Below are 131,910 nucleotides of genomic sequence, written 5' to 3'. Positions count from 1 at the left end.
CAGAAAAAATTCTGTCCTACCCTGAAAAAAATCCAGATATTTCAATCTGATACCTCTTGTTATTTACCAAAAAAGACAGTTTGCTACAGAAAAATTTCTGTCTTAGTCTAAAAAAATACATACATTCAGTGTTTGACACCTCTTGCTATTTACCAAAAAAGCCAGTTTGCTACAGAAAAATTTCTGTCCTATTCTAAAGAAAATACAAATATTTAAATGTAATACAACTTGCTATTTAGCAAAAAAAAGCCAGTTTGCTACAGAAAAATGTATGTCCCACTCTAAAATACATACAGATATTTCAGTGTGTGATACCTCTTGCTATTTAGCAAAAAGTCAGTTTGCCACATAAAAATTTCTGTCCTATTTTAAAAAAATACAGATATTTCAGTCTAATACTTCTTGCAATTTACCAAGAAAGCCAGTTTGCTACAGAAAACGTTGTGTCCTCTAAAAATAATCCAGATATTTCAGTCTGACAACTGCTATTTACCGAAAAAGCCAGTTTGCTACAGCACAATTTCTGTCCATCCCTAAAAAAAATACAGATATTTCAGAGTGTGATACCTCTTGCTATTTAGCAAAAAGCCAGTTTGCTACAGAAAAAATTCTGTCCTACTCCAAAATAAATCCAGATATTTCAGTCTGATACCTCTTGCAATTTGCCGAGAAAGCCAGTTTGCTACAGAAAATGTGTGTCCTACTCTGATAAAATACAGATCTTTCAGTGTTTGATACCTCTTCCTATTTACCAAAAAAGCCAGTTTGCTACAGAAACATTTCTGTCCATCTCTAAAAAAAATACAGATATTTCAGAGTGTGATACCTCTTGCTATTTAGCAAAAAAGCCAATTTTCTACAGAAAACTTTCTGTCATACTCTAAAAATAATTCAGATATTTCAGTATGTGTTATTTAGCAGAAAAGCCAGGTTGCTACAGAATAATTTGTCTTATTCTAAAAAAATACAGATATTTCAAGTCTGATACCTCTTGGTATTTACCAAAAAGCCAGTTTGTTACAAAAACATTTCTGTGCTATTCTATAAAAGTACAGACCTTTCAGTGTTTGATACCTCTTGCTATTTACCAAAAAGCCAGTTTGCTACAGGAAAATTACTGTACATCTCTAAAAAAATACAGATATTTCAGTATGTGTTATTTAGCAGAACAGCCAGGTTGCTATAGAAAATGTTTTGTCTTATTTTAAAAAAAAATACAGATATTTGAGTGTGATACCTTTTGTTATTTAGCAAAAAACCCAGTTTGCTACAGAAAAATTTCTGTCCTACTCTAAAAAAAATACTGATCTTTCAGTTTGCTAAAAAATCTCTGAATAAAATGCAGATATTTCAGCGTGACACCTCTTGCTATATAGCAATAAAGCCAGGTTGCTACGGAAAAATTTCTGTCCTATTCTAAAAAAAATCCAGACATTTCAGTCTGATACCTCTTGGTATTTACCAAAAAGCCAGTTTGTTACAAAAAAAATTCTGTGCTATTCTAAAAAAGTACAGACCTTTCAATGTTTGATACATCTTGCTATTTACCAAAAAGCCAGTTTGCTACAGAAAAAATTTTGTCCTACCCTGAAAAAAATCCAGATATTTCAGTCTGATACCTCTTGTTATTTACTAAAAAGACAGATTGCTACTGAAATTTCTGTTGCAGTCTAAAAAAATACAGATATTTAAATGTGATACGACTTGCTATTTAGCAAAAAAGCCAGTTTGCTACAGAAAAATGTATGTCCCACTCTAAAATACATACAGATATTTTAGTGTGTGATACCTCTTGCTATTGAGCAAAAAGTCAGTTTGCCACATAAAAATTTCTGTCCCACTCTAAAAAACAATACAGATATTTCAGTCCTTGATTCCTCTTGCTATTTACCAAAAAAAGTCAGTTTGCTACAGAAAAAATTTTCCCCTTACCCAAAAATAATACAGATATTTCAGTCTGATACCTCTTGCTTTTTACGAAAAAAAACAGTTTGCTACAGAAAAAATTCTGTCCATCTCTAAAAAAAATGCAGATATTTCAGTCTGATACCTCTTGCTAGTTAGCAAAATAGCCAGTGTGCTACAGAAAAATTTCTGTCCTACCCTTAAAAAAACCCAGATATTTTAGTCGGATACCTCTTGGTATGTACCAAAAAAGACAGTTGGCTACAGAAAAATTTCTTTCGTAATCGAAAAAAATACATATCTTTCAGTGTTTGATACTAGTGTTGGTCGAATAGCTCACTATTCGATTCGACCGCTATTTCGTCGAATAATGCATAATTATTCGGGTGAACAAACGTCTAATTCGAACTCCATTAAAGCCAATGGGGTAAAAATTTGGGTTGTTTTTTGGGACTGTGTAGAGCTTCAACAGCCCATAATTACATTTAAAAAGACATGTCAAGACTCCCCCAGCTCTGCACAACACTGTACAAGTAAAAAAAAATAAAGTCTTTTTTCTGTTGCTGGCAAGGCCATTTTATGGGGCAGTCAAGGGATCATGCCAGATTTTATACGGGTCTCCAAGTAGAGGCAGAGAGGGCCACAAGGGGGTTCCTCCGGTCAAAAAATTAGCCACCAGGTTTCACCGCTTCGTTACTTCGTTACACAGGCTTCAGAGTACAGGCAGAGGTCCCTGAGGGGGGTCTTTCAGTCAAAAATCTAGCCAGCTACACAGCCGTGTTAAAAGTTACAAGTGACAGGTGGCAGCAGCAGGTGGAGGAGGTGGTGGACACTGAGACGGAGCTGGGACCGCATTGGTAACTGGCATCTAGAGCTGGGTGTAGTGCATCATCAATGACACCTAGATGGCTGTAATGCCATATTTAGGAATGGAATACTGACAGGTGGCAACAGCAGTTGCCACCTGTCAGTACTCTTGCTGCTGCCACCTGCCCACTGCCCAGTACCCAGTTTTAGATGCCAGACTAGACTCAAGCTCAATAGGGTCTTTTTCCCCGTTGATTCCGCCAAGCCCGTTCCCTTTCATGTGGTTTTGCTACATAGCAGGTAGGGACAGATTGGAATCTCATTCATCCATTCATGTCTCCAATAGCTACAGCTTCGACACTGTCCATATAGCTGATGGCCTCAACCACTAATGCTATTCTTACTCTAATGCCGTTCTTGCTCCGTCTCGGGGCCCACCGCCTCCTCCTCATGCTGTTACTGCTGCCGTCTGCCCAGTACCTAGCTCTAGATGCTAGGTACCAATGCTGTCCACACTCCATCTCAGAGCCCACAGCCTCCTCTTCCTGCTGTTCCTGCTGCACGCCCCAGGCTTGATCAATATGAGCCATCAGGATGCAGTTATACTTCCGATGAGCCAACTGATTCGAGTGGGTGGCATCTTTAACCCTGGAGTGCAGCTCAAAGTGAACGTGGAAGTGCATGTCAATGACATCCAATTGGTTGAAATCTGTCAGTGTGGCGCTATAGATATTTCCTTCTATGATGTCCCAGCGCACATTAGGAATTGGGTACTCTAGCACTTCACCAGCTTTTAATCCAACAGACATGGACATGTTACATATCACCAGACATTTGGGGCTCAGCACCTCGGTGGGCCAAATAAACAGGTGGTCCAGGTTGGCTTTGTACATTTGCAGTGCTCATAATACCTGATAACATCCTATATACATGAGTTGATGATGACAACTTCGGGCTGAGGTCTATGTTCGAAGTTGGCCAGCACTGTACTCCGAAGAGACACGGGTCAGGAAATAGAACCTTACAAGGTGGTTCGTTCTGTAATGACGCACTTGGCGGTAAATTATGCCATTGTGCATTGCACCCAGAGATCCCCCAACGTGTCGTTTGCAAATGACATCTCACCCTTCCCTTTCAGCTGCTTCTCATCATTCTGCAGTATTTTCACAAGATCCTTGTTGACGGATCTTTGAATGGAGTCTTCCAGGACGGCCACATACTTGTTGTGGAGAGAAGTCTCCGGATGTCTCCCGAGCTCAATAACTCCATGGCTCAATGTGGTCATCCAGGACCTCTCGTTTCCTGTTGAACATACCGGTGTCTCCCATTTCATCCCCCGTACATATACAGAGGGACTACTGTCCCACTTCCCAGTTCTGGGGTAACATACACAGAAATTCAGTCCGATAAAGCGTGGTACCGATGGATGAAGCAGAAGACGTGGCCTTCCACATTCAATCACAAATTTCAGCATACACACTTGCATTACACACTTCGAGGTGTCATTAAAGATGCACTACACCCAGCTCTAGATGCCAGTTACTAATGCATTCCACACTCCATCTCAGGGTCTGCTATCGAGTGAAAGCACATGAAAGGGAACGGGCTTGGTGGAATCAGAGGGGAAAGAAAAATCTGTTGAGCTTGAGTCTAGTCTGGCATCTAGAGCTGGGTACTGGGCAGTGGGCAGGCGGCAGTAGTAAGAGCAGGAAGAGTAGGCGGTGGGCCCTGAAAAGTGTGGATGGCATTGTTAACTGGCATCAAGAGCTGGGTACTTGGAGGAGGAGGCAGTAGGCCTTGAGACGGAGCAAGGACGGAATTAGTGGTTGAGGCCATCACCTATCTGGACAGTGTAGAAGCTGTAGCTACTGGAGACATTGCTGCGTAGGGGAATGCCTTTTCCTGTCTGCTAGCTGTAACTTTTTAAATGCGGCATGGACAGCGTTGTTCACTGGCATCTACAGCTGAAAACTGGGTACTGGGCAGGCAGCAGTAACAGCAGAAGAAGGAGGCAGTGGGCTCTGAAACGAAGTTTGGACAGCATTAGTAACTGGCATCCAGAGTTCGGTACTGGGCAGGTGGCAGCATCAGTTAAAGCAGGAGGAGGAGGGGGTGGGTCCTGAGAAGTGTAGATAGCATTGTTAACTGTCATCTAGAGGTGGGTACTGGGAGGAGGAGGCAGTGGGCCCTGAGATGGAGCAAGGACAGCATTAGTGGTTGAGGCCGCCACCTATGTAGACAGTGTAGAAGCTTTAGCTACTGGAGACATTTTTGTGTAGGGGACTGCCTTTTCCTATCTGCTAGCTGTAACTTTGTAAAATGCGGCATTGACAGTGTTGTTAACAGCCATCTACAGCTGGGTACTGGGCACTGGGCTGACAGCAGCAGTAACAGCAGGAGGAAGAGTTGGTGGGCTCTGAGACAAAGTGTGGACGGCATTAGTAACTGGCATCTAGAGTAGGGTACTGGGCAGGCGGCAGGATCAGTTAAAGCAGGAGGAGGAGGGGGTGGACCCTGAGAAGCGTGGATGGCATTGTTAACTGTAATCTAGAGCTGGGTACTGGGAGGAAAAGGCGGTGGGACCTGATATGGAGCAAGGACGGCATTAGTACTGGGGTACTGGGCAGGAGGCAGCAGTAACAGCAGGAGGTAAAGGTGGTGGGCTCTGAGACAAAGTGTGGATGGCATTAGTAACTGGCATCTAGAGTAGGGTGCTGGGCAGGCGGCAGCATCAGTAACATCAGTAACATCAGTATCAGGCGGTGGGCTCTGAGACAAAGTTTGGATGGCATTAGTAACTGGCATCTTGAGTTGGGTACTGGGCATGCGGCAGCATCAGTTAAAGCAGGAGGAGGCGGTGGGTCCTGAGAAGTGTGAATGGCATTGTTAACTGTCATCTAGAGGTTGGTACTGGGAGGAAGAGGCAGTGGGCCTTGAGACGGAGCAAGGACGGCATTAGTGGTTGAGGCCATCACCTATATGGACAGTGTAGAAGCTGTAGCTACTGGAGACATTGCTGTGTAGGGGACTGCCTTTTCCAATCTGCTAGCTGTAACTTTGTAAAATGCAGCATGGACAACGTTGTTAACTGGCATCCACAGCTGGGTACTGGGCAGGCTGCAGCAGTAACAGCAGGAGGGAGAGATGGTGGGCTCTGAGACAAAGTGTGGATGGCATTAGTAACTGGCATCTAGAGTAGCGTACTGGGCAGGTGGCAGCATTAGTAACAGCAAAAGAAGGAGGCGGTGGGCCCTGAGATGAAGTTTGGAAAGCATAAGTAACTGGTATCTAGAGTAGGGTACTGGGCAGGCAGCAGTAATAACAGCATGAGTAGAAGGTGGTGGGCCCTGACACAAAGTGTGGACGACATTAGTAACTGGCATCTATATTTGGTTACTGGGCAGGCAGCAGCAGTACCAGCAGGAGGAACAGGTGCTGGTCCTTGAGATGAAGTTTGGACGGCATTAGTAACTGGCATCTAGAGTTGGGTACTGGGCAGGCGGCAGCATCAGTAACAGCAGAAGAAGGAGGCTGTGGGTCATGAGACGAAGTTTTGACGGTATTAGTAAGTGGCATCTAAAGTTGGGTACTGGGCATGAAGCAGCATCAGTTCAAGCAGGAGGAGGAGGGGGTGGGCCCTGAGAAGTGGGGATGGCATTGTTAACTGTCATCTAGAGATGGGTCCATCTCAGGAGGTGGCGGTGGGCCATGAGACGGAGCAAGAATAGCATTAGTGGTTGAGGCCATCACCTATATGGACAGTGGAGAAGCTTTAGCTACTGGAGACATTGCTGTGTAGGGGACTGCCTTTTCCTATCTGCTAGCTGTAACATTGTAAAAAGCGGCATGGACAGCATTGTTAACTGGCATCTAAAGCTGGGTACTCGTGCTGGGAAGGCAACAGCAGGAGGAAGAGTTGGTGGGCTCTGAGACAAAGTGTGGACGGCATTAGTAACTGGCATCTAGAGTTGGGTACTGGGCAGAAGCAGCAAACAGCATGAGAAGGAGGCATTTAGCACTGAGACGGAGTGAGGACGACATTAAGAAATTTGCTTCTAGAGTTGGGTACTGGGCAGGCGGCACCATCATTTACAGCAGGAGGCGGTAGGCTCTGAAACGGAACGTGGACGGCATTAGTATCTGGCATCGTGGGCTTTGTACTGGGCAGGCGGCAGCATCATTTACAGCAGGAGGAGGAGGCGGTGGGCTCTGAAACAGAGCGTGGACGGCATAGGTATCTGGCATCTAAAGTCAGGTACTGGGCAGGAGGTAGCGTCATTTACAGCAGGGGGAGGAGGCGGTGGGCTCTGAGACGGAGCGTGGACGGCATTAGTGTCTGGCATCTAGAGTTTGGTACTGGGCAGGCGGCAGCATCAATTACAGCAGGAGGAGGCGGTGAGCTCTGAGACGGAGTGTGGAAGGCATTAGTATCAGGCATCTACAGTCGGGAAGTGAGCAGACGGCAGCATCAGTTACTGCAGGAGAAGGAGGAGGCGGTGGGCTCTGAGACAGAGTGTGGATGGCATTAGTATCTGGCATCTATAGTCGGGTACTGGCAGGTGGCAGCATCATTTACAGCAGGAGGAGGAGGAGGCGGTAGGCTCTGAGACAGAGTCTAGACGGCATTAGTATCTGGCATCTAAAGTCAGATACTGGGCAGGCGGTGGCAAAATTTACAGCAGGAGAAGGAGGGGGGCATAAGCTCCGAGATGGAGTGTAGATGGCAATAGTATCTGGCATCTACAGTTTGGTACTGGGCAGGCGGAAGCATCAGATACAAAAGGAGAAGGAGGAGGCATTGGGCTCAGAGACGGAGTGTGAACGGCATTAGTATCTGGCATCTAGAGTTTGGTACTGGGCAGGAGGCAGCATCATTTACAGAAGGAGGAGGAGGCGGTGGGCTCTGAGATGGAGTGTGGATGGCATTAGAATCATTTACAGCAGGAGGAAGGTAGTGCGCTCTGAGACGGAGTGTAGACGGCATTAGTATCTGGCATCTACAGTTGGGTACTGGGCAGGTGGCAGCATCAGTTACAGCAGGAGGAGGTGGTGATCTTTGAGAAGGAGTGCGGATGGCATTAGTATCTGGCCTCTACAGTCGGGTACTGGGCAGGCAGCAGCATCAGTTACAGCAGGAGGAGGCGGTAGGCTCTGAGACGGAGCATGGACGGCATTAGTATCTGGCATCTACAGTCGGGTCCTGGGCAGGCGGCAGCATCAGTTACAGCAGGAGGAGGAGGAGGTAGGTTCTGAGACGGAGTGTAGACGGCATTAGTATCTGGCATCTACAGTTGGGTACTGGGCAGGCCGAAGCATCAGTTAAAGAAAGAGAAGGAGGAGGCGGTGGGCTCTGAGAAGGAGTGCAGACGTCATTAGTATCTGGCATCTACAGTCGGGTACTGGGCAGGCGCAGCATCAATTACAGCAGGAGGAGGCGGTGAGCTCTGAGACGGAGTGTGGAAGGCATTAGTATCAGGCATCTACAGTCGGGAAGTGAGCAGACGGCAGCATCAGTTACTGCAGGAGAAGGAGGAGGCGGTGGGCTCTGAGACAGAGTGTGGATGGCATTAGTATCTGGCATCTAATAAATGTAATTGTAAAAAAAATTACAGTTATTTTATTCTGATACCATTTGCAATCTATCAAAATAAACAGAAAAATGTCTGTATTTCTGTAAAAAATACAGATATTTAATTATGATTCCACGTGCAGTTTATCAAAATAAACAGAAAATCTTCTGAATTTCAGTAAAAAAAATACAGATATTTCATTCTGATACCACTTGCAATCTATCAGCTCCGTGACCCGCCGGTGGATTCCACTTGAGTAAGCGCTGCAGCGCCTTCTTACTTAGTTTCAATAGGCCCCAAATTGAAGGGGGTACAGAAGGGACGCCCCGGAGGGGGCGATCCCGCCCCTGGAGGACTTAATAGCTTCTTCCCCACGGGAGTCAGCAGGGACCGCGACAAAGCCCCAAAGCCGGGGGCTAGATTTTTACCGTCTCCCGACGAGCAGGCACAGTCGGCGCGGTGCACACCACAGATGACCGGATTACAACAGGATCCACCAGCACCAGGTTCAGATGCCTCCACCACATCTATCTCAGAGGTACACCCCGACTCTCCCATCCTCAGTCCCTGCCTGAGGCCTTCTTCAGAAGCTTCTATAGGCCATAGCCCAGCCAACACAGATGCCGAGAAGGAATGGGACTGGAAGGCCCATCTACGTGCATTACCCACCAAGCAAGATTTAGACCACAGTATAGGGCGCCTGAAAGCGAGCTGCAAGGCTGAGTTTCACGCCATACGTGAGTCTGTTCAACAAGTTACTAATGCCACCGCTGAGTTACAATCCCAAAATACTGATCTATCTTCACAAGTAGTATCCCATGCGGCTATTTTGGAATGCCATGAGGCGCAACTTAATATGTTGTATTTGTTGCATGATGACGCCAAAAACCGGAACAGGCGGAATAACATTCGTATAAGGGGTTTACCTGAAACCATCCCGAATTCGGAATTGCCCGCGGCTGCCTATTCCATATTTGCTAAGCTTCTTGCTGACCCATCCGATGTCGATATAGAGATGTACCGGATACACAGAACCCTGGGCCCGCGCAGCACAAATCCGCAACGCAATCTCGCTTCTTAGCAGCAAGCCAGTGCCATCACAAGCTCCTCCACGACTCCCGTCTACTAGTCCTCCAAGTACCTCCGGGGGCCATTTTTCTTCCCCCTCTCCTTCCACAACCTGACCGACTGATTCAACATCGCCAATGATTTTATTGGTTCTCGTGATATCTTCATCATTGTTCTTGGAACTTCCACCTTCCATTAAACCTTTTTGTGTTTCTTAGGCTACTATGCACCACTGGATTACCTCTGTCCTCAATTTGTTTTATAACCTGCAGCGCATGGCTGAGAGACCAGTCCGCCTTTGAATGGAGGTCCAAGTTCCTGTGCTGCCAAGCATCACCGAATTCTATCAGACTCTGTGCAAGTTGTATTTCCTCTGTGGTGGGACTTTCCATATACTGGTAGCTATGCTGAGCGTTATTATTTAGGGTTTACTGCTGCAGATTCCGTTAATAGTTGTATTGCTATTTTGAATGCACTCTAGATCCGGTGGTTAACTATGCCTAGGGTTAACCGGGAACGCGTGAGCTTTATTGCTCTCGCCTTCCTGGTTGGCCATATTCCGGGACCTGGGATGTATTATCCCTGTTTCCCTAGCCTGTTTTAGTAGGAATTTGGTGGAATACTTATTCTAAGTTTTTTTTTTGATATATGCTGTACACTTTAGTTATATTGCTTATGGGACTGTTTATTGCTCAGGGCGAAATTTGGGGTTCGCTCATTTTTATGTTGTTCCTGGTTATGTGGGTTCCCCCAGGCGGGACCGGAAGGTATATTTGCTGCTTGCTTGCTTGCGTCCTCACACCGCGCACGGACGCTTCCCCCACCTAGGCCCACAGCCTTACCAGGCGGTGATTTGGGATCTTTGGGATCCCGCTTTAGTTCTTCACCTCACGGTCTAGGTTTAGCCCGCCTAGCCCATCTGGTACCCCTTCCCTGACCCGCTTCCCTTGATGTCCTCAAAAAAAGAAACACCACAAGTTTTGCGAATCCGCACCCTTAATGTTAAGGGTTTAAATAACCCGAATAAGCGCTCCCAAGTGCTATATGCTCAACATAAAGCGAGAGTGAACATCTTACTTTTGCAGGAGACTCATTTTCAATCCACTAGAATCCCCTCTCTTCGCCAATCGGTATTACACTGTTTGGCATCACAGCTCCAATCCTGAGTCTAGAACTAAGGGGGCTTCTATAGCTTTTCATAAAACGTTGCCTGTCCAGATACTTGACTCCCGCTCTGACCCACAGGGCAGATTTCTGATCCTAAAAATGTTTCTTTGGGGTAAGAAATTTACATTGGCCTCTTTTTTTGCCCCTAATCATCAACCTACCGTGGCTCTTACGCAGTACTTGGAGACTTTGAAGGGGTTTGCCGAGGGACCTATCATAGTGGGAGGCGACCTGAACTGTGTTCTGGATCCTCGTATTGACACCTCCACCGGGAAAACTTCTATTTCCTATTCCAAATTGAACTCCCTTCGTTCTAGACTACACGATCTTAGACTAGCAGATATGTGGCGCACTTTGCATCCCACCACCGAATATTACACCTTTTACTCTAACCCACACAATGTGTATTCCCGTATAGACTATATTTTAGCGAGCCACTCTGTACTTGATTGGAACCCCGTTACTTCTATAGAATCTTGTCCCTGGTCTGACCATTCCTCAGTATCCCTCTTACTCCAGATTCCGTTAATGGGCCCTAGAGAATAGACATGTAGATGTAATGACTCCGTTTAAGGACTCTATTTGTGCGAAGGTGGTTTTAGAAGCAATTACCAATTTTATAGGGGACCATGTTTCGGACCCCACTCCCCTAACCTTTACAATGGGAGGCTTTGAAGGCGGTGGTTCGAGGGGTCCTAATTCAGCAAGGTGCTCGGCTTAAAAGTATCAGATTGCAGGATATTACACTTACTAGTGATAAAATCCGCTCCTTGGAACGCCTACATAAACATAACATGTCTCCAGCTGTATTTTTAGAACTGACAGCTGCTAGGACTCATCTTTTGAAGCTATTCAATCTAGCATACAAACGCCATCGGGATCGCTTCCGCAAACTAATTTACCAGTACGGGGATGAATGTGGCCGATTGTTAGCAAGGGGTTTACATCCTCGCCCTTCTAATACTTATATCCCGTCTATCCGGACCACTAATGGCGGCTTGACATCCATCCCTAAGGAGATCTTGCAAACTTTTCATAATTATTATGCTGATCTCTATCAAATCCGTCCTACACATGCAAGTCCATCCTCTTTACAAGATTATATAGCTAAAATACCTCTTCCAACGTTAGATGCGGAGGTGATATCGCAACTTGAGACCCCATTTTCTGCGGAGGAGGTATCTGCCGCTTTAAGTGCTACACCGACAGGGAAAAGCCCTGGCCCTGATGGCTTTACTCTGCGGTTTTATAAACTCCATGCCCTTAATCTTGTGCCTTTTATGACTAGGGTGTTTTCTTCCATATCCGTTGACACGCCGTTTCCCCCGCAGTTTGGAGGCTCATATTACGGTCCTTCCCAAGCCTGGCAAAGACCATACTGTTTGCTCTAATTATAGACCCATATCCTTGCTTAATGTTGATGCAAAAATTTTCTCTAAATTGATTGCCAAAAGGTTATCCCCGTATATGCCCTCTTTGATGCATGTGGATCAAACTGGGTTTATCTATGGAAGGGAAGCCAGGGACAATACTATTAAGACTATAGTGCTGACCCAATTTGCTAAGTCTACAGATACTCCTATGTGCTTGCTATCCATAGATGCGGAAAAGGCCTTTGATAGGGTTTGTTGGGAGTTTATGTATCTAGCGCTACGCCAGGTAGGCCTGGGCCCCAATATGGTCTCTAGATTTGCTGCATTGTATTCCCCACCCAGGGCCCGAGTGCGAGTTAATGGCACCCTTTCTGACTCTTTCCAGATTAAAACGGTACAAGACAGGGGTGTCCTCTTTCCCCATAGCTTTACGCCCTAGTTATGGAACATTTGGCTGTAGCCTTGCGTCACAATCCGGATGTTCAAGGGATCAGGATAGGCGATACCCATTATAAACTCTCATTATATGAGGATGATCTTTTACTATACATAACGTCTCCTCATGTCACGATACCTTCGGTACTGAAGGAATTTGACGAATTCGGATTACTTAGCAATTTCAAGGTAAACTACTCCAAATCCGAACTTCTAAATATTACCTTAAATTCGACTCAAATGTCCACTGTACTCCATAATATGCCCTTTCGGATTTGTCCTACTGCCATTAAGTATCTGGGTATAATGATACCATACGACCCTTCTGCTTTGTTCTCCCTTAATTATACCCCTATTTATAGTAAACTTCAATACGATCTTCAGAAATATGACTCCCTGCCTCTTTTCTGGTTCGCTCGCATAAACACTCTAAAAATGGATATTGTCCCCAGATTGTTATATATTTTCCAAACGGTTCCCATATTCTTGCCATCTGCATATTTGCACAAAATACATAGGTTGTTTTTAAAATTTCTATGGAATAAGAAGCGCCCCAGATTGGCATTCAGCGTCCTGGTTAAACCTAAATGTAGAGGAGGAGTGGGGGCCCCTGATATTGTTTCCTACTATAGAGCATCTGTCTTAGTACGCCTGACAGACTGGTTTCATAGTCGAGATGATAGAAGGAATGGGTGATGCTGGAAGAACTTATGTCCCCAGTGAGTCTTCGGTCTCTGCCGTGGGTGGACCGGTCATTATTACGGTTGACTTCCCACCATACCTACACTTTCTATGGACTTATTACGTATTTGGGATATTCTCCTTAGATCAGGCAAATTGTCTACGAGACCGGGGCCCATGACACCATTGTTCAATAACCCGGCATTCCCACCAGCATTGCGGGTTACCAAATTTTTATCCTGGTCCACCTCCGAACATCGCCACCTAAAGGATATAGTTCATAATGGGCGGGTTCCCACTTTATCCTCCCTGGACCTTCCACATAGAAGTAAGCTACTCTCCTGGCTTTCATACAAGCAATTAATATCTTTTGTGGCTTCCTTTACTGACCCATCCTTGCTACACAGAAATCTTACGGAATTTGAGCAATTAGTTAGCTCTTCTGGTCGTCCTCTCCACGTTGTCTCTAGGCTATATGAGCTACTCACACAAAATCCTGAGGCTATAGCCCCTTATATACACCAGATACTGGGAGAGGGATTTGACCGGCCCCATACCTGGAGAGGACTGGGAAACCTCATTTACCCTCACACACAGGATGGCATTGATTTGTAAGGCCCAGGAAGAGAACTATAAAATCTTGTCTAGGTGGTATTGTTGTCCAGTGGATCTGCATAGAATTTATCCCACAAACTCGGACCGCTGTTGGCAATGTTTGTTGCATAGGGGGACAATGCTTCATATTTGGTGGGAATGCTCAAAGATATATCGTTTCTGGGATCTGATTATTCAGATATTTAATGACTGCTATGGTTCTACAGTACCAAATTCCCCCAACGTGGCTCTTTTATCTATGATACCGGGCTCGCTTAAAAGTATTAAAAGAGGTGCCCTACGGCATTTTCCTGTGTATGCAATTGTTTTCCCCTGCAACCCTCATCTGGTATTGTATATGGTACGTCTCCCATGGTAGTTGAATTTATTGCACCCACTTTAATCTCCTCAAAGATTTATCTGTTCACTATCCCTTAGTTCCAGATGATTGCACATTGATATTTATTGCCCTGCCAACCCCTCCCCTCCCCAGGTTCCATTGATATCCCAAATTCATTGTTACTCTGATCAGTCCATTCATAATCAGAACCCATAGCACTTCTATTTAAACAACAGGCAAGGTCACGTTGGGACCCTGGTCATGTGCCCAAATCTCAAGTGTAATGGGAATTAATACAGGAAATTGACACAGGAATTGGAACAGATTTGGACATACTATTTTACTCTACAACTTCTACCTCCTGCCTTTATTGATTGATCCACCTGGACTGATTTATCCACCTGGACTCCAACACATCCTCTGCTGATGCTTCCATTCATAACTGGTATTTCATCAAACCATCTCTTTGACTGAATCATCATCCTGCACTTCTGGAACAAGTTTACAAGCCTCACTTGAACCCATATTATCATCTCCCGTCTGGACTACTGTAACATCCTTCTCGCTGGTATTCCACTAACCCGACTCTCTCCTCTACAATCTATCATGAATGCTGCAGCCAGACTCATCCATCCTTCCCTCCGCACCTCTTCTGCTGCATCTCTTTGTAGTTCTCTCCATTGGCTTCCATTTGTCTATGTTTCTGTTAAAAATTCAGATATTTAATTATACCACTTGCAATCTATCAAAATAAACAAAAATGTCTACATTTCTGTGAAAAATACAGATATTTCAATCTGATACCAACTGAAATCTATCAAAATAAACATAAAATTTCTGTATTTCTGTAAAAAAAATAGTTATTTCATTCTAATACCACTTGATATCTTTCAAAATAAACATAAAAAAATTCCGTATTTCTGTAAAAAAACAGATATTTCATTCTACCACTTGCTATCAAAAAATACATATAAACTTCTGTATTTCTGTAAAAAAATACAGATATTTAATTCTGATACTACTTGCAATCTATCAAAATAAACATAAAAATGTCTGTATTTCTGTAAAAAATTCAGATATTTAATTATGATACAACTTGCAATCTATCAAAAAAAACAGAAAGATTTCTTAATTTTTGAAAAAAAAAATGCATTCTGATACCACTTGCAATCTATTAAAATAAACAGAAAAAAATCTGTATATTTGTAAAAAAAATAAATATTTCATTCTACCATCTGAAAACTATGAAAATAAATAGAAAAAAATCTGTGTTTCTTTAAAACAAACACAGATATTTAATTATGATACCACTTGCTATGTATCAAAAAAAGCTAAAAAATATATGTATTTCTGTAAAAATATACAGATATTTCATTCTGATATCACTTGCAATCTATCAAAGTAAAAACAAAAATGTCTGTATTTCTGTAAAGAAATACAGATATTTAATTATGATACCACTTGCAATCTGTCAAAATAAACATAAAAATTTCTGTAGTTCTGTAAAATAAAATAACAGATTTTTCATTCTGATACCACTTGCAATCTATCAAAATAAATAAACATTTTTGTATTTTTGTAAAAAAAATACAGATATTTAATTGATACCACTTGCAATCTATCAAAATAAACAGAAACATTTCTGTATTTCTGTAAAAAATATAGATATTTCATTCTGATACCATTTGCAATCTATGAAAATAAACAGAAAAATTTCTGTGAAAGAAACAGTTATTTCATTCCGATAACACTTGCAATCTATCAAAATAAACATAAAAATGTCTGTATTTCTGTAAAAAGAAAAATACAGATATTTCATTCTGATACCATTTGCAATCTATGAAAATAAACATAAAAAATTCTGTATTTCTATAAAAAATATACTGATATTTAATTATGATACCACTTGCAATCTATCAAAATAAACATAAAAATGTCTGTATTTCAATAAAAAACTATAGATATTTCATTCTGATACCATTCTATGAAAATAAACATAAAAATTTCTGTATTTTTGTAAAAAAAAAAAAATACAGATATTTTATTGTAAAACCGCTTGCTATCTATCAAAAAAGCCCTAAAAATTTCTGTATTGCTGTAAAAAAAATACAGGTATTTTATTCTGATACCTCATGCTATTAAAAAAGACAAAAAATTATTGTATTTCTGTAAAAAAAATACAGATATTTCATTCTGAGACCACTTGCAATCTACCAAAATAAACATAAAAATGTCTAATTCTGTAAAAAAAAATACAGATATTTTATTCTGATGCCACTTGCTATCATAAGACAAAAAATTCTGTATTTCTGTAAAAAATGAAGATATTTCATTCTGATACCTCTTGCAATCTGTTAAAAAAGACATAAAAATTTCTGTATTTCTGTAAAGAAATACAGATATTTTATTATGATACCACTTGCAAATTTATCAAAATAAACATAAAAAAGTCTGTATATCTCTAAAAAAATACAGATATTTCATTCTGATACCATTTGCAATCTATCAAAATAAACAGAAAAATTTCTGTTTTTCTGTAAAAAAAATATAGATATTTGGTTTTCAATATGTTTATTGAAATATATAAACACAGAAACAAGAACATAAATATAGAATAAAAGGAAAAGACCGAAGTATAAAAACAAGGGACAAATTATTATGAGTGTACAAAATTTAACATTGAGTAAGAAATCAACCAATGCGTGGACCACAAAATTGTTATTGTCAAGGCAAATCTAAGCATCGGTAAAGAACAAAGTCGTACACAATTAATTATAGACATGAGTTTGAGTCAAGCCTGTGTCCCCGTTATGTAACAAAAACAGGGGCAAACATAAAACGAAAATGTTCTGTGTGTGGAATTTCAAAACCACTAACTAAATGTTCCCAAGAAAATACTCCACGGACATCAATTAAGTCCCGCACCCTCCTGAAACCTTTGGAAATGCACCAATGAAAATTAGCTAAATTTAAGCCTGGGGGAAACTCCGGATTATTTCATAGTGGGGTTAGCAGTTTATGAGGAGAGATTAGTTGCGAACAGTGTTGGAATTTGTCCCATACCTGAATGGAATGGGACAATGCCAGACCTAGTATAGGCCCTCGCCAACTTTTTTTACGCCATAGAAGGGATTCTATGGAACCCGAAAATTTATCCTGATTTTCTATTTCCACCCATTAGGGACGGGCTCCGTGCAAGGTGCTCAGTGAAGTTTGTGCAACCTGTGCTGCTACATAGTAATACTTCATATTTGGGACCCCCAGTCCCCCCTTCGTTTTGGTGTGAAGAGAGTGTTCTTTTGTTTTTCTGGCCTTCTTCCCCGCCCAGAAAATATAGATATTTAATTATGATACCACTTGCAATCTGTCAAAATAAACATAAAAAATTCTGTATTTCTGCAAAAAAATACAGATATTTAAATATGATACCACTTGCAAACTATCAAAATAAACAAACATTTCTGTAAAAAAATTACAGATATTTCATTCTGATACCACTTGCAATCTATCAAAATAAACAGTTTAATTTCTGTATGTCTGTAAAAAAAATACAGATATTACATTCTGATACCACTTGCAATCTATTAAAATAAACTTAAACATTTCTGTTTTTCTGTAAAAAAATAGATATTTAATTTTGTTTCCACTTGCAATCAAAATAAACAGAAACATTTCTGTATTTCTGTAAAAAAATACAGATATTTAATTCTGATACCACTTGCTATCAAAAATGCCATAAAAAATTCTTTCTGTAAAAAAAATACAAATATTTAATTCTGATACCACTTGCAATCTATCAAAATAAACAGAAAAATTTCTGTATTTTCGTAAAAAAATACAGATATTTAATTCAGTTACCACTTGCAATCTATCAAAATAAACAGAAAATTTCTGTATTTCTGTAAAAAAAAATACAGATGATATTTAATTCTGATACCACTTGCTATCTATCAAAAAAGCCCTAAAGATTTCTGTATTTCTTTTTTTTTTTTAAAAATACAGATATTTAATTCTGATACCATTTGCAATCTATCAAAATAAACAGAAAAATGTTTGTATTTCTGTAAAAAAATAGATATTTATTCTTGATACCACTTGCTATCTATCTAAAAGGACAGAAAAATGTATCTATTTCTCTACTAAAAATACAAATATTTAATTATGAATCACAGCTCCCTTACAAGTGATATAGGCCTCAAAGTAGATATAGGCCTCAAAGTAAATAGAGGCAGAGGGCCCTGAGGGAGGTACTCCATAAAAAAATTAGCCAGTTACACAGCTGCATTGCAAGTTATAGGCCTCAGAGCCTCAGAGAGTAGAGGTAGAGGACCACGAGGGGGAGGAGTAAAAAAAAATGCTGAAGGCTGTGAACGTGCTCTTCCCATCAAGGTGTCAGCAGGCCTTGCAGCAGTTGACGACTAATCGGTACACTCTGCAGAGGGGGTGTTGAAGTCACTGCCGATCCAAGCCTTATTCATTTTAATAAAAGTGATACAGTCGACATTTTCTGCGAGGATCCAAATCCGCTTGTCACTCACTACGCCCCCAGCTGCACTGAACGCTCTTTCAGATACCACACTTGCGACTGGGCAGGCAAGGATCTGAATGGCATGTTCTGCCAGCTCCGGCCACTGCTCAAGCTTGGATACCCAGTAGGCCAGTGGGTCCTGGCTTTGCAGGTTGCAGATGTCCCATGCAGAGCTCAGGTATTCCTGCACCATGACTGAGTACCGCTGCCCAGTGTCATTGGCAATTGCTGCACTACTGGCGGCTTGCTTCCGCTGAAAAAAAGCCTGCATAGTTTGGCTTAGATGACCTCTACCGCTGCTGCCACCCATGCCACTTAAGGCAGTTGTTTGGCTCCCATGGCTGGTGGAACCATAGGGTTTCCTGCTGCTGCTGCTGGCAGCCAGAAAGGCTGAGCACAAGTCCCTACAAGCATTTCTTGGTAGTGCTGCGTTTTAAGTCCCGTGTATTGGGGCAAGATGAGTTGTTGTATCTCAGGCTTGTAACATGGATCCAGTAATGTAGCAATCCAATAGTCATCAGTCTTTTTTTTTATGTGTTGTATGCGTGGATCTTTGGCTATGTACTCCTGCATGAAGGCTGTCATGTGGCTCAAACTCCCCACAGCTGAGGTAATTCTGGACCCACACTCTTGTGGGTCGAATAGCAGCACAGGGTCCTCCTCTGCCTGGTCTTGCCATCCACGGAACATGGCGCCTTGTGTTTGGGTTGATGGATGCCATGTACCCTCAATATCCTCCTCTGCCCCTTCCTCCCCTTCTCCCATGCCTGCAATGTCCTCCTCATCCTCTTCCACCTCCTCTTCTTCCTGGATTTGTGGTGCACTATGCCTAGTAGGCACGCATGTCTGAGATGATGTTTGAATCGTCATCTCTTGATGCAGCGTCCGCTCCGTGTCGTGTTCGAGATCCACCATCATCTGTTCCAGGAGGCATATGATGGAGATGGTGTCACTGACACAGGCCTGATCCCTGCTGATCATCCTGGTCGCCTCTTGAAAAGGTGACAATACAGTGCACAAGTCCTCAATTTGCAGCCACTCCGCAGGGCTGAAGAAAGGTAGTTGTAGATATACGTCTGAAACGAACAGACTGCCACGTAATCCATCACCACTTTCTGTTTTTCAGCCAGCCCCTGCAGCATGTAAAAGGTGGAATTCCAATGTGTGGCCAGATCACAATTTAACCGGTGCACTGGCAGGTTGAGATTTCGCTGTAAATCCACCAATCTAGCACTGCAGCTGCATCTTCCCCTCCTGTCACCAAAGTTACGCAGTGAGCTGTATAGGAAATATATCTTCCCACTCCATGCTTGCTCGACCAATTGTCGGTTGTCAGGTGCACCTTGCCAGAAACTGAGTGCTGCAGGCCATGGCCACATTGTTCTGCACATGTTCATGGAAAGCAGGAACACATTTTTCTGCAAAATACTGTCGCTTAGGCATAACGTACTGTGGGTTCACGCAGAGGAATGCATAACGGAACGCATTGGAGTCCACCAACTGATAAGGAAGGTGTTCTAACGCAATCAGCTGTGCATTTGCCGCATTGACTAGCTTTGTTTTGGGGTCATTTGGGCCATATTTCCTCTTTCGCTCCAGCATCTGGGGGATGGAAGGTTGGATGCTGCTATTGCTAACCACAGAAAGATTGGACGATGGGGTAGAAGCTGTGGGAGAAGGCAATGATGTCTGGTCTTGACTGCTAGCAATGCGACAAACAGCAGCCGATCTGTGTTGGGGCTCCTGCTCACCGTTGGTGGAGCCTGAAAAAGGTAATGCTTGGCTACATGCCCCACTCAAATTGCTGGCAGCAGCATGGGTAACTTTGGTGGCAGAAGGAGGAAAGGCAGCGGAGGAAGATCGAGCAGTTAGAGTTTGCTTCTTGGGTGGAGGTGGTCACACAGAGCTCTGAGCAGGTTTTCCCGCCAGGTTACCGGGTGGTGGCTTTTTAAATGTGTGCTCATGCAACTTGTTTGGGTTTTCGTCTCGTTTCAAGCATGTTTCATAGTGTTGTCATCACTATGGACATTAAAAAATGCCCACACGGGCGAACATCTAACTGGGCCGAAAGGTGCTCTGGAGCTGGTGCTCCTGGTGGTGGTCCGCGATTGTTGTGGCATAGCAGCTGATTGTTGAGTGTGGGCAGCTTTTACCCTCTTCCTCCCTCTCCCCCTTTGAGGGGGCTCTGCAATCTCCTCCTCCTCTTCTTCCTGCCTATGATGATCTCCTTGTTCGCCCCATGTCGGATCAAGGACATCATCATCATCATCATCAGAAGAGACAGTTTCCCTGTATGTGCCGAAAGGAACCAGCGGCCTTTTGGAGCCAGTTTGAATTGGCTTGTCTGGCTCAGAGTGTTCGGGTGAAAAGTAAGTGGGGGAAAGCCTGTGAATCTTCGTCCGATGAGTGAAACAACTGAGCATCCTGAAGGAATGCTTGTAGCTCCGCCTCTCCAACACCTCGGTGGGACTCCTCTACATACTGCTGTACATGGGACTTTCCATCCACTGATGGGACATCTGTGAGGCCTTTGTCTGGGACTGGGATGAAGAGGGGGTACAATCACTTGACCCAGGCTGGGTCATGTACTCCACTACCTCTTGCTCATGATGTGGTAATAATGGACGCCCACCACCAACAGCGGCGCTTCTTGTTCTTGGGTCTGCAGCTAAAAACAAACTCATACTGCTTTGCTTGCCACCCCTGCCAAAGCTGCCCTTTCCTCTTTGGCCAGACATTGCAGAATTTTTTGTGTGGCTTGACACCCTGCAAAATACTTTGTAGCTAATATGCTTCACAAAGTGTAAATTTGTACAGTAAGTGGATTTTTTTTTATGAGGGGGTTGACACCCAAAATGCAAGTGCGCTGTGTGTGTTGTATGCAGCACTTTCCTTCAGTGGTGACGCTTATAATATGCAGCACAGTATACAAACTATATACTGCAGTGTATGTAACACACTGACTGACTATCTATCTATGTATCTATCTATCTAGCTAACAGTGAAACACTCTACCTATCTGAGTACAGTAGATTTCAGGACTGCACCAATACAGTACAATCCAACAATCTTTCTGACTAATTGTGTGAGTGTGACACAGTCTAGCACTTTTAAAGCACGTTTTTTTTACTTTGACAAAGCAAGCCAAGCAGCACAGAAAGGTTGTTATGCTAGCAAATCTCTGTCAGGAGTGGTAAATGCAGGCACGCCCTGGCCTTATATAGGCCAATGGCTGCCTGTGTGGCATGCAGTGACAGACAGCCAATTGGCTGCCTGCCACAACAAACATGGAGGGGAGCATCCCTGCTGTTATTTGAGGGCCCTAGGCATTATGGGGGAAGTGCCTAGGCATTCTGGGAGGGTCAAATTTGGGGCTTTGAATCCAACAAAATTTGGGTCGGGTCGACCCGAATTTGAACGGTCATATTCAGGTCGAACATTAGGACGACCTGAATTCGAACACTACTCCCCAATTCCAGAATTACCTGTTATAGGGTGGCATAAGTCCCTTGGCATTGCTACAGCACAATCTTGTAACTATGCAATATCATCTATACCTCGTTGTAGGCCTGCATATTTAATTAGAATCATACTCCCTCCCCCCCCCCATTTTTATATACCTTTGAACTGATGTACATATTTTGATATTGTACTGTTTGTTATTAACTTAGTTGGTTTGATTTTTTGGAAGTTCTTATGTATGTTTCATCTGACTGTTGTATACATTCACGTACATTTAAATATCTATAATGTTTTATTTATCTTGTATACAAAAACATAATAAACTTGATTGAAACAAAAGATAAAAGCACAGGAATAATAAATATTTGAAATGCTTTCTTTTATTAATTTGCAACTTGACTTTGAACTTATGTAAAACTCCAGGACGATCAGTCACCTAAAGCAGCCTCCTCCATCCTTTCACAACACAGCCCTCTTTTCTTCTGGGAATGTCTAATTACTGTCTGCACTGTCCTAGTATTTCCTGCTTTGCCTCATTACATACCCTTTGAAAAACTTAACCTCATTTAATAATCTTTGATATAGTTGTCTGAGAGAAGCAAGAGGCAATACTTTAGTCACTTGAGTGACAATCACTTGGGGCTGCTGACATTACATAGAAAATGGCAACACCCAGCAGCACACTCTTCCTCCACATGTTTTTTGCTGTCAACATGTGACAAGTGTTGTCTGCAACAGGTAGCATCCTTCGATCATCCAAATTCCCCTTTGTTGTCAGTGTGTGACTTTGGCAATCCATTGCAAGATTGTCATGTAAAGGAAACCTGTACTGATAAAGTCAAGCAACTAATATTTTTGGAGCCTTTATCTCTCTAAACTCAACTTTTCCTAAATTGAGGATTTTTTTAAAATTGTATGTTTATTAAAAAATGTTTTATCACAATTGCAAAAACAAGAAAATAAACAGCACAACATTGCAAAAAGAACAATAAATAAAATAAAATGACATACAATAAGAGAAAATTAAAGATAAGGGAGCAATAATAATAGGAAAGGAAAATTACATGAGAGCAACATAATTAGGACAACTATACAACCAAAGGCCTAGGAAGAGCTGGAGAGTAACCAGTCCTCCCATGAATAGAGTTTTATAGGTTACATGAGGCTAGTAGAAGGAATTAAGCTACTGAAATTACATTACAATATTATCCTATACAATCACTGTGTAGAGTATAAATCAGGCCTCAGCAATATTTACTCGACATATGTATTAACTTCAGTGGAATTATAAAAAAGAACAAGTATAATTGAACAATAGAAGATGACCCAAGAAACCAAAAAAGGGAGGGGGGAATTGAAGTGTGACAATAGAATATGACCTGGGAGACTAAAGATTTAACTGGACAACTGGAAAATAATGATCCCAGCTTTCCCACGTTTTCTCGAAATTGTCAACAGTATTCCTAATTAAAGCTGTAAAGTACTCCATTAGGCGAACCTCCTGGGTCCATTTTTAAAGATCCTCCATTGAAGGGGGCAGAGTAGCTTTCCATTTGGAGAGGATTAATGTGCGTGCTGCCACCAAGATATGAAACAAAAGTTTGCGAGTGAACTTGGGGAATGCCATAATTAGTTGACCTAAAAGATGGGTGAGAAGATCCTAAGATAACTGTTGTTGGACCATATCGGGGAGTAATATATTGAGTTCTCTGCAAACGCTGGGCAGGTTAAGCGATGTCCACAACGGTAAGTACCGCAAGTGGGCTGCTAAATAATATTTGTTTAGGTCTGGGTGTAGCTGGCCAGCTAAAACATGTCCTAGGTTATTAGTGCAGCATATTCTGTATACACCTAAACCTGCCAATAACCCCACTATACAGCTCATATGCTCAAATGTTTAAGCTAGACGCAGAGTTATCACTGTATTTTATGGTTGTGAATGTTTATAACAGTTATATATGCATTTTGTTAACATAGGTAGAAAAGGAAAATATACCTTTAAGAGTCATTATCTAGTTTGAAGAGATAAGCCAATCACAGTGAGTCTTAAGCTACGTACACACGTCAGATTTTTATCGCCCGATAATCGGCATCGGCCAATTATCGGGCGAAAATCTGCCGTGTGTACAGTCGGTGTCGTCCATCGTCCGGACGACCAACCTGCCGGATCCACGGACGATGGACGACAGCCGATCGTAATGAAAGTGAAGGGGAGAGCGCACAGCAGGGTGCCGCTCTGTTGCTCTCCCCCTCCCCTCTCCATAGAGCATGAACGGTGCTGTATGTACAGCACCGTTCATGCATCGTGCACTCCCTTGTCGTTGGAAAGGATCGTGAAAGATCCTTTCCAACGACAAAAATTGGCAGTGTGTACGCAGCTTTACACTATGCAGAGGCCTCAACCAATCACACAAACCATGCTGTATTCAGCGCGCTGAGAGAGAGAGAGAGAGAGAGAGAGAGAGAGAGAGAGAGAGAGAGAGAGAACAGCCAGAGTTCCAGCCAGAGAGTTCCATAGAAGTAGACAAAAGGCCAAAAAGGTATTTAATGCAGTTATATAGATTACTGTAGTTTAATAGTGATTGGGACTGTCTGCTGAACCTCTCATGTGTTTGCTTACAGTTCCACCATTATCTTCAAACAACAAACTAAACATCAACATCATCATCAACAGTATCATTACCATCATCAACATCATCATCAACAGTATCATTACCATCACCAGCACCAGTATCAGTATCAGTATCATTATCAACAGCAAACAAACTAACCAACTTCAACCATTATTTTGTGATCTCATTCAACATATGTTTGTACATAGACCTTCTGCTGCAGAATCAGCAGTGTTATATGAAGAAAGTTTGAAGTTATTAAAGAAGTTATCTAAAGTATTTGGTGTGCTCTTTAAACCTACTACTTTTATGGAACGGTATTAGAGGAATTATAGAGTAAAGACAGTCTGATCAGACTAAAGAGAAACAGAAATCATAATTCTTCTAATGCCACAGCGCACAAGGCACCTCATCGTGCTGCGCCTGCCACACTGGGGCCCCCATACCCCCAAGTTCCTTGGGAGCCTTTTATATGCTCAGATAAAAATTAAGAAGTCTGTTTGTATTTACTTTATTGCTCAAGGCTGCACCCTAAATGGGAAAGCCTCAAACAAAGCAGTTTGGGAAGAAGCAACATTTTCACTGAGACTATCCGACCTACCAGGGACATGGGGTGATTTTTCCATTAATGTAAATGAGACTTAAGCTCTTGAAACATTGGTGGAAATTTGTGGGAGTATAGCTGATTGTACGTGGAATTAATCTGAACCTCCAGGTATTGGAGAGAGAGATCCCTTCACAAAAAAGGGTAGGAATCCTGCACAACCAAAAGTTGCAGGGGGGGCATATGCAAAGGCGAAGCCTCCATTTTTGACATGTAACCCGACACTTCCCCTTAGATATGTAGTTCTTCCCACAGGTTTGGAAAGGGTGATAGTTGGTTGTGTTAAGAGCACATTGTGTGCCTACAATGATATTTTATATTTCTCTCTAATTGGCACTCCCTGAATATTTGGGTCAGACCTGATATAGACCACTAAGGGCTCAATACACAAAGCAAAGAGCACGGGTGACAAGGGGGAAACCCTGCCCTGTACCATTCTTTATAGGGAACATCGTAGACGATGCGTGTGGTAATTTAACCAAGGCCGAAGGGTACATGTACAAAGATTCGACTGCCCCAAAAAACGCCCATTCTGTGCAGAGTGGAAAACATGAATGGCCAACTAAGGTAGTCAAAAGCCTTTTCTGCATCCAAACTAAGCACTAAGGACAGGGTTTTGAGATTATTGATGATGTCAATAATATTTAAAACTCTTAGTGTTATTGCTGGCGTGGTGATAGGGTATAAAGCCTGTCTGATCTCCATAGATGAGAAAAAGGAGGATTTGGCACCACTGTGATATGAGTGGGGGATGGGGAATTTGGTTTTAATTTCATAAAGTCCTTAAATAAGACCAGAAGATGTGGTAAATGGTCTGGTAAGAAGGTTTTATAATTCAGTGGTACCTTGGTATAAATCCTTAATCCGTTCCAGATCCTTGGACTTACACCAAACAGGACTTATACCAAACAAATTTTTCCCATAAGAAATACAAGGAAAATGATGAATCCGTTTCCATGAAAACAAAAATCCTATTGTTATTGGCATATTATGCATTCATGGGGCTGTATAAAATAATTTAAACACAACCTAATACTAAAATACATAAATACAAAAGCAATTAGAAGAAATAAATTAAAATTTAACCTCCCTTTACCTTACTGAGAAGAATTGAGTGCCTACTAGGATGGTGCTAGGGGAGAGAGTTATGGTGCGGGTTGTTCAGTGAATGGTAGCAACTGGCGTACTGACGCTCGTGGGCAGTCGTGGCTTTGTCTCGAGAGAGGTAAATAAGGGTAGCGCGCGGTGTTATGACTTATTTTGACCTATACAAGTTCTAGCAAAAAGGTTGTACACCAAGCAACATTTTTCGTGTCCAAACAAGACTTATACCAAGTTGGACTTATTCCAAAGTGGACAAAGCGGACTTATACCGAGGTACCACTGTATAAGTATGGTAAGTTTGGGAAGACCCGCACCCACAGGGTAGGTATCTTTTCAGCTGTGAATTTGCCCCAAGGGAGTTCTGGGTTTGGTGAATCATTTGATAGTGGTGGGGGGAGTAGGCCTCAAACTGTGAGGCAATATGAGATGGGTCGTACCGCACTACACCCCTCTCATCATTAACGGCTATTGGTGACGAACTCTCATCATTAACGGCTATTGGTGACGAACAAATTTGCATGTCTCCTAATTTGCATGCAAGAATAGTATCTGCCTTGTTTCCTTTGTGATAATATAAGTGATGGGTTTTTTGCATCATCCAACTGACCCTCCTCAGCTCCAGAGCCCGCAATCTAGAGCAGAGGGAGCTCAATTCAAGTAGAAGGTCCAGAGATGGTTTTTAGTTATATTTTTACTCCACAGTGTGCAATACTTGCACTGTGATGGAGCGTTGTAAATTAGAGTCACGTTTAAGGCGAGAGCTCAGAGGTATGCAATGACCTCTGAGTATCATCTTATGGGCCTCCCAGAGTGTGGAGACATGCGCCACCAAACCCTTGTTTTCACTAAAATATTGTTGTATACCTGTGGTAAGAGCTGATTTGGTACCTTCATTTTTAAGTAAAACGTAATTATTCTCCAATGACAAACTAACAGTTGTAGGGGAGAAGATAGCATCTAGTGTGATTGGGGCATGGTCTGACCAGGTCACATTTTTCCGTGGCAGCGGCAGGTTAGTGAAGAGTCAATCGATGGGTGTATGAGTGCAGTGATGGGGATAGTAGAAGCAGAACTGTTTCCCCATGGGTTAGTGAATTTGCCAATTATGATAAAGTTGGTGCCTTCTAATCAGTTAAAGAATACAAAAACAAGAAGGATACGGGACTTTAACAGCAGCGGATTTGTAAGTTATCATATACCTTTTATTTCTTTCATTAGGAAACAGTTAAAATATACATGCCTCTTCCCTTATACCAAGTTTCAGGAAGAGTTAATCAACATTGATAGCATACATGGGCTAGATACATTGTACACATTACATATGATGAGATCATTTGACGCGTTTCGCAGACTGTGTCCGCTTCCTCAGGGATGTAATTGGTACAGGTGGTAGATGTATCAGCACTACAACATGTACAAAAAACACAATAATTACAGCTTTAATATACAATTAGTACAACTCTATCATATACATCAATTCTTCAAAACAATCAAATTATTCTCTACATATCAAAAGTTGTTGCATTCAACAGGATGCTTACTTTCTTGGTATGAAGGTAGGCAAGAGGCAGAATTAAAAGCACAACACACAGAGATGGCGGTGTCCCATATGTTCTCCACAATGACATTCAGTACTTCCCCAGATTTTAATGTAATGATCACTCCATTATGGAGTGATAATAAATAATTATCTCCAAAAACTAGATTCAATCACTATAAAAAAAAAAAAAACAAGTATATAGGTGAGATGTCCAAAATTCTCTGTATATATGCATATAAATTATATATATACACACACACCCATATATATTTCCATATAAATATGTGTAACCCCATATGTCCTATGTCATTATTTTGGAAGTTGCACGGCTGGTTTCAGGTATCTATGACTTTATTATCCCATTATAACCCAAGATGGGACATCATTCAAGGGATTCTTTTTATTTAGAAACACCAAAACTCTACTATTCCCTTTTGCTATAAACACTATAGCTTCACCACTTCATAGAAAAAACATTATATCATATGCACAATGTTAAAAGCACATCAGGAAACGGGGGAGGGGGAGAATTTTCTTTCCAAGAATGTTATTTAATCATTTAGTATTACATTTGACATTAGTACCCAAAGTCATATAGCCATTCCAATATCAAAGTCCCCCAAGTATTGAAGTTCCCCAGGAATATCACAAACAAATAGGATAAACCAAGGATCTATTGGTATTATAATACAATGTTACTACCAAGTATTGTACCAAAAAACATCACTGTACTCACTGTGATTCCATCCATAAACGGACTTGCACTTAAATTGTAAGAAGAACCGCCATTCTCTGTGACACCTAGGTGTGTAAAGTTGTGAAATTTCAATCCTGCCTTTTTACCCCCCCTCCCCAATGTAAATTGAGTGTGGGACGGCGTCCTCACATATTGCGACGGCCAGAAATGACGTCACGCACGCGGAGGGTGGATATCTGGTATCCATGGAGCCCACAGAGAGAGGTTTGCGTTCCAGGAGCCAGATACTGTAGCCAGGGGGAGGGGGGAGGAGGGAGGGAGAGAGGAAAGAAAACACAGACAGCCTTCTAATCAGTTGTCTAAAGGCCAGAGAGTGTTGCAACAATTGTGTAGAAGGGGAAGATTTGAAGACGGTGAGTCTATCCTGCGTTGGGGAGAATATTAAGTTAAAATCCCCACCTACAACCAGAAAGGTATGTTCTAGAAAGGTGTGTACTCCCCTAAAGTGACAATGTTTTGGAAAGGAAGTGGGTTTGACCCACGTTCGGAGCGTATAGGTTACACAGGGTGATAGGAACAACCGGTGGGGCCCCATGTAAAAAAAGGAATCTACCCTCTGGCTCAATAACAGAGTGGGATAATATGAGTTTAAATGAGGCTTTCAGAAGTATTGCCACACCTGCTCTTTTCTTGGAGGGCAAATTAGCCATGTAAGCCTCAGGGTAGATTTTAGAAATAAAGATAAAGGAACCTGAATTATCAAAGTGAGTCTCTTGTAGGAAAATGACCACTGGAGACAATCGCTTAAACTCTCTAACCCTTAACACTAAAAGACAAAATTCTAGTAACCGTTGGAGACCTGGGAGGCGGCAGCAGTCCCCTTTAATAAAGCAAGGTGGCCAAGTATGGTTGGCCAGGTCACTATCCAGGCCAAGGTAAAACATGGTAACCGTTGGAGACCTGGGAGGCGGCAGCAGTCCCCTTTAGTGAAGCAAGGTGCCCAAGTATGGTTGGCCAGGTCACTATCCAGGAAAAGGTATAACATGGTGGGATGTCACTCAAAAAAGAAAACAGGGATCTGGGAGGGATTAGGAAAGCCCATAAGGGGGAGGAGCATTAAATAAAACCAAACAGAAAAAATTAATCAACAAACCTTCAGTCGCTTGTAAGCGACCAAGGAGGGTCTGTCACCAGCTGGTCCCCAACACACCCAATGGGGGTCCAGGGAACAATATAGCCTGGTGGGCGAGCATACCCTCCCCAAGGGGCAGAGGGCCCTGGGGGCCCCAAAAGAGGAACCATAAATCCTGAAACATATCATCATTGTATTGGTAAGTGCCGACCACTTACAATGTTTCAGTGCTGAGGAAGGCCAACTGCCTAGCTTAAGCCAGACGCAGCGGGAAGACCCCCCCCCCCAGAACTGGGATGTGGGCCAAGCATGTAACAACAAGCTTAGATTGTTACCTAAGGCAAAGGCAAAATATTAACTGTTTTAGTAAACAATAGTAAGGCAAATATGAGTCATCATATAAGCAAGAGAAATAAGCATCTCATGTCAAATAAAGGATAAGTATAAGTCACACAGTAAGGACTAGTTGGTCACCTGGAAGGATATCAGCTTCATGATTCAGAAAGGCGCTCAGATGGTGATGGAGAGTGCTGAAATCTGCGCTGGGATCTCCTCTTAGATGCAACTGCCTGCCACGGGGGAGAATGAGGGCATGGAGGGTCCTCAAGTTTCCAGCCTGGAAGTTTAGAGTGAATAATTTGCAGATTTCTGCAGAAGGTTAAAAGGTCCTCCTGGTAACAAAGCGTAGATGTTTTCTCATCACGGCGAGCAGAAAGGCTTAAGAGAAAGCCCCATCTGTACGGTATACGATTGTCCCTGAGCACGGTTAGGAGAGGTTGCAATAGACGATGTTGCTGCAAGGTATGCCACAATAAATCTTGATAAAGCTGAAGAGAAGCACCATCAAATTCAAGATTGCACAAATTTCTGAACTCCGATTGCCATAATCTCATCTTTCACACTTCCGTCAACCAGGTGGCATAGAACATCTTGCAGCCTGGACGCTTTGCCAGGTTGTCTGGAGGCCCTGTTGATTTTAATCTCCTGAGAGGAGGGGCAACCCAATATACAATTGAAGAACAATTGTAGAACCAGCTTTAAATCTGTATGCTACGTAGCCTCGGGTAGACCCTGAACTCTGATATTATTCCTGTGACTTTTATTGTCCAGGTCCTCAAGGAGACGGTAGAGATCCCTGAATTTTTGAGTACCTTCCAGAGAGTTGTGCGTGAAGGCCTCAATGTCCCTTTTAGCTTGCTGGACATTTTCATCTAAGTCAACCACTCTACCTGCCAGGGACTGCAAATAGGTGCACAGGGCTCCAATTTCAGAGTGGCAAGTAGCCTGAACTTTGGCGACCAGTTGCTGAAAATCCGCCTTGGTGGGCAAAATCTGGAGGTACTCTTGCCATGGGAGACAGGTGTTTTCACCCATAAAGGGGCATCCTTGGGTATGCAGCCGCGAGTTCATTCACAACAGTAGCGCTGGGACACACTGAAGCTCCTGCTGGAGAGGAGACCACTGGGGCATAAAGGGGTGGGCAAGGAGTGGGAGACCCCAGGGCTGGAGTGCTGTGGGTGGGGAAAGATACCCCTTGCCTGAAAGCCGCTGGAATCATCTCTCCCAATGGGGTGGTCTGCGAGGTTGGGGACCGTGACAGTTCCCTGTGAGGAGATACATCAGGGGAAGAGGAGCCCTAAGAAAAAGCATCAGGACTCACCAGACCCACTGTTAGGGAGCTTGGAATCCCTGGATGCAGTAGGAAAGAGGCTGGAGGATCCTGCTGCCGTTGGTGGCAAGTAGCAGATGCCTTGTGTGGATCCGATGGATGGGGATCCTGGTTCCTCCTGCTGCCATGTGTGAGGAGGGGAAGATGGCGCCATCTTTGAGGCAGACGAGGGATCCGCGAAATAAGCCCGAATAGAGGGCTGATTGGAGAGGAGCTGCAATGCTGGGTTAGGGGGAAGCTTCCCCACCTTAGCCCTGTGTGCTTTGCCCACGGATATCCTAGTAGATGGCCGGAATTTGGTGGATGGTAGTCGGCGCCAATGGTGCTCTGGAACTAGACAGCCATCTCCTGTGCCCGCTAAGCCACGCCACCATCAACTTTTTTTATTTATTAAAGATTAGGGTGATAAAGTCCTGCAAAAGAAAACTCTATTTACATTGAAAAAAATAAAAAATTAAATAAACAAGTAATTTTGTAATGTAAGGTTATTAAAAATGTAGATGGGAAGATCTGTGGAACTTTCAAGTGTGGCTCTTGTAACCAGTGTGACTGGATCCTAGAGAACCAAGCACTCTACTATCCAATGGCACTATACACAAATATCACTATCACGTGAATTGTCATTTGCCAGGCATTATCTGTTTAATCACCTGTTCTTGCGGTAGGTTTTAAGTAGGGAAAACCAAAAGACGGTAAACGTATTTACGAACACCTGTATTTGATTAAGAATGGGAACATGACTACCCCTGTTAGTGATCATGTCGGGACAGTACATCAGTTTGATACACACTGCATCACTTTTGCTGCCCTGGAGCAAGTACCTTCTAGCCCCAGGGCAGGTGATTTCGATAAAAAACTTTTACAATCAGAAACTAGGTGGATTTTTCTCCTAAAGGCCAATTACTTTCCTGGCTTAAATGACACTTTTAGCTTTAAACCATTTTTGTGATTGTTTTAATATGAGATAATAAGCTCACCCAAATTATTTCCCGTCATATTATGTACATACTTGTCTACAACGTACATATAGACCTTAGCTATATATCTCACAATCGTATATACTAACAGTTTTGTTGGGGGTATTAGTTCGTAAATGTAAAACGAAAATATATATGTATACTGTTTCAATGTAAATGTAAAGTTTTACCAGTGATGTTACAAGACATATACTGCTTCTGTAAAATATATTGTTTCTGTATGTTTTCCATATTGGATGTTTAAAAACAATTTTGACAGCTTGCAGGGACGGGAGCACTCAACATTGAATGGGTGCCCCCTAGCTATGCCCCCCACCTTTCCTGAGTGTGGGGTTCAGCCTCCACGCATATCCCCGTCTTATCAGCTGAAGATCCCCCTCCTCCTCTCTGCTGGATGACGGGGGCTGGAGGGCCGCCCCTCGGGCTCTACGTCATCCTGCTGGCTCCTGTGGTTTCCATGGACGCCGGCTAAGTGCACGTGGGGTCTGGGGGAGGTCCTGTGAACGCCGTCCTGTATATGGAGCGGCGTTCTCTTGAGCTTCCTGCTCCCCTGCACACGCACAAGCACTCGGAATTCTGTCAATTCTGTCTGTCTAGCAGCTGCCATACTTTGTATCTACAACCACTACTCTGCACACCTGGAGTTTGCTAGCACCTTACTACAAAGGTAATACCTAATAATGTTTAGCTCTTGAAACCACTCATAATAAGCTTTGGGATTTACAAGACACACGTATTACTCTTTAAGGTTAATCCATATCTTATATCCATATAATTTTTTTTTCTTCTAGATACTTAATGCCATTTCATATTTATTACTACATTGTTTCCTCTGCTGGGGAGATTTTCTTCATTCTAAACATTTGCAATAAGCGGAATATATCACTTGACAAGAATCATGTGAGCCTTAACAAACTAATATTATATTATTGAACTTTTATGAATTTGTAGGCAATAACATAATGTCTAATATTATTCTAGGACTTTTAAAAATATAGATCTATTTAATTAGATGTATTTATTTATAATCTAACTATACACTGATAGATATTAGAGTATCTTGCGACCAAAATTTTGCTTAGAAAATAGTCAATATTTATGTAATATTAGAACATGTATATGGAATACATTGAATTAACAACCAAATTTTGATTGATTTAGATACATGTACTACAAGGGCTAAACATATGTTGTCAAACTACCACCCCTGTGGAAGCCTAATGAGGCAAAACGCATCGGGTACAACCATCAATATGATCCAATTGGTTATTAAACTGTATGGCAATGTAACGTATATGAATTGTTTTTGTTGAGATGAAGCATGTCTAGTGCCCCATAGGGCCAATTTGAGACGTGGTGGTCCCCAAGATCTTATTGTGGTCCAACCTTAAACCTGTCAAATCAATTTTATTGTATGTTGTAATTTGTGACCTTCTTAAGCCTAATATGTACACTCTGCACCACAGGAAAATATTGTGGCACATGTTGAATTAATTTACTTTGTATATTTGTATGATTATTAATACAGTTCTCGCTTCTTGTGCTAAAAACCCTGCTTTTCTTTCTTTCCTCAATATTCTTGACAATTTATACTTAGTTCTCTGAAGAACACTTACTAATACATACCACCACCTACACCTATTAGTTTAATATTAAAAATGTACAATTTATTCTGCAGTCCCTGTAATGAAAAAATAATAATGCAATTTACAACCTGGAGGCATTCTGTACCAGTGATGTACAGAAATACCAGCGGAAAGTCCAATAGCAGTTGGGAACCTGCCAATAAACATCTCCATGTAAACAAGAAAATGAAAGGGAATCTCTATTACAAAGCAGTTTTAACAAAACTAGTGTACCGGTCAGAACCTTTTGTCTCTCCAATAGGAAAGATTTTCCTTCAGATCCTGCACCTGACAGTTCGACAGGTTTTTACACGAGCTGACAATTGCTTTAAGGCTCCAAGGATTAAAAAGATGTTTTAGGGAAGTAAAAACTCCCTGACACACTATTTTTTTACAAGGTTGAATTTATGTATAAAAAGGCTTCAAAAACATAAAACTAGGACACCATTAAAAAAAACTAACAATTTTTAACATGATGTTTATTATTGATAGAAAGCAAAGCAGGTGCTTAAGCATTGTACATTTTTCCTTCAAATGAGTCAGGGATGTAGCGCACAAATTCATTAGTGAAGACAAAATGCCACCTGATACGGGCATCTTAAAGTAACCAGGTGACCTCCCCAACATAAAAAATATCATGTTATAACACAATTAAAATAATAGCTAGGCTGCTCAAGATAATCTGCAGCACATGGAAGACATGGTAGCTATAGATTTAGCTGATCAATTCTTTGGTCTTGATTGCACAGGCACAAGGATTCTAGCAGAGTTTCCTAAAACTATCCTTGGCTTCCAATCAGAACTCTTGTAACGTGTTCCGAAAATAAGACAGGGCCTTATATTAATTTTACCTCTGAAAATCTCATTATGGCTTATTTTCAGGGGATGTCTTATTTTTCTAATGTACAAAAAAATCTATAGAAAGATACCTCTGTGTTACCTGTGACCTGTCAAAATCACATATTTTTTCTGGTATTTACAAGAAGTCATAAAAAAGAATGGACAAAAAATGATTACTGCAAAAAAAAACACAGCTTCATAAGCAAACAAGTGCAACATAACAAGAAAATGTGCTGACAATTAACATATGACTCATGGAGTAACATGCAGACACAGAAATCAATATAAATCTCAGTAAAAGCAAAAACAATCAATAAATATGCATTGCTGCTAATAAATGAAACACTAGCAACAACCCTTTGAAAAGAGAGTCCACCAACCTCTTATTAAAGTTGTAGTGTCACACTAGAGTAGGTCATAACCACCCTGTGATTTCATGACCCCTTGCTCCAGTGCTTTTTAAAATCTCCTGCTCTCTTCGTCCTCTTGGTATCCCTCCGCGTACCACGAGCTTGCACTCGTCGTCGATAGGGCTTACTTTCTGGGTAGGGCTTATATTTCCCTCTAGCATGCTAGGATTTATTTTCAGGAAAACAGGGTACATGGATTCTCAATGAGTGACACCAAGGAGCCCAGAACGGGAGGGCATACCTGGTCTTTGTGTTAATAGGGCTCAGCAACTGGTCTTTCCAAACTACCAAATGCCTGCAGATCCAATGGCAATTTTGAGCTTAACTGACTGATCTATTGATAATAAGGGACATAGCTGGCACGTAAAAAAAAAAAAAAAAAAAAAAAAAAAATATCTTTGTTTACCATACAGTCTTAAATGTGTGTATTTTAAATATCAGCTGGGGAAAATTTTGGATGGTTTCTAGGTATGTGGTTGGTGCCCTCCCACTGGCTGGTGTACCAGCCAGGAGCTTGCCCACTATATACCTTGTAACCATCTAAAATGTTCTCTAATTACAATTCAAGCTTCACATGTGCTGGCAGTATAATAGTTCCTTTACATAAGGAATCCAAGTTAATTGTAAGTACATAGTTTTTTGTACCTGCAACACTTTTGATTGTGATTTACCAGAACATATGTGCACTTCACAACCAATTCATGTTCAGAAATCAGATGGTACTAATCAATCTGAAAGCACATTTTACTCTCCTTGGGTGTGCCAGTTCTTTTTTTTTTCTCCACCAAATCCTGACTTTACCTAACCCACCCTCTCCCTCCGCAGATTCATACTTATGGAAAGGTGAAGCAACCAGGAATGGTCTGTAAGTTTGCTTACATTTGCCATTTTTCTTCTCTGCTTAGGCTTGTGCATGAGCGCACCAGTGGGCTAGGGAAGGTGAGTGTTTTTATAAAAAAATAGAATGTAAATGTAAATTTCTCTAATAGATGTTTCACCCTTACTGTTAGCATTTCTGTCTGTAAGAGCTACATGTTCATAATGTACATGCCTACATTATGACACAAAAACTTTTTGGCGACCTAAATCTTTTTCTTGGACTGGCAGGTAAAGTCCACTTTAAGGCAGCCATTGAGCTCTACAATGAACATACTATTTATGTAGCTGTACATTTCAGCTTACCTGAGTATTTTTTCCTTACTAAAAAATAAAAATAATGTATTCTATTTAAGTTGGGTGAATATAAAAAACCATACATCATATCTATCTCTTATATTCAGCAGCTAACACACTCCAAGCAAAAGCAGACAATTCGAGTGGCCGATTCTACAGCTGTTTTGTAAAACAGCAGGGAAATCAGACTACAGGTAGTCCCCCAAGTTAAGGACATCCGACATACAGAGGACTCCTAGATACAAACGGCCTTCCCTGCTTGCTCTTGTGCAGGACGGAGGCTTGATAGGGGGGAGGGTGTGGCTCACATGACTTGCAGAAGAAATCTTTTGCTAAGTACAGCTGAGACTGAGCTCTTCTGCAACATCTTATAACTCTTTAATGAACAAGACAAACTCTGCAGTTGTTTCTTTTTGTGTATCAAAGCACAGCTTGCTACAGAAAGTAATGAATGTAGAGGCTCCATAAAGTTTTTTTTTTTTGCTTTGTGATTAACTCACAGTGAGGATTGTATACAGTAACTGACACCATGCTGTTATGTTATGTTATGTTGAGACAAACATCTGTCCTAATTGCATTTATTAAATAATGTACCTGTTTCAACTTACATACAAACTCAACTTAAGAACAAACCCACAGTCCTTATCTTGTATGTAACCCGGGGACTACCTGTACACAGCTAGTCAGTGGTGGGCACATTCACTCTGCTGCTCTACTGGCAGTAGAGTTCTCAAAAACGCCAGCATGCTGTTTGGAACTCCTTTTGTTGCCAATGAGCTTGGCTTTACAACAGAAGTTTAGTCTGCAAATAATCAAACTCCTGGAAATTATTGCGATCTGGAGTGTATTTAGCTGCAGCTGACAAAGGGCTATCAGCTAGCCGTGATCAGAATTGTTGTAAAGTTACCTACACATAGCTGTAGCTTAAGAAGTGCCTGCTTCCTCACCACAACATTCCCCCTTAAAATAGAAATAAAGTTAACTTTAGGCAAATAACCATTTTATTCTGCAGAGACTCTGCTTTCAGAAAATATATGAATTTGTGGAGGTTTTATGTAATCGTCAGACCTAAAATGTGAATTTCAACATATGTGCAAGTAAAAAAAATGCAGTGCAGCAGAAAGGGTCAAAATGTTAATGAGTAATATTTTACACAATTTAAATACATTCAAAATACACATTTCAAAGCTTAAAAGCAAAAACTAAATACATAATTGGCCCAAAAAATATTCTATTTTAAAACTAAAAGCTTGTAGATGTAAATTATTTTGCGTATGAGAACCAAGGTCACTCTTTGTAGGATAACACTGGCCCATGTATACGTATCCTTGTATGGCAGCCAAAAGGGACAGTGCTGGGAACCCCAGGGTAGATAACATGCTTTCACTAATGCAAACAAAATTTCAGCAAAAAGTAAAACTGCAGCTTCAGAAATTGAAACAAATTTAAGATCGCCGTATAAAGACTAGCTAATTCTTCTTTATCACATTGGTCAATACAAGCCTTCAAAAACTCAGCACAAAATTCTTTAAGTTCATAGCTGAATGTATTTCCTGTTTAAGCAGATGAGACAAATTTGATTTCACCACCAAATTTGATTTCACCACAGATTAACCAACATAATTAATCTCACCCAAAATGGGTACAAAATCCAACAGAGAAGGGGGAAAAAAAGGGGGTAAAGTTAACACTAGAGTAGTCAGGCAAAGCCAACCTATCAGCATTTCCTAACCAAAACACCAAAATGCACAGTTGATTAGTTTGCCATGGGTTTAAGTAACTTATGCAGAAACTCACCAATGTTATCAGTGCTGCAAAAGTGGTTAATGACTAAAGGTGCGTACACACTTCCAATTTTTATCGTTCCAATCGAACGACGAACGATCGATTGGGCAAAAAAATCGTTCGTAAAAAAGTAACCAACGACGCCGACGAACGAGGAAACTCATTGGAAACCAACGACCGGACCGGCGGATCGGATGACGATCGTTGAACATCGTTCGTGTGTACGGTCGTTCGTTGATCGTCCATGGGCTGAGCATGCGTAATGAACGAACGTTCGTTCACTTTCCTGTCGTGCACATAGTTCCTCTATCGCTCAAACGATCGTATCTATTGTGTGTACAATATCTACGAACGATTGTGTCGTTATCTCTATGTGCAGGATCGGTGCTATACGATCGTTCGTAGATATCGTGCAGGATCGTTCGTCGTTCGTTTTCCAACGATAATAATTGGAAGTGTGTACGTAGCTTAACACTATGGTCCTCATACCTCCTACACATCCTGATTATAATAGGCTACTTGTAAATTGATAAGGCTTGCAAAACACTAGCCAGCCTCAAAGGAACATGTTACTGTCATTTTTTTATATAACCAGAAGATGGCATACAGTCCCATTTTACAAAGAAGGCCAAAGACCCTGGATTATCACTGACTGATTTAATTAGGGTGGTATCATGCTTCCCTTATCATCATTTAGGCTTCCTGAAAATGTGACAATGTGATACATTTGTAGAACAGTACTTTGTGAAACCTGCAGATATTTGTGTTACTTTTCCCCAGGTAAAGAATGAACTTTACCTCTTGCAAGTCATCTAAATGTAGAAGTCAGAATCAGAAGTTATTTCAGTTTCAGAAAGTGGGCATGGATTATTATGAACCTTGAGCAAACTTAAGCCTAAAGCCTGGGTCTCGAAATTAAAATGAGGACTAACATAGGAGACGCCACAAAGTGCCATCAATTTATAACTGACAGTAAAAGTCTGCAAGTTTACACTAATTTAAATATGATTTGAGTGAGGACTCACAGGTCACAGGGTTTTTTTTTTCTTTTCCTTTTAGGATGGAATCACTAAATAGAAAAAGTGTCCGTATAAATATGTTGTATCGGAGAGAAAGGTACTAATGCTTTTTTCTCCTCCTATTTATAAATTACATACACGTTTGTTTTGGGTGAGATAATAAGTAAATGGTTATAGTAGATAATTGTCACTGAGGAATATATGGGGGAGAGTGGGGAAACAGTTGAAATACAAAGATGAACCAATTAGGAGTATATACTGTGTAATGAGATACTAATTTTAATAAAAGAGAGAGATTAAGCAGTATGGAGAAATACTAGAAGTCAGGATAGACATATATAATTAAAGAAATTTCAAGATTGTGTTGTATAGAGATTATACTGTTCTGTTAGAATCTGTTGGAATATGAACAATATATGACATTATATACCGTGTTTCCCCGATGATAAGGCATCCCCATCAAATAAGCCACCCCCCGATTTTTGCTCAAACAATTAAAATAAAGCACCCCCCGCAAATAAGACACCCTCCAATACCTGATACTGTGTGCCTCTGTGTGACTCCTCGATGCTGGCTGCAGTGCAGTGTGAAACTGAAAGTAACTTCAAAGGACAAGCAAGCTGCTGATCCCTGCCCTAACAGAGTCTGTTACCCGGCCGTAGAAGCCAAAAAAAAAGTGAGTCAGTGATCAGAAGCAGACAATCAATGGCACATACGGTAGTGATCAGAAAGGGGACAATCAATGGCACATGAGTGATCAGAAATGGGACAATCAACGGCACATGAGTGATCAGAAAGGGGACAATCAATGGCACATGAGTGATCAGAAATGGGACAATCAATGGTACATGAGTGATCAGAAAGGAGACAATCAATGGCACATGAGTGATTTTCAACAATAAATGTGTACTGTAGTCTTCTTCATGGAAAAATAAGACATCCCCCTGAAAATAAGACCTAGGGCATATTTTGGCATTTCAAAAAATATAAGACAGTGCCTTATTATAGGGGAAACAGGGTATATATTGGCTTATTTGTATGATTAAAATAAAAACTAATAAAGAAATTGAAGCAAAAAAACAAAAAAGGCTGCAATCTTCCGAGGAACTGCAAACATCAAAATTAGTTAAATTAAAAATCTAAAAAAAGAATTTGAAATTTATGTAGTGAGACATTCATTTCTCTACATCATCCTTTTAAATAGAAATCCACAAAATGGTCATAGCAGTTTAGATAACAGTAAAATGTCTTAACAAAGACATTTGATCCACTAATAAAGTTCAATGCAAGAAATATCTGCGACACATGCATAAAAACCTCAGTGACGTATAAATCTATTCTCCATTAAGACTATCTGCTCAACCAGCAACCAGTTTATTGATTTATTGCCGGAACAACTAGTCTTTTAGATGCTCTACATAAGGGAGCCCGAGTAAAAAACAAACCTCTGATGAAAAAAATATGTAAGTTGCCACTGCTGACCTCCTAAAAATGGCAGATTACTGGCAGCAAGGTTTTTATTTTTTTTTCAGGTATTGAACTAGAACAAGTAACCAGTTATGGTATTCTTACTTCAGCGTTTGCATATTGTTTTGCGAAGCTCTGAAACTTTCATCTTAAATTGGCTAAATATTTTTTTGTTTTGGATGACAAAGCAGCCATAGCGTAAGTTAAAAAAAACAAAAAAAAAAAACTGTCCCCTGCCTGCTTGATTTTTAAGGATCCTTGGTCTCTCAGTAGAGGTATGACACACATCCTGCTTAATAGAACTATAAGTTTTGCAATCAGCAAAGCTCATGTTCCCTGATTCCAGAGCTTTAACTTTGACTCATCGGGGAGTGTGTAAAACCTCAGAAAAGAGATCACAGCTTTACCTAGAGAGTCATTCTTTGCAGATTGCTGACAGAACACAGAATTTTTTTTAACCATTTTAGGGAAACCAAGTCCCATTACTTTGAAAACCTTTTGCTTGTTCAACACTGAAAGTTTAGCTGTAATGTAAAACCATTAGATCAGCATGACAGCTAGACAATTTGCATTTTTAGGAGATGTCCGCCATAGCAGCCAATATATTACTCTAGGTATAGGTTATAAATATGGTTTGCTAGAAAAAAAAATGCTAAAATATTATTTATTATTTCATTTCCTGGAGTAAGAATATTGCTATTTCTGTTTTTTGGAAAACATGAAACGAAAAAGGTTCATAACTCAAATTTCCTCCTGTCTTATCTGGTGCAGGAGAGAGGAGTGATAAAACAAAAGAGTATTTTATGAAAATGCAAGGTGTTTTTTGTCTTGATATTGATAAGCCTCCCTTGGAGGAGGAGTGTGGTTTAGCAGAAGGCTGTGTCCAGAGTCAAGGCTCTGAGTCACAGTGTAGGAAAATGCAGCTCCAGACACAATATAGTCTAAGTCCTGTATGCTGATTTCACATGGGAGGCAAAACCGTTGTAGACAACATGCCCCTGCCAACAGAAAAACAGAAAAACTTTTACACATTTTTTTTTCTCCATGGATTGCTATTAGGACTTCACACTGATCTGTTTCATGGAAAATGTAACTCTGATATAACCGAACCTCAACAAGGTTACCCCGGCTCAGTGGGTTCATTCTGTCACTTAGTTTGGCACAATGGTACACATTACTGATCAAATATAGGAATGTGGGTAAATATTATAAAAAGCTGTGAAGAGATGTGTGTCTTTCATTACTTGTGATGCAAACACAAAAAAAAGTTAGTGTGTTAAAGTGAGAAAATAAAAAGCAAAGAACAAAAAGCACCATTCATTTTTACAGAGAAAACTTAAGAGTTTTCCTCTAGATTGGTGAAACTATGCTGTTTCTTTCCTTTCATTATGCATTATTATTTTGGAAGGTCAATGCTAAAATAGATTTTTTTAAAGTGTGTAAAAATAACTTCTTGTATCACTAGAGAGAGCATCCCTCAATTATGTTTTAGTGACACATTATATTATTTTCCTATTTTTAGTAGAGAAGGGCATAGATAAGGTATCTGCTAGGTTTTTACTGCTATCTGTGTAACCTTTTGAAGTGACAGTTGTCATCAGGATAGCAAAAGTAATGATCCTACTAATTACACAGACAAATACATAAACCTTACAATGGTTCTAAACCATGCACGTTAAACTGGTGGTTTGCCAAGACATATATGCCCCCCTTGGTCCTTTTTTGCAGACCATAATAGGTTTAGGGATGGTGTTGACAGGCTTTTGTGTTTAATTGGTTTTGCATTTCCATACAACAATGTAGGCATACAGAAGCTGCTTTGAAGCAGGTAAACTGCAGGTCATATTAACCAGTCCAAGAATGTGTTTTAAACTGTTCCCATCAACACAGACTAAAGCCTGCTTACAAAGACCTTTAACCCACTGAGCGGTATTAGGTATTTGGCTACTTCACTACGTCATAAAATATTCTGGCCACTTTCTATATAATTAGCATAAGTTTAGTTACTAAAATGATTCAACTGCTGTATTTGAGGTTGTCTCACCCTATTTTACACCTGAAGCAGTTTTAGCTGGAGCTGCATTCTGTATTTAGGCTTTCCCACATCTACAAGTCTCATTTCCCTCATTTTGGATCTGACAGCTTTAAAGGTTAGGTAATAGAAAATGAAGTCTCACAGTGATGTTTTAGGATTCTAAATCATAACTGGTTAACCATAAGGTGGAGCACAGAACTAGACTGTGCTGTAAAGGAGGCGCTTTGAAAAGCAAAAAACAGAAAGACGAAAAAACACCCTAACCATTTTCTTCACAGCATTTTCCTGCTAATTACATGCATGCCTTGATTGGAATGAAGTCTTGAAGCCTTTAAAGAAAGTTTGTATACAAAAAGGAAAGGGAAGGGCTGCACTATCTAGGAACACAGGCTCTATGCAATGGCATTAATACAGACAGGAGTAATAACACGAGTAGTAGTAGTAGTAACACGATTCAGATTGTTTTGTTTGATGCTCATTGTAACGTGTCATAACAAACAGTTTGCTATATTCATCTGAAAAAAGAATTGAAGTTAGAGCCCTTTAGGTGACTTTGCAGTTTCTGCTAATGTTAAATGTTAGGCCAGTTACTGGCAATGACATGGGACCATCAGGAGTTCTTTCTTTAGTCTAAAATCTCCCTCAGACTTGTTCCTTATCTGCCCTTATTAATTTCTCCTTAACCTCCAAAGGCAGAGTATTAAACAAGTCCTCTTCCACCACAAGTCCACTGCGTTTCAGGAGGTGGCAGTCTCCTAACTCTACTGGTAGACATTCCAGTCTGTTGCCACGCAGTTCCATCTGGGTCAAGTTAGTGAGCTCACCCACTCTGGAAGGCAGAGACTGCAGAACATTGTTCCCGAGGTTGAGGGTACGCAATTTTTTGCACTGGAACAGCTCTGGAGGGAGGTTCTCAATCTGTGGAAAAGTCAAGAAGTTAGCATAGATAATAAGAAAATCCGCCCCTACCTGTCCCGAGACCACCAAACTTCTTGTACATGTTCTTATCATCTCCCGTCTGGACTACCGTAACATCCTTCTCGCCGGTATTCCACTAACCCAACTCTCTCCTCTACAATCTATCATGAATTCTGCAGCCAGACTCATCCATCCTTCCCTCCGCTCCTCTTCTGCTGCATCTCTTTGTAGTTCTCTCCATTGGCTTCCATTTCACCTTAGAATCAAATTCAAGCTCCTGTGCTTTGCCTTCAAATCCCTACACAGTTATTGTCCCACATACATTTCTGACATGGTTAAAAAATACTCCCCCTGCCGCTCTCTCCGCTCCTCCAATGACCTACTAATGACTTCCTCACTCATAACCTCATCACACCCACGGATACAAGACTTCTCTAGAGCTGCCCCGACTCTCTGGAATGGTCTTCCTCGTCCTATTCGGCTTGCTCCTACTTTCTGCTCATTTAAAAGAGCGCTCAAAACCCATTTTTTCAAACTTGCCTACCTGTCTTCTTCTGTCATTTGAAACCACCACTACTTCCCACCACTACATATCTCCCATCCTATTGTGTGTGAAATTCCCCCACCTACTAGATTGTAAGCTCTTCGGGACAGGGTCCTCTCCTCCTGTATCACTGTCTGTTTTAGTCTGTCATTTGCAATCCCTATTTAATATACAGCGCTGCGTAATATGTTGGCGCTATATAAATGCTGTTTATTAATAATAATAATAATATTAATAAGAAGAATACAAAACACCCACTTCAAGAGAACCAGTCATAAAAGAAATACAGATGCTGCCATTTCCATAGCTGCCTAATTATTTGAGGTTTCTGATTTGTGGTTCACTAATATGGTATCCACACCAAGCATGCCAGCAACATGTGAACATTTTCTGGTATTGGAGGATAACATTAAGAAGCAGATCATCACCTGCGTTCTTATGTAAACCTAACATGAAGCGTAGCAAGTGGATAAGCCATAAGGCTATGAACAGCTAATAAAAATATAGTCACACATTAGGGCAGCAATGTTATTATTATTACAACAATAAATGTATTTTTGAAAAGCAGTAAGTACCAAAATGAGAGAATATGCAAGGGCTAAATTATTCGAGCAAAAATATTAGGGCCATTTGTGGGGAAAATTCTGGAATTAAGATCAAAGTTTCAGCAAAAGTTTAGGTCTCTTTTTATTCATTTTTTTCTTATATTTTGAAAGCAATAACAACAGTGGAAAGAGTCAAAGATGCTAAAAGAGACCATTTGCCCTTAGGGTATTAGTTCACCTAGAACTGAAACTAGAAGAGTAAGACAAAGTCAACCTACAGCTAACAGGTTGGTTCTAGGTGTATAGACCTATTGTGGGGGACCCACAAACATGCAACACAAAATGCTCAAAGCAAGAACAAGGATCCAGATGGATTTCACTTGCAAGCAGATAGTTACCAATGTCAACTGTGGAAATTTTGCACTGGGCCTGGAATCCCTGCCACCACAGGCTACAATGGCTATGTACCAACCTGCACTTGTCTGTAACAGTGCTTTCCACACCATGGTTAATCTTCCTGGTGGTAAACCAGAGTGTGGCTCGGGGTTAATTTTCAGTACCAAAAGCGAGTGTTTAAAAAGCTTACCTGGAAAGCGGTGCCTGTCAGCGATGGCAGGCAACTTCTTCCCCTGGAGTGTGAACGTTGGGGACGCGAGGCCAGGGGAGCGAGTCTGAGGTGTGGGATTGTGTGGTTCAGAGGCGAGAAATTAAAAATACTAAGTATTTTTAAATGTATCGCATTTACATTTAAAAATACTTATTATTTATACCACCAGGGAGGTTGATGGTCAAGTAAGCTTGACCTGTACATACATAAAAAGCTAAAGTTGTCTAGGTTGCACAACCCACCTTCTTTATAAAACATGGGCCCACTAAAAGCTCAATGTTTTGAAGTAAATGTGTGAGCTCATCTGACACTCAAGCTTTGTTTGGATTACTATCAAACTTCTTGTTTGGATTACTATAAAATTTTGACACCTGACTGGCTGCTAATAGCATTTTTCTTTCTCCCACTTTTTACATACAGACACCATAGCTTTTGTGGTAAATATATTATCTTCTGTTCTTAAAGTAGCCTCGGCGTGCTGAAAATGACAATGCTGTAATGAAAGAACTTTTAACCAGAGGACCTGGCCTGTCTTTGTATAGAGTTTGTCAACTTTTTGTAAAATTTGAGTGTAGGCTGTATCAATGGGGGGCAATATTTGCCCCTCTATGGTCTAGACAACATTTCGCATTCTTGGTCACATATGCATCAAAACAGTCTTTTTAAACTCACATTAGGTTCCATCTGCCCTTCTAGAAATGTATTCTAAGCTCTGTGGTTTATTATCCAAACCCTTCATCTCACGTTTACCCCAACCTGATTAACTTACAGGGACCCTGCAAATTCTTTTTAATGGAGAGTAAAAGGAAATGCAGCACATCGATGAGCTCATATAGGTCACTTTTGTCCTACTACAATTGACAATCGAAAATCCGGCCATCAATAATCCATTTCCTTCAGTTTCCGGGCATGAATTTCAGATCGCATTTTCAATACAGGGACTGCAGTACACTTTTTGTCCACTAATGTTTTGAGAGTGCTGTTGTGCAGAAACAGCGGTTAGATCTGCTTGCTAAACTAAACACATGCTGAGACGTATCTGCTGCTTTTGCTTCCTGGAACTGTGCTAGATGTCTGTGGGGGCTGCAAGAGCAAGGCTGGCCTGTGTATGGAGGTAAGTGTAACTTTTTAAAAATCCTGGCTTTTTCTGAAGGTTGCCAGATTTTTGATTGTTAACTGTATTAGCACACCTGATTAGCGCCTTCTGATGATTCTCCTTCCCTCTGCCCCGCTGGCACTCACTCTACCACTTTTACCTGCAGCTGTCATCAAAAGTGGAGATTCTGAACAGTGCTTAAACTCCCCTTTTAGCAACATTTTAGAAAAAGAATGTATTTACATGAAAATCACAAGTCTAACCTATGTTATCCTATGATAGAAACTGAAGTAAAAACCTTCCTTGTGGGCCATAAATTTTAGCTTTCTATAAAGATCTTTGAGAAGCTTACTTTTAGTAGCTCCTTCTGTTTCCACCAGCATCCCTACAAGACCTGTGCTTGTCACAATTCTCTCCCTCTCTCAAAACCCACTGTAGAAAGAGCACATAAAAACTCACGTGGTTGGCAGTTACAGCAAAATACTGTAAGTTCTGGAGCTGGCCAATCTCAGCTGGGATACTAGTTAAAGTATTGTGGCTCAGATCTAGATGTCGCAGCTTTCGACAGAAGCACAGTTGTGTTGGTATTTTATCTATTTTGTTGCGATTAAGATATAGACGCTCAAGGCTTGCCAGATTACCAATCTGAATGGGTATGTAGGCAATGTGGTTGTACCAGAGCTTCAGACAGCTAAGTCTGTGTAGGTGCTGGAAGCTGATGATCTCCTCAATAGTTTTCAAATTGTTGTCTTTCAAGTCAATTTCTTGAAGATTGTGAAGGCTAAAAATGGAGTGTGGGATCCTTTCTAAGTCACAACGCACCAGTTCCAGCTCAGTTAAGTTCACCATTTTCTTAAGACTGTTGAGGACTATGAGTTTGGTGCCTTCGTTGTTTACAGAAAGTTTCTGCAGATGGACACCTACATCAGTCACCACCTGGGGCAGTTTAGTGAGGTTACTCTTCAGTCTTAACACTTTTAACCTCTTAAGTTCACGGAGACCATCAATGACTATGTATCTATTGTTTTCAGCACTCAAATTCCCAGTGAGGTGCAACTCCTCAAGGTTTTTCAAACTATAGATCCATAAGGGAATCTCCTTAATATCTGTAAATTTAATATGTAAAGATTTTAGATTTTCCCTGAGAAATGCCAAGGCTGGTGCCTCAATTTTTGCTGCGGTGTGGTATAACCAGAGTTCCTTTAAGCCTGTGAGCTGGGCAATACTAGGTGGGATAGTCACATCAGGTATTAGTTCCAGCTTCAGCACTTCCAGCTCCACAAGGTCAAACACAGTGTCAGGTATCCCGCTAAGCATGAAAAGATGAAGCTCAAGTTTCTCCTGAGAATTTTTGGTGATGCGTTGTCGTAGTTTATCCAATGTCCATTCATGGTTGAGATTCAGTTGCCTCAATTTGTTTTCACTGACTTCAGACAAAAAAACTGCAAAACGTTTAGAGTAAAGTGGATCGTATTGATCTATGAGGTGCAACATAAAAGCAAAGTCATTCTTGACATCTGGGATGTCACTGTAGCGGCTTTCTTCACGAATGGATTCAAATGAATATTTTTTCAAGGATCGTCTGAGCATCCACCAGAGGGTGTACACGCAGACCAGACCATAAAAGCCCACCAGGCTGATGTAGAAAGAGGCTAAGATTTTAAATAAGGTCGCAAGTGGATGGGCACATCGGTACATCTGATAGCCAGTGAGGCTCTCAATGTCCACCTTGCAATCCACATCAAAGGTAATGCTGTTAACATAGTACACAGTGTAGCAAAGAATAATAATAAATTTGATAACTTTGATGATTGTCTGCCGCATATACAGCCTATAGACTATATCTCCTTCTTCCACATGAGTCCTGAACTTTTTCACCTTTTCAAACAAGGCTTTGGCTTGCTCGCCCTCCTTCTTATCAAGCACTCCTGTTTCTGACCTATCCACAATTCCCTGTTCCACTCTGGACTTACTCCTTTGCAGCATGGGCACAGTTGCTTCAACATCTTCACTGGCTGTAGAAGACTTCTTGTCCATTGAACCATTCATCTTTCCTCCTGAAGGTTTAGGATCACTCTCTTCAACTACAGTCTCAGACAAAGCTCGAGTAGTCCAAGGTGAGTCAAAACATTTTAGTAGAATAGAGACAAAATGCTCTAGCTTAGAGCTGGTTCGGGGAAATTTGAACCAGAAATTGCTACACGCCAGGAAAATTAATGTGTGCAACAACACAAGATAAGGAAAGTACTTTGCAAACCAGTGTAGGCGGTTTTCATAGCACACAGCATCCACATAGTTGTACTGATGTCTGTCCAAGTCATATTTTATGCCTGTGGGGCCTAATGATTCTGGAGGCACCAGACTAGAGTTAGAATATTCAGGTTCTGCAGATGACCAGGCACGGTAGGAATCATTACAGCTGTCATGTGTGACCCATTTACAGGGAAGGCAAATCATCTTGTCCTGGGTGACTTGCAAGGTGCCTCCAAACACTGCGATCATAAGCATGACTATGGAAATGTAGTCTGTGAACACATCCCACCATGGTTTTAGGATTCGGTAAGCCGGCTGTGTGTCGGCAAAGTACCGCAGCTCTGTCACTGGAATCATGGCTCACCTGGTAACAAGAAGAAGAAGAAAAAAAAAAAAAGATTTTAATCAAAGGCAGAATCCAAAACCTTTGCTCTAATATCTATTTATATCGGCAAAGGACAAGTAAGGACATGGTAACCACATAAGACCATCTCACAATAAAAAAAACATAGTACAAAATATCTTTCTCTGAAACAAAGTTGCCTTCACTTCAGGAATCCCAGCACTGATACTTTCACAATATTTTTTTCTGTTTTTAATAAATTTTGTGCTGGGAATCCTTTGTGTAGAATGTACCATCACATGCATGATTAGCACATATCCTCTAGAAACAGATTCATTATCTTTACCCGAGACAAAAGAGACAGATGTACCAAAACACTGATAAAATTGTGCAGGGAATATCTGTTTGGAAAAAAATATTTTTTTGATCTTGCCTGAAAACCAGAACAGCTCTACAATTGGCAAAGCTAAACTTGACTTCTTCAGTTCTGTCAAATATTTATTACCGCAACCTAAATATTTATAGTGGAAGTCTTAAGCTCCACTTTTTGGTTTGAATGAAGAGGCTGGCAAATTTTTGCAGAAAAAGAAAGGTGATCTCCTTTCTGCAATAATGTATTCTACCTGTCTGATCGCCCTATGATTCTGGAAAAAAGCTGGGCAGCGCATGTGCAGCATTAACTTTGGTTGCCAGGGATTTGGCTTCCCTTGCACGTGCCAGATGAATGGACTCTCGCATCCTTGTGTGGGAGTTATGTCATCCAGGCATGACCAATCAAGATGACCGAAGATCATCCAGAAGAGGGGGGAGAAAAGGAAGATGGAGTGCCTGGCACTGGAACCCACTCACACCTGTTTAAATTTTGACAGCCTGTGATTGGAAAAGGAGGAGCAACAAAGATGGAGTGATTCTGCAAGAAGCATGTTCACAAATGGCACCCTCACTGAGTGCAGCTGTAATAAAGGCTGACATACGTTAAATCATTTTATAAGTGGATATATAAATAAATTAGGTTGTGTTTATTAACTTTATGGCATTTATATACTTTATCAAAAATAGGATTATGAAAAAAAAAGGAACAGGGGAAACAAACAAGGTCTCCGTTTCCGTTTAGGTCTTTGTTCCTTTTAAAAGAATATTCAGCACTTTTTACGTAGTATTCTTCAATATTGTATGTTTATTGCGCTAATAATACCCGTTTAATAATTGTTTTTTGGGCATAATTAAAGTAATGTATTTTGCATTCCCTTTTGAAACCCAATATATAGAAAATGTCTGGCACTGTGAGCTTCAAAAACAGACATAAAATATCATCTTACAAAAGCTCATTGACAGAAAGTGACACACTGAGGCTGGGAATTAAAAGTGTATTGCCAAGGGATGTTGTGTTTTACTGTTAACCACTGCATTGCTGAAAGATTGATGTGACAAAGCTGAAAGCCTGAGGTTCAGTATTCAGCAACTATCCATTTTTAAAGCACAGTCATGAAAATTATGGTCCCATCAATATGAAGCAGTATCTCAGCCGAATCAGTAAGTGAGAGGTAATCTGCCAGCACTGACTCCAAGAATATGTGACCCTAATGAAAAGTGGTAATGCTTGGAATGGTTGTTCAGTATTTAACTTTGTACCTGTTTAACAGAGACTTGCACTTGCAGAAGAAGATTGGTTTTAGCACAGATCATTTCTGTATAATAATAATCTCCATATCCTTCCAAATTGATTTTTCTTGCATTTCGTTAGTGTCTATGTCACTAATGGCTGGGTTAACAAGCATTAAGCAGTATCTGCATCCCACATAGGTTGCATAAGTTGTAAAGATGTTCCAGGCTGGCACATAAACATGCCCTGATAATGAGGTTTGCTGTGTCTGCCACCAGTCTGAAAAATATGGAAGATTGCATGCAGACAAGTACTCTGCAATTCCATTTTTTTTACTTTGATTTCCAACGTTATTTTTTAATACAGTCTTCAGTGATTAGTAATTTTGGTTTCCATTGATTGTTCTTACATCATTTTGTTCTCATTGAACAAAAAAAACACAATGTATGAATATTTTGGTCATCAAATATTTAAGTGTGTTATCTTAAATTTAGGTGCAATGTGTTAAAGCTGAACCCGATATAAAAGGCACATATGAATGAAGTTCTGTATTTAAAACATCATTTTTTTAATGAAAGCTGTGCAGACTTGACGTGAACAAAGTACAGTAAATAGGCAGGGTTGGGTTCATAAACTGTTTTCCCACATATGCTGAATAATTCCATCAGACAACACACTGGTCACTTGTTGCAGCATCAAGCCACTGTATGCAAAAAATAACACAAGCATCCTTAGCAAAAGATTAACAAGCATCTCCCTAACAGTACGACTTACCAATAAGACTGCAAAGACATAATGGATGCATGCTGCACCACTATAAAGATAGATTAGAAATCAATAACTACTATAAATACTTGAAATATTTCTGTATATGCTAGCAGGCTCCAAAGGATCTCTTGTTACTATTTGTCATAGCTGTAGCATGTGGATATTATTAACAAACCAGGACAGATAAACTATTCACTAAAACATAAGCCATGTACTTCTTTCTATATGGTACACCATTTGTCAACTGACTTTAACAACAATTTTTCAGTTTATTAAAGATTTAGCAGAGTTTGTGGTACACAATTATATTTCAGATTCCAGTGGTTTTCTGTATATTATCAGCAATTGCTATAAATCAAAACATTTTTCTATGCTTAAAGCGGAAGTAAACCCAAAACAATAAAGTCAAACTTACCTTCAATCCCGCAAATAAGTCTGTCCATCGGGAGGTTTCTTTCATTGGGTATCTGTCTTCGGCCCAACGCAAAGGGTGCACTAGGCGCCGCCAAATTCTCTTCTCTTTTTCCGTGTTCTTCTTCCTACGTCACCCAATCTCGCACTGTGCAGGTGCAAGACCGGGTGACGTAGATTGCATGTGCAGTCAGCTAGGCAATTTTTTCTCCTATTGATGAAAGGGCTTCTTCTGCGCATGCCCAAGCATCTTGAGATAAGCACATGCACAGAAGAAGCAGCCACAAAGCCTCCCTGGATGCGTGACGTAAGTATCTAAGGAGCCTCTGCGTTCCCATTCAGGCTGTTCCCCTAAAAAAAAAAAAAAAAAAAACACAAACAAAATTTTTACTTTAAAAAAAGGGTTGTCTACCACAACCGGGGAAAAAAAATCCTTCCTGATTCCATGAGGCAATGAGATGTTCTTTGGATCAACAGTGTTATCTTTACTTTATTACCCAGTTATATTCTGTGCTACTAGAAAACCATCCAGCTTTTTCATAACGCAATCTATAGAACTTGCTGAAACTACTTCCTGAGGGAGCCTATTCCACATTTTCACAGACCTTACAGAGTTAGAAGCCTTTCCTTATCCGGAGCCTAAACTTCTTATCCTCTAGACGCAAAGAGTGTCTGCTCTTGTCCTATGTAACAATTGAGAGTTCTCTATATGGACCATTTAAATATTTATACAGGATGATCATATCCCTTAAACATCTCAAAGCAGGGGAGAATAGATTCAGTTTAGGTAATCTCTCCTCATAGCTGAGCTCCTCCATTCCTGCAATCTCTCCAATTCCACAACATCCTTTTTGTGAACAGGTGCCCAAAACTGGACTGCATATTCCATATGAGGTCTTACCCATGCCTTGTACAGGGGCGGGATTATGTCTTAATCTCTGCAGTTTATTCCTCTTTTAATACAAGAAAGTACTTTGGATATTGCCACTTAGCACTGTATGCTAATATTAAGTCTTTGATCTACCAGAACCCCCAGATCCTTTTCTATTTCTGACTCCCCCAAATGTATTCCCACTAGACAGTATGAAGCATGCATGTTGTTAGCCCCCAAGTACATACCTTTACATTTCTCAATATTACCCCCCCTAGCGGTATTCCCGAGTGTGACTCGGGGTGGAAAAAATTGCAAAAAGCGGTAATCCCGAGTCACACTGGGGGTACCTTTGAGGGTCCCTATTACCTTATCCCCGCGCTCCAGCGGCGATCTCACGATCCCGCTGTGATGGCGGGGCGCTTCTCCGTAAGAATTACAGGCCCACAATATAAACAAAAATTTCTACGCAAAAAAAATAGGATCACTTTTTGCATCAAAAAATGACGGAATTAGAACGCTAGGGGGGTTAAATGTCATTTCCCACTTAGCTGCCCAATCAAACAGTACATCCGGGTCTGCTAGTAGATTATAGACAACCTCTATGGACCTAACACCGTTACATAGTTTGGTGTTATCTGCAAACACAGAAATTGCACTGTTTAATCCCAAACTCTATATAATTTATAAAGATGTTATACAGTAACACTCAGGGTAAGAAAAAAAAAAACCTACCTGCGCCCCACGATCCAGCAGCGTCCTCAGCCGCGGCCGGCTTCTGCATCACATCCTGGGTGTGATGCAGGTAGCCTTGGTACGTTCGGGAGACGTGGCCCGGCGGGAAATTAAAAAGCAGATTATATCTGCTTTTAAATGCCTGAATACAGTGACAACGAACACATAATAAAAAATAAATGTAAAAGAACATCTTGTAGTTCATAAATCATCATTGTCCAGTGCCGATTTGTAAATTTGACAATGATCCAGTGGACTTTTGTCCACTATTAGCCCTGACCTTGACCTCACCTTTGTTGAACTTTCCCTGACCTATTTAATCATTTCCTGATTTCATCATTTGAACACTACGTCTTTGACCTTGAGCCTTCCTGACTGCTTACTGGAGACTTGACCACATCCATGCCATCCAAAAGGCGTCGCGGCAGCGCAAAAGTTGTTTTTGAACAAGTAGAAAGCAGCGGTAGCAATTTGGAGTCACTTGTGGCATCAAAAGATAGTGATTTACCAGGGAACTTTTCATCAGACAGTGAAAGTGAACTGAGAGACGAATCTGAACCTGAGGTCAGTATTGTGCGCACTCGGTGCTCTATTGACCTTGGTGCGGCCCAGGCACCACCCCCAATATTCCACTTTAATGGCGCACCTGGTGTGAAAATTGATGCTGAACCCTGGCATACCTGCAATTGTTTCTGACCGATAAAGTTATTGAAAAAATATTTGCTGAGAAAAACAGGTATGCTGCAGAACAATTAGCTGGTCCACACCTGAGGTGTGCAAAAGGCAGAAAGTGGGAACCAGTGACAAAAAATTACATTTGGCTATTTCTGGGCTTATTGATATTTCAGGGAGTGGTATTGGTCTACCAATAAATTACATGCCACTCCATTCTTTGCCACAGTCATGCCAGAGTACACATTTACCCTGATCATTAAGTATCTGCACTTTGCCAACAATAAAGAGTTTGATGAAACTACCCATCCTGCACCAAAACAAAAAAATTTGGGAAGTTTCACAAAAAATTCCAACAAACCTTTGTGCCAGAAAGAGACATCAGCATAGATGAAAGTCTAATGCCCTACAAGGGGAGGCTCGGCTAGGTACAATACATTGCGTCAAAGAGAACACTACATGCTGTGCGAATCTTCAACTGGCTACATATGGAATTCAATCCATTACACTGAAAAGGGACAAATTTCAACCCAAAATACAGCAACTATGGATTGGCAACCATCTTCTGTACTCTCACTCATTGAGCCATTGCTAAATCAGAGCTATTGTGTCACAACCAACAACTTTTACACTGCTGAACTTTGTGTTTCTTCTGCAACACAAAACAGATGTGTATGGAACCGTTAGGGCTAAGCTGGAGAAAAGGTTGCTTGGCAGAAAGGCTATATGATGGCCCTGAGATGGGGTGACAAAAAAGATGTGTGCCTAATGAGTACAGTTCATAATGCCTCCAGTGTTATGGTATGCACAACACCTGACTGGTCATCACTTTAGAGTACAGCCCACCAACCCAGAAAAAGGCAGCACCTACAAGGATGTGCGTGGTTTGTTGGTCAAAGAGAGATGACAGTGTAAGGAAGATCCACAAGGAAACCAGGTTCTACTGTCCTGATTGTGATGTTGGACTTTGTGCAGTACCATATGTTTCAAAATTTACCATATCCGGGATGTCTACTAGGCATTGAATTTTTTTTTCCAAAATCTACATTTAATTTAAATTACTTATCAATGATATTGCACCCTTGTTTGGACAAATTTCAGTGTTTTTGATTTGATAAAATGTTTATATTACATTGATTTTTGTTAATTACATTACATTATTTTTTATAATTATTATTTATAATTTTATTATATTATAATTTGTGATTTGTGTTTCAAACTTTATCATACCCAGGAGTCATTCCTAAAAGTTACAGGCCCACAATATTAAACAACAAATTTACACGCATGTAACACTTTTAGCACAAAAAAAAAAAACTAACATAATTAGAACGCCGGGGGGGGGGGGGTTAGCCAGTTCTCAATCAATTTACAGATTGACTTTTATAAACCTATTGACCCTAACTTGCATATTAATCATCTGTGGGGTACTGTGTCAAATGCTTTAGCAAACTCCAAATACACTATATCAACTGCTACTCCACTGTCTACCTGTTTACTTACTTTCTCAAAAAAAGAGTAAATTTGTTTGACAACATCTGTCTTTCTTGAATCTATGCCGAGTATCACTTATTATATTATTTTTTTTAGCAGAAACTCTTCTTTGTGGGTATTTAGCAAACTTTCTAGCAGGGCTGTGGAGTCTGTAGATAAATCTTTGGACTCCGACTCTCAGACTCCTCAGTTTCTGGTACCCCCAACTCCAACTCCTCTGTATTTACAGGGTTTCTCATTTTATCTTCACAATTTTGCATTCAAACTTCACACTTTTGCAACCAAACTGCACAAAAAAAATTTAGACCCCCTAATTATTCATAAATCAATACATTTATTATAAAATTAAATATACCACAATATTTTTACCATAAATGTTTTTCTCAATAAAACATTAAAATAATATTAGTTTTTATGTTAATTACTATATTTACTTTATATATTTTGAAAATGAAATATCTTTATTTCAGGGATTTATACTAAGTTTTATAACAATTATATTCATCTATTTATCTTCAAAGTTATTAGCTTTTTAGTTAGTATTGCACTTACTTTTATGGCCAGAGAATTAAATAATGCAGAACGTCAAAGAGTGGTAGACAGTTATCCGAATGGAAGTGATGCCTCCCAGATAGCAATGGTTTTGTGTTGTAATCGTACAACCATAACCAAAATTATTAGGACCTATGAATCTTCTGGTAGAGTGGAAAAAATACCAAGAGGGGGTCTGAGAAATTCAAAGTTGGATGAAGCCCATAAGGAGGCGTTACCCAAGTTAATATCCTAAGATTGCAGAATAAGCCTCAAGGAAATGTAGGATCAATTATTTGCCAAATTTAGAATTACCGTATTTTTCACGCTATAAGACACACCTGACCATAAGATGCACCTAGTTGTAGAGGAGGGAAACAAGAAAAAAAAATATTCTGAACCAGTACCAGGGGTATAGTGGGGTGGGCACATACCGTTCCCCAGCTGTGTCTGTGTCCCTGCTGTGGTCATTATCCCCAATGTAAAAACCTGAAATTATAAATTTATATAAGTTTAAATTATGTTTATTTTCAGCTCTCTGTACCCTGAAAATTTGAAGGTGCTACAACAATCAGTGTGGGAGATATGAAGGTTTATACATGGGGTAATGACAGCAATAGGGACACAGATTTTATGCTCCTGCTGGTATAGGAAGGGTAAGATTATTTCACAGTGCAAGATGAGCAGGGAGCAGCACAGCTGATCTCTGAGGTCTATAAGACATGCCCACGCTTGCACTGTGAATTAATCCTACTGTTCGTATAGCAGCTGCATGAGATCTGTCTTTGTCCGTGCAGCTCTCATTACCCCAATGTGTAAACCTTCATATAAACGTGGTGCACCGCTGCACCCAGCGGCCACTGATGGTACTTCAGCCGGTCGGCAATATTCACTCTAAGACACAGACATTTCCCCCCCACCACCACTTTTTTGGGGAAAAATGCGTCTTATGGAGCAAAAAATATAGAAAAGGTATCTATTTCAACAATAGATTCCCACTCTCTTAAAGAAAAGTATAGCTATGCTAACAAAATCTTTGATCTCATTGCTAAGGAAAATGGAAAAAACATCTTTCTTGATTAAGTGGGTTTTAACATTCTCAATGAGAACCAAAAGGGGAAGATCTCCTACTGGACAAAGAGCGGTGCATGCTGTGGCTGGAGTGCATTCCAGAAACTATTCAATTTGTTGTGTGAGGAATAAAAGAAGGACACTCCACTTTAGGTCACAAGCACAAGCATTTATTCAAGAAACATTCCTCAATTTTATTGATGAGGTTTTGAATGTTTTTATTAAAAAGAGTTTTCAGCATGCCATCCTATATATGGATAATGTCCCCTTTCATAAAACTAGCCAGGTAAAGAGCTTGGTTGAAAGTAAAGGACACCAACTCCTATTTTTCCCACAATACTCTCCATTTCTTAATCCTGTTGAGAACATGTTCTCTAAATAGAAAGATGTAGTAAGAATAAATAGGCTAAATAATTTGGGTGCTTTAGAAAGCATCAATAGTGTATTTTTAACAATAAGCGAGCAGGACTGCTCAAATTATTATACAAAAATGTTTAGCTTTTTGCCTTTTTACCTAAGAGGAAAAAAGAATTAATGATTAATAATTTAATTAATTATTACATATTAATATTTGTTTCTTGAGAAAAAACTTTCATGGTAAAAATATTGTGTTATATTTATTTTTATCATAAATTTATTGATTTATGAATAATTAGGGGGTCGAAAATTTTTTTGTGAAGTTTAAATGCAAAATTGTGAAGATAAAATGAAAAACTCTGTAATGTAATGTATTTTCCACGTTGATTGAAGGAAGGCAACATACACACCGTTTAACCACAAAACTACTGGCTAGGAAACGGACGCTCTACTATATTAACCAGTTTAAACAAAAGACAAAAAAATGAAAACAAAAAGGTTGTATTTATTGTTTTTAGTGGCTATGAAGTAGTAGCATAGCATGCATAAAAATCAGGAACAGGAACTTTACTAATTTAAAAATATTACCCACATTCTTTGATAGTTTTAAAAACAAAAACAAAGCTTAACTTCATGAACAAAAACAAAAGCTGGAAAACCTAAAACATTTTATATATTAAACTTGGAATATAGTTGTAGAGTAGAATAGCTGTTAAATGCAATCCAAAACTAACTCAATGTTGTGTTGTTCTAAGAAACAGAATTGCTTCTGCCAAATCCTCTTTCGTAGAAGCTCTTAAATCTGACTTGATTATTTTTAGAGCTGAAAATAGTCTTTCGACACTGACTTGGGTAGGTGGCATTGCTGTTACGGTTCTAGCCACATCACTAATATTCTTGGGATAAACAAGGATGGCTTCTACTACAGTCCGTTTAGATGAGCAATCATACTTTTCTACTTAAAAAAAACTCCTGCTGGAATCTTATTACTTGGACATTTTCTGGTAGTTTATCTTTCACACATATGCAACGTCCCTTTACTGTTGAAAGTTCCATTTTGTCCAAGAAGGAATCAGTCTAATTCTTCATTTGAAGAGCATGATCCTGAGTTACCAGTGCTTATAGCTTCATCCAGTGGTGACGTTTCAGGTTGTAATCCTTTTATGCGACCTGCTACATCATAGAGGGTCTTTTTTGCAGTATCAGTCTGGTCATCCCTCAACAAAATTTGGCTCATTGGATCAACATAAATAGCAGCTAACAAGATTTATCCAGTAAGAGATTCCCTCTTTTCTTCCATCATTCCATCAGCTATTAACCCTCTACTTTTGTTCAGGCAATATATCAAGCTCTTCCATTTTAATGAGAATTTATCAGGTGTTAAATCTTCAGATTGCAAACTCTTGGTGACAGTAAAGGGGGTGGAAAGTAGATTTTCCAATGCATTTACTTGTGCCCACTGGCTTTCAGTTAATAAAACATTTTCATTGTCCAGTTCTTCAAGAAAGTCTTTTAGTTCAAGCAAACACTTTACCCATCAAATAGGTGCTTCCCCAGTGTGTTGTTTGATCCAAAATGGCTCCTTTTCCTGCACATCTTTTCAAAGTGGAGGGTTAATAGCTGATGGCATTGTATCTTCAATGTAGCAGAAGCAATCCTTGTTTATCCCGAGATTATTAGTGATGTGGCTAGAATCGTAACAGCAATGCCACCCACACAAGTAAGTGTTGAAAGACTATTTTCAGCTCTAAAAATAATCAAGTCAGATTTAAGAGCTTCTATGAAAGAGGATCTGGCAGAAGCAATTCTGTTTCTTAAAACAACACTACATTGAGTTAGTATTGCATTGCATTGCATTTAACAGCTTTTCAACTCTATTAGAAAGGTAAAGATAAGATGTTATTTTACCTTTCTAATACAATACAGGTTATTCTATACCGATAACCCGGTGGTATGGAAATACCTAGATCCTACTGTCCTTCATAGGACAATTTGGTCCTAACGCACTCATTGCTTTTTCACTTGGCACCCTATTTAACATCCTGTGATTCATTCCCATATACCGTGTTTTCCCGAAAATAAGACACCCTCCGAAAGTAAGCCCTAGGAGGATATTTGGCTGTTTTCCAGCAAGCTCGAAATATAAGCCCTCCCCCGTAAGTAAGCCCTAGCTTAATACTGTAGAATATCTTCAGCACATACTGTACATAGTGGTGGGGGAGGAAGTAAAGGACATCACAGACTGTCACACGAGTGCAGGACTGTCACAACATCACTACCCCGTACGTACGAGTATTCCAGGCTCACACAATCCATCACTTCTCCGGGGGCAGAGCTGATGATTGTAGAGAGAGATGTGAAGGGAGGGCACACCGAGCATGTCACATCTCTCCTTCTCAAATGATCGTGGTGGGGGGAGGAGAAAAGAGAGGACGCTGAGGATGCCACACCTCTCCTCCAGTGCAGTGCAGAACTGATTGTGCTGGGGGGAGTGAAGGGAGAACAGCGTGGATAAGGCTGTCCCATCTCTCTTGCAGAGCACAGTGATGCAGGACTGTTTGGTGAGGGGGGGAGGGTAGAAGAGAGAGGACACAGCACACAGCTTACTTACAGAGTTACCATGATGTCACGGAATGTGATAACGTTTGAAATAAATGTTAATTTTTTTGCGGTTTGTTGTTCTTCTCAAAATATAAGCCCTACCTGAAAATAAGCCCTAGGGCATTTCTTGGAGAAAAAAAGAATATAAGACAGTGTCTTATTTTCGGGGAAACACGGTAATTGTATTCAGCAAGTAAGTGCAATTTCTGTATAATATTCATCATAGAATATAAATCTTTTTTACACTAATAATACACTATTGTTTCGGAGTATATTTTTTGTTATCATGTAATTCAATCTTAACATGTATACATAAATGTATTGTTGCATTAGGAGCCATGATTTATTCTAATATATATGTACTGTATATATTATTTTTGAACAGTTCATAATCTCAAAAAATCAATTTGGTCCTAGTCGGATGGCTGAGAAGGTGAAAGGTCACCAAGTTTGACCATACAGCATTGGACAAATACCTGGCCTCCTGCCAATAAAACTTGTATACTTTGTATTACCAGGATAACATAACAAAGCTCTGTAACCAAGAAGGATGTTAGCATCGGGGCTTGTGTTTGGTACTGTTGTTTTTACTTCCAACAATGTATTATTGGCTTGGATTCGGGCAGTTGGGAGCCTTTCCATGACACTTCGCTCCAAGACGTATATCTGTCCTCAGAAGACAAGCTAAGGGGCCCTTTCTAAAATGGAGTGGATACTGCTATCTGCTAGACACTACAGTGTTTACTCCACACCACACCTGTATTTTATCAGTCATTCATTACAACTACCTAGCATTATGGAGCCTGCAGTATCCTCTGTGTAACCCTCTGTTGGAGGAGAGGAAGAAGAGTGGCTATTTACATGATTGACAAATCATCAAATAAGAGTCTCCTTCTCCTCCTGTAACTCCAATTCATGAACATAAACAAGGGTATTCTTGCTTCAGACCCTTGTGCTAGGCCAGGGGTGTCAAACTCAAATACACAGAGGACCAAAATGAAAAATTCAGACCAAGTCGGGAGCCAAACTTGAAATGTATTGAAAAAATAGGAAGTCGTTCCTTCGAAATAAATGTAAAACATTTTTATATGGAAACAAAGAGGTATTGCTTAACATGCAATCTGGAACAAGACAATACTGTGTACAATACAAGACAATGTAAGCACTAATTGGCCCCTAGCTACAGTTCTTGAATAGATTTGAATAAAGATAGCATGAATGTTAATAATCAATTGACACCAAATAATGAAATTAATGTTACACATGTGTAAAATATGCGCTCATATCTAGTATCTTCAAAACTCCTGCTAGAAAAGAAAAAGAAAGGTATTTACAAAAGAGACAGAAAAGAGTGACATCTTTTTTTGATGGTTTCACACATTTCACACAGATGATTACCTTGTACTTTATTTTTTTGTTTTCTGCGGATCCCGCAGAATAATTTTATTTCCCCTGCTGTGAGCTAGGAATAGCGACCGGTCTCAGAAGGGAAACAGAAGACAAGTGATGCTGGGACTTCAATTCCCAGCATTACTTGCGTCTATGTAACTGCCCAATGCGGAGCCGCATAGGCAGAGAGCTGTTCCATAGACGCGAGTGATGCTGGGACTTCCAATTCCCGGGATTACTTGTGTCTATAGAACTGTGGACGCGAGTGATGCCGTGAGTTGTGGTAGCGACATCACTCGCTGCAGAAGGCATTGGAGGGCGGGCCAAACAAAATGGGCCAGAGTTGGACACCCCTGTGCTAGGCATTCGTAAAGCACACTGTTGTTTCCCTATAAATGTGCTTTTTTTCAAGGCAGTGAGGCCATCATAAGGTAATATAGGAGCTTTATAAATAAAACTTGTAAGCAAATATTTACCTGATCGGCGCAATTTTGTTAATAACCGCCACCATCTTGTTAATATGATAGTTGGAAGCTTAATTTTTTAGACAAGGATAGTTTTTCTGCTAAGGATTGCAAATTCTTGTATATCCCTTATCTTCACACAAGGCCTAGGAATGTTCTATACAAGATTTTTTTGCAAGGGAGTAGCAGGGACCGATACAGGAAGTTGGTTAGGGAGAGCTTGCAGGTGGTCTGGGATGTTGGGCAATTCATGTGTAATAATGTATATACACTGTAGCTTTTCAACAATGCAATACCCAACAAAATTTACATTTAAATGATTCTGTCTTGCTTAGTGAAAATCCACACCAAGTAATGCTGCAGATATTTTCATATCCCTATCAGCCGATTTAAAAAAATTCAAATAAAAAAGGTTCTAGCCTCCAAATCAGGGCATGTAAAATGCACAGGTCCACAACATATATTCACCCGATAGCAACTGGATCCATTCACAATCAAAGCTCGTTTCTACATTGCATGCTAGCTCAGACATGGGGGAGAGGCCTTCTTACTGTTCAGCTCCAAATATAAAATGTAGTTATAAATTAATTTACTAACACATAAAATGTATATTAGCAAAACAGAAGGGAAAGTACCTAGCTATGAAATCAATACTAAGCTTATTTACAGGCAACACTTTATATCATAGAATGATAGTTTTCTGGCTGTAATGGCCAGTTAAAGTCTTCAATACCTTCTAAAGCACTAACCTTAAATAAGTATGCAGATCAGAAGGTGCAACTTTCATTCCAATGCAACTTTCTAATTACTTGTTCTGTATCGATGACATTAAGAATGATTTATTAAAGCAGTTTAAAAAAAAAAATCAATTATGATCAATCAATTTCTGTTTGTTTCATCTGCTCATATATTATTCCGAATGAAGACAGCTTTGGTTGAGGAAAAATCCTGTACTGAATAAGCCTCAAAGTATTTACACCAATGTCAAAGGTTTAATATTTAAAAAAAAAAAAAAAAAAAAAAGAAGAGGTAAGCAATGGCAGCTTGTATAGATTTACTCTGGTGGGTTTTATCTTTGGCCTCCTGTAATATCCAAAATTCTATTGCTTTGTACAGTACAAGTTAAAATCTGATTCTATAACCTTCTTTTAGATTTACCAACCACTACATAGTACAAGATCCTGCCCAATCACAGGTTGTAGGGGGCATTAGGCTGGGTACACACATGCAATTGTCGTTGGAAAGGATCTTTCACAATGCTTTTTTAATGAGAAAAGCCTGCACGATGCATGAACAAGCGCAGTACATACAACACCGTTTGGCTCTATGGAGAGGGGAGGGGGAGAACAACAACCCTGAGGAACCCTGAGCTAACTAAACAAGATGAATGTATTTACTTGTGAAGAAAAGAAAAAAAAAAAATAGACAAATAACTAAAAAAAAAGCCAACTGATTTCCGAAGACAGTGGTCACATCGGTTTATGGTTTTGAAGCCAGGCAGGTAACTTGAATAGTTCCTGATAACATTATACTGCTGGTTTTAACTTTTTAGCTTGTCATGTAAGGTATTTGCCCACACTTTTCACAACAGACAGTGAACAATCACAACAATAGTTCTGGTAAAATAAATAAAACATTTTAACCCATATTTAGCAGTTAGCTAGAAATTAGGCTAACAAAGCAAAACATTTTTAAGGGCGTACACAGCTGCTATTACCTGTGGTTTACAATAACCTGTTGAAAACAGATACAAGTCATTACCTAACAAATAAATCTTTGTGGAGTTTCTAATTTCTTGAAGCCATGAACAAGCAAAAAAAAAAAAAAAAAAAAAAAAAAAAAAAAAAAAAAAAAAAAAAAAAAAATCAGATTGTATAATTAAAATGAAAACACCCAAGGATAGCTTTGCCACATCCCCTAACATCTATTGGGAAATTGTATTTACATCTCTTTGGGATTTTCTAAGTCACGCATCTTCAGAGAACGAAAAATCCAATTTGTTAAAAACACCAGTTTTGAGACTTCCGGTCCCGGCACCTCATGTGAAGCAACGAGAGACAGAGGCTCCCGAACACCCTAGAGATAACCAGCTAATAAATCTGCAGAACACTCGTTTCAACTGGGCAATTCATCTTCTGGAAACAGCACTTTGATCGTATGGATAAGTATCTGGGGAAAACACCACCTCGCAAAGCATCTAATCAATCATTTAGACAAGAGAGTCAGAGGGGGAAGGAAGGTAAAATGGAAAGGAATCTTTAAAAGTGAGTAATCAATCACCATGTGTGTTTGCAAAGGAGATTGTGCCTGGCACCCCCCTGAATGTTCTAAAATTGCAGAAGCAGTAGCAGCTATACTGACAGCAGCTCTGCAAGAAACTATAGATGCTGCTATAGGGAAAGGTGTACAATCTCTAAAACATGAAATAAAGGCGCAATCTACTTAGATAACTGGGGCAGAAACACGGGTATCGACTTTGGAAGATGAGCTAAGGGCAGCCCATGATAGAATTATTACTTTGGAAAACAAGCAGATTACTCTGCTTTCACAACTGGACGATTTAGATACTAAAGCCAGACGCAACATTCTGAGGATTATAGGGATCCCGGAAAGTATAAAGCCGAATCAACTAAATGAAGTGTGCGCGAATATTATTCCAGATTTGTTGGATATTCCACATGCTTGTAAAGTAGAATGGGCACACAGACTGGGACCTGAACGCAACGGTACCAGGGGGGCCAGGCCGGTGATAGTGAAATATTTAGATTACAGTGAACCTACTCTGGTCTTTCAATCATACAGAGCCAAATGAAAATTAATCATGGATGGCCACTCCTTGTTGATATTTGCAGATTATTCGATTGAGGTGGCGCGCAAACGTAAGAATTTTAGTGCGGTTTGCTCAGAACTTTTCCAACATAAAATCAGATTTACTCTGGCTTATCCAGCAACGCTATATATCAGAGATCACCAAGGCCAAAATTGTAAATTTACATCGGCAGAGGAGGCCACCGAATATATCAAGTGTTTAAAACAAACGACAGCAGGCGAGTTGACAAGCTTAACCCAGGAAGAGGTGCCTTCGACCCAGGTTGGTCACCATTCTGTAGGCCAAGTACCTAAGCAACAGCGGTCACATAATGATAGTAAACCACGTCAGCAACATAACCAACCCATGGAAAAGGAGCAGAAAAAGTTGTATCAAAAGAAATCTGTGTCTTAAACACGAGTTTATTTATGCTCTTATTTGACTTGGGTCTCCTATTTGTATCCAGAATTGCCATGGACACGTGAGAAATCTCTTAATTGTCATCTGATATAATATATGGCTAAGATCTATTTTAGTGTGATATGCCAGAGGGGATGTTTACTACATGGCCAGCGGATGGGTCACTAATATTGGGTTTTGAATTATTGTAATGTGTTTTGCCAAGCTCTGTGGCGGAGCTCCTAGGGTCTTTTTGTGGTCTATATCCCGTAGGGTGTGAGTCTCCATTGTCTGCAAGAAGATGATGATAATGACGGACACAATTTCTATGAGGAAAAAAGGAAGTCCTCAATTTTTTCAATGTTTGTTTCTCTGTGAGTTACAGAGCCTGTTGTCAAAAGTTTGTTTTTAAGTTTTTTTTATATGTTATGTACCATGGCCCAATTATTTTTCTAAAATGTACGGAAAGCAAATACGGTTCTCAGGTGGTTCAAGTTGGTCTAACCGTTATCTCAATCTATATGGTGACAAAGCCCCGTTTAGGTTAAGACTCGAAAATTCCAAACAAAGAAAAAAGTTGAACACAGAAATGGTAATTTTGATATCTGTATATCTCTTTAATGAAAGTACTTTCTTGGAATGTTAAGGGGCTGAGATCCCCAAAAAAAAGAATGGCAATATTACACCATCTTAAGAAATTGCACACGGATGTTGCGCTCCTACAGGAGACGCACTTAGCTGACTCTTTCCATAGGATGAGGAAAATGTGGGTTGGGGAAGTATATGGCTCCCCAGCTATTGGGAGGAAGACTGGAGTTCTGATATTGCTAAATAAACATTTGCAATGTAAGACCTTGTCATGCTCCCCAGACCAGGAGGGTAGGATTGCCAAATTGGTACTGGAATTTTGCTGATAAAAAAATGACCATATACAATATTTATGCACCTAATTCTCCAACAGTTCAATTTTTTCAAACAATTACCTTATGGCTTTCCCGAGACTCAAACCCATTTAAAGTTATTGGTGGAGATTTTATTATGGTAATGAACCTGTATGAGAATAGAACTACTCAATCCTCACTAGGTGCGGGGCACGGAAATTAAGAAATCCTCCTTCGGGAACAACCCCTTTAACAGAATTTATAGATTCTATGCATCTTCATGATGTGTGGAGGGACAAACACCCGCTGGAAAAAGAATGCACTTTCTTCTCGCATGTTCATAACTCTCAATCAAGGTTGGATTATTTGTTTAGCTCTACATCTTTGTACCCTCTGATAGACCACCCGGAGATTGGAGCAATGGTCCTTTCAGACCATGCTCCCATATTGTTAACTGTCCTAGACCTAGTCCCCAAAGGCGACGCTTATTTATGGAGGTTCCCATCTTATTTATATAAAGATCCGGAATTCTGGACAGTTATACAAGCTGCCTGGAATGAATACAAAAATAATAACTCTGAGCATGTTGAAAATCACATTTTATACTGGGAAGCGAATAAGGCGTACCTACGAAGCAGGGTTATGGCATATATATGACCAAACGGAAAAAATTAACATGCAATATTTATTTTAAGGCTCTGAAACAGCTTAAAGAATCTCAACAGAAACTAAACGATAACCCAACGCCGCTTAACCGACAGGTGTGGCAGGCAATGAAGCAGGAATTTGATAATTGGAGGGAGAAATATGAACAATTTCACCAAAAAATGAGAGATGTAAAATTTCATTGTTACGGAAATAAAATCAGGCAAAATGTTGGCGAATTTAATCCGAGTATTTTATAAGCCGACATTTATAGCTAACCTGCGATCCCAGACAGGCAATCTGATTACCCATCCCAAGGAGATTAACCCTTCCTTTGCCGCCTTTTATAAAGATCTGTATAGAGACACTCCAGTAGATGCGGCTAAGGCAGATGATTTTTTGGGGAAACTAACTCTACTGTTAACAAAATCACAAATTGAGTGGCTGAATGCCCCTATATCCACATTAGAAGTCCAATCCACCATATCTAGTCTTGCGAATGGGAAAGCACCTGGCACTGATGGTTATTCGGCAGAGTTCTACAAGATGATGAAAGACGATTGGGTTCAGGTTTTATGTGATCTTTATAACTATATGTGGGACTCGGGTCTTTATTTCCAAACGGGCAAGGAAGCTTATAAAAAAGTGTTACCCAAACCAGACAGAAATTGTATACTGCCTGAATCGTATAGACCAATTTCGTTAATAAATGTGGATGCCAAAGTATTATCGAAAATTATGGCAGACAGATTGGCCTCACTACTACCTGGCCTTGTTTCTCCGTACCAGGTGGGCTTTGTGAGGGGAAGAGCAGCGGTGTCCAATATTCGAAGAGTGCTGGCAGTTTTGGAGGTGGCTAAATCACAACCTGATAATGATATAGCAATCATCAGTATAGACGCCGAGAAGGCTTTTGATAATGTGAGTATGCAATGGTTGTTCAAAGTACTGCAAAAATTTGGATTTGCCGGGGAATATCTCCGGTTGATCGAAAGTATGTATTCTTCTCCAAGGGCTCGTGTACATACACCTGGCTATGTGTCAACTGCATTTGATATACAAAAAGGTACGCGGCAGGGATGTCCCTTGTCGCCTCTGCTTTTCAACCTGGCACTGAAACCATTAGCTTGTGAGATTGAGAATATGCCAAATTTTCAAGGTGTTAAGGTGGGGAAGCGGGAAGTTAGAGCAGCATATTTCGCATATGATATATTATTATTCACTGCTAACCCAGGAACAGATGTTCCACATATACACCGTCTGTTTGACCGGTTCAAAGAGATTTCAGGATTTAAAGTTAATTTTGATAAAAGTGAAATCCTATCTTTATCCTGTAGTCAGAATGACAGTTGGTCCACCGCTGTGTCTTTCTCAATGGCTAAAACTCAGATAACATATCTGGGTATCAAGATTGGAAAGCTCCCAGCCTCCTTATATCAACTCAACTATCCCCCGCTAATACAAAAAATAGTTAAGGAATTGGATAGGTGGGGCACTCTGCCTCTTTCCTTCTTTGGTAGATGCCAATTAGTCAAGATGGTGTCGTTTGCAAAATTTTTATATCCCATAAAGACGATACCTCTCTTACTTAAACACAAAGATTTACAATTGCTAAATAAAGCTTTTGGAAAGTTCATATGGCAGGGGAAGAGAGCAAGGATTTCTTTGGCCAAACTGTACTTCCTGAAGGAAGAGAGAGGGGTTTATTTCCCGAATGTGAGACTATATAATTTGGCATGTATTACCCGCCATGTTATAGACTGGATAGGGGATAGATACCTCCAGGTACTCCAATTTGGAGTTGGAAATGAACTTGGTAACACAGTGGGATTTGAAAGCTTTACTCCACTGTAAGGTCTCACAGTTACCTGTCTTAATCAGATATAATTTGCTAGTGAGGGATACGGTACTTACTTGGAGGGAGATTAGACGTAAATTAAAACTACCTACGAATGTATCTACGGTAAGTACCTTCCTATTACTGGTGATCCAGGTTTTGTATCCGGATATACAAGTAAAGTGTTTCATAAATGGAAAGAAAAAGGGCTATATTTTTGGAAGGATTTATTGGAGAGAGAGACCAACCGAATGTTGTCTGCTCAAGCTCTTCAGGCGAAGTATGATCTGCCAGGATGGTCGGTTCACCCCTTGTACTGTTTACAAGCTGTGACATATTACAAATCATTGTCACAGCCATATGTGCGGGATAATCCTATGCAGCAGGATGTATTTGATAAACTGACTACGCTAGCGTTATCCTCTATATCTAATATTTACCAATTCTATCAAAGTATCTTTAATAAACCACTTACAGAAACAAATGTAAGACACTGGCAGTGGGCACTGGCTTATATTATACAAGGCTACCAGAATGTACGGAATTGTATGGTGAACAAGGTCTGGAGGGAATCACATTTCAAAATTATACATAGAGCACATAAGGTAATGAGGAAACGTGATTCGGCCGAGTTGCAGAGGACATATTCATACTGTCCTAAATGTGGGGCATTAAATACTACATTAACGCATTATTTGTGGACTTGTTACAATTTATAAATGAAACCACAGATCAAATGCTCCTTAAGGACCCGATTTTGTGTTTATTTGGTTCTTGGGAGCATGAGGACTCTGTCCCATTCCGGGTTAAATATAGAGGTTGGACCAGTATATGTCTACTAACGGCTAGGAGAGTGATTCTAAAGGATTGGATTACTTCTGAGGCCCCGCCTGTACGGGAGGTACTCACATTGTTAAAAGTAGTATTTGATAGGGAATTTTTTGAGTCGGAGAGAGAGGGAGATAAACGGATCACCTGCTTCTTCCAGATATGGTACCAATATACCAATATATAGGAAAAACTGACCATCTATGAACGCTTCAAACATTCTATGTGGATAATAACACAGGGACTGCTGTATTTTAAAATGATTGTGAGCATCCTGACGGTATGGATTGTTATGTACTATAATGCTTTCCAGTAAGATTATTCATCATTTATGTTTGTAAAGAATTTTTGGGCCTATAGATAGTTAGAGTTTTTGTGTTTATTTACTTTTCTTTTATGTTATCTTTTATGTTTTATTGTATTGTATTTTATTTGGATTGTGATATGTTATGGAAACCAGCTGTGAAGTAACACTGGAATTGTATTTTTGTTCTTTTTTTTATAGATTGTGTTGTATTATTTTTTTTTTTGTTTGTTTTAGAGGGTATTTTTTGTAAGAAAAAAAAAAAAAAAATATTTTAAAAAAAAAAAAAAAAAAAAAAAAACACCAGTTTTTATTATATAAACAACATCATTTTAAAAACACATATAACATTGTAGTTAACACAATATAAAACGAATCACATAGTTTTCCCCCTAAAGAGGCTATATTGGTACATGACATATGCTGTCCATCATATTTCAAAACAATCATAATTTTTCATTCATACAATGCTATTAAAAAACTAATATATATATATATAATATAATAATATATATTATTATTAATATATATAGTATCCCTAATACTAATATAGCTTCATTAAATATCAATGCGTTTCACGGATAAACCGCTTCATCAGGAGTTTACTGATGGCGATAACAAAGTGATATAATTTTATTATTATATCACTGTGTTATCGCAATCAGTAAACTCCTGAGGAAGCGGTTTATCTGTGAAACGCATTGAGATTTATGATGATACATTAGTATTAAGAAAAAAATCTGAAACCAAATGTAAATACAATTTTCTTTTAAAGATTGTATAGCCAACACATTTTCTGTAAGGAAATGATTAGAACTCTTCCATGATTTTTTATGAATGGCCTTCCAACACAACTTCTCAACACACTTTGCATTGCAATGCATTACATTTGCTTTTTTGTATGTTTGGAAGGCCAAAACTAAATGGTCTTTAAATGCAGACACTTGTTCTGGTGACAGATTTCTAAATGGATTTCTGCTCTCCCAAACAGCAAAACTATCCAAAATTGAAAGTTGTGTATTTTTGTGCACTTTAGGAGTACCAACATACCTAAAGCTGCTCAATATGTACCTAAAACTGTAAAATATGTTCAGAATAAAAGCTCTAGGTGTGAAAACATTCTGTTTTTGGGGTTCACATGACTAACAGTACCCAAGATGTAGAAGCATTTGAATATGTAGTATTACCTGCTGCATTCACCTCCTCCTTTGTATGTCACTGTAGCCATTTGATGTTAAAAAAAATAGTAGATGGTCAAGAACATTTCTTGCATCCACAAGATGGTGTTATGCAATGACATTTACTTCAATACATTATTCTGGTTACCATGATTACCAAGGCAGCTAATTTTTACAGTTAGTACTTGTGTAGAGCTAAACAAGCAGAAATGCTACAACAATATTCCACATATTTTCAGCACACTGGTTGAGTTAAAATGTTTTAAGGTTCATGAAAGGGTTTGGAAAAACCAACAGCTAAACAAGAAACCCCATTCATACATCATGCTTTTGGCTTATCTTCTAAAATAGACAAAACATGAAATACAAGAAATAAAGATTATGTTTCATAGAAGGAATTTGTTTTTTGTTTTTTGTTTTTTTTTATGTCGACTTACTAGGTTAAAGTACGCTGAAAAAAAAGCCAGACACGACCTAATTTCCTAATTTTTCTTCTACTAATGATTGGCATATTTATATTGAATAAACTAATGTCCATGGTGGCACTGAGATAAAATATGGTTATAAACTGTGACAATAATCCCTAAATTTATGACAAAAATATTATTATAATGTTCCTTTTGGTATTTACACCTTATTGTTAAAGACACATTGAACATAATTGAGAGGCGTGTGTGCATAGGCAGACACAAAGGGTTATCTCAGCACTGGCTAGTGAAGGTGCAGCATCCCACTGTCCAATGCCAGCCAGCTTGAAAGGATGTAAACACTTAATATCTAATAAGAAACTCCCTGCCAACCAAAACTAAGAATGGACATGTGACATTTCATTGGTTTTACAGCTTGCTGCCTTCACCTTTTATACCAAATAATTGTTTAAAGGGACCCCTTAATAAATGCCAAAAACAGCTAAATAGACACTTGAAATACATATACAGTATTTACTGGTTTATCTGGTAAAGGTTATGTTATCTTGGTCAGCCAATCTTGTGATTTACACACGCATTGCACAGCCAGATAGAATGGCTCCCTCCATATCACCTCTCCATCCATGGTCTGACAATAAGCCTATTGATTAAAATCTGATCAGGATGCAGTTGATGCAGCAGACAGTTTTGGGCCTACCTGATATATTTCCAAGTGCAACCATCCCAGATCAGTAGACACAAATTAAAAAAGGGTTCAATCTCAAATATCTGACTTAACTGCTAAGATTTATTTATAGATAAGAGTTTACTCCACTTTATTAATTGAATATTACCATATAATGGACATGTCCTGTTTTCAACAAATATCCAGGATTATATTATGCATATAATAATCCCTTACAATATTTTTTAAATTCTTTACCGATATAAGAATTGCTACAAAAACTACATAAATCACGGCTTCACTACACCCTTTCGGGCATCTCTATCCAGCACTCACCTTGAAGTAGGAGATGCTATCTGTGTTCAGACCAAACATGGAATAGAAGGCGTGATGCGTTGGCAATGCACCAATGCACCCAAGACACAATCTCCATGGGAACACTTTACCTAAAAAAAAAGGAAAATGAGTAACATTACAGCACATGCAATCAAAGCTTACATTTCTCATACACCATGGTACACCACAGCACAACTCACAAACTCTCTTGGTCCCCTGGCCCTACTGACCTCAATTGGGATCACTGCTCTGACTTTAAACATAGATTGGATTGTTTAAAATTAGTCATTAGACAAACACAATTGCCTAAGGCAGAGGTCCCCAAACTTTGTCAGCCACTAGGCCATTTATGGGGTGGGCAGGAGCACACTAGGCCGGACTCTGAGTCCTGAGTCCTAATGGCTCCACCCCCCACTAGGAACGCCTCCTGAAGGGAAATCCTTCTCCTCCGTATGCATTGCAGGGGAGATGGATTCAGGGGGCGTTTTCTATTTACCACAGCGGCGGAAGTGTTAATGCTGGCCGCAGTAAATAGTGAAGGGCGACACAGCAAGAGGAAGCTCAAGAGCTCCGGCTACAGTAGTTTGCTCCAATCGTGCAATTAGTTTTCTTCTATGACGTCAGTTTTTTTCTCAAACGCTTATATTAATGCGATTATTGTACAGGCTATTCATTTACATGGAAGACAGTGTGGTCGGAGGTTGTGCGCTGCTCTACGTAGTGAATAGGCAAAGTTTTCTTTTTCTACATACACAAGTATTTCCTTTCTTTCAGTCCTGTCGTTAGTGTCTAAACAACCCTGATTCATTTTGTTATATCTGTGGCAATTTCACCATTCCCAGTCAAAGGGCAAACATCAGCAAATTTGTAGAGCAAGCCTATTTGGCATATTTTAAAGTTAAACTTGGTGATCAAGGGAAGTCTTGGGCCCCTCATAATGTGTGCAGTGTGTCGAGGGTTTACGGATGTGGACAAAGGGAACACATAAGATGCATTTGGTATACCTATTGCTTTGGCGAAAGCCAGGAGATTATTTCAGTGACTGTTACTTTGTATAGTGAAAACTTCAGGATATAACAAGAAAAATAAATGTAACTTAGAGTATCCTAGTCTACCATCGGCTATACGCCCAGTGGCTCATTCAGATGAAATCCCAGTGCCGGTTTTCGTTACACTACCCTCTTTTGAAGAACAAGATTATTATGATGAACTAGGTGACAATGATGAAGAGTTTGACATTGAAGGGGACTCTGTTCGTAAGGGATTTGATCAGCATGAGTTGAGTGATTTGCCACATGATTTGGGACTATTGATAAAGGTTTCAGAACTCCTAGAATCAAGACTGCAAGAAAAAAACTTACTTGAAAAAAGAAACAAAGGTTTTGCACTTTCGAACCAGAGAAATTGCATTTCTGCAGTACTTTAGAACGGACAGTGGCTTTGTGTAATGCCATAACATACCTGGTTTAATGAAGAAATTGGGAATTCCAATCTATAACTCAAATGAATGGCGACTATTTAATGATAGCTCAAAGCGGAGCTTAAAGTGTGTCCTCCTTCACAATGGCAATATATTTGGGTCAGTCCTAATTGGCCATTCAGTTTCTCTTTGTGAAGAATATGCAGACAGAGAGTCACTGAGTTGTTGCAATAACACCAACACAATTGGGTCATCTGTGTTGACCTTAAAATGGTATGCTTCCTTCTTGGTCAGCAGCGCAAATACACCAAGTATCTCTGTTGTCTGTGCATTTGGGACAGCAGAGCTCGTGGGAGGCATTGGGTGGAAAGGAATTGGCCTCCATGGTCTGCCCTAAAACCAGGTGATCCAAACATTCTTTGCTGATAGCCACTTGTTGGTAGAAGGAATATTATATTCCTGCCTCTGCACATGGAACTGGGTCTAAATGAAGCAGTTTATGAAAGCTTTGCCAACTGAAGGAGACTGTTTCAAGTAGCTCATTTTGGCATTTTCCAGCCTTTCATTTGAAAAAATAAAGACCCGTGTGTTTGATGGTCCACAAATTCGGCAGCTCATCAAAGATGAATATTTCATCAGGACAATGTCAGAGGTCAATATGATGCTTGCAATATGAGCATCAAGGTGCATTTTCTGCATAGCCATCTTTCTAACTTCCCGGAAAACCTTGGTGATGAGCAAGGTGAACGATTCCACCAAGATTTGAAGGTCATGAAAGGACAGTTTCAGGGTAGATGGGATGTCCATATGATGGCCGACTATTGTTGGAGCACCCGGTGGGATAGTCTTAACACTAAACACTCCAGGAAAAGCTTTAAGCGTATATTTTTACCTTAAACAGTACAATCAAGTTATTTCATAATATGTAAAGTTTGTAATGTTTTTGACAAAAATAGAGGGTACCCTGTAAAACTGGATGTAATAGCACCAAACTGGAGTGATTTCTGGATTTACCATCCATAAATTAGTAAAAAAACAAGTGAAGGATCTAACTCAACAAAAAAATGCATTCCCCAGTGTTATCGTTGGAAACAAACGATTACCGACCGATCGTCCGATAATCGTTAACAAAAAAAAGTGAACAACTGGCCAACAGCGCAGATGAACGAGGAATGTCCCTGGAAACGAACAACCATCCAGGCAGATCAGATTGGGCGAGGATCGTTCGCTATCTATTGTGTGTACGGTCGTTCAGTGATCGTGGATTTTTTTGCAGCACACTTTCTCCAGTACACGTCACTTCTAGCATCTTTCCAACGATCGTATCTAGTGTGTACATTATTAGTGGATTATATATGAACGATCGTATTGTTACAGCATGTACAGAATCGTGCATAATTTTAATATTATTATTATTAATAAACAGGATTTATATATAGCGCAAACATATTACGCAGAGCTGTACATTAAATAGGGACAGTGACACAGGAGGGGAAGAGGACGCTGTTCTGAAGAGCATACAATCTGAGGAAGGGGAAGTCCCACGCAATAGGAGGGGAGATATGGAGTGATGGGAAGTAGTGAGGGATTTAGGAGACAGAAGAAGATGAGTAGGCAAGTCTGAAAAAATGTGTTTTGAGTGCTTTTTCAAATGAGCAGGTCATTGGAGGAGCGAAGAGAGCGGCTTGGGGCGTATTTTTCTACCAGGTCAGAAAGGTAGGTTGGACAAAAGCTGTCTAGGGATTTGAAGGCAAAGCACGGGAGCTTGAATTTGATTCTCAAGTGAAATGGAACCCAATGAATAAAGGGATTTGCAAAGAGATGCAGCAGATGAGGAGCGGTGGGAAGGATGGATGAGTCTGGCTGCAGCATTCTTATTAGATTGTAGAGTGCAGAGTCGGGTTCTTGGAATACCAGAGAGGAGGATGTTGCAGTAGTCCAGACGAGAGATAGGAGCGTGTACAAGGAGTTTGGTGGTCTCTGGGAACAGGTAGGGGCCAGATTTTGGAGATGTTGAGCAGATGAAAGTGACAGGACATGGAAATGTTCTGAATATAGGGGGTAAATAAAAGGGCAGAATCTAAGGTGATGCCAAGACAACGTGCGGGGAGGGAGGAATGACTGTGTTGTTGACCTTTTGGAATGTCAGGGGGAGATTAGGAATTTGGTGGGCGTAAGATGAGTTCCGTTTTATCCAAGTTGAATTTCAGTTTCAGAAATCTGTCAGACATCCATGATGATATAGCCGACAGGCAGCATGAAACCTTGTCCAGGACTGAGGGAGACAGGTCAGGGGTGCACAGATAGATTTGAGTGTCATCAGCATGGAGATGATACTGTAAGCCAAAAGAGGAGATGAGACTACCGAGTGAGAAGGTGTACAGAGAGCAGAACCAGTCCAAGGAAGACCCTTGGGAACACCAACAGGGAGGAGAGTTGGAGAGGAGGAAGTATCATTGAAAGAAACAGTAAAGCTGCGTACACACTTGCAATTTTTGTCGTTGGAAAGGATCTTTCACGATCCTTTCCAACGACAAGGGGCTGCAAGATGCATGAACGATGCTGTACATACAGCACCGTTCATGCTCTATGGAGAGGGGAGGGGGGAGAGCGACGGAGCGGCACCCTGCTGCACGCTCTCCCCTTCCCTTTCATTACGATCGGCTGTCGTCCATCGTCCGTGGATCCGGCAGGTCGGTCGTCCGGACGATGGACGACACCGACTGTACACACGGAAGATTTTCGCCCGATAATTGGCCGATGCCGATTATCGGGCGATAAAAATCTGCCGTGTGTACGTAGCTTAAGACAGTTAGCATAGTTCTCCCCAGCCCATTTTTGGGGGGCGGGCCGCCCACCTGCTGTGATTATTCCGCCAGGCACATTTTCAGCAGCTCTGAACAGACAACAGAGAGGCTGTTCTGCTCACTGCGTTCCCTGCCTCTAAGATCTGATTGCTGATTAGAGCCGGGAGGAGTGAGAAGAGCACAGCACAGCTATGAAAAGATCGGGACACTCCCCCATCTCATAGCTATGCCCAGTCTTTTGGAGAAAAAAAAAAAAACATTGTGCAAGCAGTGTGTGTATTAATGCTGCATGTCACATTCATCAGCCTTTTAGCTCTCTGTGTATAAACCTTCATATCCTCTAAACTGTATGTCATAATAATTTGAAATTTTCAGGGTGCACAGGGAACACTTATGGTTAGCACCATGGGAATCAGAATTATAAAATCATGTGAAAATACACTCCCAATGTAAAAAATGCAAATTGGGGACCCCCAGGGCCACTTACATTGAAAGGAGCATTAGGAAAGGGCCCCTATTATCATACTTATCTCTCACAAATCTATAACTGTCATACTGTGTTACCCTATCTGCCTCTCTTCTTTGAACCCCAATTTCCCTAGAATGGTGGGTGTGTACAAAGCCGAAAATGTAGGTGCAGGAGGGGGGGCACCTTGGGCTAACCCCCCTCCACACAAATTTTGTTACTATGGCAAACGCACTGCCCTGTTACACATTACTGTCCATTTCCAACACTGGAACCCCAATTTCTCTGGAATGTGAAAGAAACTGAAAATTAGTGGGGAACATCTGTGGATAATACCCCCTAAAGTTTTATCACAATGGCGTCATTAGAACATAAAAAACTCAGCCCATCAAAACAAAATTGGGATTCAGGTACTGCTAGGGTAAGTCATGGGTAACAGGGCAGCGTGTTTTGATAGGAAAGGTTTATGTAATGATGCCATGGTGATGAAAATTTGGGGGGTGTTAGCCACAAGTGTTCCCCACTTGCACCTATGATTCTGTTTATCTGCACCTCTCTGTTCAAGAGAAATTAGTGTTCCCAGTGAGGCCAGTTTTCCTACACTGGCACTCAGCAGTGAGGCCAGTTTTCCTACACTGGCACTCAGCTGCACGAACAGTGTTTTGTAAGTGTTTGGTGTGATTGTTGTGCCATGGTCAGGGGTTGGCAGGGAAGGGGTAGTGGAAAGTGGCAGGGGTAACTTTATCCAGAGGCAAGGAAAGAGAGAGGTTGAACTGGGTGGCAGCTTCATCTGGGGAGGTGATTTTAGAAAGAGTGGGGGTGAGGGATGTAAGGCAGTTTAGGAATAGGTTGTGGTCAAGGTTACGGAAATCTCTCTGCCATTGGCCAGGTCTGGGATGTGTCGAAGGAGTGCAAGCGTTAGACAGGTTGAAGGTGATTAGGCTGTGGTCAGAAAGGGGAAATGGTGAGTTGTCAAGGTGGGTGAGGTTGCAGTTTGGAAAATACCAGGTCTAAAGTGTGTCCAGCGTTATGTGTGGGGTCGTTATATGGCAGTCAGATTGCACAGCATACCATACACAATCAATTGGAAAAATATACGATTGTTTAAAATAATCGTGCATAATCGTTGATCGGTCGTCAATCGTTTGTTTTGCAACAACAATTATTGCACGTGTGTACGTAACCTAACAACAAAAATTTGCAAAGGATTAATACCTGGATAGATCATTTGTTTTTAGCTAAAACTTTTTTTTTATCAAATCTCCCATTTTGTGGAATCAAGTCCTGAAAGATAGAATTCTTTTACTGATTTGTTTGTCATATCATTAAATCAAACCATTTAATAATATGAAATATCATTGTCATATCTTTAAATCAAAATGGGCTTTCCCTGATAAATACATCAGCACTGTTATAAAAGGCAGCTTGTACCCACTGCCTGAAATGTCAAGGCAGCTCTGTGTACCAATTTATTGTTCAGCTCCAATGACCCTATTTAAAAACAGGGAATCTAAAATTCCTTCATTGGAACCAGTTATTGCTATTGAAACACATGGACCCGAAAGATTTCCACAAGGGAATGTTTGATTCCTTGTTTTATAAATAGAGCCCCAGGAGTAGTGTACTAATTGATTGCCCAGTTCCAGAGTAGTGTAACAATTCACTACTAAGCACTGAGGGTAGCAAACCAATAATTAATTGCTCAATTTTAAGGGTATTTTTTCTATTATCATTTTGGTTGTGACAAATGTACTGTTGCCCTTGAATAGTTTTTCAATTGTCATTAACTAATTTTATTTTAAACAAGTGAAAATAAATGTTCTGAATCAAACTTTCTTAATATTATATTATTCATAGAGTATGCTAGGAACCAAATAACACATGCATTAAATCTCTGCTCTACATACACAGAACCCTTTTTACATCAAAAATGAGTACTGAAAATACATGTTAATTAACTAAAAATGCATACCAGCATGCTAAAGCCCCCAAGTCTTTTTCGAGCTGACAACATTTATGTGGACTATGTTGTGTCAGTCTTGACCAGTTTTCTCTTTCCAAACTACTCAGACCTACTACTACCTATTCTCTTTTCTCCTTAGCATAATAATATAATTGTTTAAAAATAAAAGCTAAGATGTGAAGGAGCATTTAATTTGGGATGATTTTGGTAAACAAAGCATTAAATAGGTGTACATAATAATTTAAAAAAAGTTTCTTTAGGTACTATCATTTGCACTGTATTATTCATATGAATGGAAAAGTAACTGCAATAAAGCCAGTGATTGATCATTTAACACATCGACTGGCTGTTGTAGGCACATGCTAATGCTCACGTGCTATCTCACAAACCGGCCATATACAACAAATGGTTAAAAAGAAAAACAGGCATTGTTCTGACTGATTCACTTGTTTAGGCACATTTCAGCATGAGCTATTGAACTTTAAAATCAGGCTTTTTGACAACACAGACGTAAGGACCACTTATCTCCACTTTACCATGCCATATTTATAAAAAAAAAGAGGTTTGATTTCATACGGTGGCAAGCACTGCTTTAATCAACATACTGTATTCACCCTAAATTGATGATCAAAAGCTCCATTGCCTTGAATGGCATAAGAGATCCCACACTTTTTTTTAAGCTGTGATCACCACTTTAAAATGGCAGTGTGCAGCTAGTAGATTTTTTTCTGCAACAGTGATGATCGGGGTGTTTAAAACAAACGTCATTGATTCTGATTGTGACCTATGCAGTTCTTTACTTTTAGCCTGACAAGTTTTATCTATCTATAAAGCAGTGAAAAAGACAGTAAACTACAAACCTGTTGTTAGTTATAGAAGCAGACGTTAGGATGTGATAATCTATTTAGCAAAATACCACTTTTATCGAATTTATAGATATATATATCAACCCATGAAATGAATGCTCAACCGGGTTATCTGGCTTAAAAAGACACAAAATATTGACATGAAGTGGGAGTAGAGTCTAAAAGTGTTCATTTTTCTTTAATATCGTAACATAATAAACACTTTTTTTAGTTTTAGAATTTGAAAGTCCTGGTTTGAATTTTCTTTTAAAATCATGTAATGGCGTATAAGGCATGGACTAAAAATTGACCTAATTCAGTACTACCTGTACACATATATATGAAACAGAATATTTCCTGCACTTGACTTAAATAAGCAGAGTGAGCTAAGTGTGGGTCCTGTCTCTCCCTATGTCCCCCAACACAAATCCCTCTCTTTGCAATCCTGTGTTTGTTCTAATCTGTTCCTCTCCATACTGCCCCTTATATCATCCAGTGCCCTATGCCCTCTATACTGCCCCACAACTTCCCTCATCAATGCCACCAGTGGTAATTTTTCACTTCCCTCCATTGTTGTGTTTTTCTTGTACCACTATTATTTCACAACATCTTTGCTGTTCTTTCTCCTCCTATATCCTGTACCTTCTATACTGACCTTTGTATGTACGTATATATGCACGGCCCCTTATGCCGTCACTGCAGAACTCTCCAACCCACTTACTGCGCTTCTATTGCAGTTACCCACCACAACCCCACCAATTGCCTCTCATGACTTCTTTTTATGTCCCCACTCCCATTTACCTTCCCCTTTCCAGCGTCTTGTAAGTCGCCAACACCCCCTTATCCTATCCCTCTGCTCTTCAATGTGTTTCCCCAAACACAAATTATTGCCTCCCACTTAGGTGTCCTGCCCCCTCCATATATACCTTTTCCTTCAGGGTCCTATTCACTCTATGTTGCCCCTTTATGCCTCTCTACTTTCTCTTCAGAGTCGTGGACCCCTCTTGACCCATCCCCCCCATCTTGCATTCTCACCATTCTTACCCTTCCTGCAATGCAGCCCTCACCACCTCCGCCTTGCAACAATCCACATACCATTCCCGGAAGTGACGTTTTTCTCGTGATCAGCTCGGTATCCTGGGGGCGGAACAAAGAGATGAGGAGGAGGAGTCAGGAAGCCGCCGCCGCCATCTTTCTTCCTGGGAACGGACCGCCAATTTCTTAATATTGCTGTGTCCAGCGCACACTTGAATAAGAGAGAGAATCTGTAAACTGGGACAACACAGTCTGTCTCGGGCCAGTGAGTACACGGTGTTTTAGTTAACAAATAGTTCTTATTTCTAAATGCTCATTCCTCTATGCAGTCACCTCCAGCACCAACTTCACCCTTACGCTGTCAGCAGCGTAATCTGATTGTGATTCTGGTTACTGCTAATTGGAATTAGTAATCTTCATTGAGGAAAACTCTCTGTGGTTGTTATATGATTTCTGACAAGGGTACCTGGCACATTCAGGGACACTATCATCCTATTTTTTTCCCAGCAAGCCCCAACTACGTATTATTTTGGTCTGTCTATGATCACATCGAGAACATTTTCCTCACTTTCTGTCCAAGTGCCACCAGGATAAAAAAGGAGAGGGTGGTTGTTATAGTGACCAGAAGGAGTAGACTGGAATAAAGGGCAAGGTCCTTTTTTTTGTCCCCCAGGGAATTCTGAAAGGTGAATTGCATCTGGCCCGCCTGCTACTACAGTGAGTGATACCACTACTATAAATCCCTGCATCACCGCGTGGCCCCTGTTATTTTGTTACAAAGTCGCAAGTAATGCCGGGAATTGTAGTCTCGGCATCACTCGTGTCTGTGACAAGTGAGAGATTTCTGCCCCTACCCGCCCCCCTCTCACACATCACAGGCGATCAAAAGAAAAGGCAAAAGCCCGGCTGCATGTCTACAGGGATGCTGGGGATGTCTTTCTGTGTGAGAAGGCTCCTGTAACAGTGGTGGGGGGGGAGGGAAGCAGAGAGGGCAGTCTGAGGTGAGCAGTGCTGTGCAGTGTCCTGTGCATCAAGTCATTCCCCCTATGACAAGTGAACTGTTGCTTTCCTGTCATAGTCTTGTAGTGCAATGTCTGTGCAATGTTCTGCCATTCAATGTCTCATTAGCTCCAGTCACTTTTGTGTCATACTCGGTATATATATAAATAAATAAATGTTTAGCATTTTTATTGTTAGTAGACCATTTTGATTTGAAAAAATGTTTTTGTTTAAACTTAAAAAAAATTCTTAGGCCTCTTTCTCTGTTGTGGGCTTGTTCCGAAATGAGTGTTGAGCTTTTGTTCTTTGTTTCCCTGTGGGAAGGTTTTGTATCTGGTGAGAAAGAGAAACTTCAATTTTTTTTGAGGATTTCAGATTTGGACCCTGACTTGGTGTAAGTTTTTTATTTTGGCCCTCTGTGTGTTTGGGTTTGACACCCCTGCATTAGAGGTTTTAGCCTTCACCCTAGGCCTAGGTCTTTTTTATCTGTACTCTTGTTGGAGAATGCGCCCCATTTGTGTCTTAGTGACAACATTGCAATTGTGATGGGAAATATGGAGAAGATCTCCCTAATGAGTCTGAAGATTGCAAAAGAAAACTGACCAGAATGCTGACTAGTCAATAAAAATGTTGGTATTAAACTTTAATTTTAATAATGTAGATACAGCAAATAAGGGGATAAAAGATTTGGCTGTAAGAATCCTTCAAACAAGAGCTGTGAGGTCTGCACTGAGCCCCGCAATTCTGCTCATTGACCTGGGGATGGTAATGGCAGCACTGCGCAGTCTAGGGTGAGCACTCCTGTGTCCAATCTGCATACAAAAAACCGTATCATTGCCTCAAGGCATTACAATCAAATCGGCATAACAGCCTAACAACCAATATTCTCCAAAAAAAGTCAGGTCCTTTCATGACAGGTTTACTGGAAACCAGTGGTGGGCATCATGTCCGCTGCAAATGGGCAAAAAATACTTTCTTGAGGTACACATGGAGCATACCATGTGCACATTACCCATGTCTTTGCTCTTCCTCGCCACTTTGACTGACAACTGTCAGCTTTATTACTTGACAGCCAGGACCTGCCAAGTAATACAGTAGCCGTGGCTGTAAAATTTGAGCTTTTCAATGTTGCTGGTAAACACCATTCAGGAGCACTCAGAGAAGCCATAGCATTTTTACTTTGTATTTAGTGCCATCCAGTTAGTGTCATTCATAAGACACAAAATCCGCAAACCTGGGAACTTGTCAGGAGCACCAAGTCAAAGAGTTTTCTGGAGTAATGGAAGCTGTAGCAGCATGTGACATATTTGTTTCACCATTCACCAGTAACAGGTCCCCTAGTGACTTCGACATTCACCAGTAACAGGTCCCCTAGCGACACAAACATTCACTAGTAACTTAGTAACACAGACATTTACTAAAAAGAGGCCCCTTGGTAACTTTAACATTCACTGGCAACAGGCTGCTTAGTGATGTGAACATTCATTTGTAACAGGTCACTTAGTGAATTGAACATTTACTGGTAACAGGTCCCTTAGTGACATGAATGTTCACCACTAACAGGCTCATTAGTGACACAATCATTCACCAATAAGAGGTCCCTCGCTGTGATGGACAGTGACATTCTCCAGTAACAGGCAGATTCCAATGACAGGTCATTTGTTTTTAATTACTTAGTCCCTGGTTTGGTTCTGAGTTTTCTTCCTTCTTGCCTCTTGGCCTTCTCTGTGTGGTGCCCCTCTGCTCTGTGTGCCTGGGGTCCATGTGGGGGGTTCAGCCCCTGTCAGTGGTTGCACTTGAGAGCATTAAAATCTCCTGCACCTTCTCTCTCCTCCCTTAGGGTTGGGAATTGGCTATTCTGACACATCTCCCGCACCTTGCCATCAGCTATCCAATCCTGTAGCGATAGAGGGGAGGAGTCACAGGAACTTCATACATCAGTTTTTCTTAAACAGAGTTCCTCCAGAGTTTGCTATGGGCAACAAGCAATTTGTGCCTATCAAGTCAGTTTGGGTGACACCAATGGTCTTTTTGGCTGTCTATAGGGGTGATATTCTTCCTACTGATAACAACTTTGGATTCAATATAAACATCAAATTGAACAAAAATCAATTAAAACCGGAACATTTCTCAACTAATTTTGACCCAAATGTCAAGAAAAAGATATTTTTGATGATTAAGCACTGGCAGGATTGGCAAGCAATCAACAAGCCTATAGCTACCTGTCCTACTTTTCCTGACATCTCTAGCTTGTTCCAACGTACTTAAGGTCAACAAAGATTTTTTTTAATACATATTTGCTAACTATTTTAGGGTAGATACATGGAACTGCTAATGGTGGCTTATTGTTCTGTAAATACAATGCCAATCCACTTATAATATTTTATTAAGTTGAGGAAGCATTAGAAGTTTGTATAACTTTTACTAATCTTCACGCTAGGCAGCATTTTAGAATGTAATAAAGACAATAGATCATCATGGCAACCAGGCAATACGTACTTCAGAAGCAAATCAGCAATGTTTTCATAAGAGAAGCATACAGGTTGCCAATACTAATTATCATTCAGCAAATTCATGTTGCCTGTCTGTCATATTGACTCATTTGCTTCCAAAGTTTAAGTCACTTACCCAAAACAAATATGCATGTTAGGACTACAAATTTTCCTGACTGACATATTTGTTCTATATATTATATGAAAATTTCTTTGTATTGGACTCAATACAGCTATTTTGTATTAAATCCAATACAAAATTATTTGAATTTCCCGCTGATCCACCTGCCCGCACCAATGGATGCCCCAATGTCACCGGGAAACCCCGGAGATCGTCTCTGCACTGCGCAGCTGAAGATCGAAGAAGATGGACATGTCCCCAGGACCTGCGGTGACCAGCAGGATGCCGGGGGATGACAACGGAGTGAGGTAAGTGTTGTTTTTTTTAGGTTAAAGCTACTCCGAGTGTGACTTGGGATTACCGCTATTTGCAGGTAAAATCCACCCCGAGTCACACTCAGGAATACCACTGGGGTGGTTAAAAGAGGAATAGACTGCAGAGATAGAGACAGAATCCTGCCCCTGTACAAGGCATTGGTAAGACCACATCTGGAATATGCAGTGCAGTTTTGGGCATCAGTTCAAATTGTGGAATTGGAGAGAGTGCAGAGAAGGGCAACTAATCTAATAAAAGGAATGGAGGAGCTCAGCTCTGAGGAGAGATTAGCTGAATTGAATCTATTCTTCCTTGAGAAGAGATGTTTAAAGGGGGATATGATCACCCTGTGTAAATATATAAACAGTCTATATAGAGAACTCTCTTCCTAATTATTCACTTTGAGATCATTACAAAGAACAAGAGGGCACTCTGCTTCTGGAGGAACAGAAGTTTAAGTTCTGTTTAATGTGGAAAAGAAAGGCTCACTCAGAAAATAGTTTCAGCAGCTACAATAGATTGCTTCAACCTCCCTAGCGGTTCATTTCTTTCCGGTTTTAGCAGTACATGTCTAAAAGACATGTACTGCTAAACATTGTTTTTCATGAAAATTTTTCTTTTACATATACATAATATAATAGTATGAGTATAATAAAATTTAATACACAAAATCATGTAAAAATTATAAATTGAATAAATTAAAAACACACGCACCAACATCGACGGGAACTACCCGGTGACTCATCAGGCGCAGAAGCCGTCCAGAGGAAGAAAGAACACAGAGATCACGGCGATGGACGACGTGGGACGCCGGCGGATCAGGTAAGGCTGTATTTACTATTACCTTCTATAGGTTTACCTACACCGAGTGTGACTCCCAGGGTTACCGCTTTCAGCAACTTTTTTCTACCCCGAGTCAGACTCGGGGTAACCGCTAGGGAGGTTAAAAAAGTGTTTTTCTAGAAGCACAGAATATAACTTGGTATTAAGGCTTTAAAGTAAAGATAGCAGAGACGGTTGATCCAGGGAACATCCGATTGCCTCATGGAATCAGTAAGGATCAATAAGGATTTTTTTTTTCCCTGTTAAGGCAAATTGTACCAGGGGATTTTTTTTTTCCTTCCTCTGGATCAACTATGTCCATAGGGTTTTATATCTGGGATATATGTATTTCCCTAGTCGTTGGACTTGATGGACCTACTATGTAACTATGCCACTCCTTTCACGTGGCAAAACCCCTGGCAGTATCCAACAATGTGATCTTTCCCCCTTCCCCCCATAATGCATTATTCACGCCCTAACTTTTTTTCATCAGGTTTGAGCTCTATTAGGTTTGTGGAGGATGGCTGTTAGTCCTATGTAGCTGGTGTCACAGGAAACAGCTTTTACAAAGTTCTATACTGTAGTCAGGGCTCCAGCTTGCTAATTGTGCTCCATTGCTTCATGGTTAATAGAAAAGGCAAGTATTTGCTGAAGATGGGGCAGGGGGATTGGGTAGCTATCTGGGAACCCACATAATTAATATATACTTAATATTTTGTTTTGACAGCAGTTAGCAATTTTAATTTTAGATATGGAATTTTCAGTGCTGTATTTCCTGATCACTTATCACAACATATATTTGAAAGAATGTATCCCTTGAATGTACCATGTATATTGTCTCCCACATGGAAGAGGGCTGATGCTTAGTAATCATGGGTCCTATTAATTGGGCTGAGATTTCCAGGCTCTCTTCTCAATATTTTATTCTAAAAAATGTTGTCCAAGCATTTGACTATTTAAAAATGGAGAAATGCAATTATTTCCCCTAATCAGATTCTGAGTTTCTTATTACCACAAACAAAATCCTAAATAGTTAATATGGGTAGAAACTCCAGGTTTGTTTTCTACTTGAGTCTAACATAGTATTAGTGTATATCTCTCATCAAAGGAGCAGTAGATAGTAACATATTTTAGTTTTTGACTAATAATGCAACCTATATATGTATAGAAGCAATTTGCATTGTGGAGCAATGTTTTGTTATTCAAACAACAAAGGGCATATCCATAGGTGCTGGCAGACAGAAGACGTTGTCAGGAGGTTTCAATCAGTAGCATCTACCAAATATTGAGATATCAGTTTTTAGTTGTCTGGTCTTTTTGTTTGTTTAAATGGCTCAGGTCTCCTAAATGCTGTTTACATTTATTTTGTGGCAAGCTGTGGTGTTGTACCCTAAATCAGTGCTACTTGCTTTACTCCAGCCAAACTGCTGTAAAAAAAAAAAAAACAAGTTAACACAAGTAGAGAGTGCAGAAGTGACTGGTCTTTTTTTGTAAGGAGCTCCTGCAAGAGACAAAGTTCCAGTACAGAATAATGTACAGAGTGGAAAGAAATGCACAGAAAGAACACTGGCATGCAAGAACACAGGTGCCTCTTATCTTTCACATCAGTTTTAAGGAAGGGAATGCTAAAAAACACGTCAGCCTTTATTGTTGACATTTTCCTTTGTGCAGAAGTTTCCTAGAATTCTGTATTTCTTTTCAGGTACTGCCCCCAAAACAGGAAATAAGAAATCTTTGTAACAGATCCCCCTGGACAGGGTAAAAAAAACTCATTCAAAATGGGTATAAATATACTTTGCACTGATGTGTTGTTGATTGATGAATATATCTACAAAAGTAGTCCATAGTTTCCTTTCTTGTAGTCTACAAATTCTTGTAGCCATTCACAGCAGAATATACACGATTGTCTTCAGCTTTTCATCATAGTGCTGAAGGTGCTGAATACATGATGATTGCACACAGACAATTGTCCAACACCAATTGTCCAACACCAGTACCACTGCTTGCTGCATTCATGTAAATAGCCAAAACCGCATCGTTTTTTTTTTTTTTTTTTTTTGGCATATACCTTTTTTAGTCTCTGCTATGTTACAAAAGTGAACTGGCTGCTAAAATGTTCTCAAACTGTCTAGAGGTATGCCTCAGTTTGTTTTAAGGATAGTACTTTTTAATAAATGCATTTTCTTTAGAAACTAAATGGCTGGACAGATTTAGGCTTGAATCTGGGCACTCTTTCCAATAACCCAAAGACACCAGCAAGGAGGCTATTTATAAATCAGGAAGGTAGGGTAAGGACTGAGATAAAGGGAGAAAGGGATGGGGGAAGAAAAGAGGGGGGACCTCCTCATTCTAAGGGTGGTTCAGATATGAAAAACCCCAAAAGAAATCCTTCTAGCATAGAAGTGAAGGGTCAGGGCTTGAGTGGCCTGCATGCTCAATCCAAGGTTGCCCAAGTTTCGAGAATTTTGCACATCTGTCCGGAAGAATACTTGAAGGTTTTTCATTTTTTAACAGCTCCCTGAATTGACTTATCCTTTTTTAACAAAATTACAACATTTCAATTAACAAAATAAAAAAGAAAAGTCGCTGTATTCCAGTGGTACGGGGAGACAAGTGTTCTGATTGCAGTAAGATTGTCTGAGTCTTTCTCATACACATTTAGAGCAAGCACCAGCATATCATCAGCAACATTTATTTAAAAAAAAGTCAAATATACTTTACAAAAATATAATAATTAGGATGTTCTGCATAGAAAAGACCTTGTAAAGGTATTCTTGGTATTATACTATTTTCTCAAGGTGGTCTTCTACCTCTTGAAGATCCTGGCATTGCATCTGCTATCAGACTACATGCTGTGCTTTCCTCTTCTCAACATATGTCACTGTTGAGTCCTGTAATAACACAGGTGTCCATTAAAGGTGCTATAGGGTGTAGTGGAGGACATGGGCATCTGACACTTCTGGAAATGCCAAAGTGACTTCTGAAAGAATGCAGAAGGTGCTTGCAATGAAGGACTGCAGTGCTGAATTGGAGGGAAGAACTCAATTCATGTCTTCCCATTAACACCATGAGAAGAAGGGGGGAGAACAGTTGTTAATGACACAGAGGGGAACTGACTGCAAATAACTCATTGACAGAAGGTTGCTTCTCTCCACTCAAAATGTGTTTGTGTCCCTTCAAGAAGACTTTAATAGAAATAAGTAATTTTATGGAAAGGACAATTCTCCTAACTTAAAAGTAACCCATCCCCTTTCCTAAATTCATACTTAACTGAATTTGCTTCTAGTGGCCTGCTGAAAACTTCACATGCCGCACCCAAAATGTTTCTGCCAGCTGTGCCTTGGACATTCTTCCAGGTGTCTTTTGTATCAGAGGCTAGCTCTATAGAAGTCTTTAAGGATCTACTGCCCAGGTGTTGCCAGTGAAAAAGATGATTTCCTCCAGAAGCTTGCACTAGGCTGAAGGTGTCAAATGTAGGTAAGTTTGTGTTTATGATGGGTGAAGGTAGTTTTTTTCTTTAACTGGTTTTGCTTATCGGCAAAGAATTGGTCACTGTGGGATATATTTACTTCACCTTGCATACACTTTTCACTTCAGTTTGGAAGCAACGTTTTAGATTTAAAAAGTACATAGGTAAGATAAGCAAGTGGCATGCTGTGTTTACGGTTTTCAACATTTGTACTGCCTTGTGCAGTCATTGTGATGTTTAGGTTTTCATGATGTTTTGTTATTAATTAACCATTACAGAAATCTTTGGCCTCTGGATTAGTAGAGTTGGTCATGTTAGTTCTTTATTTTAAAATATCAAAATATTGTATGTACGTTTGCTCTTGGATGGCATCAATTTAAGCGAAGATACGACAGCACAGACATATTAAACCTCCATTTTACTGCCAGAATGCCACACATTCTTTAACACTATTAGGGCACAAAGTCCAATGTACTTTTGTTACCTGGTTCTGCACGTAGAAGTTGTGTGAGGGGGGGGGGGGGGGGGGGGGGATTGTTGTTTTCCAGCACAGGGGTAAGGGGAATTGTGAGCTCTTACTCACCACTCTATGCTTTTACTACCCATATACAGGACAGAATGGCAAAGCGGTTTCAAACCCGGAGACTGGAGGGAGTGGATGAAAACATTTGGTAAGGGTGTATTTGTGTTTGCTATGTACTAGAGTTCTTAGGGCATGTGGCAAAATTTTTCCTATACTAAATCTGCAAATTTCATCCGTGAAATTGGTAGTCCATTCAAAGTTCAAGCGATAAATGATCATTTTGTTTTTAAAGCAATGGGACAGACATATTCTATCTACTTGATTTTTATCCTGGATTTTGGGTTAAACTCCAGGCAGTTATGTAGGTATAATGGTAAAATAATCTACATTTGAACTAGTCCATCAGCCAAACAAATCCTAATTGTGATCCATCACCTGCTAAGGACTACATTGTGAACAAACCATACAGTGTTAGTGGGATAGCATTGTGCACCGCAGAAGAGCCTTATAATCTTGCAGTTCTGTCCTTCTCTCTCCTGGTGCCACTGTACAATAAATTTTAGTGATGCTGATAACATCATTGATTCAAGTAATTCCACTGGTTCTATGTAAAAAAAATACGTTTACTAATTTAAATATATTGAAGAATCAGTAACTGTATTTTTATCTCTGTCAGAGATTTTTATCTCTATCTCTGTTTATCTCTGCTTCTATCTTTATTCTTATGCAGCTCCCTTCTCTTCAGGCACTACAAGGTTCCAAAGCCATTTGTTACCTTATTGCTCCAGAATGATTCTATGAAAATGCTGTCGATTTGTTTTGAGAATTGGTCTCTGATGTGCTCAGCTGGCTCTGGTTGTGTTGCATTAAATAATAACCCAATAATGCAGTATACTTGATCCTGAAACCAATGCTCGGGTACCAATTCTTGGGTGAACTATTGGCTAAAATATTGGCTACTAGATTTAATTAGGGACTTTCTGCTCTGACTGACGGAAATCAGGTTGGGTTCTTTCCTACTAGACAAGCCAGTGACAACATGAGACATATTCTGCAGCTATCAACACACTATGCTAAGAAGGTTTTGATACCTCCTATGCTTTTGCTGTTAGACATTAGGAAGATGTTCTGTTCCCCCCGTAGGAGTACCTCTTTCATGTGCTTCGTAAATGGGGTTTTGGTGAGAATTTTCTAAATTGGCTGCAAGCCCTCTACTCCACACCCCTGACCTTTGTCAGGTTTAGTGGCTATCACTCTGATAGATTTCCGATGACCACAGCCACACAACAGCGATGTCCACTTTCTCTGATCCTGTTTGTGTTAGCAAATAGTTCCTTTGGTTCATCCTATTCGACCCAATCCTGATTTTTCAATATTTAGGCTTTAACCTCACAGCTGATTATTCCACACTATTTCAGCCAAATTATTTTGATTTATTCCAAAAGCTTTATAATTTACTGCAATTATAGATGATCTTCCCATTTTTTAGCAAGGTAGGATCAATGCTGTCAAATTGACTCTTCTCCCCACATTTTTGAATTTTGCGGGGGTGCTTCCAATTTACATTCTTCTCCACTATGTATGGGCCCTACAATCCCATCTTCTGCAATTTGTATAGGGAGGCAGGAAACCCAGGGGGGGGGAGACTAGTCCTATATATGCCAAAATCATGTGGTGGCTTGGGTCTTCTACATTTTATCAAAAAATATAATATGATATTAAAAGAAACCCTAGAAGCCAATTTACCGTATATCACTCAGGGAGGGCTGCTCCCCCTAGGTCCTCTTGCAATTCCAATTTTGTTCCCCCTTAGGAATTCACAATCTTTTTTGTCTCCCTCCTAAGGTTAGAAGTAAAATAGTCAATCAAATTATTACTCATTCCTTTTGCATATGGGACTATAACAAAGGCTTGGGGTGCTTGATCTCGCAGATCCCCCTTCTTCCTGTCCTTCCTGGGTAATCCGCTTTTACTTCCTGGAAAAACTGACAAAGGATTTTTTCTTGGTGGGATGATCACCATCAGAAACACTATCCGCCTGCATTTGTTCTTAGCAACAGTTCTGTTTGTTAATCCACATTTATAGAGCAGCAAAAATGAATATTGCTAAGGCATAGAGTACCAATCAGTCAGTCTCTGAGGTTATATGAGTTTTTCAGACCATGTTTTTGAAAAACTGACTGCTCTACCTAGGCGGATTGCTTTGAAGTCTCCATCATTCAGTAGAATGTCTTTCATGCTTTGAAACTTTGCACTGCACCTCCCTTTAACTGGCATTATCTCCTATTTTCACACTCCTTGTATCTCTTTTCCCTCTCTTTTTCTGCCTTTATTGTGCTTTTTTTCTTCCACTAACATATCTTTTCATAGCATCCTGTGCTCTGCAGATTGCAAGGGATTATCCACTCTGGGAAAATCATGTTGGATATCCAGATGTTATGTAAGGTTTCCACTTTTAACACTGTTTATAAAGAGATCAAAGTGAAGTATAGATTTGATATTTTGTTTTTCTTGCAGGGTGGAGTTAGTTGGACTTGCTGATAAGTATAAAACTGTGAACTTGGGGCAGGGTTTTCCAGATTTTGATCCTCCATGTTATATAAAAGAAGCCTTTGCAAAAGCCATTACTGAGGAGCACACCTTGCTGAACCAGTATACCCGAGCCTTTGTAAGTATTCTGCTTCACTGCCTTCACCAAGCACACCAATCTAAACATTGGGCCTGATTTATCAAAGTTCTCCAAGGCTGGAGAGCATACACTTTCATCAGTGAAGCTGTATGATCCTGAAAATCTGGAATGGATTTCTTCAAAGTCATTTGCTAGCAAATGTTTTGAATCCTGGACCAGATTTCAGGTTTGGTGGATCACCCAGCTTCACTAATGAAAGTGTATTTTCTCCAGCCTTGGAGAGCTTTATTAAATCAGGTCCATTAAGTTAACATCTTTACTTTCCATGAAAGAAAAATGTGGCTTGGCCTTGCAGACGTAATTCTGAAAATAGGCAATTAAGACACTATTGGCCTGATTTATTAAAGCTCTCCAAGGCTGGAGAGGATACACTTTCAGTTAGTGAAGCTGAGTGATCCAGCAAACCTGGAATGTATTTCTTTAAAGTAATTTGCTTTTTGTTAGCCAATGTTTTCAGCCCTGCACCAGATCCATTCCAGGTATGCTGATAAAAGCGTATTCTCTCCAGCCTTTGAGAGGTTTCATAAATCAGGCCCCATGTGTGGAGTTCAGGGTAAATTCACAGAGAATCATGGGAGTCCATAACAGTCTGATTTAGATAAAAGGGGACAGCCTTTTTGCCATAATATGTTGTCTGACAGCTAGTGAAAGTCTTTGGCAATGCTAGCACATGCAAGGTCATCCTAACTTGTATACTAGCTTGCAAGTAGAAAGCAGTGCTGTAGTGGATTTACGCACTAGAAAAATATTGTTATCACAATTGTCCTTAGTGCAGCAATATTATCCTCAGAAGACAACAAGCCCTCACACGAAAAAAAAAAACACCTAAAAGTCTACCAACATTGCTGATTGACAATACTTCTAATATAAAAGGTAACCCTTTTTCCATTTGACTGTGAGGCATCTGGTGCAGTTATTCTTCCAAATTAAATTGCCCACTTTCATCTTCAAACCCTGATGACATTGTTCCTTCAATTGTCAAGCACAGTAATTCACTCCTATCTCCTTCTGAAAATGCAAGTTGCTAGTGTTAAGTTTATTCTCCACTTTCAATCTTTTTTTAATGACTATCGTGTAAAAAAATTCTGAAAGGTCAAAAGTCATTTTCTGCATAATGGATGAATTTCTGTAAGCAGCTGAAGCAAGTTAGTCAACATGTACACAGCCTTTAAATTATTGTCAATGTGGAATGCAAGCAGATATCATCAAGCTTTTAAATCCTGTTCTTACCTCATCAGTACTGGAGGAGTTGGTGCTGATTCACTGCAGTCTTGTTGTTATTATTATTATTATTATTATTATTAATAAACAGGATTTATATAGCGCCAACATATTACGCAGCGCTGTACATTAAATAGGGATTGCAAATTTGGATACTGGGACGACGCAGGATCCAAATGAAAAAACCTCCCGACAGATCGACGGACCTTTGGGATTAAAGGTAAGAGTGTTTTTTTTTTTTTTTTTTTTTTACGGGTTTAGTTTAACCTTGGTCATTAAAGCTCTCCAAGAGAGGATGGACTATTATGGGAGAACATGGGGGATCTAGTAAACCTTGAGTGGAATTGCTATAAGTCATTTGTTATTTGGCAAATGTTTTAAATCCCAGGCCAGATCCATTTCAGGTTTTCTGGATCATCAAGGTTCCTTTTCTGTAGTTCTAAAGCTCCTGGTACTAGGTTCTGGCTTGGCATAAAGCTCATCCATGCTGTGCTTGCTTTAAAGGGAAAAAATAAATAAACACTGATGCTGTTAGCACTTTGTAAAATCTTTATTGTTGCACATAAAAGCTCCAACTGGAACCTATGTAGAGTCCTTCTGAATAAGCCCATTCATAGGTGAATTGTGTCTTAGCCTCCTGGGCAGTTCATTTCTGTCTGGATTTATATGTCTAAAAGCGGTATGTTGTTTTTCATGAAAATTTATTTTACAGTATAATAAAGTTTGAAACACAAAATCATGTAAAAATAATAAAAAAGTAATATAAAAAAAATATATATTTTTTTTTATTTTTTTTTTTTTTTTTTCAAATTTAAAAAATAAATATTATACTCATACTATTATATTATACTGCAAAATAAATGTTCATGAAAACAATGGACTGCTTTTACACATATAAATCCAATGTATTGCATTCAATAGTTATTTTGTATTGAATGCAATACAAATAGATTTTGAATTCCCCGCCTCGCCGGCAACGTACACACGCACTGACGTCACTGGGAACACCCCCGGTGACTCATCGAGAGCAAAAGACACCAAAGGAAGAAGACAGGGATCGCGGTAATGGACGACGCGGGAGGCCGGCGGATCAGGTAAGCGCTGTATTTACTAACCTTCCCATAGGTTTATCTAATGTGACTCGGGGTTACCGCTTTCAGCAACTTTTTTCTACCCCCAATCACACTTGGGGTTACCGTTAGGGAGATTAATAGGAAGATTCTAGATGGAGCTTCCATGTACATTTTTAACTGGAGCAAAAACTTGTGCAGTGTTTTGACAATAATGTTCAGTTGTCTTCTGTAATATTTATGTATTCTTTTTAATTAAAAAAGATTCTTTTGTAAGGTATACCTTTTAGGAAATTGAGTCCTACCTACTACTTTTCTTTATTGTGTTATCTTCCACTGATCATTATAGCTAGCCTGCCAGGAATGTGGGAACGTACCATTACTATTGGAAGTGCAGGGAAGACTTTCAGTGCCACTGGATGGAAGGTAACATGTTAAGTTTGAAAGAAGTCCAGTCATATATGTAGTAATACTAGTTTTCTTCTTTAGGAAATACCTAGATGTGGATAATTTAACTGTTTTATCTCCCCGTTAGCACATAAAAGTTGTTAAGCCACATACAGACTACTGAAAATGCTCATATATAACCAAGGTGCTTTCAAAATTACAAAGTATAAAAGGACAATAATAAAAAAGTGAAATTCACCCACCTCTGGTGTCCCAAACAATGGCCTAACTGGACAGACATTTTGGCTTTGTCAGGAAAAGAATACATGTAATTATTAGGACACCTATTTATCCACGAGGAAATGCTGCATTATCCTGTCAACTTGAAAGAATGTCAAAGAATGGGGGTATCTAGTTTCTCACAATTACCTCCCAATCAACTGTTATTTAAGGGGATATGGCACCAATAAGTTGACAACACCAAATATTCCTTTTTATTTGTTACACACGGTTTATATAATACCATTTCACTCTTGTCCATGATGATAATATCATATTCCAGCAAGAAATAAATTGCAACAGTCAAAGCTATCTTTTTTTCTTTTAATAATCTTTTGTAATATGGTCCCAATGTGGAAGGTCTATTTTTTTTTTAAGAAACCTCATTGTCAGTGTTATAATAGTTGATAAAGTATTGGAAGGGATACATTATTTCCATTTGGGCTTTTGGTTCCTTGTAAATTAGTTAGCACTCTTAGGAAGGAATAATATTTCTTGTGTAAAAAGTAAATTCACGCCGATAAAAGCCAAGTTTTCTTAACTGTCTTCATATTATCGATACTGTTTTCCTGGCCCTCCTCCTGACGGCGTACACATGGGTCAATCCCGCCCCTTTGACCCCCCCAGGACCACCTTTTTTCCAAAACAAATTCTCCACTGGCCTTCCTGTTCTTTTTTCGTCCTGCTACAGGACCATCAGACTCTGTTGAGGCTGCCTGCATCTTTTCTTCTTTCCCTGGCATCTTCTATGCTTGCAGGGAGCTGCTTTCCTCCAGAAGATGACGCAGCTCGGTTCAGTAGGCTTCTGGGTCAAGGTCCAGATTTTAACTTGTATTGTTTAGCTCCTGATAGCTCTCCACTGGCTTTGCAAGCAGGATCCTGGTTAATTATGTGATCAAGTGGAGAGATAGACAGGCTTTTATAGGCAGATTTTTTTATTAATAAGTTAATAATAATTTTTTTAATGGTATACAGTATATTCCTATATACATAGATCAACTAGCTAATGATATACAAACAATCAAAGTCTGTGATTACATACACTTATTTTCACATTTCAAGTAAAAACATCAATTTCAATTTTGTTGAAAAGGTCTCAAGGTCCTGACGCGTTTTGCCCCTAGGCTTCTTCAGGGGAGGATTGAGATTGAAGTTTAATTTGAATAATAAAGCTGTATCACATAGAAGGATAAAGAGGGGAAAGTAAACACAACAGAGGGAAAGGAAAAGAGCACTGAGTTCTAGTTTCAAACATACAATCGTGTGAATAGTAGTACATGTGATTAATAAATGTGTCTCACTGGTATCCATGGTGAATACAAGAAAGTTTACAATATTTACTTACATTTAGCTCCAAGTATATTTTAGGGTGTTAGAGGAGTGAGGGAATAGGTTTGCACTGCACAGTAATCACTGGGAAAAAAATTAAATAAATAAATTAAAGTGGACTGGTTTTACTGGTGGTTTAGATGTTAAGATAAATAAATAAAAATAATAGTGGGAGTTCAGGTATGCTTACCTGTCAGCCCAAGTGCTGATTACTCATTTACTGGATTACCATACCATATGGGCCTCTGAATATGAAAGATATAGGGGAAGATTCATAAGGATTAGCAATACCTCCAACTAGTATTTCCTTAAGATTAGAAAGGAGAAGTAGGTATGTACCCAGAAAGAGATCAAAAAATCTTCAAGTGACTCCACGTATGTTAACAAAAGAAATTTCATCTTCTGCCTATAAAAGCATGTCTATTCCTCCACTTGATCACATAATTATCTCTTCCAGACTAGGCAACCTAAAATACTATCCTTGATAATTAATTAGTGGAATCCTACTAACTACCTATCCCCCTATTTAGGTTCAAAGGATCCTGGTTAGAGTAGAAATGTTTTTACAATAGGTGTTATCCTCATTAGATATTCACGGTTTATATGCTACTTCATCATCGGGATAAAAGCCCTGGCAGGAAATGAACGAGTTGAAAAAAATCATCTTCCCATTCTGAGAGCTGGTCGCATGATGGCAATTGATCTTGTTGGGCATGTGAGGCAAAAGCCCTGCCTTCTAAATTGGTCTGTGCAACATGACTTAAAGAGGCATGTCAAGACAGAGAGACCAAGACCAAGTAGATGAAGGGGTATATTGATGAGGCCCTTGCAGAGGATTAAAAGAACCTTACCGTAGGCACAAGTTCAGTGGCACATGAGGACGTGGTTAAACATTGGGATTTACCACTAGGCTCACATATTTAAGATTCTGAGTTGGAAGAGGGAAATTCTTTTTCATTTGTTTCTTCATTAATCAACTCATTTATACATGCTATCAGAGAGGCTATTCAGTGGGAAGAAGAATCTCCACCCCAAAAAGAAAGAGATATTTTCAGTCTTTAACGAAGGTGGTTATAAACTTTCTATTTATGGAAGAGATAAAGCAGCGCTTTGAAGGAGAGTGGGCAAAACCTGATGGGAAATGTTCCACTATGAGGAAATGTTCCACTATGAACAGACTCACAAAATTGTACCCAATTAGTGAAAAAAAATGAGAGGTCTTTGTTAATCCAGCCGTGGATGCTCCGTTGCAGAGATTGGTCAGGGATGTGGTTCTCCCTATGAAAAATTCGGTAACCTTTAGAGACCCTATGGATTGAAAGATGGAAGGGGATCTCAAGAGGATTTCTGCAACTGCAGGGTTAGCTAGTTGCCCTGCAGTTGCGCTTACCTCTGTATCAAGAGCCTTATTCGCATGGGTGCAAGGGTCTAGGGACACCACATAAGGTGAAGCAGAAAATTCTTCAACCAGTATCTGTTTAGAAAAGATGAAGCTAACAGCAGATTTCCTGGCAGAAGCATCGCTGGATCTGGTCAGATTTTTTGCAAAAATAATGTCTTTTTCTGTGATGGCAAGAAGAGCCCTTTGGTTGAGGCATTGGGTAGCTGACTCAGTATCGAAATAATCATTGTGTTCCATACCCCTTGAGGGTAAGTTGCCCTTTGGAATGTCTTTGGAAGAAGGGACCCAGAGGGTAACTGGCGGAAAATCGGGTCTGTTACCCCAAAAGCGAAAGATGGCGGGATTTCAGGGGAATGAGGTCCCAGGAATACGCACGCTGACAATGGAAGGGAACTCAGACGTCCTTTAGGAGGACAGCCAGAACAGGTGTTGCACAGCCAACCAAGTCATCAAGCAAGCATTTCTGAAGGTGGCTTTACAAAGGCACTAGAGGTTGGTGCCCGCCTATTAAAATTTGCAGGAGAATGGAATCACAGGATCACAGACGCCTGGGTAATGTCAGTAGTATCCGAAAGATACAAGATTAAATTTGCTAATGTTCAGAAGAACATTCCTTCCAAAAGATTTGTCAAAAAAGAAAACCATATTTGCATATTGTGATGAACGCCCTCTCAGTCCTCACCCTTGGGCATAGACGTTCCAGCACGCTCAGCAACAGTCCATGCACCAGCAGGCTGAGAAGGGCTGTCATGAGGCAAGGTTAACCACTCTGTTAACCTTTGCCACACACACCTTCATAGGTAGACGGCCACCTATTATCTGCACCGTTACCCTTGGCATCCACAATTATGTTTCTGCTTTTCTCAGTAATCACAATATTTATAGTAGTGTCTTCAGGTTAGCAAGTTACACTATTTTTTATTTAGAGCATTCAGAGATTCAGCTTACGCTTTTAATAGTGTTTATTAAATAAAAACATGCAAAACAGTGTAAAAACAATTACAGAAAAATAAGGAATAATTAAATATTAAATAACAGAACTATAGCAGCATAAAATAAAAAGGGAGACTGTATTCTAACTACCTTTTCACTGTGATCTTGGGCACGCTTTATTTTGAAGTGCATTGGTAATTTGACAGAACACCAACTATGGAAAAGTATATGGGCAAATCACATTCCTCCCAGTCACGTAAACAACTCTGTAAATCTAAGGGAAAATCCCTGCAGAAATCTGCACCAGCATCCCCCCTTTCATCTTCAGGATTCCCTGAAATGCCATTGCCATCAACCCCCCAGGATCTCTTTTCTGCCATAGTTGATGCAGCGTGCCCCTCCTAACTGAGTGGCTCCACTGCCAGGGAAGTAGCTGACCTACTTTTACCTTACTTTGACAAGAAATTTGAATCATTACACCTTGCTATTGAAACGGCTATTTCTAACATATCGTCCAACACTGCAAGGATTGTGGAACTGGAGTCAGCGATCTGGAGGACCAACTTCTTGAGTTGCAAGGCAAGTTAACTATGCAATCCAACCAACTGGCAGAGAACGTGGAAGACCTAGAAAGTTGCGACAGGAGATATAATTTGCATTTTATTGGTATCCCAGATTAATATAAAGGTCCAGACCTCAAAAAAATGTTTATCTGTTGATCTCATGCTTAGTCTCAACCTACCTCCCCTGACTGCCAGGTCATTTGGGAGGGTACACAGGATTGCCCCTGATTGCTCATCTGCAGCTCACAAACTGAGACCAGTCATTGCCAAATTCTTCCATGGCTTGGACAAGGACACAGTACTTGGAGCTTATTGCAAACAAAAAAAGCTTAAAGTAGGTGAGGTAAAAATCCGAATTTTTCAAGATTTCACCGCCAATGTTGCCTAAAAAAGAAAATTATTCACTCCTATCTGCCGCTGCTTAGTGGAATCAGGAACGCGGTTTGCCTTGATGTATCCAGCCAAATTGCGTGTGACGTATGCGGAAACCAAAGTGTTTGACGACCCAAATTTGGCCATGAGCTTTTTGCAGCAACAGGACCAAACTTCGCCTTAACACTGTTGACTCATTTCAGTTTTGTTTTGAAAGCATTTTTTTTTACTAGTCACTCATGCTGCTAACAATTTGTTTACTTGGTCTGACACCAGCTACGGAGCACCTTCCTGGTTATTGTTTGATTGTTTCAGTCAATTTGTTATTTTGTGCGAAACATTTTTGAATGTTTTGAAGTTTTTGCTTGAAATGTTTATATCGATAATTGAAAGCTTCTTTATATTTAAGTCTTGCCCTCTGACCGTGATACAAAGGCAGATGGCATTTTAAAAAATGATGGCAAGTTAAAAAATGAGGAAAAATGCAATATGCGGACAGGCTCCATGAGTGTGGGATCGTACTTTTTTTTGTAACCCCCACAATCCAAAAGATTTCTCCTGACCATCAAAGACCCCTAAACATCAGCCACACTAACTGCTCAGGATATGCAGTGTGCCAAATGGCACATGAGAACGCTGCAAATTTGCTTTCTCAGTCAATGGGACCGAGTATCCATGGAACAGGTCATTTCTCTTCCAGTTTCAGTGCGGAAGAAACTGTTATGGTGGGCATCGGTGCAGAATCTATCGAGAGGGGTGTCCCTGGTAAAGGAAGATTGGAGAATCCTTACAACAGATGCAAGTCTAGCAGGTTGGGGATCCCATTGCAACGGACAGATGGCACAGGGCCCGTGGTCATCACCCATGATGGGTGAATCCAATGTGAGGGAACTGGAAGCAACCTGGCAAGCACTGAAAACGTTTGTTAATTACCTAGAGCAAATAAGGGTGGAAATTATGTCAGATAACAAGACCACAGTGGCTTACATAGCAAAACAAGGGGGAACAAGGAGCCAACGACTGTTGCAGATAACAGCAAAGATCTTTGGATGGGCAGAACAACATCTGCTGGACCTGACAGCAGTATACCTCCCAGGGAAACAGAATAAATTGGTGGATGCGTTGAGAAGGTCATTTCCGGATCCAAAAGAATGTTTCATAAGCCCCAAATACTTATACCCAATTTTCCAACATTGGGGAAAATCCACCAAGCAACACTCAGTTCCCAAGGTTCTGTACAAGGTTCCGCTGCAAACGGGCATGGGCTCAAGATGCGTTCTCCTTTAGATGGGACTTACCTCTTCTGTATGTTTACCCGCCAATACCACTCCTGAAAATAAGAGCAGAAGCGAACCAGGCAAAAGTGATACTACCATGTTGGCCGAGAAGGCCCTGGTTCACTCTAATGATTCAGAGGCTGAGGTCTTCCCCTTGGCCTCTACCAGATCAGAGGGATTTGCTAGTTCAGGAGACTTGGGTCAAACCTCAGCCCCTATATTGGAGGCTGAATGTCTTTTCATTGAAAGGAGGAGGTATTTAGTGGCAGGTGTATCTGGGAAAGTTGCAGACACTCTTTTAAAGTCGAGGAAATCAACAACCAATAAAACCTACTTCAGAATATAAAAAAGGTTACCAATAATGTCTCAGGAAAAAGGTTTCTCTGCCACAGAGCCTACAGCAGCTCAAATATTGGAGTGCTTGCAGTCTGCACTAGAGAAGGGTCTTGGCTATAACATCATAAAGGTACAGGTGTCTGCCTTATCAGCCCTAACTTTAACGAAATGGGCAGAAGACCAACTGATCCAACAGTTTCTAATGGCAGCAGTAAAGATCAGGCCACCAGCAAGGCCTTTATTTCCATCTTGGGACTTATCTTTAGTGCTCAAAGCCCGTTTGCTCTTTCCCTTCCATCCAATAGAAGTTTGTTGAATAGAAAAACTGACATGGAAAACTGTGTTTCTGACTGCCATTACATCTGCCCACAGGGTATCGGAATTGCAATCTCTCTTAAACAAAGAGCCCTATTATTCGGTTTCACCAGAAGGGATTTTATTGTGGCCCTCTCCACAGTTCCTCCCAAAGGGGTCCTCAGCCTTCCACATAAACTGGAAAGCAGTGTTACCATCCATGAGTCAGGCGAATGAGGAAGTGACTGAAAAGGATGAGTCAAGTAAACTAGACATGGACAAGATAAATACCACATATGTTCAAAGAACTAAAGGTTTTAGGAAGACAGATAACATGTTTGTGTTTCCTCCCCCACAGGAAGTGGGAGCCCAATCAATGAGGGGAATCTCAACCTCATAGGCATCCTATGCAAAAGTTTCCACAGAGACTATTTGTAAAGTGGCCAATTGGAAGACTCCCAACACCTTCATCAAACATTAAATTGAATGTTTTCCTGAACACAGATTCTGTTTGGAGCCTCAGCTGTTACGTGCAGCTCTGAAATATAAATGTTTATTTTGCAGCAATAATGTGTTAAGTTTTTTTTTTACCTTCCCTCAATTAGGGTTGCTTGCTACATCCCATGTGTACACGGTCAGGAAAAACAGAAGGGCCAGGAAAACAGAAAATTGTTGCCATACTCACCTGTAATTTTCCTTTCCTGGAAACTCTTCCATGGGATGCATGTTTTTGCTCTGATAGATTACAAGGGAATTATTCTGGGGTCTAGGTAAAAAAAGGAAAGTTACGGAGTTATCTACCAAATAATTGTGGTATACCTGTTTGATTATTCAATTTTTTGTTACAGGTTGGCTGGGCTTTAGGACCTGATCACCTTCTTAAACATCTCAGAACACTTCATCAGAATTCTGTGTATCATTGTGCAACTGGGGCCCAGGTAAGACAGCAGCTAGAGGCCCATTGTCTCAGAGAAAGAGTAGCATGATCCCACATGTGGGTGAAACTTACCCATCAGCTTCACTGCAGTTTAAAGGCTATGGCGACAAAGGAGATTTATGAGTGGTCAGGCCATTGCCATAATGTAACCAGGTATGTTAGGAAAATTAAAAGTTTTATTAAAATTGACTGACTTTTTTTACTGTGTTCTGAGTTACTGTGTACTCCACTGTGGGTTCTCCAGACAGTTTACAAAACTACTGTAGCATATACAGTATTTTAAGTTTCTTGATGGAGATTAGTAGTCTGGTAAAATGTTATATTAAAACAATGGAGCAACAATGGTTTTTGCAAATATATAAATATTTTTCATGATTACTAATACTCCCTTTTTTGCCCTCCAGGAGGCCGTTGCCCAGGGACTTCAGAAAGAGCTGGAAAGACTAGGACAGTCTGACTGTTATTTTATACAACTTCGGAACGAACTTCAGAAAAAGCGGGATCGACTTTACCGCTGTCTTACAGAGGTGGGAATGAAACCTGTTTTGTCCCAAGGATCGTACTTCATGATTGCTGATATCTCCCACTTCAGTAAGTCAGCCTATATGCTTTCTTTCACATTACTTTGGTGCAGCTAATGTGCTATTAGGTTTTAATGTAAAGTAATCTATGAACTGTATATTCATAGATGCTTTTAAATGACGAACAATGACATCTAGACCTTATCATAGATAAGAGGGCAAGAGGGTATAAATTAGAAATGGGTGGTAAATTAACCTCCTGGGCGTTTCACTGATGTCTAGATTTCTGTACCAAAAGTGGTACACTGTTTTTCATTACATTTTTTTTTTAAATTGTAGACCTGTAACTTATGTAAAATATGTCCAACCAAGGGTCTAGTAGATATCCTGAATATAAAATAAGTTTGAAACACACAATCGTAAAAAAAAAAAAAAATACTTTAATAATAAAATTAAATAAAAAAACACAAAAATCAGCTTAAACAAGAATGCATAAATAAATCAAAAATACTGAAAATTAAATAATTCTGTATACTGTATAGTACTATATTTTTTAAAAACACCTCCCTAGTGTGGTAAATTTTAAAACAAAGTCCAACGTCACATAACTATAGATAAAACCACATAAATATATTTTGTATTATTTTGTATTGGATACAGGAGTTCGTATTGAATCCAATACAAAATATATGAATTTCCCGCCATGCCCTCCCGTCGACGGACGCATGCACTGACATCATCAGGAATAGCTGAGGGACGTGTACGCGAACGCCGAGTGTTCTAATTTTTTTTCGTACTTCCATGCAAAAAGTGTAACATTTTTTGCATGGAAATTTATTTTAGATTGTAGGCTATAATTCACCGAATTACACAAAAATTACTTATAATTCACCGAATTACCGCATAACTCACTGAAATATGTCCAAAATTTATTAAATTTAATAACAAAAAAAAAATAGATAAAATATAAAAAAAAAATCTTAAAAAAAAAAAACTATATAGTATAATTTAATGTAACTGTACAGTAGCTTATATAATATTTATATAATACAATTATATATAAATTATATAAATATTTCTTTGTATTTGACTAAATACAGCTTTTTTGTATTGAATCCAATACAAAATGATTGGAATTTCCCACCCCGCCTCACGCCCACACCGACGCATGCACCGACATCACAGGTAAACCCCGGAGATCGTCACTGTACACGCTGGGAGAAGACTGAAGATAAAAGACGTCTCCGGAGGTGCTGCAGGGACAAGGTAAGTATTTTTTTTTCAGTTGTAATCCGATTGTCATACAATGTTGTATGACAATCAGATTGCACTGTAACGCTTGTTTATACTTTTAGCTACCCCGAACCTGGTACGGGGTAAACGCTTGTAGCAAGTTTTCTTACCCCGAACCAGGTTCGGGCTAACCGCCCAGGTGGTTAAAGACTTAAAGCTAATTGTTTGTTTTTTTTTGTTTTATATTTTTATATTTTTTGTTTTTTTGCACTAAATAATTTTCACTGAAGAGGAAGTAGTGGTCACTAAGGTTTGAAGTTGTTATAATGAAGTTATATAATAAAGTATTATGCACTAAAGTAGGGATGGGGTTTATGTGTTGATAGCAAAATAGAAAGAAAAGTACTCTTTTCACCAATGATATTTTTTACACTAGGAATTTTTAGTAGGAAAACAAAGTCACTTAGGCACGCTTTTAATAAATTTTATATTCTCATTGATAATATATTTTTTGCACTCAGAACAGTTATTAGGATAGTAAAGAAAGGAAAACATAAAACCACTTAGGCACACTTAAAAAAAAAAAAAAAAAATTCCTTTCTCTGTCTAAGGTGACAATCATGAAAAATATGTAATATTATATGAATATTTTCTTGTATTGGACTCAATACAGCTATTTTGTATTGAATCCACAACAAAATTAATTTGGATTTACCGTTGATCTGCCCGTCGGCAACGATGTCACTGGGAAACCCCGGAAGGATTCTGACACCTGGCTGTCCAGACTTTCCTACCTCTTCTACATTGCTACCGTATCTTTTTTACAGTTTTTATAATTACTATGCATTCGCTGTTGATTGTTCTTTCCCTCTGCCCATGACAAAGTTTTTTCAATGCTGATTGTTATCCTAGGTTTTATAGATGTTCCACAATTCGCTATTTTTTGTTGTCCAGGGACCGCTGCTGTGGGGGCCCTGTTTACATTCCCAACCCTTTGGTATTGCCACACCAGTGCCTTATTTTAGTTCCTAATGCTTCATCATGCTATCTTGGGCTGTAGACCTCTAAGTATGAAAGCTGAGGCCACTACTATACTTGAGGTTGTGTACTGCTGGGTTTGTTAGCTACCCTTTGGATGGCATAGTCATTGTTGATTCTGGAAATGTTTGCTGCTCTGTTCTCCCACCGTGTGTGTGGTTGTCACTGCCACTCACATTGGGCCACCAGCTCTGCGCCATGGTGCTCACAGAGCTGATGGCCGTGTTGGGTTATTGTTGCATTATTTATTTTTTTCTGAGAAATGATTTGAGTTTATCACTGTTCTATATTATTTGTCCTTTCTTTTGTCGCCCCCTTCCCTTTTGTCTCTCCATGTGTCTTCCTCAATCGCTAGTGATCCTGCGTGAAGGTACTTTTCTCTGGAGACCTTGGTGGTTCTTTTCTTGGTTCGGTTCTTGAGCAACCCAACTACTACTTCCCATTAAGGGGGTAAATCTTTTACGCTGGTCAACAAACATTTTCTTGCCAAACAGAATAAAGTCATTTTAGGTTATGTTTGGTGCATAGATTCCAAATATGGTATTGGTTTTGCTAGATTGGCCCTATGACCTCAAAAAATACCTCATAGAAAACTAGTGAAACATGAAAATTAAGCAAAATTAAACTAGATATGCCTACGAATACAAAATTATATTTTTGAAATATCCAATGTCAATAAATATATATTTTATATTCTGTATATTTACAGAACTAATCACAAAGAATGTGTCTATCCCATCTGCCCTGATACCTATCACATTTATATCTTGATGGAACTTCTCCCCTTGTTCCTCACTGAAATCACCAAGGTTTTCTGGAACCTTTATGTGTACGTTTATGCTCAGAACAGCACTCAAATTTTTAAAGTTTAAGAGCAAGTTTTCTACGCTACAAGTTTTCTAAGAAGTTCTTGACAACCATGAAATAGCTGTGCCAGGCAGAAGCTTCAGTATCAGTCATGTAACTTGTGAAATTTGAATTATTTATCAGTTTCCAAATCTGGGGTCCATCAAAGATTACTGCTTTTAATTTTTCAGTACTCAATCCAGGGAAGAATCTACAAATGTATTTGAAGCAATCACCCTCCTTGTTCAGAGCTCTAAAAAATTGCTTCATTAATTCCAACTTTATGTGTAGTGGAGAGAGAATAATTTTTTCTTTGTCAACCATTGGCTCGTTAATGATGTTTGCTGCACCTTTTTTCATGTTTTCCCTTGGAGGCCATGTCACTTTTTTCCAGCGGTCCTGCATTGCTTTACTATCCCACAAGCAGATGAAACATGGGTGCTTTGTGTATCCACTTTGCTGTCCAAGTAGAAAGTTCACCATTTTTGAATCAACACATATGGACCATTGGTGTTCATGATAGCAAAGCCATTGCTAAAACCATTTGTAAAACCATTTTGATATTTTCATATTCTTCTTTAGGTTTTGTTGAGTGACCAATTGGAATTGATGCATAGCATTTGCCATTACGCAGTAAAACAAACTTCAAACTCCGAGTGGAACTGTCTATGAAAAGCCGACAGTTTTCTGCTCGGTATTCTGGTATTCCCATATGGACTAGTAGTCCAGGGATGTTACAACAGTACACAAAAGTCTCCATGTTCACTGAAATAAGGTAGAAGTGTCACCTCTCCTGTCATATAAACCATTATTTTAACTTCTGGTCTCAGACAGTTCTTTTCTTTTAGCTTGGATGCTTGTATTGACAGACCTATCTCACGTATTAAATCACTGAGCTCTCCTTGGGAGAACTGCTGGTTTGATGTAACACAATCACTTCCACTGCTAACTCCTGGATTATACTCCAAACCCTGTATATCCTCCATGTTGGATACAGGATCATCAGGGAACACTGGTAAGGGAACATCAGCACAGGTCGTCTTGCTGATTCCAAATCAGGGTACTCCCACTTGTTCTATTTGTAACGATTAAAACCTTTTACATTCACAGCACAAAAATTACAATCATTATGATGATTTTTGGGCTCTCGCCATATCATAGGTTTCACAAATTCTGTAATGTTGCTCCACTTTTTTTGCTAAGAATAGATACCACAAATGTAGCAAAATACATTTGCGTCATTTAAACAACATCATAAAGAACTCATATTTCTGGGAAAAAAAAGAAAATGTATGAATAAAAAGAAGACAAATGAAAGTTTCATGAAAATAATGCTACATTTAATATATAAAATATAATATATAAAATGCAAAACATCGGTGTAAATAAAGAATGATAATAATATGCGGTGTTAACATTTGTTGTTGGTAAAATCATCTATTTCGATTCCTGTATTACAAGAATTAGAGCCAATTCAATGAAAGTGATGTCATTTCTAAATTCAGCAGACCTAAAATACACTAAATATAGTGAAAAACCCTTGGCAAGTTAAAAAAAACAATTTTTTTGAGCTGTGTTATCATTTAATGTGCAAAGGCTTAATACCCCCCAGAAGAGGATCAACGCCTTAAGATATTTTTGCTTCCAACAGGCTGATATAACATGCTTGTGGGAAATGCATTTTTTTCAAAAACTCTTTCCCCAAGTTTTTACACTCCTAATACCCTGCTATTTACATGGCTAAGTCTGATTCTAAAACAAGGGGTGTTTTGGTGTGGTAAGAAATCAGTCTCTTTCTGCCTCAAAAATATGGTCACCGACCCTGAGGGTAGATTCCTACTTATATTAGAGCATCTTAACCCCTCTAGCGGTAATCCTGAGTGTGACTCGGGGTGGATTTTACATGCAAAAAGTGGTAATCCCGAGTCACACTCGGAGTCGCTGTCCGTTGCTGTCCCCTGGCGTCCTGCTGGTCCCCGCAGGTCCTGGGGACACGTCCTGCTCCTCTGATCTCCAGCGGTGAAGTGCAGAGACGAGATCTACGGGGTTTCCCGGTGACGTCGGTACATGCGTCAGTGCGGGCGGGAGGATCGGCGGGAAATTCAATACAAAATAGCTTTATTGAGTCCAATACAGAGGAATATTGAATATTCATATAATATACATATAATTATAATATTTATAGATTATATATATATAATTTTTTTTTTTACAGATTTTTGTGTTTTCTTATTTAAAGTTTAATATTACATTTATTAAATATGAGTGAGTTATGTCTAAAAATGACAGCCTAAAATTAAAAAAAACATTTTCATGCAAAAAATTGTACCGCTTTTTGCATGGAAATTTGGACGGAATTAGACCTCTAGGGAGGTTAATGATGCCTTACTCACTTTAGTTTCATATTGTGCACCAAATTCTAATCAACTAGATTTCACTATTGAACTGGTGATTCTAATATGACACTTATTCCGTCCTTGGATAGGAGGGGGCCTTCTTTAACATCTTCCAATCTCCCTAGGGACAAAGAAGCATCCCAACGCAGGAGAGAACGAAACTCTTTAATATGGGAAACTCTAGGATTATGAGGTCAGAGTCACATAAATCAGATCCAACACCTTAACATAGCATAAAACCTAAAATATAGAAAAACTCAGTTGGATCTGTTTGACCAATAGGGGAGAGAAGCAATTGCTCTGGACTAAACATACATTTTATGTCAAAGACAATAAACCTGACTCCCTATTGGCAAATAGGCTCCAGCAAGTGAACCCCTCTTTCCAACCAATTAAACTGAAAATAGGCCCCACTTACTTGTTAAATATTCCACAAACTATTGGAAATAATTTTGTAAACACCTATCTCAACTCTATAGTGATACTGGCTCTTTTGATCTGTCCAAAGCTGAACCTTTTTTTTCCCCACAATCCCCCTTCCTGATCTGCCCCAAACTCTTCACGCTGCTCTGGAGGAATCTATCATAGAGGTAGAAACAAGTTCAGCCTTGAAGTCCCTTAAACTGCAGAAAAGAGCTTGCCGTGATGGGTTCTCCGTCCACTATTTTACTAAATTTAGAGATACCTTTGCTCCCCACAATTTTATAACCACTTGTTATCGGGTGGGACCATGGGTAGGGACACTTTGACAGCAGCTATCTGCATGCTGGCCTAAATAAATAGGGATACAACTGCATGATCCAATTACAGACTAAAATCCCTCCTCAACTTAGATGCGAAAATCCTGGCTAAAATTTTTGTGGCACGCCTCACCAATGGGATAAATGGTCTGGTTGGAAGGAATCATGTAGGCTTTATTCTAGAAGGCAGGCAACACATGGACTTCAGTGGTTTGGAATATGCATGTTACCATCATAAAATCAACCTTTTTGTGGACGATGCCCTACTGATCTTATCCAATCCAATGGCATCCTTGCCTAATCTTTTAGCTACCTAGCCACATTTGGAGAGATATCTGGCCTTCAAATTACCCATAACAAATGCTCAGCATTGAAAATTAATCTTTCCTTAATATGCCAGGCCAGGCTACTACTGAAAACCTGGAATTTCCTTTATCTGCAAATTAGGCATTTTGTGACTGAAACGTGTAAAAATATACCTAACCCGTTGAGGATGACCAACTTTTAAAGCATTTGTAGAATACTCCCCAACCCTAAAGGTTATTTAACCATAATCTACAGTTTTCTATTAGCGGGTACAGCATCAAAACCACACTTACATGTCTATTTGGGAAACAAATGAAACTTGACCCAGAGGCGTGGTGCCGGATATGGGATAGCATAGGTAGATATTCCTACAATAGTAATGTCACTGAGGCTAATTATAAATTACCCTGGGAAACAATTTTGAACAATTTTTTGTGGACTTCAGTTATTTTTCTTTTATCATGTCAGATTTTTTTCTCTACTGCCTATATTAATGCGATTACTGTAGTGTGGATTTGTATAGGCTATTCATTTACACGCAAGACAGTGTGGTCAGTGGTTGAGCACTGCTCTACGTAGTGAATAGGCAAAATTTATTTCTCTACTTACACACGTATTTCCTTTCTTTCAGATCATGTCTGGCTCTGCTGTTTCTCGTCCTAAGTGCCTAAACAATCCTGATTCATTTTGTTATATCTGTGACAATTTTACCATTCCCAGTCAAAAGGCGAACATCAGCACATTGTAGAGCAAGCCTATTTGGCATATTTCAAAGTTAAACTTAGTGATCAATATAAGTCTTGGGCCCCTCATAAGGTGTGCAAACAGTGTGTCAGGGGTTTAGGGATGTGGACGAAGGGAACACGTGATTATTGCCATGTGGTATTTCTGCAATACTTTAGAACTGACAGTGGCTTGGTGTATTGCCATAACATACCCAGTTTAATGAAGGAATTGGGAATTCTAATCTATAACTCAACTGAATGGTGACTAATCATCAATAGCTCAAAGTGGAGCTTAAAGTGTGTCCTCCTTCACAATGGCAATAAATTTGGGTTAGTCCCAATTGGCCATTCAGTTTCTCTTTGTGAAGATCATGCAGACGTAAAGAGAGTCATTGAGTTGTTGCAATATCACCAACACAATTGGGTCATCTGTGTTGACCCTAAAATTGTATGCTTCCTTCTTGGCCAGCAGTGCGGATACACCAAGTAACCCTGTTATCTGTGCATGTAGGACAGCAGAGCTCGTGAGAGGCATTGGGTGGAAAGGAATTGGCCTCCAAGATCTGCCCTAAAACCAGGTGATCCAAACATTCTACATGAACCACTTGTTGATTGAAAGAATATTATATTCCCTCCTCTGCACAGGAAACGGTCTGATAAATAAGTTCGTTAAAGCTTTGCCAACTGAAGGAGAGTTTTAAGTACCTAATTTTTGCATTTCCTAGCCTGTCATTTGAAAAATTAAAAGCTGGTGTGTTTGATGGTCCACAGATTAGGCAGCTCATAAAAGATGAACATTTCATCAGGACAATGTCAGAAGTCGAAATGAATGCTTGGTTTTATCATTCAAAGCGATTTGTCAAGGACTTTCTTGGAAACACGCGAGCAAATAATTACACAAAAAATGTCCAGAAAATAAAACTATTGAAACAGAAAATTTGTAATTCTTAGTTTGCCCAAAACCCCGGGACCCTTTTTTATTTAACTTGCATTACTGCCGGAGTTGGCTGTGAAGTGACTGTAGAGTTGCCCCGCATGGTCACCGTTTCCAGGGTATACCGGATCTTACACCAACTTGTCCCGCTCTGCGGGTGAAAAGACCAGTAGGGGTCACAGATCCCATGGTCACCTTGTGGTGACCTACGTTACACGACTTTATTGTTGTTTTACTTTGCATGTCTATTAGTCTATTCCTACTTTTTTTCTCTGACACTCCCCCCGCCCTTACATGGCCTATCACACCCTTCCCTCATTGGCCTTCCATAATACCATACAAGAAGCGTCACCAAAAAATGCCTTACTTGTTCCCACACCACCATAGCCCCTCTGTTGTTCTCGGTTGGATCTGGAAATGCAGGTTTCTCTCAAATAGATAAAACCCATTTCAAACTAACACCATGTCGTTCAAATTAGTATCATTTATTGTCAAGGGCCTTAATTCCAACAGGAAATGCAAATTAGCTCATTAGTTTAAACATCCAGTGGCAGAGTTTCTATTTTTCATGGAAACAAATTTTGACAGTACAGGGAATTTCAAATTTGCTTCCAGATATTATCCTATCTCCCACATGGCCTCTTCACCCACAGGGAAAAAAGCAGGTGTGCCATGTTGCTCAAACACACTTTCAACTGTTGTGCCACCCAGGGTCATCCCAGACCAAGATGGCAGCTACCTTGTACTTAATGGCCATTTTATCCTCATCACCCTATGTAATGTCTATGTGGCTAATGTGGGTCAGCGTTTTTATCTAAACTACCCTTTACACTCACCCATACCTACTTAGTGGTGGCAGGGGACCTAAATTTCTCCCCCAAGTTTGATAGACAGTCTCTATCCACTAACCCCTCTACCCAGGCCCCAAATTGGCCGATTTTAACTCATTTGGCAGCACCAATTTTTTGATTCATGGCAGGTTCAACACCAAACCTACTGCTGGGAAAAATTACAACCCTTAGACTGCACGTAAAGAGTCTAGATAGGAGGAAGGTTAGCTGGGTCATGACATGCACTAGGCAGACCTAATATTACCAAGGCGGACACTCTGTTGGCCTGAAAATTGCGCAATAGAGTCCACTCCTCCCTCTTTGCCATCAAAGATAGCAAGGGTATTCCACACTATGACCGAAGTAAAATAATATCCCTTTTTTAGCACTACTAATGTACCTAATTACATGGTCTCGCAAGCACAAGAATCCACTGGGGACTCCTAAACAGCAGAAACTCAAAGCTATCTATCCTCATTTGAACTCCCCAAAATCAACACAGCTAGCTTAAACATGCTTAATAAGTCAATTTCAGAAGAGGAAATATTCCTTGCTATTAAAAACCTTCCTTCCAATAAAGCACCCGGTGCAATAGGTCTCCCAAATGTATTCTTTAAAACATTCCCCCTACTCGTCCACACCTCATATCTCTCTACAATGGGTTCATGGAAGAGGACCCCATCCCCTTATCCCTGTTAATGTCCCACATCACAGTGATCCCTAAGCCAGGAAAAGACCACATGAAATACTCAAACTATAAACCCATTGCTCTTTTGAATTCAGACCTTCAAATATTCACCAGGATTTTGGCAAATCGTTTATCCAAATTACTTCCTTCAATTATCCAAAAAGATCAGACAGGTTTCATCCCCTTTAGACATGCTTGTGACAACACGCGAAGAGCTATATCAGTAATTGGTCACCCTAAACAAACATAACACACCTTCCCCAACTACTTTAATCTGGAAGCAGAGAACGCCATTGATCGCAATGTTTGCAATATTATGCTGCTTTGGGATCAAAGGTTCTTTTATGCATGCAATCAGTGCGGTTTACATCAAGTCATCAGCTACGGTAAAGCTACTGCATGCCACATCCAAATCTTTCCCTATCAGTAAGCGTGGGAGGGTCCTGACCTATCAACTTGTGTAATATTGACCTTTTGGCCAGTGTTATGTCACGGATATAATTTGTGACAGTTTATGCAAATATTGATGGGATTCAATTTGAAGTGTACAAAGAGAGATAACACAAAGACTTGAATGATTATACAATTTAATAATAAGATAGATAGACAAAACAATGCAATACTGTAATAAAAATTAATAAACGGTAACAAAAGATACTTAGCTGCGGAAGAAAACTGAATTCACCCAAAGATTCTGCTGGAAATCAATAACTTGGCAGATGATCAAAGAAACATGTTGCATCCAGCAAGCTCTGGTCAAGACTCCCTCATTAGGTATGGCTCTGTGTTTTTAACTACTCAGGAAGGAACTAAGACAATGGCCGGGTTTGACCAGTCCTGACCCATAATCATCCTTAAACCTTACAGGATATGCTGCATTTCTTTAGGATGACCTCATGTCTGGTATATATATACCAGTATATACTGATAAAGCATTATTGTTGGTGAGACATAATTGATATTAAATAAATTGTGCTAACCCAACAGCCAGCAGTGATAAAGCATTGACAAATGTTTCCCACATCCTTTAGAAATACGTATCCTCTGCCATTAGACTTGTTAATGCACTCATTAGGCTTGCCCATATCTTAAGCCCCACCTGGTCCACACAAACTTATATCACAAATCTTATTAGCTGCTCACAAATTTTAAAGAGTCTGGGATGATTGTGATACATATTAGGAGACTATAAATTCTTATTTCAGCCACAAGGGTAACCCTCCCCAACCTTTTTTTCTGAACCACACCACCCATCCCTCCCCTGTTGCTAATTATAATATCTTCCTTTGTAAGCATAACATATCCTGTTTTTGTTTTTTTTGTTTTTTTCTTGCTTGACTACATGTTTGGCTGCTTTTGACCTAATGTTACAGTTTGATATTAGTGTCATTACCTCAAGAAATTGCCCCGAGTCAACTGTATTTTTCATTTTATAAGATTTACCTTTTTATTATCAAACTGCTTGATATGTATGAACTTCACTGATGTGGTGATGTTTACCTTTATACCCCCCCTTTTACTGCATGTTTACATAACTGTTCTTAGTTTGTTCTACTACACCCTCCCCAACCTTGTTTGAGGTATGTGTAAATTCCTTTTTTTTTCTTATGTGAAAAATTCAATAAAAATTACAATTTCAAAAGAAAGAAAAATACAATTAACAAAAAAAAGATGGGGGAGAACATTCTTAGTGGTTGAACTTGATAGACTTGTGTCTTTTTTCAACCTGACCTACTATGGAACTATGAAACAGGCAGACAACAACATGGGGAGGTGGAGTGTATAGTTTCGCTTTCCATGATTCAGCAAGGGTGATGCTGGCAGCCAATAAGATGTGTCCAAGCTGTCTTTTGGTGGGTTTAGACAAAGGCAAAGCTACTTTACTAAACAAGTCACAGTCAGGCATAAACAGTATTGATACATTTAGGACAGCATTCATTTCTGTACCACAAATTATCTTAGATGATATGAAGGAATGCTGTTGGCGGGATTGGCAGGGAGTGAAAGAAGGAGTAAAAATGTTCAAACTCCTGAAGGATTAAGATCGTATTTTGGGTCACTCTTCTTGATGACAACTTAAGTTTAGGTAAGGAATATAATTTGGGCCAAGGGTTGAGTTTATTTATTTACTAAGAGGTTCCCAGGTTTATTTATTTATTTACTAAGAGGCTTATCTCATGCTATTTATTTTGATCACAGGGATAAGTAAGGGGATCAAATAGGTGCATACAGCCTGTATTTTCTTAAAGCATGTCTTAAAACTCAAGAACAAAAATGTGTTATATTGCAGCTCAATAGTGATGACTATTATTTTAACCAAATTATGCTGATGGTAGCAGACTTCTGTCTTAGGGAATTAGTCCTTATGCATTGAGCTGTGTCAGTAGAGAAGAAGAGTACCCACCCTATGACACCCAACAACAATCATGTTGGGACTGCAAAACCTTTAGTCCACAGTAAACATTGAACATTTTTATAGGAGTGCAAAAGTGGTAGAGAGTTCAGGAGTTGGGCAAGATCCATAGTTTTTTTTTAGATCTAACTGAACAGCTATGCCAAAACACTTTCAATTATATATTTAACAGAATAAAAGGTAAAAAATATGTGTAATGAATTATGTTCTTGAACATATGTATTCTTTTGTTATGCAGAATCTGAGGTTCCACCTCCACCTGACAACACTGTCCCTTATGATAACTACTTTGTGAAGTGGATGATGAAAAATAAAGTAAGCATTCTATAAGCATTACATTTACTACTCGTGCACTCAAAAAATTTCACTAAACAAAATTAAGTAGTTCTGGATATAAAGCAACGTGATCATCTGGAAAGAAGTCCACAAACCTGCACCCAAATATTGGTACTATCTGGATTCATTACAAAGCTGTAGAACAAAATCCACCAATAGTGTTACAGGGAAAGTTTAGTGTGAGGTATAAGTGGTAAATCTAGGATGATTTGGAGGGATTATATGAGGGATAGACTTAGCATCACAAAGGCTGGATTAAGAGTTGGTTAAAGTTAGGTTTGGAGTTACAGGGAGGGTTATTTTTGGCATTAGGTGTAGAGTTAGTTTATAGACTGAGATTACAAAGAGGGTTACAGATAGGGTTAGAGTAAAGTTTCGGGTTATGATAAGGGTTGTTACAGGGAAGATTATTGTAAAATATGGGGTTACATGGGAATTTAGTGTTAGGCTTGGAGATATATTATGAGGAAATGTAAGTGGAGGTTAAAGGCCTACAGGAAGGGTCGTGATACAGGAAGAATTACTATGTGGGAGCATTAAGCTTTAAGATTAGCAATGGCAGACAGCGTATTTCTTTCACTGAAGTATTCTTTAAAATGGACTAACCATTGAAAGGTAAATGGCCAACAGGATAAAGGATAAACATTTAATTAGCATTTATATATGGGTATATAGAAGTACAAGCTCTTTAATAAATGCCATAGAAGCATAGCAAAGTGAATTTTACAGGAATATTTTTTGTTTTTCCTGTACTTTGTTTAGCTTTCACACACCAATTAGTCATATTGCCCTTTGAAAATCATATTCCATGTTCTTTTTTTTTCTTTATTTCCTTTGCAGCGGTTAGCAGCAATCCCTGTATCTGCTTTTTACAGTGCTCCACACAAGAAAGAGTTTGAAAACTACATCAGGTTTTGCTTTGTAAAGGTAATTGTGTGCCATCTGTCACCTTTCTACAGTAGAATAAAAATAAATGTTGAGTTCTGTAGGCAGCAGCATCACATATAGTTTGTTTTAAAACTTGCAAGTTTTTATTGGTTTGCTGTAACTTACCAATTTTTTAAGTTTTCCGAAACATTAAGTTTTGTTGGTAGTTTCCAAATGTATTTATATTACAGACTACATTTTGAAAAGTTGAATGCCAAGGAGTGGGGCCTAATTTCAGTTTGGTCAAAAGCTTAAGCCTCAGATCCCTGGGGGCTCCACAGGGACACGGGGTCGATATGAAGATGGAATCTGTGGATACATGTATCAATGGGTGTTGTTTTGACAAAAGAAATGGGACACTATAGTAACTTTTGCTTTATATTTAGGAGGATACTACATTGGATGCTGCAGAGAAGATACTACAGAAGTGGAGCAAGAAGTTAAATGAACAAAAAGAACCATAGTCAACTGCGGCTGCATAAAGCTTACAACTTTTTTAGGACTATTGACTGAAATCTAGTTTCAGTACTGTAGTCCTGTATCGCACCTGTGAAAAGAACAATGCTACCAATAGAACCCATAGACCATAGTGAAGACCTTGTAGGAGTTGGTGACTCTTTCTTTATTTACTGACATATCAAAGTTATATAGGTTGCACAATGGATTAAATGTAGTCATCAGCCTACCTGCACCTTATCGGATACAGTATATGTATTGACTTCTGACCTCTTAGAGTTGGATATCCTTGTAACAAAACATCTGAACCTAGAGTGACTTTTCTTCTTTCGAGTGAATTATTTGAAAAAAGGGTAATAAAATAACTTTTCTGTTTATTGTTTGAACACTTTAAATGTACCATTGAATACCAGTTATAACACCAATCTTACATGTTCCTATGATTGTATGGCTCTCTTCCCATTCTTTAAAACCTTTATTGTAGGTTAAAAGTGCAAAAGTTTTCAGGGAAAAAAGTGGAACTTCAAAATGATGAGAGGGTATATGGGTAAACACTGCTGACTTTTTCTGAGAAATGTTAGTTCCTTGGCTGCATGCTGAGGCTTTGGCCTTTGCCATTTTTTAGGAAAGCATTGGTCTCCCTGCAGTGGTCTGACACAGCCCCCACAGCAGTTTCTCCTGCTTCCCCATTTTTCTTTTACAAGGGTTCTGATCTAAAAAGGAATCTTTCCAAATAGGTCAGAGACAGCACTAAAAAATAAAATGTACTATTTACCATGTCAGCACACGATGAGCTAATTCCTTTCCTCTCCCACATTCAGGGCCTAACTAGATAAATTCAAGGCAGTCCATCCCTTAGTGTTCCGTAACTAGTCCTTGTCAAAAAAATAAGGGTGGGTATATATATGCTGACATGGAGCTTATCAGGAAGGGAAAATTATGGTAAGTAATATTTTTCCTTACTGTTCCGTGTCCACACACAAAGGAAAATAACTAGCACACCCAGGGAGGGAAGTTCAAAAATACTTAAAGCTCACAAGGAAACCAGTAGACCTGCCTTTTTTGACAAAAACTAACAGCAGTAAAGGCTGCCAGTTAAATGCAGTAATAACATAATGTGTGAGCAAGAGACAAGGTGGCTGCCTTACAGTAGGTGTCCAATGACACTTCAATAGCCGCTGCGCAGGAAGAAGACATGCTATAAATGGGCTGTGACCCTTAAAAGGATTTCTAATCATTTGTCTGATTAACTATGCAGATGATTTGGACAATCCAGGAAGCACCGAGGTCTTTTATTTTAGTAAACCTTAGGGAAAAAAAAAAAATAGAACTTGTTCGGAATCACATACACAGTAGTAGGTGCCAAGGTATTCAGGCATTCTTGTAGAGTACTGCTGATGTAAAGTTTGCTGGTTCATTAACCATCTACCTTCGCCTTCAGTGACAACAGACCTAGTGAGACCTTGACCCTGGTCTAAATGCGTCTGATACAAGCAATTGAGAACAAGATGGGTCCCCTGTGGAATGGTTCTGTGCGATTGCCATATGGAATTGAATGAATAAAAGTGTTGAGTGACCAACAGTAACCGGAGAACGATGAGACATCTGCACTTTGACCCTTCAGTGTGTTGAAGTCCTAAACTTAAAGAAGTTACAGAGTAAGTTGCATTTGTGGGAACACTGCTACCAGAGTGCTTGGGCTATCATGCAGTGCCCATGCTATCAGGAGAAAGAAGGGCTTGAAGTTATTGTAAAACTTGAATATAGATGCTATTGGTAATGGTTTTCCTGTCTTTCATATAGGTTTTCACCCATTCATAGCAGCCTAGGTGCATCCACCTTTTCACAATTGTTGCCTGGCTTACCTCTGCACTGCATTGGAACATAGTATTATCGAATACACAGCACAAAGATAACCACTTTAGCACACAGTATTGCAGGCATATCCAATCATATAGAGAGATTACCATAACTCTGAGCCACAGATGGTGTGTGTAAAGATTTGTGGTTTACCCCCCTGGCGTTCTAATTCTGTCCATATTTTCATGCAGAAAGCGTTACATTTTCTTTCATGGAAATTTATTTTACATTGTAGACCTATAACTCTTAGGCATAACTCACCGAAATGTGTCCAATATTTATTAAATTTAATAACAAACTTTAAATAAAAAATAAATCTGTTAAAACAAGGGTGAATAAAAATACTAAAACCTGTTATATAGCTGTACAGTACCATGTATAATATAATATTATAATTATATATTATATAAAGAGTTCTTTGTATTGGATTCAATACAGTTATTTTGTATTTAATCAAATACAAAATTTTTTGAATTTCATAACACAGAGATGTTAACTCAATACCTTGAAAGAAAAAGATACATCACCACCTTGTTTTCAGAGAAAGTGCTGGACACCTGGACACATTAGAGACTTTTGCCTTGGTTAGAACCCCTGTGGGGTTAAGATGATCAATTGGCTGATGGAACTATGTGGCTGTGGGGTTATGTTGATGGAAAATTGTGGCTGTGGGGTTATGCTGTTAGAAACTCTGACTGTGGGGTTATGTCAATAGAATTTTGGGGCCTGGGGTTTACCCTGATGGAACTTCCTGGATTGCATCCTAAAGCTTCCACGAGGACTTTCCCCTGCAAGTTTCCCACTAGAGGTGAAAAATACACTTTTCCAATACCTTAAAAAAATATGTATCAAGGACTTTCTCTATGTTGATGGAGAAAGTGCTTGATACTTTGGAGTTTGTTGGCTTCAGCTAGAACAACTGTAGAGTTGAAATGATCACTCCTCTGATGGAAATTTGTGGCTGTGTGATTGAGCTGATGGAACTTTGTTGCCGTGTATTTGAATTCTGCTTAGCTAGAAAGCTGAACTCATGGAGTTAAAAGTTGGGCTGGTGGAACTGGATGGCCATAAGATTGAGCTGGTAAAACTCTGTCTATAGAGCTGAACTATTGTTTCTGCCACCTGGCAGAGACCAATACCTGGGGGACAATCAAAAAAATCAAAAGCTACCAATTGTCTTTCCTTTAAAGGAAACGCCTTTTGCAACCAAACCCTCTTTCCTATTTAGCGATTCCTCTTTTTTGGCTTGATGTGTCAATAACTATTAAAAATAACTATTCATCAAAAGTATTAAACTAAACCACACTAACCTTCCATCCAGATCGAAATTGATTGCATTTGGTATTTTGCACACCCTTCATAAATAAAAAGTTTCAATAAAATAAATCATGTGAGGATAAATAAATCATTTTTTTCTGCCCCAGACCTACATGGTTTGTATATATGGGACCTCAAATCTACATAGAGATGTCCACTAGATGGCACCTATCTAATTGCTCACCACCCTTTGCAATGTCTCACTGGTTCTTGTAGCATTGACTTTCCTCCACTTTGTTCCGCCATCGGAATGCGACTAGTTACCATCCAGTAGAAGGACCAATCCCTCTAGAGGAGAGGTAGGCAAACTCCGGCCTTTAGGCCAGATACGGCCTAGCCAGTGTTCCAGTCCGGCCTAAGGCCTCCCTAGTTATTTATTGTTGGATCCGGCCTAATTGAAGTGTTGCGTTATAATGAGTTCCTGCGATATCATGCCTAAAGAGCAGAAGCAACGCGCAGCTACCAGTTTCTGGAAGGTTGACTTTGAATGTTGTGTCTTCAACCCCCAATGGACTGATGAATTATTCTTCGTCCAACGCGACAACAAAGCCCTATGTTAAGTGTGCAACCACACCAACAGCACTTTCAAGCGGTCAAATCTCAAGGGACATGTCGATGCCAAGCGCGCGCACAAGTACAGAGACTACACTGTGGATGAGCAGAAGACTGAGGCTGTTCTCTTGCAGTCACAGTTGGGAAAAAAAAACTTTCCTTGGACACCTTGTTTCTTCTAGCCTAGTGTGCCTTCTTGACCTCCTGAAATGGCCTAGTAATCCAAAAAGTTAGCCGACCCCTGCACTAGAGGATGGAAAAAAGCCTGCTCAGTGTGAGCAGGCTATTTCCAATTCAATACAAGGACCTTTTGCCCCTTGTGGTCAGGTCTGGTATAAGTATAGGAAATAGCCCACTCATATATGAGCAGGCTATCTCCCATCCAGTACAAGGACCTTTAATGTGCCCTAGTGGTCAGGTCCTTTAAAGAAATAGGAAATAATGGAAAATTGTTATCATACTTACCTGTAATTTTCCTTTCCTGTAAACTCCACCTGGCAGCATGTACACATGCGTAATCTCCGCCCCTTGCTCTCCACAGGACCCCTTTAACAAAGCAATAATACAGGTGTTCTGTAACAAGCTCGCGACAGGATAAGGGAGGGAAACATGCTGTCAGGAGGAGTTTACAGGAAAGGAAAATTACATGTAAGTATGACAACAGTTTTCCATTTTCTTGACACGCCTCCTGACAGCATGTACACATGGGATGTAACAAGCAAAAACATAAAGGGAGGCAAGTAAACCCCAAAATGCCACGAAAAAAAAAAATTACTTATAGAAAGAGCCACTTGTCAAATAGAAACCCCAAGGTGGCTGAAGCTCCAACCTCTAAAGATAAACAAATGTTTGAAGACTATAAGGTTGCCCTTTCCTTAGCTGAATTACTCTTGACTTCCTGCAACAATTCTCATGATGTAAGCATACCACATGGTAAAAAAAAAACCTAGAATGCAAATCTGTCACAAATACTGCTGTGCTTCTATAGAGGATTGCTAGAGAGACTGACTAGAACAACCACAACTATAAAATCATTGTTTCTCTGAGAGTAAATGGAGAAAATCTTCCTCATTTTCATGAGAACCTTCAGAAAATGAGTGTCTCCATGTCGAGGAATTACTTCTCAGTTGAAATGATACACAGGATACACCTTAAACAGGACATTCAATAATAGATGCATATACATTTCAGGAAGATAGGTGCAATCTGGCTCCTTCCCAAGAGGGTGCATACTTCTGAAACCATGCTTGTCATGGTCTAGACTGGAGTGGAAGGGAAATTCCCCGAGAACTTGTAGGACCAGAGACAAGTCCTATGCTAAAAAAATCATTTTACTGAAGGCTTCAATTTCACGTCCGCTTTGAAGAACTGTCACTGCAAAAGACATTCTACCCACTTGGTGGTTGTGGGGGCTGACACTTGGACCTAAACAAGTTGACCCCGAGTTCTTTGTCTGAAGCTGAACGTAGAACATTCTAGAACCTGTGCTGGTGATTGGTTAACCAAGAAAACCCTTAATTTCTGCTATACAAAAAAAAAACTTTATATATGTTGTGGCATCTATTTATAGATGTTTATAAGCTTTGAACATATCTGCCACCACCAAGAATACTTGCCTTCCAGCAAGTTGGCATTCAGTCCCAGGCAGATTTTAGGCTAGTGGTTAGGGAGAAAAATTGAAATGCTTTTATGTCCATAAAAGACAAAAAACCCGACTGTGACTTGATGGAAATAGACTTCTGAAATGAGAACATGACCTTTCTATTAGTAATTTCACAGGGCCCCTAATGCCCTTCTAGAGGAACGACGAATAGGACTGGGAGAAGCTGGGTGTCTTGTGTTTTTGAGATGCTTTTTTCCAGGGCTTTTATCCCTTTGCTGAAAGATAGTATTTAAGAGGCAGACAGGGAAATACATTATCTGGCACAGGCATAATGCATTGCTTGGTTGTGCTCCCTTATCTTTATTTGCTTCTTTAAAGCCAAATGCACACATAAGTTTGAAGGGCAAGGCCTTTGTGCCATTCACCCAGCATAATTCAATGGCAGAGTGATATGCGGACTGACTCAAAATGGGCAGGAGATTTCTCTTTGCTTGATGGTCTAAATCCATCTTTCTAAAAAAAAATAAGATGGGGAAAGCCCCTAAAACAACTTGTGAGTCTTAGGGAACCATTGCCACAATCCACACCTCCACAGATCACTGTACACTTGTGTGATGGTCAGAGAGATAAAGTGGATACAAATAGCAAAAACATTAATTGATGTCAGAGTTAGCTGACATGAGAGGAAGAAATTGTACATTGCTGGTCAGTGAATTAAATGTCTGGTTGCATTGCTGCTAGTGGGAAGAATATCGCCTATACAAATAGCCAACACATTAATTGGTGTCAATGTTAGCTGACCTGAGAGGCATCGATTGCACATTACTGGTCAGTGGGAAAAATTCCCGGCTGCATTGCTACCAGTGGAAAGAATGTCACGTTTACAAATAGCTAACACATTACCAATCTGTCAATGTTACCTGACTTGAGAGGCACAGATTGCACATTGCTAGTCAGTGTGATGGTCAGTAGGATACATGCCTGGCTGCATCGCTGCCAGTGGGAAGGATCTCACCAACACAAATAGCCAAAACACTACCTGGTGTCAATGTTGGTTGACCTGTTGGGCCCATATTGCAGTCAAGTAGATAAATGCCTGGTTGCATTGCCACATTGCATTAAAGAAGCCCTAGCACCCATTGACTTTGTCCTACATGGAGTCATATCCTTTGTTACACACCCTCTATTAGAGGTACGGCAGACTGAGCTGGAGAGAAGCATGCTCTTACTTCCTGGTATGCTTTCTGGGAGTGCTTTTTTCCCACAACAGAAAAAAACACTCTTTTTTTAAAGTGGCGGCCATCTTCTGAATCCATCCCCTACCTGTGGAGACGAGGTTAGGTGAGCCAGCAACTAAAAAACGTAATATATCTTTCTTTTATATGTACCTAAAAAACCCACAAATAAAACTTCCCATTTGACTTCCTACCAGTCAGCATAGCAGCTACAAAGAAGAAAAAACAGAAAAAGTATTTCAAAATGGTGCCTGCTGTAAGCAAGACTGTGATGAACACCTAACAATTGCTGCTACCCCTGCTGGAGTAGTATAAAGATTAACATTGTTATGATAGCAATTGCACTCATTAACATCCTATGATTATTAAAAGTACAAGTAACCTGGAAAAAACATCCAAAGGGTTTCCTAAAAATACCACAGAATGATAACCAGGTAATACAATTATGGAATAACAGAACGCTGGTAAAAAACACACCCTCAGGCAGAACAATAGTGCTCTAAGCCATATTGTATGTACAAAACAAAATTCTACTAAATTAAATGCAATGCCTATTATTTAGTGCTAAGACTGCAATTCCATGGAGCCATACTGCAGGCGACCCCAGAGATACAACAGAAAGCAAAGACATTCTTTAAACTCATCTTTACTACTACCACCATTTGCATGATGGCTGTGAGCTGAAGTTTGCTGCACCTGTACAAGGCACTGAGCGACTGTTTGGAGAGCAAATGAAAATGGAAACAGGTAAGAAAAATCTTGCTTGCTGCTCACCTACGCAACAAAAGAGCTATTTAAGCTCCATATCACCATACCCTCAGCACCAGAGTTCCCAAAACTTGATGGATTTACCATTTCAACTCACATATATCCATTAAGTTTCCTATGCAGGACTTTACCACTAGGGGGCATGAAAAGGTCCTTGTACTGGATGGCAATTAGCCTGCTCATATATGAGTTGGCTAATTCCTATCCCAATACCAGATCTTAACACTAGGGGGCATGAAAATCCTCTTGTCCTGAATGGGAATTATCCAGGAAACATATGAGTGGGCTATTTCCTATCCAATTACTGGTCCTGACCACTAAGGAATAATGAAGTCCTTGTACCATATGGGAAATAGCCTGCTCAAATATGAGTGGGCTATTTCCTATCCTTATACCAGGACCTGACCACTAGGGGGCATGAAAAGGTCCTTGTACTGGATAGTAAATAGCCCACCTATTTATGAGCAGAATTTTCCCCATCCATTACATGGACCTTTTCATGCCCCCTAGTGGTAAAGTCCTGTATAACGCTAAGAAAATAGCCCACTTACAGTATATATGAGCAGGCTAATTCCCATCCAGTACAAGGACTTCATTATTCCTTAGTGGTCAGGTCCAGTACTTGGATAGAAAATAGCCAGCTCATATATATCAAGGGTAATTAACACTCAGTACAAAGACCTTATCATGCTCACTAGTGTTAAGGTCCAGTATAGGAATAGGTAATAGCCCACTCACATATATCTAGGGTAATTCCCTATCCAATACTTATGCTTGTACTAGGTGGCAATTAGCCTGCTCATGTAAGAGTGAGCTTTTTCCTATTCTTATACCAGACCTGACCACTAGGGGGCATGTAAAGGTCCTTGTACTAGATGGGAAATAGCCTGCTCATATATGAGTACGCTATTTCATATCCCTATACTGGACCTGACCACTAGAGGTCATCAAAAGGTCCTTGTACTGGATGGGAATTAGGCTGGAAATACATGAGGGGGCTATATCCCATCCTTATACATCTAAATAAGCAGGCCATTCCCATTCCCATCCAGTACAAGGATCTTATTTTTCCTTAGTGTTCATGTCCAGTATTTGGATAGAAAATACTCCATTATATATATAAGAAGGCTATTTCCCATCCAGTAAAAGGACCTTTTCATGCCTACTAGGTCCAGTGTTAATGTCCGGTATAGGGATAGGAAATAGCCCACTCATATATATCAGGGTTAATTCACATCCAGTATTTGTTCTTGTACTGGTTGTGAATTAGCCTGATCATATATGAGCGGGCTATTTTCTATCCTTTTACTGGACCTAACCACTAGTGAGCATCATAAGGTTCTTGTACTGATTGGGAATTAGGCTGGAAATACATGAGTGGGCTATATCCCATCTTTATACTGTAGCTGACCATTAGGGGGCATAAAGAGACCCTTGTACTGGATGGAAAATACCCTATCATTTAAAAGCAGGCTATTTTCCGTCCAGTACAAGGAACTTTTCATGCCCCTTAGTGGTCAGGTATAAGGATAGGAAATAGCCTGCTTATATATGACCACGCTAATTCCCATCCAGTACAGGGACCTTATGACACCGCCAATAGTTAGCTCCAGTATAAGGATAGGAAATAGCCTGCTCATATATAACAACCTGGATATAAATGATTTAGAGAATCATAAAACTACAGTAGGGGTCCCCAGTTGACTCTAGAAAGCTGTAATACATGCCTGAGCAAAAATATCTTGGCGATTGAGCAGAAAATTACCGTAGGCAGGACCAGAGAAGCATGAAGAATGCCAACTCAAAAAGGATTTCATGATCTGTAAGTTTTTGCATACTGTGATAAACCTGGGAAAAAAAGTTTTTTTGGGACAGTCAAAAAATATATGAAGGAGCATGCCTAGACCTTAAGAGTAGTATAAGTATAAACCTCAGAGTATAAACACCGAGGTACTTTTACAATGAAAAACTGGATAAAAATGTCAGGACTCTGTACCATCGATTGAGAATTTTGTATCCTAGGTCTTAGTAGGCAGTACTAAAAGGACTTATTGGCAAAGAAAACAACGTGGAGATTTGTTCTTGCACCATACCATAGTCCATTTCCCATCTTTGTAAGTACAGTAGAATCCAGGTTCTGGAACAATCATGGCCACATATAGCTAGGACCTGCCTGATGTACAGGACCCTGACCTGAACAAAATTGCTCCAAAACTGTAAAATAACAGGGAAATTGGTCTGGTGATGGAAGAAAGCCTATAAAATGACTGAGCTAGATATTGTGCCAGAAACCCAGTGGAGCAAATTCAAGATCATCTTTCATCTCTGATATGGGGGGCGAATAGGTTCTGTTAAAATAAAATCAAGCAAATGAATTGGCCTGCTCTGCTAAGTATCTGTATCTACCCACCAGGTATCTATCCCACCAGGCCTGGGACAGAAGGTAGGGCTGCCAAGTATAGGAAAGAGTGGGGATAGTGGGGGTAAGATATTGGTCAGATTGGATGAGAGCAGAGATAGGGGGGTACACTATCATTACGCCATGGCAATGTGATTAACACTGAGGGAACAGCAATAGGTACGGCCTGGAGTGCATTTAGGCTGTACCACTATTTTTCTGAAGTTTATAATGGATGAACCACAAAAAGTGCCTGTATTCCATTTAGAGACCTCTTGACGTAAGCGATGTAGGAGTTAAGGGCAAAAAGACACAAAAGATCTTTTCAAATCCATATTGCATCCACAGCCTATTTGAAGGAGAAAGAGATGCAAGTTTGGAGACTAAAGGAGCGCCCTCCTTAAGATCAAACAGTATTAGCTATAATTCTACTGCATTTGTTTACAAACCCCAAAAAGTATGTCGGCATTTTGTCCAAGCAGCTTTAGCCTTATCAAGTCAGTTAGCACTTCTTCTTTAGCTACTAACAGTTTGGAGTGAAGGTCATCAAAAATGAATTGTTTGTGGGAGGACTCCAGAATCTGAGTACCTGCAAAAGGGATATTATACATGCCTCATGCTTTTTTTTGCAACGTGTTCCATGGCTAATCAGGATCCCCCGCATGAAAGGTTTGTGTGCCACCCAGACTGCGGGGTGAACATCTGGAGAAGAAGTAGGGATTGTTACACCCAGTGCGGACTGTTCTTGGGCTTCCGCAGTGTGATTAGGATGACCCCATTTGTTTGTAGCATGACAGTACTTAACTAAGTCAGGTAGCAGGTGCATCTTCAGCAGGTGCATCTTCATATCTAGCAGTAGGTGGATTTCAGCACCATCAAATCAAATAGGCCTTTGAGCCATGCTTTTTACATAATTGTTACAGCAAAAAAAGCATAGCAGATGACTGTGACATGGGACTCTATGTACTTAATCTGCAGAGCTGTTGTTAGGGGTTTATCCAATAGAAGATAGCAGCGATGGTAGCTTTCAGATCTGAAGATGAGGTAGCCACTGGTTGGCTTCCAACCCTAATATTATTTCTGCAGTTGTGGTTAAGGTAATGGTAGAGCTCTGAAGACTTGCATGAATTTGTAGTAAGAAACCCTTGCAGAGGGAGACATAGGATCATGGGAGCTGCAGAATGTGTGGGCACCATCTTTGACTCAAAAGCTGGAATGCCTGGGTCTCTACACCACTAAAATACTGTGGTAGACCTGTGCAGGATGGCTGCATGGATTAGGCAAGAGTGCTGTGTCTTCCTGGCTTAGTGGGGGGGGGGGGGGGGGGGTAAGTGAGAAATGGCAGATTGGGATAACAGCTGGATCAGGCATGGAGCTGCAGGGAGTTGCATTCTCACCCCACCATTGCTAGGCAACAGCCCCTGCCCCACTGACATTTTTTGGTGTGTGTGCTTTTTTTTGGATGTCATTGAAGGCCCATTCACAACAGGGTCAACTATGAATGGGCTACCTAACACATCTTGAAGGAGCATGTGCCATCAGGAAGCACACTGCACATGTTGAACTGCAAAGCACATCAGTCCATAAAGTGCATTAGGATGCCATTCAGAAAGAATTGCACTGAATGTTCTTGCACAGTGTTACTACAATGCAGCATTTTATTATGCCATATAGAAACCTATACCAGGAAATCAAAAATGGGTGTTATCACCAACTTCTTCACCAACAAAGAATGACAGTTGCCTGGTGTCGCAGCTGAGCCAGAAAAAGAAATCTTTTTGATTCAATTAGTGTGCACAGGGTTTTTAACAATTTTTAGGCTATGTGCAATAATTGTCGTTAGAAAGAATCTTTCACGATCCTATCCAACTACTAACGACTGCGTGAAGCATGAGTGAGAACTGTACATAGAGCACCTTTCTGCTTCCATTAGGATCGTTCGTCGTCTGTGGATCCGCCAGGGCGGTTGTTCAGAAGACGAGCCCTGTACACGCAAAATTCTCATCCGATATCAGCTCTGAGCAGATTATCGGTCGAGAACCATTGCATGTCTGTGCCTAGCCTTAGACTTCTCTAGCTGCATACAGTCCTGAACACCAGGTAAGTAGAATATTTACAGGGAGGTCAGAAAGGACTGCCTTTGTATTTCTCACACTACATGTGTACATGAAATACTGGAATTCTTGAGACACAAATACTTGGAAAATGTATTGCAGTAAATAAGAAATGAACTAAGCATGAAGTAAATAAGTAATGGACTATGCAATGCTGTTTATGTAAAATAGTACTTTATTATGTGAAAAAAAACAAATACATTTAAATATATGTATGTAAATCTGATTTAATAATTATATTTATTAAAAGATAATAAAATACAAAAAATACGGATCTGCTCTGTGGAACCATAGCTTTCAATGCTAAACATTCTTGGTGATACAAGGAAACAAATTCAGAATCCCAATGCTGTCCAATTATATCTGTAAAATGAAGAAAAAAAAGTTGATTAAATCAGAGCATATGAATCTATAATTCAATAAAACCGTAGATCATACAGTACTTGCCTATAGAATCTGGGTATATATTAGTCTGAAATGACAAGCACTGGATCTCATCACATTGCCATGGAAAGTGACACCGAGTTCCCTAACCCAGCTCATGCTGATAGCAAATAACAAGCAGACAAGCAAACAAAACCCCGTAATTTATAATAAATAGCCTTTAGGACATTGGTTAGCTCCTGCTTATTCTCGGTCTATAATATCTTAGCTACATACAGAGCTGAATACCTCATCCAATATAGTCACGTAATATCTAAAGCTCACCATACAAATGTCAATTTCAATGTACAATCAGCTTTAAATTTAACTACACAGGTGGACCTACCATTAAACCTAATCAATCTTTATTTAGTGTGGCCGGTGTTTGCGTTACATATGTGTTTTTGGATCTAGAGGGGATTGTGCAGATTGACTGTAACATGTATTTATTGTACACACAAATATTTATCAACGCCCACTGCTTCTGGTATGCATACATGCACCTATGTGGTTGATTTAACTCTTCTCTGAACTAGGCTTTCAAGTTTGTATGATCAGGCAGGTCAATATTGCAGAAAGGGATCTTACCTGTCTGATCACTTCTGGCAAAAACCAGACCTTCAATCCTCCACCTGAGCCACTTTCCCACATGGCCTAGTATTTGTGTGGGGTTATGTGGGTCTTACTTAGAATCTGGAATCCACTTAAAGCTAACCCCAAAAGGGTGCTGGCTATTTGCACCAATGAAAAATTAAACATTGATTATATGTATGGAAGCGGCCATTTTGTGTATGGCAAATTACCAAGCCATCCACTCCTGACCTTCTCCACCTACATCCCTCGCCCAGGCTCTCTAACCAGTTATTCAGTGTCTTGTCTTCTGTGATTGGTTGATGCTGATATAAATCAGGTCTACCACCACAAAACACTGAATAGGGACCCCATTTAACTGCCAATCAGACCCCTGCTCAGTGTCATCATCATCATTCTCATCTGTAGAGCTCCTCGTCACTCTAATCTGTTTTGTCATCATACTGTGCAGTAATCCCCTTCTGTGGAGTGCGTTGTTCCCCAACCCATCTGTGAAGCGTGTTGCCCCCTGATCGCCGTTGTCTCCCCCATCACAGATTCTGTGGAGCAGGCTGTCCCCTCCCCCATGCATTTTGTGGAGCGCGTTGTCCCCCCCACACATCCCGTGGAGCGTGTTGTCCCCCCCACACATTCCATGAAGCATGCTGTCCCACCCCCACACATTCTGTGGAGCACATTGTCCCCCACCACACGCATCTGACAGACAGTGGTCTGGAGAGAGAGAAGTGGTCATTACATGACCAGGAAAAAGAAAAAAAAAATCAAATTGTGACTAATAAGACCACTTAGAACCACTCCCTCTGCTCTGATTGGTCAGCAAGTATAGTGCTTTTTTCCCCTCTGACTGATGATGTTAATCTCCCATAAACTTTGCAGCCTCATCGTGCAATGTCACCTAACAATAGTGTGCACTTCGATCACCTGTCTCACCTTTCTAGCTTTCTCCCCCTTTTTAAACCCCAAATCATCCTGAAAAACTAGCTATGCACCCAATCACCTACTCCACATCATGTCCCTTTTCCTTTTCCAATACACCCTTATCACTCTGCAAAAATAGTAGTGTAATACTAGTACACCCCAGTATCTCTCCCCAACTTCTTGCCCCCCTCCCCTGATCATCCTAAAATAATACCAGTGGATCCCATCAAATGCCTCTCCCTTCTTAAATCCCCATATTACCAACTAAAATTAGCAGTGCAATAATACCAGTGCACCCCACCAACCGTCTCACTCTTGGTAAAGCCTATACCACCCTTCAATAATACCAGTGCACCTCATCACCCGTCTCACCCATCCTGAACCCTATACCATCCTGCAATATTGCCAGTGCACCCCATAACTTGTCTCATCCCTCCTGTACCCCCATATTACAATTGAAGTGCACCCCATCACAACTTATGTACCTCCATATCACCTCACAATAAGAGTGCACCCCATCACCTGTCTCCCCCCTCATGTACCCCCATATCACCTCACATCAATAGAAGTGCACCCCATCACCTGTCTCACCCTCAATTGTACCCCTATATCACCTCACAATAGGAGTGCACCCTATCACCTCCCCCCCTCCTGTACCCCAATATCACCTCACAACAATAGGAGTGCACCCCATCACCTGTCTCACCTCTCCTATACCCCAATTTCACCTCATAATAGGAGTGCACCTCATCACCTGTCTCTCCTCCTCCTGTACCCCCCATATCATCTAACATCCATGGGAGTGCCCCCCGTCACCTGTCTCACCCCTCATGTATCCCCATATCACCTAACAATAAGCACTTCTATTTAAACAACAGGCAAGGTCACGTTGGGACCCTGGTCATGTGCCCAAATCTCAAGTGCCCAAATTATAAGTGCAATGGGAATTAATCCAGGGAATTCCATCATCATCATGATCATCATCATCATCCTTCTCTACTAACATCACTGCTGAATGAATTCACCATCTTCATCTGTCTGCAACTAATGTTCATTTATCTCTAATTCCACAGGTACGTTTCCCACTCTACCAAACCTCAGCACTGTGTTTGCAATTGTTTTCCCCTGCAACCCTCATCTGATATTGTATATGGTACGTCTCCCACTCTGCCAAA

General features: G+C 40.0%; 3 protein-coding genes across 5 annotated transcripts in view; 1 reads left to right on the top strand and 2 right to left on the bottom strand.

The window, feature by feature from the left end:
* Positions 1 to 27,427: 27,427 nt before the first annotated feature.
* Positions 27,428 to 80,810, bottom strand: LRRC8A (leucine rich repeat containing 8 VRAC subunit A). Of its 3 annotated transcripts, XM_072430668.1 has the most exons (5): positions 80,747 to 80,810; positions 72,202 to 72,311; positions 62,642 to 62,706; positions 46,789 to 48,946; positions 27,428 to 43,537 (listed from the first exon to the last, which is right to left on the bottom strand). In XM_072430668.1, the coding sequence occupies exons 4-5, from the start codon at positions 48,937 to 48,939 to the stop codon at positions 43,262 to 43,264; spliced, it is 2,427 nt and encodes an 808-aa protein (XP_072286769.1). In that variant the 5' UTR covers positions 48,940 to 48,946; positions 62,642 to 62,706; positions 72,202 to 72,311; positions 80,747 to 80,810; the 3' UTR covers positions 27,428 to 43,261. The 3 variants fall into 3 exon arrangements, with proteins under 3 accessions (XP_072286769.1, XP_072286767.1, XP_072286768.1); XM_072430666.1 differs by lacking the exon at positions 62,642 to 62,706; XM_072430667.1 differs by lacking the exon at positions 62,642 to 62,706 and having other exon boundaries at positions 80,738 to 80,794.
* A 55-nt stretch (positions 80,811 to 80,865) lies between these two features.
* On the top strand, positions 80,866 to 117,333 carry KYAT1 (kynurenine aminotransferase 1). Its single transcript, XM_072431541.1, has 9 exons — positions 80,866 to 81,002; positions 89,568 to 89,626; positions 91,996 to 92,150; positions 94,736 to 94,884; positions 102,479 to 102,568; positions 102,972 to 103,158; positions 115,476 to 115,552; positions 116,414 to 116,500; positions 116,887 to 117,333. The coding sequence occupies exons 2-9, from the start codon at positions 89,574 to 89,576 to the stop codon at positions 116,962 to 116,964; spliced, it is 876 nt and encodes a 291-aa protein (XP_072287642.1). The 5' UTR covers positions 80,866 to 81,002; positions 89,568 to 89,573; the 3' UTR covers positions 116,965 to 117,333.
* Positions 117,334 to 128,958: 11,625 nt separating this feature from the next.
* Positions 128,959 to 131,910, bottom strand: part of SPOUT1 (SPOUT domain containing methyltransferase 1) — a 61,233-nt gene continuing 58,281 nt past the window's right edge. Inside the window, exon 5 of the mRNA XM_072431234.1 lies at positions 128,959 to 129,166. The gene's annotated coding sequence lies outside the window, so the exon portion shown is untranslated. The remainder of the gene's footprint in view (positions 129,167 to 131,910) is intronic.

The sequence above is a fragment of the Pyxicephalus adspersus genome, chromosome Z (assembly GCF_032062135.1).
Source record: "Pyxicephalus adspersus chromosome Z, UCB_Pads_2.0, whole genome shotgun sequence".
In the NCBI taxonomy this organism is placed as follows: domain Eukaryota; kingdom Metazoa; phylum Chordata; class Amphibia; order Anura; family Pyxicephalidae; genus Pyxicephalus; species Pyxicephalus adspersus.
Note: the sequence above shows the minus strand (reverse complement) of the source record. Positions and strands in the feature narration are given on the sequence as shown.

Coding starts and splice junctions, on each gene's coding strand:
- LRRC8A (XM_072430668.1), bottom strand. CDS start 48,939: ATGATTCCAGTGACAGAGCTGCGGTACTTTGCCGACACACAGCCGGCT. Junction 43,538..46,788: donor TTGCTGTAACTGCCAACCAC/GTGAGTTTTTAT, acceptor ACTTTTCCACAG/ATTGAGAACCTCCCTCCAGA.
- KYAT1 (XM_072431541.1), top strand. CDS start 89,574: ATGGCAAAGCGGTTTCAAACCCGGAGACTGGAGGGAGTGGATGAAAAC. Junction 89,627..91,995: donor GGAGTGGATGAAAACATTTG/GTAAGGGTGTAT, acceptor TTTTTCTTGCAG/GGTGGAGTTAGTTGGACTTG. Junction 116,501..116,886: donor TCAGGTTTTGCTTTGTAAAG/GTAATTGTGTGC, acceptor CTTTATATTTAG/GAGGATACTACATTGGATGC.